Source organism: Cydia pomonella, chromosome 15, assembly GCF_033807575.1.
Source record: "Cydia pomonella isolate Wapato2018A chromosome 15, ilCydPomo1, whole genome shotgun sequence".
Taxonomy (NCBI): Eukaryota; Metazoa; Arthropoda; class Insecta; order Lepidoptera; family Tortricidae; genus Cydia; species Cydia pomonella.
In genome coordinates, this window is record NC_084717.1 from 4,911,726 (window position 1) to 5,055,904 (window position 144,179).

The 144,179-nt window shown below is 38.2% G+C and overlaps 3 protein-coding genes across 4 annotated transcripts in view; 2 read left to right on the forward strand and 1 right to left on the reverse strand.

Annotated features, from left to right (window-relative positions):
• Positions 1–13,545: 13,545 nt before the first annotated feature.
• On the forward strand, positions 13,546–117,208 carry LOC133525609 (ammonium transporter Rh type B-B). Its single transcript, XM_061861926.1, has 10 exons — positions 13,546–13,688; positions 32,763–32,896; positions 82,660–82,851; positions 84,326–84,468; positions 94,984–95,140; positions 97,226–97,338; positions 99,150–99,344; positions 109,158–109,319; positions 109,500–109,590; positions 115,242–117,208. The coding sequence occupies exons 2-10, from the start codon at positions 32,779–32,781 to the stop codon at positions 115,322–115,324; spliced, it is 1,254 nt and encodes a 417-aa protein (XP_061717910.1). The 5' UTR covers positions 13,546–13,688; positions 32,763–32,778; the 3' UTR covers positions 115,325–117,208.
• On the reverse strand, positions 90,658–94,091 carry LOC133525602 (uncharacterized). The gene is made up of 2 exons (XM_061861915.1): positions 93,684–94,091; positions 90,658–93,569 (listed from the first exon to the last, which is right to left on the reverse strand). Exons 1-2 carry the CDS (start codon positions 93,693–93,695, stop codon positions 90,744–90,746), a joined length of 2,838 nt encoding a protein of 945 aa, XP_061717899.1. The 5' UTR covers positions 93,696–94,091; the 3' UTR covers positions 90,658–90,743.
• Positions 117,209–127,705: 10,497 nt separating the features above from the next.
• Positions 127,706–144,179, forward strand: part of LOC133525594 (ammonium transporter Rh type C-like) — a 19,586-nt gene continuing 3,112 nt past the window's right edge. The window contains exons 1-7 of one of the 2 annotated variants that reach the window (XM_061861901.1): positions 127,706–128,136; positions 130,508–130,629; positions 134,129–134,320; positions 134,658–134,800; positions 141,671–141,839; positions 142,076–142,188; positions 143,198–143,386. In XM_061861901.1, coding sequence (XP_061717885.1) covers positions 130,521–130,629; positions 134,129–134,320; positions 134,658–134,800; positions 141,671–141,839; positions 142,076–142,188; positions 143,198–143,386 — 915 coding nt within the window. In that variant the 5' untranslated portion in view covers positions 127,706–128,136; positions 130,508–130,520. Of the gene's footprint in view, positions 128,137–130,309; positions 130,630–134,128; positions 134,321–134,657; positions 134,801–141,670; positions 141,840–142,075; positions 142,189–143,197; positions 143,387–144,179 lie in introns of those variants that run through there. The other variant, XM_061861900.1, reaches the window with a different exon arrangement.

Here is a 144,179-nt window from a genome sequence, read left to right on the forward strand (position 1 = left end):
ACATATGTATTTATACATATTCCGTCACTGATCGTCGGTACAGTAATATTTGTTTTCGATAGTGGCACATCACTAATAGCGATGTGGTTACTGGTAACGGCACGATCTGTAAACATGTTTAGTCGGAGGCTGATTGAGACTGACAGAAAATACGAAAAGATACCTACGATAGCCATGAAAAACAGTATATTCCTTAATTTACTTAGTGAGCTCGAGCAATGTCTTCTTATACTTGGTATAAGCAATGAGAATTCATTGTAATAGAGAGCAAAGTCTAAGAGAAAACCAGCCAACTGCGAGTCGGACTCGCGCACGAAGGGTTCCGTACCCTTATCTATAAAAACTGCAAAAACTCACGTTTGTTGTATGGGAGCCCCCATTAAATATTATTTTATTCTGTTTTTAGTATTTATTGTTATAGCGGCAACAGAAATACAAAATCTGTGAAAATTTCAACTGTCTATCACGGTTCATGAGAGACGGTTTGGACCTGGGTACGTCCTTAAACTACGTCCAAAAGAGAGGTATGGGTATTGTGAATGTCATCTAGCACAGCGGATGTCATACCAGATATAGAGCAGAGCCCAACTGGGGAACTACCTCCACCTTACAGAAAACAGCAGCCCAATAACACTAGACCCTACTCATAGTGTTGTGTTCCTGCCGGTGCCGGTTTAGGGTCGGCAACGCGCATGTAACTCCTCTGGAGGTGCAGGCGTAGGCTTGCATCTCGGAGATCGGACTGGCGAACTGCTGTCAACACAGGTCTTGGTAACTTCGAGCACACCCGACTTGAAGATATTGACGTCAAACGCCAGCTACGAAACTCGGCCCAAGGCCTCCTACCATTACACATACAACGCATCTGAGAAACTACTGTATTTCGTGTTGCCGGACTTTCAAAACAAAATTTGGATTCGCAAGCACGTCCGCGCCTATGCACGTAATCGTTAAGACCCTTTTTATTTGTCAGGATGTCGCCGTCGGCGGATACGTCTGGAAGGACATCATCATCAAATATCCTAATCAATGTATCTTTGATATACGGTTTATTCGGTTAATTCTAATTTCGACTGTCAAAAACCATCGAAATTCCGAAAAGGGACATCTGATTTTCGGAATTATCCGAATACACCTTACATACCAATTCGAAAGTACCTATTCTAATTATCACCCCGCGTAGCCACCGTACATATCGTTCACGCTCCGTGGCGAACGAAACGCAACTGTCACAGTCGCACTAATATGGAAGAGTGATAGAGAGAGATGACTACGCTACGCTACGAAGCGTTAACGATTGCAACGTTGGTTACGCGGCCAGAGTGGGTTTACTAACTAATTTGTTGCAAAAATTGTTTTTTACAATTTTCATAATGTTACTTTGAAGAAATATCGTTTGGCTTTTCGTATAACATTACTTCGCAGAAATTATTTTCACATAGGTTATATTATTTGGCAGAAAACCCTAACCTAACCCACAGAAAATTCTGTCAAATAAATGTTATGCGAAATTACTATTACGGCAAGTATATATTTATGCGAAAGTATCATTCGACTAAAATATTTTTTGCGATACTTACTTGTTATGCAAAGTGTATTTCTGACAAATAATATTCTGCCAGATGAGGGTAATCCATCAGAATGACATCTAACTGTTCATTCAGTTATGGTGCATTTCGCTCGTACTTATGCATTGGCGCGAGCGAGATGCACGATAACTAAATTACATTATTCAGATATCATTCTGATGTCCTAGGTTCGAATTGGTCTGATAGTTTTACCCGCGCATTCTTTTTGAACTTGGAATTTGTTGCGGTTGTTATTTATCAAAGGCAAAACAGGTAAGCCTGCGACGTATTCTGATTAAAGTAACAGGTTATGTATTTGATCTGGATTCGTTATGGATATGATCTGTCAGTGTCAAAAGTGCAAGAGAGCTAATCTAAACCTTATTTGAAAGTGTGAAGGTTACTTTGACAGCGTCCGCCATAACACCTATAGTTGTCATTGGCGCTGTGGACACAACAAATAACGATGACAGCCATCTGAGCATCGAGTCCTGTCACAAGAAGCGCCTGGTCTCATATCCAGAGGCTCTCAACATAGACATACATGCGACTTATGCGGCAAGAAGTGCCGTGCAGCGATAGGGTTGTATAGCCATAAGGGGAAATGCATTGGCCTTCTCAACTGCTTGACACAGCGTTGCAACAATCATCCATCAGGGATGCAGTGGCCATTGAAGGTTTTTTTTTTAATTAAAAACTGATCGGCGATTGGCTCTAGTCACACCTGATGGAAAGTGAAGACCGGTTCAGTAGTAGCCTATTCACTCTTGCATTAAAGAGATCGAGGTCATATTTATCAGGGAATACAGATGGCGGGAGCGCATTCCATTCTTTAGCCGTCCGTACCAAAAAAGAGGAGGCAAACCGTTTAGTGCGAACAAATGGAATGTTTACCACGAACGGGTGTATTCGCTCCCCACGCCTGGATGTCCGATGATGGAAAGGGGAAGGTGGGATCAGATCGTGCAGTTCCTGTGCGCAATCCCCGAAATGTATCCTATAGAACACCGATAGGCTAGCGACTCGACGGCGTTATTAAGGTAAGTATGGTAAATATTCGTATTATCAATTTCTGACCTTAACAGCGTTGTGTATTTAAGTATCGATCACATCTAATTCCTGGTCACGTCTCCGAGGTCAACCTGTATACACAGTCCTATCAATAAGTCTGTAGCAAACCTCACCGGAGGCTATTAGATTCCATACAGGCTTGCGTCTCATTGCTAAAGCGGCTGTTTGACCGGCGGCGGTAAGCAAGAGAAGGCTAACTTAGTGGTAAGTGAGATTAATGTTATTTACTATATTAAGTATGTATGTCACTTTATTGAACATATACAGGTTAACATAAAACAGACAAAACAAAACAAAAAAATATCTATCTATCTATCTAAATATATGTACAAAGGTGAACTTATCCTTAAAAGGGATCTCTTCCAGCTAACCTTTGAGAAAATGCGAAAGGATCAAACACTAACAGGTGAAAGATAAATCAATATTAACAGTAGCAATATTAGAATTTTGGATACACATAAAAGTAGGACGACAGCAATCAATAATAATAAAATAATATAATTAAGTATTGGTGGTTATGACAGAATAATTCAGAAAACGTGAACAGGATCAAGCCTGCGCAACCAACAAGTTATGAGCAACTGTTCCTTACCAGTATTTGTGATATTAACGTTAATTTATTTTTTACTGTTGAAAAAAAGTTTTAATTTATTTACGACATTCATGGTCATTTCTGGTGCAAAGCGAAATGCTCGTGCCACTGACATCATTTAGATATCATTTTGATGTCACAATGTATGTTCGAATTGGCCTCTTGGTCTGCAATTAGTCGTGATACGGCAGGCCCCCCTTATACAAATAAACATCATGACAATCGTGCCTATCCGATTAGCACGCCGTGCCACGCGAAATTAGATCTAGCATTAGTGTCACAAGCGTTATGTAACTTGTCAGAGCGTAATATGAAGTCGTAAAATTGGTACGGAACTTTAACATTTGATACATAAATACCTACTTATTTTTACGTCAGTAGCATACGAGCATACGGCCCGCTTGATGGTAAGCAGTCTCCGTAGCTTATGTACGCCTGCAACTCCAGAGGAGTTACATGCGCGTTGCCGATCCTAACACCCCTCCCCTCGTTGAGCTCTGGCAACATTACTCACCGGCAGGAACACAACACTAAGAGTAGGGTCTATTTGGCTGCGGTTTTCTGTAAGGTACTTCCCCAGTTGGGATCTGGAATGACATCCGCTGTGCTGTGCCCTACCACACTAAGCGAGATGACATTCACAATGCCCATTCCTCTCTTGTGGTCGTAGTTTAAGGACGTACCCGGGTCCCTTTTCTTGTGTACTACTTATATTTTATGTCTAAGACAATAATTAAAAAAATAATTAATATTGCCTATGAAGCCGATGATGGTCCTGGTTTCGAATCCCGGTAAAGGCATGTATTTGTGTATTTAATGAGCACAGATATTTGTTCCTGAGTCATGGATGTTTTCTATGTATTTTTATAAGTATTTGTATAATTATTTATATATATATATATATATACCTATCGTTGTCTGAGTACCCACAATTCTCGCGTTCTCGAGCCTGTGGGACTTAAATCAATTTGTGTAAGAATATCCCTACAATATTTATATATTTATTTATTTAACCCACTGCCACTTACGCTGCTTCGTTATTTTGTATGTTAATGTTGTTATGGAAATAGTATTATTAAAAAAAAATTGAAATTTGCATATCACTTTGTGCCAAGGTATACTTTCGCAAATAAATGGCATACGACTTATAAGGCAAATATCATCTTTCTATTTCTGAATTACACATGGCTCCACGGCCCAGGAATCCATGTTTACCGTAAGTTAATTTGCAAAATTAACGCATCAACCAGTTGCCAATTTGCCTTGCCGAATGTCAATGTCAACAAATGACAAAATCGTGTTAACCGACACGACACGACACGATAGTATTTACCGTGTTTACTCGCGGGGGCTTGTCACACGGTTATATAGGCAGGTAAACGACGTAATTTTAGATACTGTGTACTGCTGAAGAGAAAATATTTCAGAGGAAATTAGCAATGTTTTTTGCTAACTTCGTCAAATAAAAAGCACTAGTTATGAATCCCATGCATGAAATAGTATCCTGGGCAACAAAACAGAATAAAAACGATTCATGACAATATAATTATTTACGTATGGCGATGGCGCTACTGTCAACATAAACACATCAGCTCCAAGTAATATCAGTTATTAAAAATGTAAATCTACTGTCTTTTCGCTAAATGCGGGCTTAACTTAAAGAAGAGTACTTTATTTTTTGGTGACATTGTTATCTCGCAGTGAAAATGTGTGTATCAGTAGGAAAAACTTAAGTAAAATCCGGAGTGTTACGGCGACAGAAGAAGTGTTGAGGAGCATAACACGGAGCTTTTTATGCAGATACACTAAAGTCAACACCGGGGGGAGTTTTTGGAGGAGATTAAGTGAAGTGTTGTGATATACGATTTGGCAACAGAGTTCAGTTTATTGAGTGAAGTGTTTCGTGCGTTTTTATTATATCTTTTTTTTTTTCGAGGGTGACCTTAAATTCGGTCCATAACGGTCAGCACCACGTCAACGCGCAGCTTCTGTAGACCGTAACAATAAGTCTCGAAAATTCGCCATCAAAATGTCAAACTGTTTGGCCTAATGGCACGCAGTGTTCCTTTTGGTTGCGTGGAACACGTAGGTCCCAAGTTCGATCCTCAACCACGGTGAACTTTTTGTATTTATTTTGCATATAACCGGCAAGGACCGTACGAATGTGAGGGCATCGATGATTTATATCCTTTGGTACGCGTCGATAGAGGGAGCCGGCAGGCTGTTTTCTGGCATAGCGCGTTAACTAGAAGAACTTGCAGTTTTTTTTGTACTTTGTTTGTGACTTTGTTTTTTTTTTTTTTTTTAATTCAAGGAACACTGCTATACTTTTGTAGATAGTTACCTGATTTTTACAATGTGACATTGAATAGTTTTTTATCGAATCTATGGATTTTGTTTTTATTTAATTCCTTTGACATGTGTTTGATGTGTTATTTGAATTGTTCGACCTAAATAATTTATATATATATTATATAGTTGTGAAGTCCATTATAATTCAGTTGCATTTTTTTAATGATGTTTGTAATCAATTATTATTAAAATGATTCTTTTTTTTTTTTTTTTAGCTTACGCTTTACCGACTGACTGTATTTTTTGTTAAATAAGTTTTTTTTTTTTTTTTTCTTTTCTTTTCTTTATGAGTGAACAGATTGTATGTTTTTTAGTTTCATTGTGAAATGTTTTTTTTTGTATACTTTTTATGTAGGCATTATTAACATATGTATTTTTTTTAACCGTAGGATATTATTTTTTGTCAAGTAGATCGTGGCTTAAATTGCTGAAATTTAATTTTAATATTTTTATTGAAACTTGTGTTATTTTATTTATTTCTAATTGATATGTTATATTTTAATTATTCAAACTGAGTAGAATCTTAAATTTAAGTTTTACAGTCGATTACAAGATTGTTTGTCTTTTTGTTGAATTGTGTAAAAGTTTGTTTCTTTTTTATTATTTACTTTTATGACGTAATAGATAGTATTTGTAATAATGAGTGACTCGTCTTCCTCTCCTTCGTTGTCATTGTGCCCCCATTGTCCTAATTCATCTCGGACTTTTACCGCTCATGGTCTAAAAGTGCACATAGGGCGCATGCACAAGAGTGTGTTCCGGACGTCCCCTTGTCCTGCTCCATCTACTTCTCAGCAGGCTGGCACGGACGGCTCTGGTCTGGGTTTGGTTGATCTGGCCTCTTTAAAAGGTTCCGTTCGGGTATTGCGGCACATCCCTAGAGGGGCGCGGAATCTAGCAGCAGGGAAATTATGTAATATTATTGACCAATGTATTAACTCCAATGGGACACCTGAGTGGTTTCAATTGTTATCGTTTGCCTATTCTGCTTTTAAAGTACCGGGAACAACAGATACGGGCAATTTAACTACCAAAGTTAAGCGGAATGTCGAGTCTGCGTGTACCAGTTGTGTTATTGGGGAATTTGCGGAGGCGGGGGCCTCAAGACCACCCTCAGTGCTTAAGACGGTCGAGTGTAAGGTGTTCGAGGGTGACCTGACAGGTGCAGTGCGGGTGCTTATGTCAGACGATGGGGTGGCCCCGTCGAGCGCGGAGACTCTTTCCATCTTACAATCGAAGCATCCGGCCCCGTCTCGGCCTTTGGTCTTCCCTCAGGAGCCAGACAGGTCGTTCACTGCCTTGACGGTTACTCCAGAGGACGTAGCGCAGGCACTGGCAACTTTTAACAACAGTTCGGCCGCTGGCGTGGACGGAATCCGTCCAGTACATTTAAAGGAGCTTGTGTCGGCCTCTGCGGGTGATTGCGGTTGTCGGTTGCTGGATTGCCTGGCGAAGTTATGTAACTTTTTGCTAAGTGGACAGTTAAACCCAGAGGTTTGCCCCTATATTTATGGAGCGTCATTGTGCGCGCTTTCGAAGAAGGGCGGCGGGTTAAGACCAATCGCAATTGGTAGCACATTTCGCCGATTGGTGGCTAAGCTTGGGTGTCGAGCGGTGCGTGAAGAGATGGCGGCCTATCTGCGACCTTTCCAATTAGGGTTTGGTATTAGATTGGGTTGTGAGGCTGCTATACACGCAACTCGAGCTTTTACGCAGGATTCTAGGAATAAGGAATGTGTTATAGTTAAGGTCGATATCAAGAACGCATTTAACTCGGTCGAGCGCGATGTTTTGCTCTCGGAGGTCAGGGAGAAGGTGCCTTCGCTCTATCCCTTCCTTTTTCAAGTTTATTCCTCCCCTTCTAATCTTTTTTACAACGGCTCCGTTGTCCTTTCCCAGGTAGGCGCGCAGCAGGGGGATCCTCTGGGTCCTCTGGTTTTCAGCCTTGCTATACAGAAAGCAATTTCTGAGCTAAAGTCCCCGTTAAACATCTGGTACCTGGATGATGGTACCCTCGGGGGTAGGCCAGAGGATGTGCAACAGGATCTGCTTACTCTCCTGCCACGTTTTCAGGTTCTAGGTCTAGAGGTCAATCCTGAAAAATGCGAGTTTTTCCCCTGCAGTGCTGAGACCCGTGCTTCTTTCTCTATTTTCAGTAGTTTGCTCCCCGGTCTCAAGGAGGTGTCTGCTCAGTCGTTCGCTCTATTGGGCTCTCCAATTTGTTCAGAAGCGTTTCCGGAAGCTTTCGAAGAGAGAAGGCAGCTTCTCCTGTTGGCTGTAGAGAAATTGAGGGATCTCCCGGCGCACGTAGCTTTGGTTCTTTTGCGGGTCTGTTTTGCCGTGCCTAAAATAATTTACTTTTTGCGCACCGTACCAGTCTGGTTGCTCCCCGCTCATATCGACTTCTTCGACTGTGTGTTGAAGGAGTCGGTTGAGCGTTTACTAAATGTCTCCCTCAATCCGGATCAGTGGTCTCTGGCATCTTTGCCCATACGGAACGGAGGTTTGGGCATACGGCGTGCTCGTGATATCAGTCTGCCGGCCTTCTTGGCGTCGTCGGGGGGAGTTGTGGACCTTGTCACTAAAATTTTATCTTTGGATGGTGACAGGGCCACAATCCCTTTTGCGTCTGATGCTCTGGAGGCTTGGAGGGCTCTCAATCCGAATGCAGAGATGCCAGATAAACCGGACCGTCAGCGCATGTGGGATGATATAGGCGTGAGGCGAATTTTCGATGGCCTGCTGGAAAACGCTGTGGGTACAGACAAGGCTAGGCTTATGGCTGTTTCTAGGCCTGAGGCGGGGGCATGGTTACATGCACTTCCCTCTCCACATGTGGGTACCCTTCTCGACAACAACTCAATGCGGGTGGCTGTCGCTCTTCGCCTGGGCTGCGATGTTTGCGAACCTCACATATGCATCTGCGGCACTATGGTTGAGAGTAATGGTCACCATGCGTTGAGTTGTTGTCGGGGCGTGGGGAGGTTTCCACGGCACCATGCCCTAAATGATATTGTAAGGAGAGCACTTTTGTCAGCAAATGTACCGTGCTTGATGGAGCCTCCAGGACTGAGCCGGTCCGATGGCAAAAGACCTGACGGGCTGACTCTTGTACCATGGGAAAGGGGTAAGTGTCTTCTCTGGGATGCCACTTGTGTCAGCACTTTTGCCGCCTCGCACATTGGCCGGACTGTCCGGACGGCAGGAGCGGCGGCTGAATTTGCGGCACTCCGAAAGCGCGATAAGTACTCGGCGCTGCTGTCGAGATATATGTTTGTCCCGTTAGCGGTAGAGACGTCCGGGTGTTGGTGTGCCGAGGCCAAAATTTTCTTGGGCGAATTGGGGCGGCGGTTGAGGGAGAGGGGTCATGATCCTCGTTCCGGGTCATTCCTGATGCAGAGGCTGTCTATCGCGATTCAGCGTGGCAACGCGGCGAGCGTGATGGGCACCTTTGCGTCTGGGAGGGCTCGGGACGGGTTGTTTGATTAATTTTTGTATTTGCGTAAATAATTAATAGTTAAAAAAACATATCCCTAACCCTGTATTGGTATCGATTATAGTAAAATATTGGAAAATAGTCACATTTTCTTTTCGTGCGATACAAGTGCAGAGAATAGGAAACGAGTGGTGGTAAATTAAAACACGACCGAAGGGAGTGTTTTAAATCGACATGAGTTGCCTATTCGCACGTGTATCGTACAACGATTTACAGTACACATGGCTCTTTAAAGTTTCGACATATGCACGGAAAGTGCTTATTCCCGCACGCGTGCGGGAAAGTAGCACCATATCTATTGTAATCATCATTTATTTTATTTCCTGACTAACTATCGCGGTAACCGAAAACAATATTAAGAAAGGGAGGAATCTAAAATAAGAAAATAAAAATATTGACAATAGAAAATCGAAATAAAAATTATCACAAAATCGTCTGCTTTTAAATTTTAGTTATACAGATACGCATATATACGTCGGCTATGGCTAAATAAATAAATTGTTCGGAATACCAAATCGAGAATGCAGCAGAACATTATTTACCAACGATTTAAAGCCTGTTTTTATAACTCGTTGTATAAACTCTGCAAGCCTCAACTACGAGTATCAATAAACAGTGAATAGGTTCGTAAATAAAATAGTCCTATTTTCATACCGTCTGTCAAGTGATTTTGTACCCTATTGGAAGGGATTAGAGATGCATTTTACTTGTAAGTAGGTATGTTTCAGTAAGTTTTTTGCTTTTATCTTTTATTCTAAATAAGTAAACCATTGACCACTAAAGTGTTAGTAAGTCAATTTAAGTATCCTAAATAAATAAACCAAGTATCTGAAAAATATCATTAATTTCATAAACGCTTATTGACCGTAAAACATAAATGATTTAGGTAAAAAAGAGAGCCAGTCCCGTAAAAGGTAGTTTATTAATAAATTATTTTATTTCAATTATGTATTTTTTTGCAGAAATATATACTGTCTACCTCAGGGGTCACCAAATGGCTGACTCGATCCAGCCCGCCGCGGACCCCTGAAGAATTGGTGACCCCTGATCTAGCTGTTAGGGTTTTTTATACACGGAGGGATAACAAGGAACTAATATGATTCCTGTGACGTTTACACAATCAATGTGGTTTGCAGCTACAAGTCGACACTCCGTTGGGATGTATCATGGCGGGCAGGTGGCTAGGCAAGCACACGATCACAATTTGTATTTTATTCACCACCTTGTCATACAACGGAGCTAAGACGTCACAATTCCGAGTACCTATTGTGAAAAACGAAATATGAAAATTTCGTTATCTGTCTATCTATCGCACGATTATGTAAGAGCAGTAACGAGACAGACAACCTCGATTTTCGTTTTTCGCGGTAGGTGTTTTCTTTCGGGCACTACAAGCGATAGAAAAGGTTTCTAGTACACCTACTGAGGTGACCGAGCCATGCAAAGACTTATCTTTTTACCCATCTCTTTGTATTTATTACTTATCTTGTCAAAAACTGAAGGTTCGATCTCGTACAGCTTGCAAATACAGTCTATGTTTAGAAAGGCCTAGTCACGAGCAAAGTGTCTCCGTTTCAGGTTATTAATTTATTTTAATTTTGATTTTGGCAACCAGGTTCATATTACAAGTACCTTAAGATAAATATTTCACAAAATTAAAACTAAACACAATGTGTACTAATCTTGTCACACTTATTATGAAAACCGGATGCCTACAAAGAACAATGTTTGGTTAGATTTGAGTATTGTTGCTCATTATGGTTTTTGTAGTTAGAGTCAAGGAAATGAAACATTTGATATAAGTAAAAGCATTTGCAAACCACAAATTCTCAAAGTAAATCTTAATTTACATCAACTTTCCAAGAATACATTAACTAATTCAAATTAGCCGAATAGGTCAAATATCAAACTGTTGTCGAATATTCGGGCATATCTAGTTTGTGGTCCTGTAATAAAACAGCAGGCCACAGTATTAACCTTTAGGCCCCTGGCCGCACAGTTTAGTGTGAAAACAACTGCACTTCTGATCCCACCAGTCCCATCCCAATATAAAATTCTCAAGAGCGAGGGCGCTCGATGCTAAATAGACGATAAGTGTCCCCCTAGTGACGTCCGATATAACCCGGCCAAATTAGCTGTCAGATGCACCAGTCGGTCATGGACTGACGGATGGTAGTCTTATTTTATTAGGATTATTTAGCGTGCAGAGTTTGATAAGACTTATGTGGTGGAGTGTTATTACAATTGGTAAAAGAATTTTAGTTTGAAGTGCACGTAGGTACCGATTAATAATTGAAATTTTGATCATAAAATAGGCCTTAACAGCTTCTTTTATACTTTTTACAGTGATACATAACCAACACGAATATTTCAAAAAACTCAAATAATATATCAAAAAAGTTGACAAAAAAATGATTAGAAAATTTACAAGAATAGTTGTCGTATTCGACCCAAGGCGACCTTAATTTTTATCCAATACTTATTTTTCTAGAATAAAACTAATCAATTTTGCAAAAACGTCAACTTGTGATACTTTCTTCCGTCGGTTAAAAAATACAACAGCCAAACCTCAAGGGTCTATTTATGCATATTTATGAGAGATAATATTTACATTAACCATGAAATTAGGAGATATTTATAGAGTTTTCTGCCTAAAGCCCTCAAGATAATACTTTACTAAATTAATTTTACTGCCGTCTGCTAACGAAATAACGATTTTAGAAATAACGTATAAAAATTACCGCCTTGGGCGAGATTCAAAATTGCGGGTCAAAAACGTTCTAGAAAACGGTCAAGTTTTCTGTGAACAGAATAAAAATAAATAAACGATTTGGGTACAATTTATCAGAATGCTGGCAGAATGACATCATTTAGTCAGTCAGTACTACTCAGTACTGAACGCGGGAGATAAATATATAAATAAATAACCTAACATTATTACACAAATTGACTAAAGTCCCACAGTAAGCTCAATAAGGTGCAACATGAGAATCAACATGTTTCAAGACGGTAGGTCGACATAATTTAATAATGTTGTTTTGAAAAAAAAAATCTAAAAAGAATATTACAATTGGTAAAAGAGTTTTAGTTTGAAGTGCACGTGCACTGGCTCCATGCGCACCCCTCCCCAAATTTAGGCACGTTTCTAAATCCTGACACACTTCGTATTGCAGTTTGCCTTCGTCTCGGGGTCCCGGTCTGCGCCCCCCATCGCTGCCCCTGCGGAAGTGAAGTTGACCAACTAGGGCACCACGGACTTTCCTGCCAACGAAGCGCTGGCCGCTTTTCAAGACATGCTGCCCTCAATGACATCATCCGCCGGTCTCTAGCCTCAGTTAATGTGCCGGCTCTTTTAGAGCCGACCGGTATATCCAGAACTGACGGCAAGAGACCAGACGGGATGTCCCTAATTCCGTGGAGTATGGGACGGGTGCTGGTGTGGGATGCAACCTGTGTAGACACACTAGCCCCGTCACATCTCCACCGAACTTCCGTGAGGGCAGCGACAGCGGCAGAGGCGGCGGAGAACGCCAAGGTAGGAAAGTACAGGGGTATCGGCGCCGAGTACAATTTTATTCCATTCGGTGTCGAGACCCTTGGTCCGTGGGGCCCTGGCGCTCTGAGTCTCTTCAAAGATCTGTCTAAGAGACTCAGAGACGCCACAGGAGATCAAAGAGCTGGCAGCTTCCTCGCTCAACGCATCAGTCTAACGATCCAGCGAGGAAATGCTGCCAGCGTCTTCGGTACTATGCCGCAGGGGCCATTTTTAGATTTATTTTAGTTTTAGATTTAATTTAGTCATATTTTAGTTTTAGTTTACATTATTAATTGTTTATAAGGTTATATTGTTGTACTAATAAATGTAATAAAAAGAATAAGTAAACAACTTGACAGTGAAATTTTTTTGATAAAAAAGTAAGGCACTTAAAAATTCGTACTTGCATTTCTAAACTATACCATTTTAAAAGATAGGTATATTAAAAAGATACTAGACTTGATCGACCGGGATATGAGGCGTGATTGCCTTTTGTATTGTTTTTGAGCTCCCGATATTTCGATGCAGTTACATTGCATCTTGTTCACGGGTAACCTAAAACTGTTATTAAAAAGATACTAGAAAATATATGTAATACTTTTATTTCACAAATCGTGCCTATATGTAGAAGTTACAATTGAGTGTTGTAGTAAGTTTGCGTTGAAAAACGTAACAAGATGTATTGGAGTAGCTTCGAAAATAGGATATTTTTGAAAATAATACATATCTACTAACCAAAAACTATTTCTGCTGTAACAACAGTAAGAAAACTGCCTTGGTAAGGGTTGGTTAAGGTTGTTAAATGCTTCTCGCTTAGTAAGTGATTTCCAAAATTATCTCGTTTTCAAAGTACTGCACTGCACAAAACGGAAGGAACCTAACAGTTATTGACGTTATACTGGTTGAGCTGAAGCGAACGTTCGCCTGCTCTCAGTTCACCATGGAAGTGTCACAACTCAGTAAATGTTATGACGTTTTGTTGATGTAGCATTAGTTAGTACGTGACATATGCAGGGATCGACAGCGGTGCGCGAGTCAGCGCCGTACGCGGGAGATTCAACACGTATCGAGAAGGTACGTGAACAGTGTTTTATTTTATTTATTTATTTTAGACTGACTATACAATTTGTAGAATACACTATAAAACTTAAAACCTAAATCTAAAAATAAATAATACTAAACTTAAAATAAAATACTAAAAAATATCCCCCTGCGGCATGGTGCCGTAGATACTGGCAGCATTTCCTCGCTGTATTGCAAGACTAATTCTTTGAGCGAGGAAGCTGCCAGCTCTGCGGTCGCCGGTGACTTCTGCTAACCTTTTTGAAAGGTCCTTAAAGAGTTTAAGGGCACTTGGACCCCACGGGCCAAGGGTCTCGACGCCAAAAGGTATGAAATTGTATTCGGCGCCGAGACCCCTATAGACTTTTAGACTTGTTTTAGGGGCAATTTAATGAGTATAGGTATGCAACTTGATAACGGTGACAGATTGAAAGTGAATATTTTTTATTAATATTGTTTTGAAACTTAACCATCAAAATAACTATGGCGATTTTTGTAAATGTGGTGTCAATCTACAATTTATAAGTTTGGTTTTGAATTACTATTTTTACCGACTAAAATGATTTAATAGTATAAATAAACAAAAACAGTTTTACCATTAATTATTAGCCAGGCGAAAACGCAGCCTTAAGGAAAACCCGGAAAAAAATGAATTGGAAGCTTAACTCAGCCCTTCGCGATGACAAAGCACTTGCAACCCAAATTGTTTTCTTTGGTTGTCTTATCCACTGGTCTCTGTACTATATATAATTATCATTCGGTTCTTAGGGATTCTCTGAGCGTGACAGCTGCCACAAAACTACGAATTAATTAGTGTAAGCTTAAAAAATAACGAAAAACAATCTACTTCGTTGATTTTTTATCAAAGCGAACTCACAATAGTCTTAAGTACCATTACATATAACTTACTGGCGCCTTAAGTCCCTTAGGCCAATTTCCGCCATTTCGAACATTTTAAAAACCAAACGACAGAAAAATTCTAACTGACTACCGAACCTGCTCAACAAATTTTCACGAGAATCGGGTAAGAAATGCGACCTATATTGAACATCCGGACCGGACATAAGAAAGCAATTATCCCCAGCTGAAAAGGAGACCTTCACTAACGCTTGGTAAAAAAACAGAAGTACAGCCAGCATGAAATAGATAGTGACGGACGAAATGGCCAAATATATCCGAACTTATTTATATGGTAATAAAAGCATGATAAAGGTAAAGGCACCAGTAATGGGATACTATAGACTAACCCTGTAAAATAAGTATTTATCGTCAGTGTTTAAAGACTGGCATCATTTTACCATAATTAAGAGCCGTTGAGATGCTTAACATTTATTTCTCATAGATGTTTGTTAGTTTTAAAATTAATGGCGCCATACATCCCAGGACTGGATTAAAAACACATTGTTTTAATTTGTTATTAATATTGAAACCAAGTGCAGTATCTATAAATACATCCAAAACATAAAGGACAAATAGGACATTGAACTTTTAAAGCATAAAGCGGTAGAAATTTTGCAGGTGTCGGTGAAATATCAAAAATACTCAAAATTTTCTCTTAAATGTCCCATGACATATATACATATTTGTGCCGTTAACATAGTATTTTCCACGCCGTACCAATCTACAAAGTTTTCCCAAAAAAAAAAACAAATATATTCCAATATTAATCCAGCTTTAATGATTCATTTGAAGACAAGTCACATTTCCTGAAAGTGTAATCTAATTTGAACCTTAAATCGGAATGCTAAAGTTGAAATTCTAATGGCGTGTATGTGGTCGATAAATCGTACTATTCATGGAAAAGGGTTAAAACTAAACGATACAAAACAAAAGTGATAATGTTCAATTAATGTTCAATATTTGACGACCGGTTTGGCCTAGTGTGGGTAGTGACCCTACCTACGAAGCTGATGGTCCCGGGTTCAAATCTTGGTAAGGGCATTTATTCGTGTGATGAGCATGGATATTTGTTCCTGAGTCATGGGTGTTTTCTATGTATTTAAGTATTTATAAATATTTATATATTATATATATCGTTGTCTAGGTACCCTCAACACAAGCCTTATTGAGCTTACTGTGGGACTTAGTCAATTTTTGTAATAATGTCCTATAATATTTATTTATTTATTTAATTAGATAATGATTCAAATTTCATTGCAGGTAATTTGTGCATTAAGACTGCGAACCTCTAGAGAATACAATTAAATTATACATCAATATAGTTTTCTTTAATTTTGAATCCTTAGTTAGATCGTGTTTAGTTAAGTTAGGAATGTTATGAAACTTATGAACAAAGAAATATAAAAGCTAGCAAAAGTTTTTATTAAAATAGCTAAAATGATATTTTACACTTACTCGTACATTCAAATCAATTACTTCAAATTAAAACTTTTGTACATAAACTTTTGTCTTAGGATAAATTTTCTCGTGATATAAATAGAATGTTCTGTGAAACAATATTTTCATTATGATTCTTGTAGAACGAAACTTACTTAACGTAGATGTTAATTTATACAATGACCTTTACGAAATTTTGTGAAAATTTTACGGATCAAAGTCATAAATCTCCTAAATTAAACGTTTTTAGACTTCTACAAAATATGGCACCGTATTTTTAAATATAAAGTTAATTTGTTTGGATATTGGACGTTTGGACATTTATTTATAGCCCCATCACGCAAAAAAATATAAACAGATTTAAATGACATTTGGCACACAATATAATCTTGTGATTTATTTAGTATTGCCACTGTGCTTCACATTTTAGTTTCAGTTTTATTTATTTTTTAACTCAAACATTTGTGGCTATCCACCAGAGAAGGGTCCTTATGCATATGAGGCATAAATACCCTTCTCTAACAGAAAGCCACATTCATTTAGCAAATAGGCCACAAGGGCATTTTTAAACCTCTCCTCTCTCCTCAAACCTCAGAGAGGTCAAACCAGATAAATCAAAATATTTTTTAATTCAAATTATAACTTATTTGTTCCATTCCATTGTTCCAATTCCAAAAACCCTTTGGCTCGAGATATCGGGTTTGACCACCCACCCCTCGCTATAATTCTTTACATGTGTCATTGTCTCTAAATGTCAGAATTAAGTGTCTTCTCTTCCTTGTCTATAGGCATTGACCTTAACCAGAACGGTGTATTCCCACCTGTGTCCGCCCCACGTGACCACCACCATACAAGAGGCGGGCACAGATGGGAATAATTTGTATGTAACGCCTATTCTCATCTGTCCCCGCCGGGCCCAGATGGGAATACACCTACAGAACGGACTATAAAGCTACTTTCACATTGGATGCGGACACCAGGATGTTGCTTGTAGGCACCTAAGCCAACGTGCCACTAATTTACGCTCCGTAGCAAACGAAATACAACTGTTTCTGTCGCTCTAAAATGGAAGAGTGATAGAGAGAGATGACTACGCTACGTTACAGAGCGAGCGGAGAGATTATCACATTGGCTAGGCATTCAGGTTGGATAGGTGCAAGCGAGATGTCGCTATATAGATACGTGCATAGTGTTTTCTCGCTCACACATATAATACCCGCGTAACAAAGAATGGACAATATTACTAACAGGATTGTTATTATTATCAGTAGCAATTAACGGCGTAACAAATGGACCGGATGTTCCCGGAAGTGGAGTCTCGTTAACCAAATCCTGTTCCGGTAGATTATTTCCGATAAACGCCGTTTAAGCCTTAATTACGAGCGCTTTTAACGTTGTAATTAAGTAGAAAATCCGTTGTTTTTTTCGTGTGTGAGTTAATTTTTTAATTATTTTGTTGGTAATTACTTCTTATCCGGATATAGGGAAAAAAGTTATATACTTATAAGATTATAAGATTTTTTGCATGTATAACAGATCTAGGTTCAATAAATGAAGTATTGATGTATCTTAGAGCCGTTACGCACCGTCGAGTAGTCGCCGGCGACTCGGTCTGTCGGCGACCAAAACATAGGCCGTAGGGCCAGGAGACCAAGCCGAGTGCAAGCATCACTTAAACGTGTTATGTTCTTCAAAATTATGTTCGAGAGACAATTTGTCCATTCCTCTTCCATTTGAACCCGTGTGTCAATTTAAGTACAATTAAGATAATAAATAATAATAATCAAATTCAATTAGGGTCTCCTGTTCAACAGTTAACCATGTGGACACAGTTAACCATCGCTATAATTTGCAAACGCGATGTTGCCACTTCGTGCAGCGCCGCGCGATGAATGACGGAATAGCCCCTCTCCCCCGTCCCCAGTTTGCCGCGAGCTAGCGTGCGCGCCGGTTGTGTGAAGAACGATTTTGTGTTTTTTTAATGAAGACACGTGAAAAACAACGTGAGTACTTTTTCTCTTTACTCGTTTTAGCTTAGCATCACATAGATGCTTATATGTTCGTTGTGTAGACTAACTAAACATGTTCCATCTGGTAAAGTACTTGTGTGCGTAGTGACGCTCATTTAAAAATGAGGTTTGCGTAACGGCTTCGGGAGTGGGGTGGTCTACAATTAACCAAAACGGTACGTTCTACAGTTAACCATGGTTAACTGTGTACTAACTATGGTTAATTGTGTACCCCAATTATTTGTAAAGCTTTATTTGTTTGCTGCTTTTTTAAATTTTGATTTAATTTATTTTTTAGATGGGGCGTAGTAAGCAACCAGAACGAAAGAAAGGAGGCCATTCCGCAGATGACATGAAGAAGGCTATAGAATGTGGGGGAAGTAGTACTGGATGGGAACTTTGAACCAATACCTCGGGATCCAAAGGAAAATGAATTCGTGCTAGTCTTATTTTCCATTGAAGAAAACCTTTGTCTATTACGTGGCAAAAATTTTAGAAAAAATCGATGACAACGATGATGATACCGATTTCTTTGTAAGCTTTTTGAGGCTTAAAAATAAGATGCACCAAACATTTTGCGAGCCTTTGGTACCTGACAATGCGGGTATTCGAGTACGGGATATTAAATATATATTGCCTGATCCAAAAATTATGGGCAGCAGCCGCAGGCAAATGTCCTTTTCATTTAATCCATTTAGTTTCATTATAATCTTCTTATTAATTATTGGCACGTAATCAGTCTCAAATCAGTGTTTTAAAGTACTAATAAGCCTCATATTTATAATAATTGGCCTTTATAAACTTATTAATCAACAAACATATAGCACTGACAGCTAAAGAGATCCAAATAGTTTCATTATAATCTAACTACTAATTATTTATTGGCACAAAGTCAGTCTCAAATCAGTGTCATAGAAAAAAGTCTTACTTACGGACGGACTAGACCTTAAGAATCAACAAAACATAGTATTGCAGGCTACTTCAACCTAAATCTTTAACGCAAATTCAATTTCGACATATCAAAGTGAACTTTGTGCCAATAAATAATTAGTAGTTAGATTATAATGAAACTATTGGATCTCTTTAGCTGTCAGTGCTATATGTTTGTTGATTAATAAGTTTATAAAGGCCAATTATTATAAATATGAGGCTTATTAGTATTTTAAAACACTGATTTGAGACTAATTACGTGCCAATAATTAATAAGAAGATTATAATGAAACTAAATGGATCTCCATAGTCGTATGTCCTATTAAGCGTATAAGTTAGTTCTAATTTTATATTTAAGAAGTCAAAACTCACTCATATTGATATAATTATAATAAAAAACGCTTTTGATATCATTAATGTTTCAAAACTTTAAGTTAAATTGTTGAATTCATAAACACTTTATTTTGTTCCTAACTAACGTAAGAAGATTATGTTTTTTTGTTGATTTTGTCGAATGTACCATTTATTTCAAAATAAAAGCCAAATATTATAACGAATGGGGTTATTATTTCAAAATAAATAATTATTCATATTGAGTGATTAACTGTGTACTCCATGGTTAATTGTAGCATACCCCCCCGGTTAATAGTGTACTAGGGGGTGGACACAGTTAGCCATTTCCCATTTTTTTTTAAAACATGACTTTCTCAAGAACTGTTAAGTATACGAAATATTCTTAAATGCCAAATTGTAGCCAGATAACTTACCTTTCGGTAACAGTAGAAAAAAGTTGGCTCTGATTGACCTATTACGCGGTGTGATGCTTTGAATATTAGGTGGTTAACTGTTGAACTGGTGACCCTACAGTAAAATAAAACAGTATAAAAATAATCAAAACAATTCAAATATCCAATAAATTAAATTAAATTATTATTATAATATTCTGATATGTCATAATTATCAAATAAAATAATAGAAAATATAACAATATAAAATAGTAATAATCAACACAATTCATACATCCAATAAATTAAATTAAATTAAAATTCAAATCATTATTATAATATTTAAAGACCCTATGAACTTTCCTGGAATCCGCCTGGTTTTAGAGTTATTCCAAACGAAAAAGATAAATTATTTTTATTGCTACTTAGTGCTAAACGCCTTTTTTATGGATTTTTCTACTATGGGACGTAGTCTAAATATCAACATTGATAGACGTAATAAAATATTAAATAGCACTTTGCAAAAACTAGGCTTTACGGTAAAAAGTTAAAAATCATTTTAGTTGACACGTTTACTGACAACATAAAATTTTTATGTACAAACACATTTAATCAAAAACTAAAAAAAAATCGAACCGAAATCGACCTAAACAATATTTTTTATAATTATTTTTTCCTACTTATGGCCTCAGAAATGCGTGGTTAAAATCTTTCGGATCCCTCGTGGTACACTGAGTATATGAAAATACGAGTATGACGATTTAACCTAGATTTATAGAGCCCGTCATAAGCACCTACACCGAGTTTGGAGTGAGGATATACACAAAAACATAAATAGTTTATGACATCGATCATAAACCTCGATTATAAACCTATTCATAAATCTTTCAAAGCTCATTAATAAGCTAGCTTCTGCTAAGGCATTAAATCTAAAATTTTCATCAAATGGCGTGCAGGCAATTGCATAATGACCGTTCGGACGCGGACCGACATCGGAACGAAATTTGCGACCGCCGCAGAGCAGTAATTTCTACCCTGGTGCCAGAGACATACATCGGAATAGATCACAGAAACACACCCACAGTATGATAGTATTTTATTTGTACGAGTACCCTGTGATTTAGTTAGCTTACCTTCCCATTGTAAGTCAGAGTAGTTATTAATCCAAAGTTATTTAACTGTGTTTTTTTCTAGACAAATTGAAAAAATACAAATGCATAAATAAAGGTTATATAGAGTCAGAACAAGATAAGTTTGCAGCGATTTTGATAGCCTAGACGATGCAAGTGTCAAGTAAATGTCATAGTTTTATAGAAATTTGACGTTTAAAATAACCCGTACACCGTCTGGGCTATCAAAATCGGTGCCGACTTATCTTGGTTTGACTCTAGTAAATAATTATGTCAAAACATTCCACAATGGACAGCAGCTATTTGTTTGACCGTCTGTTTTTGTTTCTGTCGATATACCGGGTGGAACAGAACGAAGGAATTTTATGCAAACGGGGAACTGTTCAGGCTTCATGTTTTACTTTTCACCAATTAACTACGTTAATTAATGTATAAATCAATGTATAAATTTGCATGTCTCAACCCTATCAAGTAGATCCGATACCGTCATTAAGACTAAGTATTTCTTAGATATCGAAATAAGACCTATTAATCGTCGGCTTGGTAAACAAACTCAAAGACCCTGTCATGTCACTGTGAAGTTTGTCTTCGGTAGACATGGTACCATGAAATTGTGGAATATGGTTAGAAATAAAACGGATTATTATTAAATAAAATTGTTAATTCATATTTTCCTCCTCAATTTGCAATTTTTTGTTTCAAACTTTAGCACTCTAATTTTATTTATGGTAACATTTCGCGCGAAGGATGATATTATTTTATGTAAAAAAGTTTTAAACACAAACGAACCTTTGTTATAATGAAATTGTTTTTGGTTTGATGATTGAATAAATTAACAAGTGACATGCTTTTACATAATGTTACATGTTACGTTTAAAAATGCCGCAATTAGATGCTATAGATTATTTAAATTAAGTTTTTTTGGAGTGCAATTATAATGCTGCCCAGGCTTTACGCCAATACCAAAACAGGTACGCGCCAGCCCACCAGCTTATCCAACCGGGCATAGGACAATACTACGAGCTATGGACCGTGCCACTAAAAATAGTCCCATCGTACTACAAATGGGCCAGGACGACCAATGGAAGACACGTTGTTTAACATGCAGTTAAATTTGAGGAGAGGGTCCTGTGCTACTTCCATCGTAATCCTAGAGCAAGTTCAAGACAGGCGCGGACATTTTGACACAAATCATTCTAAAGTAGAAGTAGAAGTTGTAAATATTTATGTATGTTAATTTTGTATTTAAGTATTTATATATTATATATGTCGTTGTCTAAGTACCACAACACAAGCCTTATTGAGCTTACTGTGGGACTTATACTTATAAACGTAGTAGGTGGCCCGTTATTAAAGGACTTGATAACATGTTTGGTTATTTTAAAGATCAAGAGTGACACAGGTGACCGTGCAATGAGTGCAAAAAAGTTGATACACCTAAGTACTTATTTTTTTATCCCATTTGCTGAGTTGAAAATTAAAATTAAAAATCGGCCAAGAGCATGTCGGGCCACGCTCAGTGTAGGGTTCCGTAGTTACTCTTCCGTCACAATAAGCTAACCTGGAGCTTAAAGTATAGTAAATTGTTAACCAAGGGATGAAACGGTACCTTTCACGCGAGTTAAACAAAGAGACAAATTTGCATAATCAGTACCTAATTAAAGTCTTTTTACTATGAAGGGGAAACTTTTTGCGATAACTCAAAAACAGCTATTTAAACTGATCATATCCGCTATAGTTTTCATTTAATGTCTTTCTTAAGCTCTACTTCCACGATTTTTTTCATATTTTTTGGACCTATGGTTCAAAAGTTAGTGGGGGGGGGACACATTTTTTTTTCTTTCGGAGCGATTATCTCCGAATATATTCACTTTATCAAAAAATGTTTGTTGAAAACCCCTATTGGTTTTGAAAGACCTTTCCAACGATACCCCACACTGTAGGGTTGAAGCTAATAAAAAAAATCACCCCCACTTTACGTGTAGGGGAGGTACCGTCAAAAAAATTAAATTTTTAGATTTTATTGTACGACTTTGTTGGCTTTATTGATTTATATATCCATGCCGATTTCAGCTTTCTAGCACTAACGACCACGGAGCAAAGCCTCGGACAGACAGACAGACAGACGGACATGGCGAAACTATAAGGGTTCCTAGTTGACTACGGAACCCTAAAAATGATTTATTTCGTTCATAACGTTTATAAAGTAAGAATCAAGGTTGGAATTTCCTATGAAATACTAGTGACAGGAAATCCCGCTCCTGCTCTATTACTAAAGTACAGGAAACATTCACATCCAAAAAAAAATAAGTTTCTTCTACTTACGTAACTTCTATTTACGTAACTTTATATTTAGTCTATTATATTATACGTCTGTGCTTGATCCAATTGCCAATGATTTAACTCTTAGAAAAGGCATTAAGTCTCTTTTTAGTACCGAAGCATTAAACCCATTTCCAGTAACATAAAATGAGTACTAACTAGTACTTTTTTAATTCTATGTGAAGTTGCGAAGGGTATTCATTAGTAAATTATCTCGTAAAGACTACGGCTGTGTGTTACCTCAGACCACTTACTTTCTAGACAAAACATAATGCCAGAATATTTCCAGTGACCACACTTTTAAGTTATTCAATTCAATTCAATTCAAATTATTGAAATCGGGCTACATGCCCATAGATAAAATACAAAAATAATAACAATATCAAATAAAAATTAAAATACATGTAAACGACTAAAAAATAAAGACAAATAAATTACAATATAATTTAACACTATGTCAAATAAATAAAAAATTAAAAAAAGAAGAAAAATCCTGCCTATTTTCAATATAGTACCTACTTTTCACACAACTTTGGTACGGTGATTCAAAAGTGCTTAAAACCGATTCTGATTTACAAATTTCTTATGATTTTATCTTATAATGATACCATGCATTTCATACGCACCAAAAAGCGCAAGCGAGAATTAGCATGAGCTATCGCCAATGTCGTATCAAGACAAGATCAAACTCACAACAAAATATGAATCGATCGAATCGGCCTCCTCGTTGCTACTTGCACGAATATTTTTTCTAACTAATCAAAAACTACAAAAGCAGGTTTTAAAAATAGAATTCTTAATGTTATCAGTAATAAGAAACGTAAGTTTACGATCTACTGAGTAATTAAAACAATAGAAGAATGGGTTACATTGAATTTTTTATTCACAGCTATAAAGATTACGTTAACGACATTATCTGTTAGGTAACAGAGATAATGATACTTAAGATAAGAGTAGTTTATTTATAGTACCAAAATTGACAAAATATTGGTCCTGAAATGGTAAAACAATAATCCATCTTTATAATAACTATATAGGTACATAATGGATATATACAGACGATTACTACCTATAATAAGCTTAAATCTAAAATAGGTCCACGTTGTATCGCGATACTGATACGTTGTGCGAAGAAGCCGCCAGCTCTTTAGTCATCAGTTACGTCAACCAGACGCTTCGGGATTTCTGCAAGAAAACTCGTGCGCGCTGGGACCACATGGACCTAGACTTTCAACGCCAAAATTAAAATATTACTAAATGAATCTAAGTTGAATTGGTATTTTAGAATTTGGATGCATTCATAAAAGCTGGTAATATAGAGCTTAGAACGGTTTTGCAGATAAGACGGCAGAGATGTAGTTAATATGCATTAAAAGGTGTAAAAATATGTTCTAAAATATTAATATCCTGAGAGGAACGTGAAAACTATTGTAGTATAGAAAGGTGGCTTCGCGCTAGGGAATGTTCCCGGTACCGAGTTTGTATAGCGGGAACCGGGAATTCCCGGTTCCAGTACTGTATTTGTATAACAAACCAGTGTACCGAGAGCACTTCCTATTATGCACGCTCGTCTACGTTCATCTTCAATGCCGTTCCTTGCCATTTATAGCAATATGACGATAATATTTGCCTTTAAATTCAATGCTAAACAAAACAATGAGAACATTACTGGTATCTAAATAGAACGGATACCCTTTTAACAGACGGGATCTTCTGTTTACTTATCTATTACCAGCTACGTTTGTTACTATGACAGATAAACAAAGGAACAACAAGAGGCGAAGCCAGGAAATAAGAAGGGGACAAAAGATATGGCGCGTGAAAAAGTAAGCAAAGAAGGCAACAAAGTAACAATACAATTGGATAAGGGGCACAGCGGATCAAGAGGACGATGCAGCGGATGAACTGGCCAGAAAAGGTTCAGAAGCACCGGCACATGGACCCGAACCCATCATACCCCTACCAGCAGGGCTAAGATGGTCAGCTGTCTATCATTTGTCACCATACCTGTCACGCTCTAACAAATATGTAAGTGCAAAAGTGACGCATGATATGAGAAGTGACAAAAACACGACCATGATACCGCTGCAGTATCCTACATACAAAACCAGCTAGACCAACATCACAAACTGCACACTAAGTACTAGGCTGAAAGTAACACATGTAAGCAGACTAAAGAAATTCTACCGGAACAAATTAAAACCACAAGCTCACCAAAATACTACTGAACCGAAAAATAGTAGCATTAATTACAGGACATAACACCGGTAAAACGGACAGCCCCATGTGCAGAGCGAACGAAGAGAAAACAGCGAAAAATATTCTCCTAGACTGTAAATAGGTAGAAGTATACAGTAACAAATACCTAGGGACTCCGTGCACACTAAACTAAGGAGGCAGTTAGCAACCTGAATACACTGCTAGGTTTCGTGGAGGAGTTGGGGTGGCTAGAGTAGAGTTACTTCGTTTTCACGTAAAATAGGCACAATGGTTGTCGATTTGCAGAAAATGCCTAGCATAACTAACTTGATATGGCGCGCCCCGTGAAACTTGCGATGGAAAAATGGCATGGCTATCACGGGGGTTTTTACATTTATATCTCTATTACTCTAAAACTATATATGTATACTTCTGTTTAAAATTTTGCTTAGATCCCTCGGCTATGCTACTAAAATAGTATAATTCTAAGCTATGGTATACAAGGTACACCATTAGACATGTTTTCCTGTTTTGGTGCGACTCTGTCCGTCTCTTCGTCCGTCTGTCTGTCTGTCTCTCACATCGCTAAATATCTCGAGAATCACTTAAACTATAGATTTGAAATTTAAATACATATTGTAGGACATTATTACACAAATTAACTAAGTCCTACAGTAAGCAATAAGACAACGATATATATAATATATAATTATAAATTCTTAAATACATAGAAAACACCCATGACTCAGAAACATATTCCGTGTTCATCACACAAATATAATAATATGCTCTTACCAGGATTTGAACCCAGGACCATCAGCTTCATAGGCAAGGTCACTGCTCACTAGACCAGACCGGTCGTCAAATTGACCGATTTGAAATTTAGAATAGTTATGAACTCTACTCTACTCTAACTCAGACACATTAAAAAAATATTTTTTTTTTCATGAAGGAAACAATCTATTTTTTCAGAGTTTGTCCTTGCAAATTTAGTCTAGTTTCCATGTGAATTTTTCACGGCATTTGGTTTTGATTAAAACGTGTAAAAAATCAATATAAAAACTAAAAAAGAGTTAAATATTTTACAGCACATATGGTGCCACTTCACCGCCCTTGAGCTGTAATTAGCACTACTATACGTGCATAATAGCGTTATACAATACACGTGTTCCTACTTTTGTTCGCACTTGTATCGTAATGTACTATTACAGAATATATGGTGCTACTTTACCGCCCCAGTGCGGTAGCTCGCACAATACTGTGGGTATTTATTATAAAACAAAGCGTTGTACAGTACACGTGCAAAAAGGAATTTCCTGCTTTTCGCACTTGTATCGTAATGTAGTATTATGCACTTCAACATAATATATGTAGCGTACGTAGACGTCCGTAAGACGCGACCGAGGCCCTCGTATACCTATACCTACAACCCAGCTGGTCAGCTTCATTGCGCACCATGCGATCGCATTTTCAAAACCAAATTTGGCTTTGCAAGCCATATTAGAGCTTTCCATGTTTCCGAATAAAAACAGTTGAAGGAGTCGCCGTCGTCGGATACGGCGAGGAGGACTACTATATACACAACTCGACAAACATTCCTGGCATTCCTATAGTTACCGCATGATGTAACCAATTAATTCCCCCGACTTTGTCCCTTATCGTCCTTTCTACTAATTGGCTTCCTTGTGGAATAATCCCTGGGGATTAATATATAATAAATAAAAAGTATTTGGAGACAATCTTACACAGATTCCCGATTGATTCCCGTTGGCCAGTTGAGCCGGCGCGTTTGAAGACGCACAGATAATAGAAGCTTGCACTATTAGGCGACAACACACACACTCATATAGGTAAATACATCATTAGATACATCTATAACTCAGAACCACACACAACACACAATCACACACAATGTGATAAACACACAATGGGACCTACTTTGTTAGGTTAGGAAGCCGTTCAGAGAATTGTCTTGTAATATTTGTAGCCCTAAATATCGTATTTTTTGCGTGATTGAATTAAGTACTTACATATTTAAATATTGTTATCTCAGCTACATCTACAGCAAGGCTAAAATGATATAAAAAAAAAGTAGATGTTTTAAAATGATGAGGCAGCTTTAAAGTCGCTCCTATTAACGAGAAAGTTATTGAAAAACGCCTTAGATGGTACGGACATATACAAAGACGACCCGAAGACCATATCGTCAAAACAGCCTTAAACTTGCCGACGACGAAGCGTGGAAGCGGAAGGCCCCCCGCCACTTGGTTGACGACGGTCCGAAAAGACCTTATAGTACAAAAAATCGACAAGAACCTAACCAGGAATCGTGCCACCTGGAGGCTTAGGACAAGGAAGGCCGACCCCAAATAGGGATAAAGGTCCAGGATGATGATGATGATGAGATGTTTTAAAATGATGACGAAATAAAAAACATCGCAATGGAAATCTATACTTACTAACCTAACATAACTTCCAATTGTATTTTTGTGTCCGTTGCTTTTATATTCTATGAGAAAAATATACACATAATAATATAATATATCCTCATTACGTACCTAGTACTCATTTTAATCAAAATAAGTAGCTTTCTAAATGAGTACCTACATAGGTAATTCGGTTCGGTACTTACTTCGGTAGCTTATTCTGAGAGCCGACGGCGGAACACGAAAATCGTTTTTTTTTATCTGCCTCTCTATCGTTATTACGTATTCGAGCAATAGAGAGGAAGACAACGAAATTTCGATTTCCATGTTTCGCGGTAGGCCCTCTGAAACCCTCCAGCCTCCATACACACAAGTCACCGCTCAACCAAAACATTTGTTGCCGGGAAAAACGTAATTTCACCAACGACAATTACTTCAAAAAGATCGTAACCGCCTCCAAAAGCCCACGCCAAAATGACCTTTGTGGTAGTAGGGCTGGTATTGTTTATTTACTGAGGTTTCTAGTTGAGGGTCGCACGCGATACTGTGTTAAATATTTCCACGCTATCACCGCTGATGGAGACGCTGTCTTGAAAAACAACTTTGTTGTACGGGTCATAAATATGCAGTCGTTTTTTTATATTAATTCGTTAATATAAGGTGAAAAAGTGTATATTTTATTGGCATTCGATTAATGTATGTACCAAAACTATAAATTTAAATATTTTATTTTATTAATTATTTGTTAGTCTATTTTGCCCCACTGCTGGGTAATGGCTCTCTTTCTTCCACGTGTATCGGTGTATGGTAATATTAAACCAATCTTTCTGAAAGACGTCAAGGTCCTGTCATTGAAATACAGGATATTTATTTGGTCACCTGCAATTATTATTTACGGGATGAATATATAGGTCATACTGAGCAACTTTTACTATGGGACCAACCCCGAAATCAAAAAAAATATATTGGCTGTGTTGTGTCATACATTTTGGCTGTCTGACCTTGACATTTGCTATGTAAGAGTAAATTTTTTTCGCGTTTTCGGGATTGGTCCTATAGTAAAAGTTGCTTAATATGACCTATATATTCAGTCCGTAAATTATTGAATGAAATATCGTGTGACCTTGATTGAACACGTAGGTACTTCATTTATAAATTTTTGACGACCGGTTTGGCCTAGTGGGTAGTGACCCTGCCTACGAAGCTGATGGTCCCAGGTTCAAATCCTGGTAAGGGCATTTATTCGTGTGATGAGCATGGATATTTGGTCCTGAGTCTTGGGTGTTTTCTATGTATTTAAGTATTTATACATTTTTTTTTGCTGTGCCCAGCAGTGGGACGTATATAGGCTGAATTATGATTATTATTATTATATATTATATATATCGTTGTCTAAGTACCCTCAATACAAGCCTTATGGAGCTTACTGTGGGACTTAGTCAATTTGTGTAATAATGTCCTATAATATTTATTATTTTATTTATAAATGAAAATACATAACTAAATTCTGTAGGTTATATTAACCAGTCTCACAATATATTTTGATACAGACTGACAACGCAAAATAAACCATGGAATGACGGCCTTGGAATTTTAAACATATTTTCTTTCTTCAAACGGTGTAGAGAACTTCAACCCCTGAAGGCGAAGTTGGGATGGCAACTGCAGCTGCATAACTATTGCGACATTACTAATGTGACATCCCTGATGCGACGTTATTGATGCGACACTACTAATACGAGATGCCTGATGCCTGGATGCACGTTTGTTGTAAAGGCCCACCTAAATATTCATTTTATTCTGTTTTTAGTATTTGTTGTGATAGCGGCAACAGAAATACGTAATGAGTAAAAATTTCAACTGTCTAGTAGGGTGGTGTAGATACATGTCCGCGACTGTCGGTTTACTGTTTCCAATTCATTTAGCAACTAAGGAAGAGCGGTGCCTCTTAATACAAGTATCTGTTACTTAAAAAGAGGTACCAATCCTGTATAATGAAAAGTGACACTTATAAGGAATAAACAATTTTTTATTTTATTCTATAGCTGTTCGTTATTTTCAACCATTTTATCTTCTAATATACCTACCACCACTCGGAACCGGTATTAAAATACCTGTTAATACCGTTCTAAAACCCATATATTATTTCGTTCATTATAAAAACTGGTTAAATAATGGAACGCGAACTAAAAAATTACGTCTCTGGTCCGGCAAAAAGAGGGAACGGAATCATGGGGAACGATTACTGCCGGCATTCGGAGACTCGCGGTTAACCTCGGTCGTTTTTCGCGAAAGAGACAGTAAAACTTACTCGTTCTAGCTTGCTTTCATATTTTGAATTGAACCGGTTAATTTCGTTCCACAAAAACAAAAGGTGAACGATTTGATATAAATTGGTATTTCAATAAAACAGTTTTTTGACCGGTAACCGCAAACGGAAACGAAATTCTTTTGATTCCCGAGTGAATGAACGAACTAACTAACTAACTGCTTTGGCTCAGCGATCCAAAAAGAATCTTGGCCTCCGAAACGAGAGAACGCCACCTGTCCCGATCCAGCGCGGTTTCCTGCCATGAATGAATGAACGAAACCGGTTTGAAAATAAAACGGTTTCCGAGCCCTGCTTACGTGCGTACTTTTAGCATTCTTTTTCTTATTTTTTAAAGTCAAACATTTAAAATTTTCATGTGAAAAGTAGCCTTAATATTGAAGAATGTAAACATTGCTGTACAATCGCAGTTGACCCAGTACCCCGTATAATATTTTCGCTCCATGTGCTGCCAAAGATCAATCTACCGAACACTAGATAGAGCAAAACAAATATTTAAAATTACTGACGCCACACATTTTCTATGCAAGAAATAAATGAGCTGTCAATACTATTTTCTTCGAGCTGTACACTCCATATAGTTAAAAAAGAACAGCCAAAAAAAAATTTATACTTACACATATTTTATATACAGATGTACACAGATACTTTATACCCTGAATTAAGATATATAACTTTATTTTCACCCAAATTTTAATTACTTAGATTGTAAAATAGAGTTTGAATAATTCAGTGCTTACAAAATTATTAGAAGAGATTTTAAACGAAGTCAAGGGTAGAGGTTATTATCCTACGAAATTTTTACCATATTTGCAGTTTTTAACTGTAAGACATCATATGTTTAGGAGGCCGTGATTCTTTTAGCTGTCTTTTAAATATTGGTTAAAATGAATTAATTAATGTATCAATATTATCGACAGCATTATCGAACCAGAGGCTAGCATTGTAAATAAATAACTAAGTGCATATGATATAGGTATAAGGTGTAGATATTTCCCAAAAATTAAGCCAACAAAAAAAAAATACAGAACCATCTCATAATAACCAAAATGTCATAAAAATCAGTTGAGAAATTCGAAGAAAACAGACTGGCGATAATCGAAAGCATTTTTGAACAAACTGGCAACTAAGTAGGTACAGTGAGCTGTAAAACTGCATGGACACATTATGAATGAATTCTGTGGTTATGGAATTTTGAGTGTAGGTACTTACAAAATTGTATTTATGTGTGAGATCCATAGGAAGCGATCCATGGCACGCTCCCTTCCGCGCGAAGTAATCTTTACGAGTGAGGGAGCATCCTAAGTAACCTTTGTTCTGACACCGCGTGGTTGTGAACGTGAGAGCAATATTAATATTTTGTTCACGTGCTATTATTTTAAGGGCCGGTTCGGCTATGCTAATAGTAGAAAAGTCATTTTAGGTTTAAGGTGCTCTCACATTGGTGTTACTAAGTGTTATATAACGTATACATATAACACCGTAACATTCAGTAACATTTTATAACATTTGTTAGATGTTTGAAATGCTCCCACACTGGTAAAAATGTTAAATAATATGTGGTACAAAAAAAAGAAGTTGTATAACAATTTTATTGTTTTATAACTCTATCATAAATTGTCATAAAAGTTATTAGTTGTTACCATGTTATACAACAATTTTCAATTCGCAAGCGTTCAGTGTGTGTTCAGCGTGTTTCATTTTGTTGTATAACATTAAAAGTTACCTATACAACGTTACATAATACGATACAAATGCGTAACTTTTGTTATACAACAAATGTTTCATAACGTTATATAACGCCAAAAAAGAGGTTTATGTGCCTAAATAACATTAAATAACAACATTTAGCGAAATTATCACGGAAATTGATAGACGCAACAGTAATGCAGCTGCAGTTCACATCCGAACGTCACCTTTAATTTCCTTGATAATAAGTTACGTTCCCCGCCGGTTTACTATCGCAATTACGACGTACAAACCGACAATCGTTTTATCAAGTAAATTGACAAATAATTAAAAGTAAAACAAACACGTCAAAATTCTCTGAACTAACTCGATCGTCTAGTAAACAATGGAATACGGTTCATGTTTGGAATTAGAAAGTTTGATCATATATCCAGCTACCGTCGCCAGCTCAAGTGGCTTCCAATACGTCAGCGCCGCTCCTTTCGAATGTTCTCCTCACTCTTCTTTATCCTATTCGAGCCCTACACTCCAGAATATCTCAAATGTTACTTCAACTTTATTACCCCCCCCCCCCCCAGCGCTCTGCCCATTCTCTTAAACTCTGTTCTCCCTCACCATACTGGTTTTCTTACGTCTTCTTTCGCTGTTCAAGCAATACGAGTCCTCTAACGATTAGGCAAGGCCTAAACAAGCTGACTTGCAAACGAATTATCTTCAAGCACCTGCTATATACTGCCTAGCGAGACAAACAAATACTTAAATACATAAAAAACACCCATGACTCAGGAACACATCACACAGATAAATGCCCTTATCGGAATTTGAACCCAGGGCCATTGACGTCATACTAGTCACTACCTACTAGACCAGATCGGTCGTCACAAAATACAGCGCCCGCGTAAAGCATGTAGCAGTAACTTAGCAAAAGTAATGTTGCCGGAGTATGTAATTGCCATTTGTTTTAGTAAAAATCAATGTTTTGTTCGCCAGGTCCTACGCCCCAAAAATGGAGCCCAAAGCGCCCGGAATGAAATACCTGCCGCTACTGGTGTTCCAGCTGGTTCTGGCGGCACTTTTCTTCGTCTTCGTCAAGTATGACGGCGATAACCATCACCAACTTCGAGGTAAGTTTATTTATTTATATACCTTATAAATATGGACCACATGGAGGCGATCAGTTGAGGAGGCTGGCTCAACTGGACTACTAGAAAAATCTGGAAGTAGCCGCTCAGGAAAATTGAAAAATTCTTCTGCGAGCCCTATGTCCCTATAATGAGGAGTAACAGGATTACGTCATCATCATCATCACCTAATAAATATTAATGATTTCTTAAGGAAATTGACACTAACATTGTCCGTATCAACGCCGCAGCATTAACGCCGCGCCGCGACGGTAAAGGTACCGTTCGGATTCTGACTACATTGGCATTACCGCTGCAGTAATGCGGCGTGACGTTACTGCCGAAATCGTCAAGGTAATAATAGGTATCGCGATGCAACACTGCTGAAGTAATGCTGGTGTACCTATAATCTGAATCGGAACGGTACCTTAAAGGCCTATTTCCACCAAACGGCCCGCATCGCAACGGAACGGAAAGAATACGAACGGATGCGGCGACAACCGAACGTGTCCGGCAGTTTGTCGACGTATACGGTCGGGCGGTAACAGCCGATCGCGGCCGGCAGGATGTCGACGCATACGATCGGCACCGTACGTCCGTTGCTTGCAAGCGTATCCGCGCTCAGTCAATTAGTGTCATTCCTACCACGTTGACGTGTTATAATTTTTGAAAATGGTTGAAGTTGACGTAAAAAAAAATTGATTTGTTGATTTAAAGACTACTTCAATACTGAAGGAGGGCGTGTAGAGTGGCAAAATCAATCGATAAATCGATGTTAACTATTAATTCTATATTACATACATAATATTGTAAAAAATATTAAATAAACAAAATTTCTTACCTGAAATTCCGATTTCTTTACTGATAATCTCCCACGCATTTTGCCTGCTTATTTTATCACTATAGTAGCGGGAATTAATGTCATAAAGACATGTGTGCTTATGCACCAAACAAATCAATTTTTCCTCTAAATCCATGATGCATAATTATCTATGCAGCGCGTGCACTTTCGAGAATGATTGATGACTGGTGGGCTCGCCAGGCCACGACCTCGATCGTACGCGACGACAGCCGAAAGGTTCCGAACGGACACGACGGCAAGCAAACGGTGCCGATCGCGTGTCGCAGGATACTTTCGGTGACGATCACATGCCGCGGAAGACGCCCGCGGAGAGGTTGTTGTGCGTAGCTTGGTAATAAAGACTTAAAAACAGTGCGAATATGATTCAGTATCGTTTATAAACCGTAAAATTCTTTCCGTTCCGTTGCGATGCGGGCCGTTTGGTGGAAATAGTCCTTAAAGCTAACATATCGACTAAATTGCTAATGAATATTTATTATGTCAATTCAATACCAATGTTGATGCACAGATTTTTATGGTTTAAGATATTTATTTGTCAAAAGATTTACATAAATCACATACTGAGAAAACAATAATTTTGCTTAAATCTATGTAAATAGGAGAAGGTAGCATGCAAAAACGGTAAACGACTTAAGTAAGTACAAAGACGCTCCGTAAAAACATGCGCAATGCCATAATGTCATGCAGTGCGTCGAGGCCAGTTAAACCGAACACGAACTTCTCGTGCGACGACCGGTTAATTATAGGGTCGTTTGATGCCGTCATCATCAGAATGAAACCTTATAATGTGAAACCCAAACCCATACCTATATAGTTGGAATTGTGAATATAGCAGCGTAAACGGTTGCTGGTGCGGTCAAGGAATTAAATTTTAGTGCCATTTCGTACCTAATCACAGTGACCATAGTATAAGGTCCCGAGCGACTTTCATATTGATTGTCACTGTAACAAGGTACGAAATATTATTGTAGCAATAAGACGAGCGATGTCTCTGATTCTAAATCGAGGAGACGGATCAAACTCGATAACTCAAGCAAAAGAGGTTTTGAAATTGGACATGTGACATACGTATAGTTCTAATTTTAATGAAAAATATTTTGATTTGACATTCCAGCTCTCGAAATAGGCTAATCAAAATTACTTTTCTTCGCTACGTGCACGACAGTGACGCCTCCTGGTATGCGCTAATTCAGGGGAATATGACAAATAATGACATAAAAGTATACAACTACTTTGTAATATGTTTCCGATGTTTACAAAAAGCAAAATAATACATAATTGGCAAAACAACAAGCGTTGATTTGGCAACAACAAGCGTTGTTGAATGCAATGTAATATATTCTGTAGGACATTGGTTAATATTATCATACTCATTTGGTTTTTTTTTAACTAAAAAATTATAAATATTGACATTATTAAGTAATAATTAATCCATGAAATGTAGATATAGAGAAAATACATGTTAGTCTAATGAAACTGTCTGTCTGTAAATACTTAATAGTATTTATAGTAAAATTTGCACGCCGTAAGTCGGCAGAATTGTGCTGGACTAATATTTTGATGTAACATCTGTGTTAACCATGGTTCTAGCAAATAAAGACATACAATAGGTACAATTAGCAAACTTACATAACCAATTAATGCCAATTACGTCACAGTTATTTTATACTCTACAGCCATCTCGACGTGTGTAATAATTAATTTCAGAATTTTTCGCTGAGCACTGGCGCCTCCGAAAGGAGGCACTGGACCTTATAAACTATGGACGTGGGCAAACATGGCAAAGATAAATGAGCTATCTGCTAGATGGAGCAAATATGCTCTTGTTTATAGTAGTAAAGTATTCAAGTAATCCCATATTTGAAATTTATAATATGACATAAGATTTGCCTTATATGCGTCCTTTTTTATTGTTTTATTTTTCATTTCCTGTAATACAATTTACAGACGTTGTTTTGAAGAGAAAAACACAAATCAAACTATTTATAAATTATAAATCTAAAGAAACAATATCTAGGTACAGTCAGCATCAAAAGTAACGGATCAAATAACGCTTCATAAGTACCATTCTGTAACAGCATAACAAAAAGTGATTTCTTTAATATAGAACAACTAAGACTGTAAAAGATATACTTTTGAATGTGAATTTTAGAAATTTATCTATAGTTGGAAAAGTTATCCGGGATGTCAGATACTTAAAATAAAAATCTAAAATACCTCTCCAAAATCACTCGCCTCCGGAAACTCCCCAAAGTGCTGGCGACTATACCACTCTGAATAGCCAAGCCTAGCTTCTGGACAAAGAACAAGTCGCCTGAGACGCCTACCAGTAAAAACCCACACTTCCTCAACAATTTTTTTGATGTCGATCGACCAACGAAGGACCCAATGTTTCCACTGCAAGTGCTGCAAACTCGTATTCGTTCGTTAAGAACGCATAATTGCGGCGCTTGAGTGTCTGTGCCTGGTCCGCGGCCGTTCCAGGCGTCTGAGCAGACCCCTCAACGTGTGATGCAGCCAGAGGATCGGCGCAGGTGGCGTCCCACGCTGAGGGGTGATTTGCCTTACATTATTTGCTTGAAGTATCTTCCAGCGTTTTCCTCCGTTTACCCTAGCTTTTGAAAAATTACCTTAAGTTTTCCGCTTGCTCCATGTCTCAGACGGTTTAGAATACGAAGTCTGTTTGAGATAGTCTAGCAAGGACGTCATGAAATGAGTGCGAATTATCTTTACAATTAATAGCCAGGATTAATTGAATGCAGGCCATTAATTGACGCTAACTGGAGCAAATTTTAATTGGCATCTGCACTTGACTTAGACTACATAGAATTAAAAAAATATCCCCTCAGGAGTTATAATATCTAAAGATCCTAGTGTAGTTCTACGAGGAATAAGTAGTTATTGGTTTTGCAAGTTATTGTTAAGTTTCTTGTGCTTATATTGATACCTGAGTAAGCGAAAGATTACGGCCCAAAGATTATGTTACTTCCTGGATTCCACGGGCATTAGTAATGAACTTTAAAGGGCCGTCACCATAGATCACTGCATTGGTCGACGTGGCACTCAAAGGCCCGCAACACCCCAATAATAATAATAAGCGAGAGATTCCAAAATTGCACCTTGAACGTAGCAAGTGTTACGAAAAGTGGAAATGTGGGCTTTTCAAAAGCTAGTAGCTACGAGCGAGGTTTTCAAAGAGTAACAACATTTTGCGTTTTCATAACCCATAAAGGAGGCAGATTCGTCACTATATATTGCCTCATGCGATCTCTCTTATTAACCCCATAGCAAGTTTTTTTTAATCACGCCGTATTAAGAGAAGCAAAGACTGCCGATATTTTAAGATCAGTATTTAGCGCTTCAACAAAATCACTTAGAAGTTTCAATTAACTCTTTATATGGCACACTTAGTTGTTATACGTAAACATAACTAACCTTTTTTTTATTTTTATTTTCATACACACGTATGCATTTTTTTTAATAAGCCTATTCGATTGTCCCAATGCTAGGCAAAGGCCTCTCCCCTGGTTCTCCATAACTCCCGATTTTGTGCTTTCTCCGGCCAGTTGTAAAGGAGGGTGGCTCCTTCTGGGTCTGCCCAGTCCATACTTCTCTACTGGCATCCACTTGGTGGCTATGTTAGCCCACCTATCCGGATGCATGCGAAAGACGTGGCCGGCCCAGTCCCATTGAGCCTAGGGGTTTTTTGGCCAACGTCAGCAATACGGGTTTTGGAGCGCAGCGTAGTGTTCCGGACGTGGTCGGTCCTTTTAACACCTAAAATACTGCGCTCCATAGCGCGTTGGCAGACCTTCAGTTTGGACTTCTGATTCTCTGTAAGTGACCAAATTTGAGCACCGGAGGTTAGAACAGGCAGTATACACATGTCGACGAGTTTTCGCTTTAGTAACAATGGAAGGTTTCCCTTCATTAGCTCTTTCATGGACCAGTAGCTCTTCCTGGCATTATCAATAATCAAGGCAGACATATATATACATAATCAACTTTAAAGTTACTCGCCAAACTGCTTATCGCTCATTATTTTTAAATTTTATGCATTTGAAAGAGTCGAGTAGGTGCCGTACTCAACCGTATAACATCATCTTCCTTTATGTATTTTTTCTTATGAAAATTTTTAGGACTTTAAAGAGGTGATGAGTCTGAATGATGTATTTGTCAAATCTGGACTATTAAAGGGTTAAAAGGCCTTGCTGCAGTAAAATCTTTTTCATTTCTCATGCTCTGTAAGCAGGTCGTTGTTGTTCTAAAAAGTGTGCAGAAAATGATACGTTTAGGCTATAGAGCACTGTATTTTATATTCTTCCTTATCCTCCTCCTATCCTCATGGCTAAAGGGACGTCACGACTGTGGACACTCTTCATCAGTGCTCTCCAAGCCGCTCTATCTTGGGCCCGGTGCATGCTAGCTTGAAACTTTATAAGTAGGGGATCTTTTATCTTATGATATTCGGATAAACACAATTCTGCAGCCTTTAGTTTTTTTTATCAGAATAGAAATAACTGTCCGAAGAAGAACAGCTTCCCCTACGTTTTTTTCTCTGTTTTACGATAAACAACAAAAAAATTGATTGTAAATGGATTTGTTGTACAATTTTCATTCTTATAATCAACTCTCCATTCCATAAATAACGATATTTAAGGTACCATGAAGAAATACTACATAAGTTTATACTTAGCAGTGTTTTTTTAATGCACATGTATTTTACTTTCCTTGTATTCGAAATGATGATGAGTGGTTAACTCCTGTGAAAGGCACCATTTACTATTGGTGTTCTCACTGCGTTCGAGCGCCAAACTACTTCGACAAGAATGGGTGCCTTTCATCCCTTGGTTAACAATCTACTATTAAATATTTCACGGAGAGTAGCTCTTTGACTTATTTGTATGCCCTATTTTGGGGCGTATGTTTTGCCTAATTTCCTATACAATTGTGTTTGCGAGCGGAAGGTTGTATAAACAGCACATTAATGAGGAATAGATTAACTAGAGTGAACTGAAACTCAATTTGGAGTTTGTTGATTTGGGCATCGACTGTATTTAAATTATTTATTGTCCTGGAAATGTGCATATATATATGCAAATTTATTCATTGTACATAAATGCGTTATAATTACATTGACACTGCGTTATTTATAATTAGTATGATTCATTAAATATAATTAGTAAAACTAAAAAAATTAACTAAGTACCTTTGTTAAGTACCTATCAAAGTTTAAAAATAAATGTTCTCACCATTTTCAAATTATGACATTTCTTTCTTCATAAAAAAAAAATATTCAAATATGACATACTTTATTTAACCTTACTGTTTATCAAAGTACACTCATCGTAAAACGTCGGGATATATTTCAAATTCATAATACGCGATACAATCATTTTCTATAGTTTTATTAACATTTCATTACATTTCATGCAAATAAATACATTTATATTTCATTAGTAATTATCGTGGTAACTGAAGACCATCTTACTCTTTATGTTTTTCTTGATATGGATCCCCAATAGTTAAAATATTAATATACCAAAGCAGTAGCTCCGGTAGCTGTAAACCTAACCGCGAACACCTATGTCTGCACCCTTTTCGAAAAAATCCAAAACTCCATCCAAAAAAGCGTATTAATTATCGAACGTGCTCACTAAATTTCACTATAATTAGATGAGAAATGTGACCAGCACAGCTCCCACCAGTTTGACACTGACATTCGCTAGCTAGTGCGTAACTTACTTTCTATGCATCTCACTCGTAACGTAAAGTAAAGTAAGTTACGCAAACGTTTGTGAAAATGTCAGGTTGCCTTTGCTAAGGCAGTCGTGGTAAGGCTACCTGTAATGTAGTAGAACAGCTGGATATAAGGAACATGGACCCGGTATGTGTTTAAACTACATCCAAAAGAGAGGTATGGGCATGGTGAATTTCATCTCGCTTTGTGTGGTAGGGCACAGCACAGCGGATGTCATTCCAGATCTTACAGAAAACCTCAGCTAAATAAAGGTTGCCAGAGCTCAACGAGGGTGCAGAGTGTTGGGGTTGGCAACGCGCATGTATCTCCTCTGTAGTTACAAGCGTACATAGGTTACGGAGACTACTTAACATCAGGCGGGCGGTATGCTTGTTTGCCACCGACGCAGTTTAAAAAAAAAGGTTTTTTTTTTCCGTTTAGCAATGTGCCAAAAAGAGTTTTCAAAAGCAAAGTTCGTAAAGCAAAGTAGTTCGTATAATGATGATACAAGCAAATCTCGTCCTTATGGTAAACGACAAAGTGGGACCTTTGACTAGATTTCTACCCATTTTTATTAATAATCCCTATTCTTAACGGGAACTTTCTAAGTGGAAACTTGCATGAGAAGTTCAAGAAATTTTGGAAATTTATAGAATCTGTAAATTGCTCTCCCGTCAATTTTTTTTTACGATGGCAGGTATCGACCATTGTCATACCTATCTATTTGTCGATCAAACACACTACGAGCCGTTCACACAAAACTGTTCCATGCAAAACAATAGCAGCAGTTTATAGGAAAATATCCGTAAACGTGGCGCTTATATTGTCACAGTCTAGTTTGCCCATCGGCTTTTCTTTATTGTTGAATGCATTGGACCTAACTGGGCATAGACTGAAAAAAGAGAAAAAAAAACTGAGCTCGGAATGAACGGTGGTGGAGACAAAAACATATGGAAGGTAGAGGTAAGGAATAAAATCTCCATAGGCAGAACTGTTGCAAAAGTGTCCAGTATTAAATAATAGTTCCAAATCGCTCCAGAGTAGCGCTAGAATAGCGCCACCTGTTTAAGGTTTTTATTGACGGACGCTTTTTGGTACGTGGAGATTCTATTCCTTACCTCTACCTTCCATACAAAAACAACTGAATTACTACATAACAATAGTTTGTGGGAGTTTTCAGAAAATAGTATAGGTACCCAACCCAAATTAGGGTGAGTAGTTAAGAAAAGTTAATCGTTGTCAGTTTTTTGGCGACAATTAAGCATGAATTATTTATGGGTATAAATTTTTTGCTTTTGGTTCCATACCCAAAGGGTAAATAATATCATAGTCAATAGTGACTTCGCTGTCCATTTGTGTTGCCGCTTTAATAACAAATACTGAAAAGTACGGAACCCTCGTTGGGCGAGTCCGACTCGCACTTGTCTGGTTTTTCAGATTGTAATATCTCTTTTAGTTTATGATATTAACACCAAAACCAATTCTTTATTGAAATTTAATGCTTAATTATATAATTATCATCACAAAACTGACAGTGATTTACTTTTCTTTAAAAACTCACGCTATCCCTCCCTTATATCTGATTGTATATTGTAGGTACATATTTATATCGATTTATCCAAAATCACGCAGTGGCGTTTCTTTATATTGTAAGCCGCATTGAACGTGGCCATTCATAGGCGAAAAACGAAAATTAAACCGAGCTTAGAATGGACGCATGGATGAAGACATATGATGAAATTTTGATTGCTTATTTCCACTCGAAATCACCTTAATAGATAGATTATAGATGCACGATGGTAACTATAAAGAGAGTTTTAGGTACTGGGCTATCCCAGCTGGGCTATCAATATAGGTAATTTGCAAAACAGCTTAAACGTAACAACATGAAAGTCAATGCCAAAAAGTTTTCGTGTTAAGTACCTAAAAAAAATAGGACATCATTCGCTTGCCCTTATCCCATTCATATGGGGTCGGCGCAGCATGTCTTTTTCTTCCATACTTCTCTCTCGCTCGTGATCTCATCATTCACTCGCGTTCGTGTCATGTCATCTCTCACACAATCCATTCCTTTTCCTTGGTTTTCCTCTCCCGTTACTTCCCTCCACATTCCTTCGTTTTACCTTTCTTGTCACATGACTTTTATTCTAGCACTGTTTGACTAGCACGTTATCTTTTCGCGGATTAGCAAAGTAATATTTTTTGTTTTAGTTTGTATGGATTTCCGCAAAATAACGCCTGATTCTATTCATTATTTGAAATACGTAAAAGATAAATAAAAAAATTATTTTCGAACATGACAAAGGATCGATCTGGAAGATTGGATAGTGGATGACCTGGAACTTTGATACCAATAAATCCAGTTAATGGAATTAAAATGTGTGGATGTGTTCCGAGCAGGGATCGGAAACCGGTATTTTTTGTATGGGAACGAAAACGGTATTTTTTCGTTCATTGTTAATTACTTCATTTCTAATTAGGCAATCTAATAATACGAAGTCGTTATCTGAAAACACAACTGAGTCCAACATTTAGAGTATAAAATAAACCGAAATATATGGTTATTTCGATGTTTTTGCACAAAACCGGTTCCGATCCCTGGTTCCGAGCTCTTTACCGGGGCGAACTTATAGTATTTATTCCACAATGAGACACAATGTTGTCATACAGACTAAGTACATACAACTTTCTCACGCCTATTCAGTACGCCCTAATTAATCCAGTGAAACGCCACGCTTCTCATTCCAAAAGTTCATTTAACTAATTTCACCCGGCCGTGTTTATTAAAGTGGGCTCCACTCTATTTGACATGCGCCAGTTTTGTAGCTATATTTGAGAAATGGATATTGTTATTATTATAATATTTTTATCTTACTTTGTCATTCCTCAAATATATAATTACAGTTACGGTGGAAAGGTTTCTCGAGTGGCAATCGCTAAGGTCGCATGAGAAAGCCCCAAACAAGGTGAGCTGACGAACTCAGATCACCCTCAAAATTCAGGGATCCGTTGGATAAGTTAAGGATAGATAGGCCTATATACTATACTATATATATATATATATATATATATGGATATAGATCCAGCATACGTACCAGTGTTGGCCGAACGTCAATTGCAATTGACCATTAATCATTACACATTGAACCGTAAACCATAACGGACCAGTGTTTCGGCCAACACTGATACGTATAGTCAGGATCAAAAGTAGTTGATCAAACTATGCATCAAAAGTATTTCTAGTGGCTTAACAAACAGGTTATATACAAGGTGGCCAAAAAAATGTGCAAAACCCAAAACCTCCCTGGCAACGGGAATGCACATAGTTTTTGGCCACCTTGTATACAGGGTGTCCCAAGACTATGGGACATCAAGGGAAAGTACCTTAAATATCGTAGATAGGATATTTTGCTGAAAGAATACTTTATTTTATTTTAAATTTAAGTAATATTGCATTCAAAGAATTTCTAAAAAAAAATTGAAAATTGCTTACTTTTTCTGGGAATTAAACCGAATCTTGAAATTTTAATCAAAAATTTTACTGTTTTTACATTTCTTTTGTGAAATCATACTTCTGAGATGACCTATTTTTTATGCATTCTTTCGATTGGCATCATAAAAATACAGGATGTTTTTTTTTTCACATTTGAGTCGGTTCGAGTTCCAGACAAAGTAACTTATTTTTTTTAAATCTTTGAATGCAGTATTACTCAGTTTTGAAAATAAAATAAAGTCTCCTTTTAGCAAAATAATCTATGTCTTATATTTAAGGTACTTTCCCTTGATGTCCCATAGTCTTGGGACGCCCTGTACATGTAGAACTATTATTACTATTAGACTGTAACAATTACCTTCATAGGGTTTATTCTTTCTAAAATCTAAAATAACAAATTGTAATCATCAAGCCGATAGCAAATTTAAATATAGTAGGACTCTATTCACGCAAAATTAGACGGCGTTCCATCGGATCCCTTACAAGGCTAAAAAAACTTGTCATAATTTAATCAAAACTCCGACAAAATAAACTTCAGCCAAACCCCGATGAATACCTGGGGGTTGTTAACAAGGTTAATTAAAATGGAGTTATCTTCAAAGAGGGGAAAGTGGTTTTGGTAACATCGGTGTATTAATATCGGCGTATCTCGTGACATGCTAAAATATATGCCAATTTTTGTCACTACTCCTAGCGGTACCGAAATTCAGTAAAATGCTGCAAATTGTGTTAAAATTGATTGATCTTTAGGCTATTTGAATCAATTCGATTCGTGGAACCAAAAAAAGAAAAAGAAGGGGCGGAGTTATGACGTTATCTTTTTTGTATTGGGAAAAATTGTTCAGAAACATATCGTGTGTCGTATCAAATGAAAATTACTAACCAAATTATAAAAATATATGATATGACATCAATACAGTTCAGTTATTTTTAATTTTATGAATAAAAATATATTTCAAAGCACACCAACCTGGGACTTAATCACGTATTAAGTTTTAAAAAAATTCGACGTTTCGAGGCCGGCGTTGTCCCCATGGTCTCGGAGAAGACTGGCTAAAGTTGACATCAACATCTTCTAGCCGCGCGAGTTTTTCGAACTACCCGCACTTGGTCTTGTTTATTGACTTGAACATTTTGCGCACTAGACTCATTAAAACTTAATATAAACTTAATACGCGATCAAATCCCGTTTCTTTGAATTAATAAAATCAAACATGTATGAATTTCAACGTATTTTTGTTTCACAACCTATAAATATGTTACGTACATTCGCATGGCACGCTCATGTCGGTGTGGCTCATTATACAGTAAACTTTACTGTCTACGTGATATGGGCAACGGCTGGTCTAGTTACCACTAGAGCTACCAAAACTGAGCGGGTAAGATAGATGGCGCACCTGTTCGGTGTAGTTGTAAAACGGGACTTATTTTATGACTTCATCTAGTTTTGTTCGTATAAAACATATATATGCTGCCATTGCCTATGAAATATCGTGCATGGTTCATTTATAAACATCAGCTTAAAAAGTTAGTATTAAAAAGTTGTGTATTGAAAAAAACACCTACCTAGGAACACCAATCTAAAGGGGCCCACTGATTACCAGTTCTACGGACGATATCGGCCTGTCAGTTATTCCCGATTGTCAGCTTTTGCGAATAACGGACAGTCCTTTAAAGGCACCGATTCCACAAAACCGTCTGTCGACGTTTTTTGCATATAAGTAATTTGCTTTATCAATCAATCAATCAATCAATAAGAATTTATTTCGAACAATGTCCATATTGTGTTAGTAACATACAAATACTTAAATCTAGGGTTAGTATGACAAGATATTACTGCAAATGCCTACATAAAGGGGCATGTAGCTGCACCCAGTGCTTCAGCCACGGTGAGTCCCACCGGTCGGCCAACGTGCACAGGATGGTATTCGAGCTGGCGCGCCACCGCCTCAACAGCGAGCTACACCTCTTCCTGATGATCGCGTGGAAGCCATCGATCCGTCCCTCCGTGAACATACCAGAGGCGCTACAGTGCCGCGGCAGCCCGAACACCACCCTGTACGCGTTGTTGTACTGCACCCGCAGAGCGTTGTATGCCCGCTGCGTATAGCTGATCCATAGGCTGCACGTGTAGAAGGACTGGCAATATGCTTTAAAAAGCGTAGCCTTCACCTTTTCGGTACATCGTGCAAACCTACGAGCCAACATATTGCAGCGCACAGCCAGCGCTCTGCGTTCCCTCTCAATATCCATGTTGTCACACATGTCATCGGTGACCCAGTGGCCCAAATACTTAAAATGCTGAACTTGTGCTAAAGGAGTTCCACAAAGAGTCACAGGGGGCACGCTGTAGGTTTTATTACCCGCTTTAAACAGCATAAACTCGCTTTTGTTAGCATTGTACTTGAGCCCATGGGCCTCCGCGTACGACTCACATTTGCGCAGTAAACTAATTAAACCACCCACTGAGGGGCTCAGCAGCACCATGTCATCCGCGTAGCTGATGTTATTAACGCGCACTCCGTCTATGGAACATCCCACACTGGCACTACTGAGCTCCTCCAGCAGTCGGTTCATATATAGGTTGAAGAGGCGGGGTGAACTTAACCCCCCCTGCCTCACTCCGCACTTCATCCTATATGTCTCCGAATACGCTCCAGCCCACTTAACACTATTTTCTTGGTTACCATACCAATATTTAAGCAACGAGGTAACCTCATACGGCAGATCCGTATCAGATTGTAACTTACGCCACAGCATGTCATAAGATACGAGGTCGAATGCTTTTGACAGGTCCAGGTAACAGGCATATACGGGTGTTTTTCTTGCCGTATAGTACTGGACAGTCTGCTTCAGACATAAGATGGCAGATTCAGTAGATAGGCCAGGTCTGAAGCCGAACTGCGCGTCGTGCAGGTGTATATGCTTAGCCAGCTGTTTGTCGAGCAGACTGTCCAGAACCTTGGCAATAACATTGGCCAGCGAGATGGGCCTATAGTTGGACATATCAGAAACATCGCCCGTTTTGTTCTTAACAATTGGGACAACTACTGTATGCGTAAGTTCATCCGGCAGATAACTGTGACTTAAACAAAGGTTAAAAAACAATGCAAGAATTCTTGGTAGGTGCACACCCGCGTACTTCAAATGCTCTATGCTTAAGCTGTCTTTCCCAGGAGACTTCCCTCGCACCATCTTATTAATGACTGAAGCTACCTGTTTAGCAGAGAATCTCACAATATTAACCTCAGGATGACGATCAGCATCGCACATATGAGACGGGGGCGACAGCGGTGGATCAACCTTAAAGTGGCGCTGAAACGCATTAGCTATATCACTCGGCTCATGCAACCCAGCTACGCTCACAGGAAAGGCCGCCTTAGGGTTTAATTTATTAGTCGATTTCCAAAATTTACCAAATTTTTTACTAGAGTGTAGCTGCGCAATAATATCCATTCGGATTTGATCTTGATTAATTTGACAATATTTTAATTTAGATTTGAAAATTCTTTTAGATTCGTACATTTTAGAGTAAACATCTCCGGAAACCGGTTTACCGCACGATAACCACATTAGATAATACAACCGAGCCTCCCTGTGAGCACAGCTGACGTGCTTATTCCAGCCGGGTATGTACTTATGTTTCCTACTTTTAGGCGCATTATGGCAAAGTCGCGCGCCCTCGGTAAGTACACATGTTATATTTAAGTACATAGTATCCAAAAGTGATCTATGATGTTGATTACCACATAATTTATCTGCGCAACCAGTAAACTCTGAAGGAAAATTAACTTCTCTGAATTTTGAATTACAATATTCTTTAAACCAATTTATCTGTTTACTATCTCTTTCCCCCCAGACCACTTTGTTACATGGTAGAGGAGAAGTAGTAATTTTGGGCACAATGTTTGCAATATTACATTCAACAAACAATGGCAAGTGATCAGACCAATACACATCTTTATTTAAAACATATGTATTCACAACTGCTTGACGCGCCGCGCTAGTCACTATGCAGTGGTCCAGCCAGCGGCGGCAGCCATGCGCCTCACTTACAAAAGTGTAGGTACTTGCCGGTAACAAATCTATATCTACGCACGACCAATTCTGTTCATAGCTGAAGTCCATTAGTTCAGAGTAAAACTGCTCACCTGGATGCGAATTAAAATCCCCAAGTATAAAAACGGTTTCCACATCACTACTCTCGATTATCGCACTAATTTCACTGAGACAATCAATAAACTCCGTTAAGTTGTCGGCCGAGGCCGTAGGCATGTAGGCTGATATTATTAACAACGCGCGTTCACTAAGCGCGACTTTGATCGCCGCGAGTCGCGCACTTTTACACACTATTACCGAAACACACGGAAATACAGCTTTATTCCACAACAGGGCCACACCGCCATAGGGCCTGCCCCTCAGGACCCCGGTCGATGTGTCGACTGCCGAAACGCCGGTGTATTCGAAGTTTGAGTTTATACTTCCCAGATATGGTATATCATGCGGCAGGAGCCATGTTTCCTGCAATGCGATAATATCTGCCTTACAACATAGCTTTCTCACACATTCAACAGATCGAATAACACTTCTGCAGTTAAAACTAACTAGCTTTGTGGTACTAGCCATAACTATTATTAAATATTATTATTATATTTATTTAGCCACATCAACCGCTTGCCTCTCTTTGAAATCATAAAATTGCCGAAACAATATGCATATTTATAAAACGTTTTACAGCGGCTGTAGCACGGTCGCATTTTTATCGCCTGCCACCAAGCCTGTCACGTTCTAACAAGTATGTAAGTGCGAAAGTGACAAGCAATAAAAATGCAACCATGCTGCTACCGCAGAATTCTAAGAGATGACAGCCACTTTCGCCATATTTAGAGTCAGATCAAACTAATTTTGCATGCCATTTACAATAATTAGGTACAAAGTAACTTATTTTTTTAAATCTTTGAATGCAGTATTACTCAGTTTTGAAAATAAAATAAAGTCTCCTTTTAGCAAAATAATCTATGTCTTATATTTAAGGTACTTTCCCTTGATGTCCCATAGTCTTGGGACGCCCTGTACATGTAGAACTATTATTACTATTAGACTGTAACAATTACCTTCATAGGGTTTATTCTTTCTAAAATCTAAAATAACAAATTGTAATCATCAAGCCGATAGCAAATTTAAATATAGTAGGACTCTATTCACGCAAAATTAGACGGCGTTCCATCGGATCCCTTACAAGGCTAAAAAAACTTGTCATAATTTAATCAAAACTCCGACAAAATAAACTTCAGCCAAACCCCGATGAATACCTGGGGGTTGTTAACAAGGTTAATTAAAATGGAGTTATCTTCAAAGAGGGGAAAGTGGTTTTGGTAACATCGGTGTATTAATATCGGCGTATCTCGTGACATGCTAAAATATATGCCAATTTTTGTCACTACTCCTAGCGGTACCGAAATTCAGTAAAATGCTGCAAATTGTGTTAAAATTGATTGATCTTTAGGCTATTTGAATCAATTCGATTCGTGGAACCAAAAAAAGAAAAAGAAGGGGCGGAGTTATGACGTTATCTTTTTTGTATTGGGAAAAATTGTTCAGAAACATATCGTGTGTCGTATCAAATGAAAATTACTAACCAAATTATAAAAATATATGATATGACATCAATACAGTTCAGTTATTTTTAATTTTATGAATAAAAATATATTTCAAAGCACACCAACCTGGGACTTAATCACGTATTAAGTTTTAAAAAAATTCGACGTTTCGAGGCCGGCGTTGTCCCCATGGTCTCGGAGAAGACTGGCTAAAGTTGACATCAACATCTTCTAGCCGCGCGAGTTTTTCGAACTACCCGCACTTGGTCTTGTTTATTGACTTGAACATTTTGCGCACTAGACTCATTAAAACTTAATATAAACTTAATACGCGATCAAATCCCGTTTCTTTGAATTAATAAAATCAAACATGTATGAATTTCAACGTATTTTTGTTTCACAACCTATAAATATGTTACGTACATTCGCATGGCACGCTCATGTCGGTGTGGCTCATTATACAGTAAACTTTACTGTCTACGTGATATGGGCAACGGCTGGTCTAGTTACCACTAGAGCTACCAAAACTGAGCGGGTAAGATAGATGGCGCACCTGTTCGGTGTAGTTGTAAAACGGGACTTATTTTATGACTTCATCTAGTTTTGTTCGTATAAAACATATATATGCTGCCATTGCCTATGAAATATCGTGCATGGTTCATTTATAAACATCAGCTTAAAAAGTTAGTATTAAAAAGTTGTGTATTGAAAAAAACACCTACCTAGGAACACCAATCTAAAGGGGCCCACTGATTACCAGTTCTACGGACGATATCGGCCTGTCAGTTATTCCCGATTGTCAGCTTTTGCGAATAACGGACAGTCCTTTAAAGGCACCGATTCCACAAAACCGTCTGTCGACCGTCACAAAACGTTTTTTGCATATAAGTAATTTGCTTTATAAAACGTTTTACAGCGGCTGTAGCACGGTCGCATTTTTATCGCCTGCCACCAAGCCTGTCACGTTCTAACAAGTATGTAAGTGCGAAAGTGACAAGCAATAAAAATGCAACCATGCTGCTACCGCAGAATTCTAAGAGATGACAGCCACTTTCGCCATATTTAGAGTCAGATCAAACTAATTTTGCATGCCATTTACAATAATTAGGTCTGGCAATGTCATAATTTTCAATGAAAATAGGACATCCATAATGATATTTTTCTGCTATTCAAATCAGTGCACACTGTACAATTAGCTTAGCTAGCTGTACAATTATGTGGTGTAAAATCGTCCACACACGACACATCACTTATATACTATGAAAAAAGAGTCCCTTCTCACAGCTACCATTTAAATTTGTATAGAATATAAATTTAAAAAGTGCCTTTCTGGCATAGACAGGCTGCTGACACTTCCCCAGGCTATATTAGACAGATACTAAAACAGATATACCACTAGAACAAATGCAATTTATTATCTGTAAGTGGTACTATAATTTACAGCCCATTAGCAGTAATAATATATGTATAATTACTTTAGGTATAGTTTTTAATTACTCTTTTAGGTATAGGTTAACTGGAAGAGATGCCTCTTAGGGATTAGTTCGCCTTTATACTACACAATTATGTTCTGATGTAATCAATATTCATTTTTCTCGTATAATAAAGTGTTTACTAACTCACATTTAGCCGATAATATGTATATAGATATGTTAATTTACATATCATCGTATCGTACTATTATTGTTCCACACATTTTTTTGTTTGTTTTGGGAATGAAAATATAAATTAGACCTTAACTAGATTAGTTTAAAAATTCATTACGGTAATTGTAACAATATAATAAACCCGGAAACCGGTATCTATTTTTTTGTATGGGAACGAAAGAGGTATTTTTTCGTTCTTCGTTATTTAATATTTTATTTCTAGTAGGGAAATCTCATAGTCGTTATCTAAAACACAACTGAGTACAGTTCGAGTATAAAATAACCCGAAATATATGGTTCTTTCGAACTTTTTGCAAAACACCAGTTCCGATTTCTGCTACAAAATGTTTCCTACCTTTTGAGTATGTGACAGAACAGTTTATTCCAACCATTGTAATTGACTTCAGCCTAAGGTCTAGTTTGTCGTAAATTCGATAAAATGAACTTTTCTAACCCTGGAAGGAATTGGTTTGATCAACGACAAAGTTATTTAGGGTCGATGATTATTTACAATCCAAAATCTGCTAATAATTACGGTCATAGACTTTAATTGTGGAGCCATTACGGGTTTATATTACACTGGACATTTCATTCCGTTACTATTTATAATCGAATTAGCTTAAACCTTAGATGGATCAACAACAACATATATTATTACTTTAATTGCAGAAGAGATTGCATTATTGCTTGCTCCCTCCAACTGCATGGTAGCCGTAGCGGGGTCGTAGTGCCGTAGACTATTAACAATTATTTGGGAACATATTTTTCACGTCAGCAGCTCGAACAAGGGCAATTTGCTGCTCACTGAGTGAGACAAAATAACATTCAAATAACCTTTATATTCGAATGTCATTTCAACGTGCGGGGCTTAATACAAGTTCGAAATATTTGGATTCTATTGTCTTTGTCCCTTTCACTTCATTAGCAAAAAGAAAGAGACAAAAAAAGTTTATACGTAATTCAACGGTAAATTGACGGTTTATAATAAACCCCCGAAATACGTCAGACCGCATTGTTCCAAAACACCCTGCGAGTCTTCATTTGTAATAATTAATGAATGAAATAAAAGTTTAAAATTTAGTTAAAACACCGTATTTTACGTATTATATTATACAATCAAAACAATAAACTTACAAAAATTTACGCAATTGTTATGCAAAGTAAATAATTCTACTTTTAACGGTCATTAACGGTATTATAGAATCTTTCGCTTACACGGGAGTCACGGGACTTAAAATAAGCACCCGAAGAAATATCAAACTTTGATCTCTTGTTGTACAAATAACTATTTATTCAACAGCGGCGTATCTGCATTAGTATTTATATAATCTGTGACATGGTTCCCGGGGCGATATTCCTGAGTATGGCACATCATTACCTAGGTCCGTACTAAAGTGAAATTTTATTTTGAATTTGAAATATAAAAATATCGATTAGTACCTACTCATGTACATTTAAGATGTCCAATGTTTTAACTGTACTAATAATGAAAATTGTCATTAAAAAGTAGGGCACAAAATGAAAATATGTAGAAGTACATTTTCATCAATACGGAATAATACGCAAAACTCGGCATAGAAAGCGCCACTAGCACATTCGCCTACCGCGAAACACAAAAATCGATATTTCGTTATCTGCCTCTCTATCACTCTTGCATATTCGAGTGATAGAGAGGCAGATAACAGTATTGGCCGAACGTTCATTAGAATTGACCATTAACCGTTACAAATTGAACCGTAAACCCTAACGGACAGTTCCAGTGTACGGTTCAATTTGTAATGGTTATGGTCAATTCTAATTAACATTCGGTGAACACTGGCAGATAACGTAACGTCATGGTCAAATCACATACTCTTTATAGTTCTGCCCGATTGATTAAATAGAAATTGTGTCAGAAAATAACCGGGGTCTATGTTTGTCTGTGGTATAAAATTATTTATTTTAAATACAGCTATCATCCCTATTTAATCTGGGTGTTAAACAAATTAATAAGGAAAAGCAGTAGTCAATTGTTTACAAAATTCGGCATTTTGTTGACGTTCTCAACAACCAACAGTCAACACGGATCGGATGAACCGACAACAAGGGATTACCGAGAAACACAACAACACAAGTATTTAATGTGAAAATTGTGTGAAAATCATTCTAATGGAAAACTACACACTTTTAAGGGTCAGAATTTTACAATTTTTTTATACTACGTCGGTGGCAAACAAGCCTACGGCCCGCCTGATGGTAAGCAGTCTCGGAAGCCTACGTACGCCTGCAACTCCAGAGGAGTTACATGCGCGTTGCCGACCCTAAAACTCCGCACCCTCGTTGAGCTCTGGCAACCTTACTCACCGGCAGGAACACAACACTATGAGTGGGGTCTAGTGTTATTTGGCTGCGGTTTTCTGTAAGGTGGAGGTACTTCCCACCAGCCCTGCTCTAGATCTGGAATAACATCCGCTGTACTGTGCCCTACCACACAAAGCGAGATGACATTCACAATGCCCATACCTCTCTTTTGTACGTAGTTTAAGGACGTCCATATTAATATTAATTTTTAAATTAAAATATAACTGCCTTGACCTAAATCTTTATACCTACTTGCGTATTTTTACACCCACCACAAAGATAAATACACAAATAAATATAACAAACCACTACCAAAAGTACAAAACTCGACACGTGTTTCGTGTTTCGCCTCTCTACGAGGCATCCTCACGAGATGCTGGAGATGTTGGCAAAAGCTCATGATTTTTCAAAAACGAAAATCTAATTCATATCACATTCTAGTTACTATGTTTCCAAAATGAACCCATGAAAAGTTGAACCTTTCAGTCAGCATCAAGCGTAGTGGATATGACTGACTACGTGTCAAAAACAAGAATGATTTGTTAAGTCACTGTCTGACTTTTGGTAAGGTTATATTACTCGGGACATGACAAACAGTATGAGGATTCCATACAAGTGTTTGTCTTTCCCCGGCGATAGTCTTACCCCACCTTACCTTAACAATAAATAAAACCGGCCAAGAGCATGTCGGGCCACGCTCAGTGTAGGGTTCCGTAGTTACTCTTCCGTCACAATAAGCTAAACTGGAGCTTAAAGTATATTAAATTGTTAACCAAGGGATGAAACGGTACCTTTCACCCGAGTTAAACAAATAGGCAAATTTGCATAACCAGTACCTAATTAAAGTAAGTCTTTTTACTATGAAGGGAAAACTTTTTTGCGATAACTCAAAAACAGCTAAACTGATCATATCCGCTGTAGTTTTCATTTAATGTCTTTTTTAAGCTCTACTTTCACGATTTTTTTCATATTTTTCGGACCTATGGTTCAAAAGTTAGAGGGGGGGGACACATTTTTTTTTTCTTTCGGAGCGATTATCTCTGTATATATTCACTTTATCAAAAAATGTTTCTTGAAAACCACTCCAACGGTACCCCACACTCTAGGGTTGAAGCGAAAAAAAAATTTCATCCCCACTTTACGTGTAGGAGAGATTAAATTTTCAGATTTTATTGTACGACTTTATTTATTTATATATCCATGCCAAATTTCAGCTTTCTAGCACTAACGACCACGGAGCAAAGCCTCGGACAGACAGACAGACAGACGGACATGGCGAAACTATAAGGGTTCCTAGTTGACTACGGAACCCTAAAAAGAGATAAGTCTCTATACGTAGAACAGTCAGAGTGTGACAGATACTTTTGAACGCGAACTGTACTTACAGAGGAACATTTGGAACAATATTCCAGGATGGCACATATTTTGGTGCACCGTTTTTATTGATGTTGATTGTACGATGTAAGGTTATCTCCCAACTTAATTTATATTTTCACAGCCTACATTATTTTGTAGGTATTCCTAACAAAATACAGTTGTTTGTGAAAGTCTCGGCGAACAAACAAAACAATTAAGTTAATCACCCTAATGACTGACATTCAAGAAATCAATCCACTTGCCTTGATTTCGCTCGCTTTCTGTGTGGCATACTTCCTATACATGAGTATTATACATATTTTTCCAATGTTAGAATAATATACGATGACGACTGGTCTGATTACGAAGCCGATGGTCCCGGGTTAGAATCCCGATAAGGGCATTTATTTGTGTATTGGAAACAGATATTTATTACTGATTCATGGGTGTTTTCTATGCATATACGAGTATGTTCCTATTTATCTATATACCTACGTATGTATATCATCGCTAAGTACCAGTATAAGCTTCGGTTTGGGACTAAGTCGATCTGTGGAAGATTGTCCCCAAATATTTATTTATTTTATTTCTTTATTTATTTTTTTACAATATGAATATAAAAGTATAATACGGTAATTATTTCCCTACATTTAATTACTTTTTAAAGTATAATATAAACACCACTTACATTATAAAAAAAAATAACCTGGGGTGCCACCAGCAGCGGGGCAGGGCCCAAGCTGCCGGTGGTCAGGGCTGCAGAGAGAGAAACCGCCGGACTATCCGCACCGTGTCCAAGATTACCGCCTTCTGCATCTGACCCTTGATCCAACCATCTAGCGAGAGTCTCTCAAGGTGTCGTACGAGACTCTTCGCTATCGGGGAAACGATTATCGGGGCAATGATCGTTGAATCAACATCCCCCATGGGGGTTATCTCGTGAGTCAAATCTAGGTAGTCTAGGCACTTACTCGACTTGTCCTTCTCGGCTTTCACGAGATTCTCTTTATGGGGGATGGTGATGTCGACGAGCACGGCCCGGCGTTGCGATCGATGTATTATCACGATGTCAGGCTTATTGGCTACAATAGTCCTGTGAGTGATAATAGATCTATCCCAATAGAGCGTGGTACGACCATTTTCGAGAACTGGCGCAGGTGAGTAAGGCCAGAACAAGTTGCTGGTGAATAATCCTGGCTACGAGGTTATGTATGTGCAAGTACTCGCCGTTAGCAAGATGAGAACAACCGGAAATGATATGCCTGAGTGACTCTCCGAGGCGGCGGCATGCCCGACAAATGTCGACCGTACCGTCCTTAAGGATATATTTCCGGTAGTTGTTCATCATCATAACTTTGTCCGCAATTGCACAGGCAAAACCCTCGGTTTCTCCGAAGAGGTACCCGAATCGTTACCAGTTCACCGACGCGAGCAGGTCCACGTCGGATCCAGTGAGGGCCTTGTAGAACCGCCCGTGTAGCACCTTACTCTCCCATGCCGCTTTGCGATCCGCAGTACTTAGTACCTACCACAGGTTTGCGCCAGTTCTTGTTTGCCAAGGAAAGCGGCGTGAGGTTCCTGTCTACTGCCACCACATCACGATGCATCCCGCACTCGTTGTCAAGGAAATGATTCCTGAGATTGCACACCTCACGGTTGTAGAGATCTTTGGCGTTTAGGAAGCCACTTCTTGTTTGCCAAGGAGAGCGGCGTGAGGTTCCTGTCTACTGCCACCACATAACGATGCATCCCGCACTCGTTGTTAAGGAAATGATTCCTCAGATTGCATACCTCACGGTTATAGAGATCTTTGGCGTTTAGGAAGCCTCGACCTCCACACTTCCGTGGGATGTACAATCTCATAACTAACGAGCGTGTAGGTAGCATACGGTGTGTGGTGAGCAGTAGTCGTATCCGTCCGCGTAGTCGTCTGAGCCCACCTTAGTATGCCAAAGAAATATGTGAGTAGGGTCATTACCCAGGCGTTGAAGGCGCCTATTTTATTTATTTTTACATTCCTTAAGAGTTAAGCCTACAGATTTATGGCAATATCTATGTTCACCGTACTTTGTGGTACCTAATCATACATCTATTTCTCTAAATACACATCTCGACTCATCTACATAGTTTCCAACTAAACTAGATAGTTGTGATAGTTGTGGGCGTGCCTTTCATTTGAAATTAATCAGTTTCATTTATGATTAAAAACTACCTTGTTTTCGTGAAAGGTATTTAATTTTCCGTCAATTGCTCAAAAGTTCACAAGAAAAAAACCTTTTAACGTGATAAGTTCACTTTTTTATAAATATCATGTGTCATTTTTCTCATATTTTTATTACAAGTATTATACTACAACTAAAATCATTATAAATTCTTTCTTGTCTAATATAGTATTTTATGCAACAGTTGTATAAGAAGGGTCAAAAAAGGCGAGTGGCGTGAGTTACAATGTGAGCCGGAGCCGAAGGCGTAGGCGAACATTGTAAAGGAATACGCCACGAGAATTTTTTGACCTACTTATACAACGTTGCATACAATATTTTTCCTACGAGTCAACAAAAATAAATCTTAATTTAGGTAAACAAATTACAGCAAAAGTATATAGCCAAGACGCGCGAGCATACCTTGTTACGCGCCCGGCCCGCCCCGGGCCGCGGCCGGCCGGTCGGCGACACCTCCTCGTAACTCATGAGGCCCTGGTACTTGCTACTTGCTAAATTAATTTTTTGGACAGTTCTTTCTCAATTTTGGCCACCGTAGCCTACGGAGACTAACAAGCAACGCTAAGCGGTCTTCGTAGTCTATGGGTGTTGCTATAATACAGGTGTCACATGCGTGTTTCTGACTTATGAAGTAATTATTTTTACTATGCAACCAAATGAATATTTTGTAAGTTGGCATCAATGCACTTAGTTTAAAACCGTATTCGTTTTGGTTTTGTTAGGTTGGTAGCCATTAATCGCAGTAACGTTATAGCGTATAAAAGCACAAGAGCTTTTATGAGGAATAGACAATATAGACTTTTCTTGAAATCTTTTATGGATGTTCTTATATTCGTGTTAATGAATGCATAAATGACAGATAACAGTAGAGGAGTAGGAAAAAATATGAATAGCTTCAAGTAAGCAATATATAAACATGAATAAAAGTTTGTAGTTTTATTGCCTCATATTATTAATATGCAAATATACCGCTCGTTGAGGATTCTTCGAAAATCGCAGGCATTTTAATCTCGACGCTAAGGATTTAATGACATCAGATCAGGAGCTTTATTCTGATTTGACAACTTGTCACGGTTTTGTTCTTTTTTTTTAATACGCTGCGCAGATGCACGCAAGTCTATATAGTTTTTATACTGCGACAGTGGTAAACAAGCAAACGGCCCGCCTGATAGTAAGCAGTCTCCGTATCCTATGGCCGCCTGTAAGTCCAGAAGAATTACATGCGCATTGCTGGCCCTAACACTCCGCACCCTCGTTGAGCTCTGGCAACCTTACCGTCAGGAAACCAACACTAAGTTGTTTAATTCAAGATTCAGACTCCAAGGAATATTAGCAGTAAAAAGGTGCTGTAATACGAAGTTTAAAACTAGAAGTTTAAAATTACTTAAAGTTTGAAACGTCCTTTGAATGAACCAGGTGCGCCTTGTTCTGTTAAAATGACATTATATACAGGTGTAACATATATAGTGGGGATTCGTTTATGGGCATGTTCTGATTATGAAAAAGTAAAAGTTTTTTTTTTTTTGCTGCTAAAAGATTTTTTTTTTCTATTGGGCAGGTCGTCCAAGTCCGAGTTGGCCAACCCTATAAAAATAAAAATAAAAATCTTATACTTTTTCCTAATGAGAACACGATACAGAATTTAAAACTTTTTCCACATATATACACACGTATGAAGCCCGTAGCGTTAAAATTGCTGAGCTGATTTAGAAAAATGAGGTCAATTGATTCATTTTTGCGGCCCGGAATATTAGAGTATTGGCGTTATTCATAATCGTCTATCAAATCTATCAAACCTCAACGACTATCCGTCATTCTGACATTGACACTGACTGTTTGTTAAAAAGAGACAAAATTAACAAACGTTGCTAAATTTTGCGAATACGGCGATACATTTTTAAACCAACTTCAAAAAGGAAAATTAATTTACAAGAAAAATGGACAAACATCAAGGACGCGGCCACGCTAACAAGAATGGCCAAGCATAGAAAAGACTTTGCAAAGGTGGCCGCCGACCCCCGCTAGGGCTTGGCAGCAGAAGAAGAAGAATTTACAAGAAAAGACATTGTTGATAAAACGATTTTAAACGTATTACCTGCGGGTCTTAACAAAATTTAAAAATAAACATTCAACACTTTCTTAAAAACTTGCAAATCTTAATTTTTTTTATGCCACAAAGCTAAGAGCTATAAACTAAAGAGAACTGCTCAACACTGGTTACATATAAATGCAAAGTGCATGTATATGCAAACTGCAAGTGCACCTAATTGGAATGCATCAAGAAGCGTCGGATTTCGCGTCAGACGTTATACCTAATTGCCTCATAACCAACTGATTGATGCTGACCTGATTTGATATACACTATATAGAGACTAATAATAAAACTGTTTATACTAAATACATTTACAAAATAGCGTTTGTTATTTATTTTGTGTTTGAGTCTGAAGCATATACCTATTTTATCCCATAGCCCAGTATTTAGTACATCGCTTTCACCCAATAGCCCAGTTCATTTTAGATTCGATCAACTCTCAAATAGTCCTTACACCCTGGCGGGTGCTGTCTCTGCGTGCGTCCCATGACGCTCGGTGTACCGCTTACATTTCCTCAAAGTGTCAAAAGGGCATCTACGTGTTGGCTTCGGCTCCGCGCACGCCTCCCAAAGGTCTGGAACACCATTGTTCCGTGATGGAAAAGAAATGTATATAATTATGTATTTAGATATGCTTAATCACTATTAAAAAAAACAACCATACACTCATTTTTCGACAGTCTTGTAAAAATGAACTGTGATAAACTATTTATCTATTGTCAACGAACCCACAATTCTGGGGTTTCAGCCCAACGTGCTACCAATTAATAATACCAGCTGACCGTTCGTCCTTCACAGCGAATTTAGTCATTGTAATAGTGACACATAAATCTGTATTTAAGTCGTGATATTTGTATTATGGAAATTAACGACAGATCTTAAGATAAAGCCCTCGGTTTTAATAATACCTAGCCTAATAAATCTGGCTTTAAAGAGAAACAGAAGACGGGAGCGAATTACCTTTGCATTCAACAATAATAATGACGAGGCCGAAGGTTAAGCTCTTCTTAGAGTTTAAGGCTCGAAGTGTCCAGTGTATGTCGTTAAGAATGTAAATGCCCAAAGCCTGAATATATAACGTATAATTTATTATCACTCTTTTGCGGATATGGTCTGTCAGTTATCAACATTAACATTTGAGGACAAGAAATTACTATGTAAACAGGCCTTCTGCTTAGAATTGAATACTCGGAGAGACCCGGTGTGTTAGGAGCCAGTAAATACGCGAAGCCGTAGGCCGAGCTGCTGTCGGCCGTGATCATAAAGACTAGCAATCATGAGACCTTTTACATAAGTACTTCACTGCGACTGATCTGATGCTTACTCCCAACCCTATCTTTTTTGGAAAAAAAAAATATATATTGGTGTGTTTTCGTGAGAACGTCGAATAATTGTTGACCTTCTCTTATTCACTAATAATACAGCCAGCTATACATTTATGAAAGTTCATAGTCATTTCTATATTCCTTGGTTATTATCCAGGCTTCTGAGATGAAAGCAGACTAATTGGAATGCAACGGCGACTGGAACCGGAGCGCGTTTCACGCATCGTGGGATCTGGGTTACGGGAGATGCAAACACCGTGCCGAACGCGGCTTAAACGATACTTTCAGAATGTCGATAGGACAGTTTTCAGACTACATTGCGAAAAAATTGAAGTTTGAAATGTGCTAAGTCATGAACTCCAATAGCATTCTAAAAGAAATTGCAGACAGGTATTTTTTTTTTCATTTCATTTATTCACATAAGTATTAATTGTATGTTTACGTGTTGATGTTATGAAAGAATTCAGAAAGAATTAATGCCGCAAATGTTGTCGCTTTGCAGTATTGCAGCAGTATATTAATGAATTGTTGACGTCTTTCGGCATGCGTCGTGTCGTACGGATGAATTTGTGAAAAATATATCATTGACGGGATATTGTGCAGGCTACGGTGTAACACGAGTCCTGCGTTAATGGTCTGGTGATGGCGACTCAAAATTACCACCATCATGAAACTATGTTTAACGGTGTTCAACGGAAAGGCCGCTGGCGGATGGAGTTGGAAAATAACCCAAGTCCTTTGAGTAAATTCATTCGTCATTTAAAAGAATTAAGAGTGTTTCATTTGAAGTTTTCGTTTTGGAATGTGATAGTCTCAAGTCCTATAAGAATTCCGTCAATCATATTAGATATTTCATTTTAAATATCTTTGTGTGGTAGTGTCGCTATTAAAATAAGATATTTGGTTTATCTAAACTATGAATTGTCTGCATATTTAAGGCCCTGTTACTAAAACCTCTAGACAGGAGCCACAGGAGAACAAACAAACAAGTTTCACTAGTTAGAAAAACAATCGTGTCTAGCCTTAAATTTGAGGACGCTACGAAATAATCTAGTCTCGGGTGACTAATGTACTTACACACATTATTTGATGAAAATGTTATAGTTATAAGTTTCATAAGAAAAAATATTTTTACAAGCTTTTATTTACTTGCTCTGTTAGTATGTATGTCAGTGACGGGTCGTTCATAGAACCCGATTTCCACCGGCTTGTCTAATTTCAGCCTGTTGAGTACTTTCACGATCGGTTCATGGAGAAAAGAAAAAGCAAAAGGCGCCGTCACTGGTATGTACGAGTATGTATGTATGTGTGAGTCAAAATTAAATCTTGGAAGCTAAATTTGACCCACTTCCCGATTTATGAATGAACTAAAATTTTACATACATAAATGTAAATCGGATGACAATGCAATATTATGATGACATGAAGCTGATCTGATGGTGGAGACAGAAGGTGGCCATGACCCACGTTTGGGGTTGTTAGAATTGACTCGATAAGTATTAGTGGTCTGTAAAAAAAAAAGTAGTCAGCAATAAAAACATGTACCAAAAATTTTGGCCAAAACTTATTAAAAAAAAAAACATATTATTACATTCAAAGTTCATCTTAGTACCTACTATATTTATTTATATTACAGGTTTACCACCCAACCGTATATCCAGCTATTTCATTTTCAAAAGCTTTTACAAGCCTTTACCAATTTGAAAGAGTATTGAAACACCTAAGCTGGATATTAAATTTTTCTCACCTCAAATAAAAAACACACAAAATACTGACCAAAAAACAACAGGCACATTCAGTTTCCAAACTGCAGAGTTTAAATCAGTCAACAACTTTGAAAGCCCGCGATCCGTTTCGAGCTTCGTGAAAGCTTTCGATCACGTTCGGCTAGCGAATTCATTATCACAAAAAGCTCTCGCATGTCAGACAAGCTTTGAAAGCTTTTAATTCTTGGTACAGTTGTTTTGCATTTGGGTTGTATTGTTTATGCAAATAGGTTAAAAATGTTTTCTTAAAAGTGACATCGAATTGAGTTTCGGGTGGCGACTGCTAGATTGTAACCTTTGTTAGTGTACCTATGACGAATTTAAATAAACCAAAAACATACTTAAATAATAGCAAACTTAGAATGAAATGTAACCTAAAATACCTACCTACAAAACGTGACCTTGCCCAATATTATATATTGGGCCCTTTATATGAAACTAGATCACCCAGGTCCGATCCCTGCGGAAGGTATCCCATAAGGCTCCCATAACATTATTATTAGATGTGGCTTACCAGTCATGAAAACTTCTATCACTTTATCATTTAAGGTTGATAATATACTATAATAATAGTATGAATTATTCGAAATTACTCGGGGCCTAATCTGTACCCCTAGTGTAAATATTTTCGACAGCGAAACGTGACGTACGCGTTTGCGTTAAGTGTCATTTTGTATGAGATTTTTGACTTTCCAAAACGTCCCGCTTGGCGCGCTGTTGAAAAACCCATACAAAATGAGACTTAACGCAAACGCGTACGTCACGTTTCGCTATCGACTAAATTTACACTAGGGGTACTGATAAACAAAAGGTACCTATTATTTCTTTTATGGTGCGGTTACACTGCTACTGCCAGTAACCCGGACATAACACACACTCACACACATGTGTGGACTATTGTTAATGTCGTCAAGCTCACCATACTTATTAACCTATCGAATGAGCTAATGCTTTTACAGATACTGGAAAGCGATATGTAAACATACTACATACCTATACGAGGCCTGGACGTTAGTGAGATGACGATATGAGTTGTGCTGGTGTCCGACTTTATTACCTGCATGTAAATGAGTTTCACATGATTATCCACCTGGTTTATTGAGCTTAATAGTCGCCTCCAAACCTCCCCTTATAGCGACCCCTTTCCTCACACAAAGTTTACTTTAAGTTCATATTAGCCTCACTGGATCACTGTTCACTCTGAGTACTGATAACGTTGGTCACAATCAACAAGAGACACATCATTATTCTAATAACACCATAAGAACGTCCTTGACTTGATCTAAAAGCAAATATCACTCCGCCGTAGATTTGTTCCACACAACCTCCTTTTTCCTACTGTCGTTCTCATCTACCCTCTCAACTTCAGCCAAAAAACTTTTAACTTAAACGTGACTACTAGCGCCATCTACTCCATGACGTTGGCAAATATTAGCCGGTTCGCAATACGTCCGCGACACTCCCGCCCCGAAAGAAAAATGCTCCTCTTAATTGAAATTATATGCCTATAGGCAAACATATAAATAAATCAACAATCAGATAATAAGAACACTTAAAGTGAATAACGATGTGTTTGAGCCGTCCATTCTCGAACCGCATGGTTCACACTTTGTGAACGTGAATCGGCACGGCCTGAGACTTTGTGCAATTTCTGATGACGTTACAAAAATGTTCTGAGACCCTCCGTTTCTGTGATGGATCAAATCGTGCATCTGAATTCTTCGGCTATCGAGGCCGAACCAAGAAAGGAAGAGCCAAGGAAGCGTAGGGATGGACGTATGGTCACACGTCGTTGGGCGAACAGAATAACATTAAAGATAAATCCACATTACAAGCTAGCATACACCGCCCAAGAAAGAGCGGCTTCGAGTGCACTGGTGAAGAACCACACAGGACTGGTGTCCACAGTGACTTATGACGATACGGCAACGAATAAATCTGTCTTGTGACTATTGCTACTGTAGGAGTCGTGCATAAAACAATTACGGCTCCTCTTCCCGCAAAATACCGTAAAACTAAGTTACTCTAAACCATATTTTATATTAAAGATTGATACTTTCTGAGCAGCAAAAAATATATAACAATCTACAAGATATGACCAGCGATATATATTTCTGGAAATCTATTTTAATTTACACAACTATATTTCTTTCAGTTAGATCGGTATTACTTTTGCAATTTTTATCGGAAATATATGGAACTTTACAATCTTTCTCACTGATTTGGTTTTCTTGCTTTTTGCAATTTCATAAAACTATGTACTAACCTCAATTCCTAAAAAAATAAGCCTGAATCCCGTCTAGATTCCTACCATTACCCCCCCCCCCCCCTCTGCGGAGGCAGTGCGAGGCAAGTCGTATTGCTAGACGGACCTGTGTTGCATTGCACGCGTGAGCAAGCGATATTCTATTTCGCACGCATAGCTCTGCGCGCTCGATCTTTTGCAGCGGGTGGTGCGGTGAGGGGTATAAAGCTCCGGCCACACGCGCGAGGTCATTGGCGTCTAGTGCAGCCTTAACACTACGATATTTCACGGCAATATTAAAATGAATCAAGAAAGATATCCAACTTCCTTATATGACATCTGGTTCTAATTGTGATTATGATTCTTGGGATCATAGTGTAGCTCCAGTCTGCATTTCAATCTGATTAAATCTGATAAACAAGCTAATAAGCTGAGGTGTCTCGATCATACGTCAATAATTATTTGGCTTATAATTAATCTCTTCCTTTTATAGGTTTAATGGTCTGAGCTTTTGCAGACTGCAGAGAAAATAATTAATAATAAAGTCCTTTTTATTGTTTCTAAAGATGATATTATACAACATAGATGATATTATATCTGAATTCCTTCTGTCATTACATTTATTAAAATAACAGAAAACTAGAGAAATTCTGATCTTATTCAGACCTTCCTACCGGCTACTACCGGCTTTCTTACTACCGGCTTTGTAATTATTACTATGAATATGAAGGTTGAAGGTACTTAATATGTACATCTACGACGAGTAGACTCGATCGAGTTGGAGACATCAATTAACATCTACTGCTCGATTCCACTTTCATTTAACAAATTTAAAATAGTTATACATGGCTAATGACTATTCCTTAAATTATCTGCCACTCCTTTACCTGTTTTTGTTCCAATAAAATAGATAATAAAGAAACCACTAGCCCATTCAATTAGTATGCCTTTCATTTGGAGTCTTCGCAATAATAATATTTTTAACATTTTTAACCATAGGTTTGGGTCATCGTATGTACATACATAGATACATACACAATTCAGAAGTTAAGTTAATTTTTATCTAATTAGTTTATATCAAATCTATGACTGTCCACACTATGAATCAATGGTTGAATAATAATAAGAAGCCCTTATACCTACAGGGTATTGCTTAGGTGCAAACATATTATAATAGCCTGGTGGCTTATACGAAACAGTTTTGCCTTTGCAATTTACTGTTATACAAGTTGATATTTACTGCTTTTCTGATGACAGTCTCTAGATTGGAATGTTAATTGGGATTAAATCAAGATACTGTGCTGAGTTACATCAACAGAAAAAGTAAGTGAATATTATTTAAAAATAATATATTCGGCAGTTCTTTATTCTTTTAAAATCCTTTTAACCGTTTATTTTTCAGGACAGAAATATCATGCATGCCAACTGTTAAATCTAGCGAGCCCTATTATTGGCATGCCAGCAGGTTGCTGGTGCCATTGGAGTGGCTGCGCGATTCTGATTGGGTCTCAATGATGGTCCTGGTCCTTTGAGTTTGGGTAGCCATGTACATATTATGACATCAAATTGTAATCTGATTTCAAGTGCCTCCTGCATTTTCACTGAGGCACGTTACAGGTTACTACACCTAAATGATACCAACTTGTAAGAAACCAACCCGTAACAATTCCTTACAACTGTAACAACAAACAACAATGAGGCAAGTCATTCCTTAACATCTCTTATGTTATGGTGATTCTAGTCCTTCGAACGAAGTGAATGGGTTAAATTCGAATTTTGAATTACTTGCAATGCTTCTGATTTTAGCCTAGTGAAAATATGGATGCGCAAAACATACGATTATAATAGCCTAGTTTGGTTGTTTGGAAGATGTTGCTCTTCAGCGATAAGACCGCCTGTTGTGTACGTAATTTGTATGTTATGTTCCTTTATTATTTTATTAACCATGATAAAATAAATTGAAAAATCTAAGAAAACATTAATGGATCATATAAGTATAACGAACGAATGTTGAATCTGGTTCCTACCTAATACGTTAAACATGTACATTACGTACATGTACATTCGTTTTCTATAAAGACACGCAGTATAAATTGTTTCCATACACCACACTTGTGCGCACGACGAGTCAAATCAGGGCTGAGCTGATAATTTGCTGAGTCATAAAGCGGATATTCTGCAAGCAATGCGTGTTATACAAAAGCATCATGATTCATAAGAGATTATGGTTCTTTTCACAAAATATTATATTACACCAATATAACTAGATCCCGAAGTTACAGAAAATATACCAGGTCGGAGGTCAGACCTAAACTGGTTTGTAGGCAACAACAGTCCGCCAGCCATAATATCAACTATCCGCGTGATAAATAAACTTTAAATTTGGTACTATTACCCATAACAACTGTTCCGCCAAATAGAACAATGAATGTGAGATTTTGATTCTTATTATTTTAATATTAAGATATTAATTATTTTGTTAAATTGTTGATCAACCGCATAATTTGAATCTGTGATGAAGTCGCTGTTTGAAAGGATCAATTCTGGTTCACAACACAAATCGACCAGCAAATTTTAATTCAAAATGTTTATTAGTGCATGATTTTATTTAATTTACATCAAAGATTGGTCAGGCAACTAAATCTAAACACGTAAAGCACCTTGTCCCCTACATAATCAAACATAAATATCAAATTTAACGAAACATAATATATCTAAATATATAGATTATAGTTAAACTTGTTCAATTTAAACATGTTAGGTATGAGCAGGTATGGTAATGGCACCAATTATAGGACTTGAAGATAACAATTGGATAATTGCTGACACTTCACTGACAATTGAAAAAAAATCTACCGCTTTGGGCGTTAAAATTTGAGTTGAATGTCATTTCGCCCTTTATTATTTTCGACATGTTTAATGAAATATTTAGTTAGGTACTTGGTTTCAATATAATGAAATGTGAGACTTAAGAGTTCTCTGGCTCTTCTTGAAGGTAAAATGTTACTAAGTCAGTGTTTAAAAACTGATGATAAATACTTGTTTTATAGAATTTATAATAAACATACCAATACTGGTGCCACGTCCGTAATAGGGGTGTCAACTGTACCTAATTACCAATGTTTACTGATACCTACCTGATAAATGACTTACAGATACATGAATGATTACTGATTACCTTTTATTAGTAGGTAGAGGTAACTATATTTTCTGATGTGACAATCTTTGCCACTCCTCGAATAAGAGAATGAGAATTCTTTTAACATAGAAATGTTGAATCTGTTTAGTAACGTCACACATAACCATGAGCGTAGCGAGTGGTTAAAAAAGTAGAATCTTGAGCGTTCCGAAGGGTTTCAAGTCACGTGAGTTGAAAACAAACTTTGCTGCTCTGGTGAAACACAAACATTTTTATCACATCAATCAGTGACAAATACTGGGTCTTAAATATAAAAAATATAAATGAATCCTTTCAAATATCAAAACCATCACTTGAAATTCCATTCCACTGCTTATTGCTGCTTTAGGGCTAATTAACACACTGTTTTCAAAGATTAAAGAGAGCCTTTTAATTCAGACTACCCTTTGTCGCAAAATATTAATAATCGTGAAAGTATGTATTTAGATATCTGCTTATTATAAACTATATTATATAAAGAGCAAGAATGTTCAGTTAAAATGTAGGTACTCAATTGCTTATGTGCTCAGGTGTACCACTAACATTCGCCTACTGAATACCTTTTTGCAAGAAAAGGGTTACATAAATATGAGCTTCATGGTTGAAATAAAACATTAAATTGAATTAAATAAACCAAAAAATGCAGCTTTGTAGTTGTACGCGCGTAAATATATTGACTTTTCATCTGTTAGAGAGAAACATATGTTACTTTTGATGATAATAACAGTACATGTGAATAAAAATTCCCAGCATGCTCCACCATGTCGTCAAGCTCACCATACTTATTAACCTATCGAATGAGCTAATGCTTTTACAGATACTGGAAAGCGATATGTAAACATACTACATACCTATACGAGGCCTGGACGTTAGTGAGATGACGATATGAGTTGTGCTGGTGTCCGACTTTATTACCTGCATGTAAATGAGTTTCACATGATTATCCACCTGGTTTATTGAGCTTAATAGTCGCCTCCAAACCTCCCCTTATAGCGACCCCTTTCCTCACACAAAGTTTACTTTAAGTTCATATTAGCCTCACTGGATCACTGTTCACTCTGAGTACTGATAACGTTGGTCACAATCAACAAGAGACACATCATTATTCTAATAACACCATAAGAACGTCCTTGACTTGATCTAAAAGCAAATATCACTCCGCCGTAGATTTGTTCCACACAACCTCCTTTTTCCTACTGTCGTTCTCATCTACCCTCTCAACTTCAGCCAAAAACCTTTTAACTTAAACGTGACTACTAGCGCCATCTACTCCATGACGTTGGCAAATATTAGCCGGTTCGCAATACGTTCGCGACAGTTAATGCACCGTCGGTGAACTCTTTCAAAAATAGACTAGATACACATTTTAGAGCTATAAAAAGTGCAAAATAAACACAGGTGCTGCAATATACAAGCATCAGCTCCAAGATCTGCTAGTGTATCAAATAAAATAATAATATGTAACGGAAATAGGCCCATATAAAAAGCAAATTTACTATCCTATTTATATGATCCAAATTCATGAATTCAACAATACGTTTTGTTATCGCCAAAAAAGACCACCCGCATGATGGCTAAATTTGTTATCTGAATGAGCTGTCACATAAATCTGAACCTTAATACTATCACGATAGTTGCTCTGGCTCGCGCCGAAGTTGCTCTGCATAAAAGAAACAAAGGCTTTTGTTTGACACATTAGGGACCAAAAAAAATATTTCGTACAATTCATAGATATGATGTGTCTGTCTCTGTGAGGTGTATACTCAAAATAGGTACCGATATCTTAACATTCTTAATAAAATAATCTACCGGAAGACACTAATGTATATAGTCTGTGCGGGAAGAAAAGAGGCGCGGGATGTAAGGGTACCCATAAATTCCGCATAGACTCTGCTTATTCACGTAAACACTGTCGTGTTTTGTACTTTTGGTGGTATTTTGTTATACTCGTAACTATTTATTTACGCTCTGGGCGGGTGGTTAATAATAGTTTTATGCAAAATAAACAAGAAATTATACGTATCATAACGGTTCAGCACTGATTGATTAGCGAGTTATTATTTCGCGGATTATCAAAGGAAAATTTTTGTTTTAGTTCTGTCTTAAATAATCATCTTATTACGATATCATGATCCGTTTGAGGAGTAATTCCATCCGTTATTAGGTAGTAACAAATGATCCCACCTGACGGACGACTACTAATATGGGATAAGATCACAGACCAGACAGACCTCAGATGGATTCTGCATTCCATATGAAAGTTTATTTTTATACTTTCGCGTAAAGTTTTTGTACATATTTTTTGGAAGTTTAGCACATTAATATACAACGTGTAACAAAATTTGTGGGGATCCGTTTAAGGGTACATTTGATGTCATGATCTGATCAGAAAAAAGTAGAAGAAGAAATGTTTTGACTCATTTTTGGCCTTTGGATGGAAATTTGGCGGACTTGAAAGACCCCATAGAAAAAAAAAATATTTTTCGCGTCAAAAAAAAATTGTCTTCTACATTTTCCTAATCAGTACACGATACCCGAATATGCCCTTAAGCTGATCGCCACTAATTTTTTTACATCCTGTGTTTAGAAATGCAACATTTTTGTAAAAAAAGTACGAAAAATACATATTTCATCTATTTTTTTTTATTGAGTCCAAGCAAAAGAGATTTGAAGCAACTGTCATAGGGGTCATCATTAGACACAACAGGTACAGAATTCTATAATATAAATCCTAATGCTAGCTTGCACAGTAGGCATAATGCCACAAGCCGCACAATTGAATAGCATTTAAAAGTATTTAACGCATTTAAAGATCATCTTTGGAATTAAATTTAGATGACATTTAGAATTAGACGCAACAGATAAGTATAAGCAATTGTGCTACCATCTCTTATTTATATGCCTTTAGGCGGACAAAGCAGAGCAGTACCAAGACCGTTGATGGTTTGAAATTTGATTCAACATGTTTTTAAATGACCAAAGGGTAGTCATTTAGAAAAGGTTAAAGGTACTTACGCGTCTAACACGGTATTTTGTAACACTCAGGCAGATGGTTTCACTAAAATGGAATATGGTTTTTCAAAATATAGGGTTCAATAACCCTTTCATCTTGGTCTTCTCACAAAACCATAAAGCAGACTGGGTGATTAGTTTTGCTACACTTTATTTACTACATCTGCCGCTTCTTTAGATTAGTATACAGACAAAAATGCATTAAAGATCGCATAAATATTGGTAAATTGGTCAAAATTACCAGAACAAGAATGCCATATTTCAGCAAAAAATATTACGTGCTTTAGGTTACGATACGCTTGCTCCTTAAAAGGTACTGTGGCGAAAAACATCATCGAGTTATCACTAGGCATTTTATCTTCGTTAGATATTAGTCCCTTAGTAGAAAAATCTACGCGTGGTGAGCGCATGCCATCATTCAATTACAACATATTTGCATCGTCTAGTGTGCAGTAATCTGTAGACGGAATTAATACCGGACGGTTATCATATCTGCGGATACACCTTATTTAGGGATTTCCTTTAGTTATACGTCTTCCTGCTGCTTCGGGCCGACTATTTTGATAAAATATATATTTGGTTGCTTGATATTATATATTTATGTGTCATCAGTGTCATCACTCATATTTCAAAATCTCACATGAAATGTTTGCGTGAATTCAAGTCTGATGCCAATACCTAAAAAAAGCCTATTTGAAAAATTCCGTGTACAATCAAGTATAAAATACTCGTAAATAACCGTGTTATACCTATCATTATTTCACTTCCCGTCCATCCGTAATGCAATCTCGATGGATCCAGACCTATTTTGCCTTATCCCATTGTGCCCAATTCTGCATACATATGTAGATTCCATGACAATTCAATACATTTTTATCCAGCTAGGGAATTTGCCGCTGGGATTTCGACATCAAAGGTTTTAAATTGAGTTATTGGAAGGTAAAGAAATGTTGGCAAAATATATATATATATTTTTTTGTAAGTATTGGTTTTTGCAGGGTTTTTTAAAACCGAACCCTGATTTACTCGTTAGTAGAAAGCATTTAAAAAGTTTATATTTTGTGATTGAATTTTTATCAAAAATATTTGAAATTGAATATTACATTTAAATTCGCTTATACACATGCGTGATTAAAATTTTGTTATTTGTGAAAAATACCAGTACCTTTATTCATGGTGGAATAAAAAGAGATTTTTTTGTCATAAGTAATAATTAACTGGAATTTATACTCGAATATTGAAGGCTCGATTAAGTACATAGATTATTTATGTTGAGGAAACTTCAGGGTATGTCATATTATTATGATATATTTTTGACGACCTGTCTGGCCTGGTCGATCCTGCCTATGAAGCCGATGGTCCCGGGTTCTAATCCGGGGCCTAAGTTCTAACTTTTATGTTTTTTTTTTGTTTTTATATACTCGTAATAAATCGTTGTCTAAGTACCCACATCATAAGCCTTTTTGAGATTACTTGGTAAATTTGTGTAATAAACCTTTAATATTTATTTATTTTTACGTAGGCATATAGGTCCTGAAAACTACCCTCATCAGCGCCTATGCAATGTTATTCAAGGTTTGGGTAGAGACGGGGTAAAACCGAATAACGCCAATACATTACCTTAATTCGAGTTAATCGAATTTATCCCGTTCCTATTATGCTCCTTACATTCAAACTATATGTAGACATTACTGAAACTAAGCAATCTACCTTTCAGTCATCAATAGAAATCCCCACTAAATGTATCGGGTAGATTTTCCAGGTACACAATACAGGACGATCGCTACCAAAATTCACCCTATGCCTTTGAACACTTAAAGTCACCTGCCGTTTATTCCCATTGCCTTTACGAGTTTGGGCGAGTATCCTTATGTATATCCTTAATAATTTAACTTAGCCACTCACTTGCTTCATACTTTTCAGTGACTTCTATTATTATAATAAAATAAGGGTGACAGCTGGTAACCACAGTTACCAAAAGCAAGTGAGTGGCTATGTGTAATATATTGTAATATTGACTGAAGCGTTAGCGAAGGTCTCCGCTTTAAGTTGGGTATTTTGTCCGGATGTTCTCCTCTACAGCGGCGGTATATTGGTCATATTTTTATCAGTTGACATGTCATGCGTCACTTTCGCACTTACATACTTGTTAGAACGTGACAGGAATGATGACAGATGATAAAAATCCGACCATCTTAGCCCTACTACGGCGGTATATTGGTCGTATTTTTATCAGTTGTCATGTCATGCATTACTTTCGCACGTACATACTTGTTAGAACGTGACAGGTGGTGACAAATGATAAAGAGCCGACCATTAGCCCTACTGGTCGTAATTCTTAATCGATTCTCGTGAAATTTTCTGACCATATTCCTCTTCTTCCTCGCGCTGTCCCGGCATTTTGCCACGGCTCGTGGGAGCCTGGGGTCCGTGTGACAACTAATCAAAAGGTTTGGCGTAGGCACTAGTTTTTACGAAAGCGACTGCCATCTGACCTTCCAACCTTGAAGGTAAACTAGGCCTTTTTGGGATTAGTCCGGTTTCCTCACGATGTTTTCCTTCACCGAAAAGCGAATGGTAAATATCAAATGCATCGTGCATAAGTTCCGAAAAACTCATTGGTACGAGCCGGGGTTTGAACCCGCGACCTCCGGATTGCAAGTCGCACGTTTTTACCTCTAGGCTTTATTAAGCGATACGCCCCTTAGATTGATCCGGACTTATTTTTGATATGCTCTGTCAGCTGTCAAAAGTATCTCTGGTTGAAGATATTCATAACAAATCCAGATAAAATTCATAACCTGATACGAGTATTATAATCAGAATATGCCCACATGCTTGCGCACTTTGCGGTCTCAAAGCAATTTCCTTCCGTGAACTCTCCGGTTGTAAAATGTACTCCTTGCTTAAGTTTTCTCAAGGGCGTGTGCTTAAGGAGTGCTTAGGATTATATTCATACAAACCAAGTAGCGCCTGTCACACCCCTCAAGTTTCAAGTGAATACCATTATATGCTTTGATAGTTGCTTACCATCAGACAGGTCGTACATTTGTTTACTTACCACTGATATGGTATGAAAAAAGAAATTAAAAACTATACGTCATCTTAGAACATTTAAAATCCCTGCACGAAAAAAGGCACGGTTCTTACGTTTGCCTACTTTTAAAATTTCATACTTTTATAAGTGTGTATATGTTCGCTATAAAAAATACAAATAACGATGGGCCTTCTCTGGCGCAGGTACAGTCAAGGTAGGTATTAAAATCGACATGATAAGTGCCAAAAATATGTAGGTTGCGACCTTGTTGCGAATGCAACTTATTATTGTATAAAAATCAATGCAGTACCTAAACGCAGCGGTCGGGCTCGGCTAGTATTCGGACAAAGGCCCATTTTGTTCCCGCGGGAGTTATGGATTGTGACAAAAAAAGCTAAAGCTCCCTAGGGAGTTATAACTTTTTCTTTTTAATGATGCCACTTATTCATACAAACCAAGTAGCATAAATGGGTTTTACTTTAAAAATACTGACGTTTATAGTTTAATATTTTTGTTTACGTTTAAAATTATTTAATTTTATTAATTTAACCAGCCGTTTAAAATATTTTCACATAATTTTCAATCGTGGCTGAATGCGGAATAGGTCTGTGCCTTCGATGCCTAACCTGTCAAGAAATTACAAAATGGCGGACGAATGTTTGATATGTCACCGTATTTAAGAATTATTTCGCTTAAAATTTAGTTTTTTCTTCCCAAGTGTGATCAAAAACATTGTGTGTAACTCCGGCGGTAAGAAATTTCACTTACCCCCCTCGTTGCACAATGTACTATTGAAGTGAAAACTTCTTTAGCGGCGCTGTGCAGTTTTTGTGATGGGGAAAAAATGTTAAACTCGCGTCAGGGGTCACGTGACCGTCAGATTGCAAATTCGTACGACGGACACGTCACATCATGGTTACGTGCAAATTGAATGTCATCGAAGCCTGGTTACTATTGAAAAATCGTATCTCATTCAAGTGTTTAATAAATCTACACGTCATCGTGGATGACTCGAATTATATGGGCAATAAGGTTCGTTATTTTTGGGCACATTGTCCCTGTTGATATATAACTTGACTGTACCTTATATACTGGGTCACCAAATACTTGTTAAGCCTTAACAATATCACCTGGAACGAGGTCGCAGACATGATTACCGCAGAATTCATACAGCAAGTGTAATTGCGCCATAAAGGGCGATGTCAAAGGCATTTCCATTCGAATCGGCCCCCGGGGGTCTATTTCAGGATAGGAAACAACGAATTGGAATTCATTTGGAAATTATTATTTTTGTTGCGAGTTGAGGGACTTGTTTAGGTACTTATATATTTTATAGTGATTAATGCAAAGGATAATATTTGCGTAGGGATATAGTACATTGTTAACCAAGGGATGATAGGCACTTATTTCTGCCAAGGTACTTTAGCGCTCGAACGCAGTGCGAGCGCCAATAGGCCGAGGCTGAAATGATGCCTGGTAGTGCCTTTAAACCTATATTTGTGCGGAAATGAATATGCGCGGGAAAATATGTATGGGAGCCCTCAAGACACCACGAGGGATTTTATTAAGTGGACTGTATATTAAATAGAAAAAAAAGTACTTGCTTGACGCCTAGATTTAAGGGATTTAGGAAATGCCTGCGCACATACCTGATGATCTTGCTGTACGGTACTTGAGCTGGCCAGCACTTCGTAAAACTTTCCCCGATCCTCAGCTACAGTACACACGTGTATCACTTTCACTCTGGTTCAACAGTTTTGCTAATTTCACATTACATTTTTATTTATTTCGGCTAAGAGATGCGTTTAGATCTGCATCGATTCAGGAACTGATTCGCCAAGATGGCGTCTCATAGAACATGCCGTAAGCGAGACAGCAATACGGCTTTGTGCGCGTTGGCAAGGGATAGGTAACTTGGAAGGGTTAAGAGCGTTTTCACAAGTACCTACATTTGAAAATATTAGGAAAAACGACCTTAAAATAAAAATATCAAATTTGAAACTCACCATCCCCCCGGCCTTGAAGGAACCCTTCAAAGAAAAGAAAGGAAGGAGACAAAGTGCTCAAACTATGAAAAATATCATCGCGGCATATGGTCATTGTGCCAAGTTACTTGCTAAGTTCGTAATAGGAATACAAAACAAAAACTAACCTAACACCTCAACCCAAAAAAAAAAGAAAGGTTTAAAAAGTAATGGTAATGCACAACAATTGTGCCAATAATCTAAGTAAGATAAGTAAAGCGTAAGTATAAGCTAAGCTAGCTTAAGTATTATAATTAATTGGTCTATATCAGACGCGAACTAAACCTAAGATCCTTAACTAAAATTAGACTCCTATTGAGTCGGTAACGGACATAACCGTATGGTTGGCCGTTTATACGTTCCAGTCTTCGTTTTTACTTCCGCCACGCGTATGACTCCGTCTTGAGTATTAGGATAGACGTTGGTTATAATTCCTAATGGCCATTGTAAAGGCGGGGCGTTATCAACGCCTAATATCACTACGGTACCAATTTTAATTGGATTTGAAGGAGTATTCCACTTTTCACGTTGCTGCAAATTATGTAAATACTCCATTTTGAATCGTTTCCAATAAGACTGCACTAGCGAGTCCATTAATGAAAACCGAGACAGCAAATTAGGGCGTTCATCAGACAAATCAGCCGCAGGTAAAAATTCCAGCGGGGACGTGGTTAAAAAATGAGAAGGAGTAAGACCACGTGACACACATTCACTAGGGTTTTGCGAACCTGCAACGTGGTATAAGTTGTCAGGTTTGGATTTGCGAAATGCGATTAGCGATGTAAGTGTCAAATCTATGTGGAGAGGCGACCGACCAGCATAAGGCGACCTTCGAGTCTGAAAATGCATAAATATTATTTATTTTATGCCTAGTAGACATAGTGTCGTGAACTTCTTTAAGAAGTCTGGAAAGAAGTAATATCCCGCAAAGTTCCAAACGAGCAAGAGTGACTTTGGGCTTAGCGGAAGCGACTCTTGATTTTGAACAAAGCAACGTGACCACAGGCGGCTCGTTGCCATTCACGACGTCGGAATATATTACACACCCATATGCGGACTCGCTCGCATCGGAAAACCCAACTAACGAAACTTCAGACCGCATCTCAATGCTTGTATGTCGAGGAAAACTAAGGCGAGATATTTGCGGTAGCTCGGCTAAATATTGTTGCCACTGCTTAACAATATGCGAGGGAGGCTCTTCATCCCAATCGATAGAAAGAAGCCAAAGCTGCTTGATGATTAATTTAGCATACAAAATAACTGGGCCGACGAGTCCTAGGACATCGTACAGGCGTGCGGTAGCCGAAAGAATGGCGCGCTTGGTACAAACGGACGGAGGACTCGAAATGTCAAAAACAAAGCTGTCTCGTGCAGGTAACCATTTCAAACCTAAAACCTTAAAAGTACTTCCGTCATCGAAGGAAATAGATTTAGATTGTCGGTGTGATTCAGGAATGTGTTCGAGCAATTCGCGTGAATTGGAAGACCATTTAAGTAAATCAAATCCACCTGCTTTGAAAAGGGCGATCAACTCGTCAGCTATCTTAACAGCTTCCTCGGGTGAAGAAGCAGAAGAAGCGAGGTCGTCCATATAGACATCTCTTTCGAGCACAGAGGCTGCCTTCGGCCATTTGTGCCGCTCATCGGCCGCTAACTGACGTAAAGTCCGAATTGCCAAAAAGGCTGAAGGTCGAAGTCCGAACGTCACACGCGTGAACGTTAGCACTTCGAGCGGGTCGGTATCAGAAAACCGATATAAAATACGTTGGTATTTGCGGTGCGAAGGGTTTACATAAATGCATAAGTACATTTGTTTTACATCAGCGAAAAATGCGGTTTTATAAATGCGCACATTCAACAAAATGTGAAAAATGTTAGCCTGTAGATTACATCCAGAATATAAAATGTCATTTAAAGATAAACCCGTATCCGTCCTTGAACTTCCGTCCAGGACCGGTCTCACTTTCGTACTTATTTTGTCATTACGTAATACAGGGTGGTGCGGTAGATAAAATCCAGGAGTAGATTCGTCATCTGTTGACGCGAGGGTGAGAATACCTTTATCAAGATAATCGCGAATAACTTCGTCGTATCCAGACTTAAGCTCAGGATTTTTAGCGAATTTCTTTTCCAACAGTAAAAAACGCCTTTTTGCGGTATTAAACGAATCGCCCAATGTCTGAGGATCGTCTTTAAACGGAAGGTCCACTGTATAACTGCCGTCAGTATTACGGACCGTGGTTGAAGTGTAAATATTTTCACATTTTTGATCTTCTGGGCTTAAAAAGATACGAGAAGGTATTTCTTCTACTGCCCAAAAGTTCTCAACGAGCCTATGAAGCGGATCGCTAGTAAACGCGCAAAGCGTGCGGGAAGCGGTAGGCGGGTTAACTATAGCGGCGTCACCCATTATTATATACCCTAAGGTCGTTTCTAAAGCGGTAGGTATAGTAGGATCCGAACTCTCAATTTTCTTAGACAGCAATATTTTGCAATAAATATTAACCCCCAAGAGTATATCTATAGGTCCAGGTTGCGAAAAACTATCATCTGCGAGCGTTAAGTCGCGAACGAAATCTACAACCTCTTTATTTACGCGCGAGTCGGGTAACTGTGAAGTTATACGATCTACTATCAACGGACGAATCGAATATTGATAAGAATCATCTATTAAAGATGAAAAAGTGAGCGCGGTATTGCCCTTTGTCTTGAGAACTATTTCTCCCAAACCAGAGGCTTCCGTAATATGTTGCGGTTTATTCATAGCAAGCGAAAGGCGCTTGCAACAGGCGACAGTAATGTAATCCGACATGGATCCCGGATCAATTAATGCGCGAAGGATATGCGTGCGGTTTAAGGAATCAGTAACCTTAATTTTAGCGGTTGCTAGTAAAGCGGTAGTCAGGCATGGACCAGTATCGTTCTTACATGCCATAGTGCGGATAGATGCGGAATTTACCTCATGAGGAGGCGGCAAGCTATTTTCGACCTTAACTGCAGCAATTGCAGGGTCTATATTAGCTTGAGCGGGATTATCGGCCCGTACACCTGAGGAGGCTGGGGTCGAGTCATAAGCGGTAGCGGGTGCGGGAGTAACAACATTATTTGTTGTTGCGGGAAAACAATTATTAGATGCGGGCGCGGATACAACTGCACTAACGTTGCAGTGCGATTTCTCTTTCGTATCGAAATGTAGCATAGTATGATGTCTCAACGAACAATGAGAACAATGGCGCTTGGAAGTGCAAGCATTTGTCTTATGTTTCACACTTAAACAGTTGTTACAATAAGAATTTGATTTTATAAAATTGAACCTGTCGTGCGGTGTCATTTTATTAAAAGATTGACATGAATATAAATGATCATGTTTTTTAATTTTACACAGTGAACATTTATCGCTAGCGCTTGTGCCGTTGGCCGCATCTGTGTTTACAAACGATTTAGTTTTTTGCAGCAGGCGTTGCTTAGCAGAAATCTCAGCAGATTTATTGATTATCGCATTTGGCGAACGAGATAAAACTTTGTTTTGTTCTTTGACAAACTCAATTAAATTTTGATAAGAGGGAATTTTCTCTTTGCGGTATGTAATTTCGAACAATTTAATTGTATCGGAATCTAACTTTTGCAGCGCTAGATGTAATAACATGAAGTCGGTTAAGTCATCCAGGTTCAACTGCTTAAGGGCTTCGACAGACGAGTTAAATTTATTTATGAATGAATCCAAGCCAGCGGCGTTGGTTGCGGTTAATTGTTTAAACGTTAGCAGCTGATTAAAATACGCTGATGCTAACGAGCGAGGATCATCGTATTTTTGTATTAATGCGTTCCAAATAATTGGATAATTCTCCGCGGTTGTGGGCAAGCCGGAGCAAACATTTGCTGCATTGCCGGTTAATTTGCCAACCAAATAGTACACCTTTTCGCTGTCAGTCAGCGATGCGTTTTCGTGAATGATACTTTTAAACTGTTGGTAAAACAAAGGCCAGTTTTTGACATCTCCGTCAAAAGAAACTAACTCCAATTTAGGCAGGCGGCATTTTGGTTTCTGAGAATTTACCGGTTCAGAGGGAACCTTGGATTCATTATCTATCAGAACTTGCTTAATATAACAAAACATTTCCTCAAAGGCCGTCCATGACTCGTAATCTATTTCAGAGTCAGGGTGCAATTGCAATTGCAATAAATTATAGGACTCTAAAACGGCTTCGTAGTCTTCACGCATCTTATCTAAATTTAATGCACTCGTGTGAAATGCCCTATATTGAGTAGGATCGGTTTCCGCCTTATGAGCAAGTTCCAAGATGTTTTCTACGCGCTTGTATATAACATCGCGCCGAACTGTATAGAGGGCTAGCTGATTTTTATATGTATTGTAATCATCGCTAATAACGTCCTCGCTGCCTTTTCTATGTTTTGATTGTTTTGGCATTTTTATTGGGTACGAATAAGTCTTGCAATAAAACTAAATGAAAACGTCGTAAATAAATAATAAACTTACGAGTTATTTTAGTATGAAGGTGTAGTGTACTATTTAGCTTAGCAATTCTACTAGACGTAATTTATGCGAATTTTATAGAATATATGCGGTTTAAATAAATGAGTTCCCTTTTAAATAGGTATACCTAACGAATATTAGCCGCGAGTCAACGCCGTTACACGGTGAACGTAATATTTTTCTACCCGAAATACTTGAGCGAGCGGTGTGGCGTTAACTTGCCGTGCAATCGTATAGGAATGAAACGAGCGGAATAAATAAAATTAGCCGAACAAATCCGAACTATCACGAAGGAATTGAAATAATTATTTTGCCTATTTCCAAGATGGCTAACAATTATGGAATGTGAACAAAGGAAAAGTGGAACACGTGTATAAGTATGTTTGTCATAAAATTAAAATAAATTAGGAAATAACCTACGATCGATTGTACTTAGCAACGCGGGGCGGAAATAAAACGAAATAACTGCCGATGCGGGAGATATAGTAAGGTGATTGACAGAATATTTCAGTTACGTTAGCACAATTACCATATAGTTAGCGGGATATTTATGACAAATAGTTAACTATCCGGTTCGAATGGATCAAAAAATTATGATAGTGCCTTTAAACCTATATTTGTGCGGAAATGAATATGCGCGGGAAAATATGTATGGGAGCCCTCAAGACACCACGAGGGATTTTATTAAGTGGACTGTATATTAAATAGAAAAAAAAGTACTTGCTTGACGCCTAGATTTAAGGGATTTAGGAAATGCCTGCGCACATACCTGATGATCTTGCTGTACGGTACTTGAGCTGGCCAGCACTTCGTAAAACTTTCCCCGATCCTCAGCTACAGTACACACGTGTATCACTTTCACTCTGGTTCAACAGTTTTGCTAATTTCACATTACATTTTTATTTATTTCGGCTAAGAGATGCGTTTAGATCTGCATCGATTCAGGAACTGATTCGCCAAGATGGCGTCTCATAGAACATGCCGTAAGCGAGACAGCAATACGGCTTTGTGCGCGTTGGCAAGGGATAGGTAACTTGGAAGGGTTAAGAGCGTTTTCACAAGTACCTACATTTGAAAATATTAGGAAAAACGACCTTAAAATAAAAATATCAAATTTGAAACTCACCAATGCCTTTGACCCTTAAACACTCTACTTTTTATTTCGGATAGGTACGAGGAAAGTAAAATATCTGTAAATTTAATTTTAATATATGTATATTTTTTATAGCTTTTTAAAGTTAAATGTTAAAGTCTTAACAACTTTTGGTGAAAATTGGCAAATTGTAAATATTTATCATAAAATTACTATGAAGTGGCAGATACTTTTGGCGCGTTGTTTCATCCGCTACTATTGATGCTGACTGTACTATGGGTAGGCTCGTATGCTTTAATATGCTGACTGTACTATGGGTTAGGAGACAAACACCCGTTTTAACTTACCTTACTTGACTTACCATCTATTCGTAATGTTCGTTATGTACGTCGGAAAATATCGATACGAAAAATGTGCCAAAAATATGTATACACTCCCTTAATATATGGGCAATAAAGTCATATAAATATTTTTGGCACTTTTTTCGTATCAATATGTTGTAGAAATTAGGAAATTAGGTATTTGTAAAAATAGAGTTAAAAGAGATGTTTATGACATGAGTCTTTTTATTCGAAGTAGAGGTAACTAAGCAAATCAAAAATATATCAAAAATAGAAAATAGAACTAGAAAACTAAATATTTGTCAGCACAAGGTTACAAACTACAACACAATATTTTCAGACGTGACCGTACATATTATATGCCTATTCATTATCTATATATATTGACTATTTGAATACGTCAATGGTGAGCAAACATGGTTAATACTTAAGTGAATATCGTGCATTCACTCCATTTTGATATGAATATTCGATTCAATTCTACTGGTGTCCGCTGTAATAATACGAGCGAACCAAATTACTAAGTTTTTCTTATTTGTGGTTTAATCAGTACCCCTAGTGTAACTTTGATCGACATCATAACGCGACGAACGCGTTTGCGTTAAGTCTCATTTTGTATAGGATTTTGAGTTTCCAAAACGTCCCGCTTGGGGCGCTCTTTCGAAATCCAATACAAAATGAGACTAAACGCAAACGCGTACGTCACGTTTGGAAATCGAATTTATTTACACTAGGGGTACAGGAAAAGTACCTACAGTAAAATACTGACATATCACAAGTCCATATAAACGTTGCGTTCTGACCTCTTCTTTGAACTATTGACCTGATTTCTTAGAGAGAAAATTCCAATACAAATGAATGGGAGCTGTCATAGCTCCCATTCGCTTATATCGGAATTGAAAATATATGTAACAAAAATAAGTGAGAAAATATCAGCCATTTATGTGTGGTAGTTATTTTTGCTGAATAGAATATCTTATGAAATAGCCTTTTTTCACTATTTCCATAATCTATTTCTATTTCCGTAGGTTTTTATATAAATACCATTTTTTTAATAGCCTGCTATCATAATAGGAAGTAAATATAAATACAGAGTGATTTCTGGGTCGTGATCCAGAACCACTTTTTCCGACTCTGTAAATGATCCACATTATCATATGGTAGTATTTGATTAAAATATAATTAGTGATTTTTTTCTTATTTTTAAGTAAAATTAATCTTATACTAAGTAATCATGGTCACCCTATGACTTTTGACATACGCTGTATGGAAAGCGACAAGACGTCACATTGAGTAGGGTGACCAAATTGTATGCAAAAATGTTTTTTTCTACTGGTCATTTGAAAAATAATCATCATCATTGGTGATAATAAATAATTAGCAACATCATTAGGCTCATCTTTGAATTCTGTACGATGTATAGTTCTCTTGCTCCACGACCCCGAAATCACCATGTATACGATAAAAAATCACGCAGCGCTCAGGGTGATTTTGTTATGTCTGAATAAACGATACACAATTTTTTATCGAGCAGATAGTCTGCGAGGTATACTACATTATATATTTATTTATGTAATTATTTATTTTAAGGAGTACCAACAGCTACAAAACATTATGCAGATTAAGTAACAATACAAAGCCAATTACAATATAACAGACTTCGCACGCAAGTTCACACAATGCTATCACGCCTTATACATTTTAGGAAAAAAAAAAAAAAAAACATTCAACTCAAAGCTTATCTAACTTATTATATTTAAGATCGCAAGTTCGAGTCTTGTCCAAATACATACGGAAAAAAAATTCCCGAGCCGAGACCTTCACTCAGTTAAAACAGGCCAGTGTTTTATTTATACCCGTTTAGACTTTATATAATTTCAATCATTTTGGCCCAATCAGGTTTCGAAGATACCCACGTGATGATCTACATCGGCTTCGGTTTCCTGATGACGTTCCTGAAGAAGTACTGCTACAGTGCGCTCGGCTTCAACTGGCTCCTCGCAGCTTTGGTGGCACAGTGGTCCCTTCTTACCCAGGGGTGGTTCAATATGAAGGACATGGTTATACCACTTAATAAGGAGACTATAATCGGTGCGTACGAGTATGTTTATAATAGTATTATTTTTATTTAAAAAAGTAACGTCTTTCCGATGTAATGTGTTGAATTATATTGGAATCATATCACTTAACTATGATTCACGCGGGTGTCTCGCTCGCACTAATACAAGTACGGACAAGTCAGAGCGTAGTGAACGTGCGACATAACTGATATGATCAAAATATCATTCTAATATTGGTTTCATGTCAGATGCACGTGGAATTGGCTTGATTATTCGTTAAACGCCCCACAATCCTTTCATTCATTACTGGCTTTGACGTTTTTCGAACGAGCAGATTAATTGGATGTAGACATTGACACCAAAATTATGTCTAAATGATAGCATTTGTTAGTATTCGTGCGTGCATTCGCTCGTACTTGTATCGTACATGAAAACGAGCGCAAACACGGGCGAATGAGAACAAAATGACATACCTATTTTAGATATCATTTAATGTCAAAATATAAGAATTAGCAATAAGAATCGATCCCTACGTCTGTTATAGCTGTGAAGATGAATACTAGAACTTAATCTTTGTAGGACCTACGTTTTCTTTAATTAGAAGAATATATCAAGGAACCAGTTCCAGCACTGAAATTCTATTTTAGAGGAATAAATTCCACGAGAGATAGTGCGCAGTTTTGCAATGCTTACTGCGAACGGATACTTACCATTTGCTCCATAGAAATACGAATAAAATTCTATAGAATTAAAATTCATATTTCGATAAAAAAGTTGCAACTGTATTGCTGGCATTCAGGGGACTAGATTGTATTTATTTCTTAGTATTATTCTATTTACGCATTTTTATATCTTGATTTGTTGAAGCAAATCTTCTGTCTCGCGTTATACATAATAACAAGAAAGAGGTGGATAGTTTTTCGAGCTTTATACCTAATCAATTATTGTACTTACATGTTAGAGATATTGTTGTACACATTTGACGACTTTCCATTCCAGGAGACTATAGCACTTCAGGATTCATATATTTCAGTATTCAGTATTTTAATTCAAAATACACGTATTATGGTGCGATAAAGTATTATTTGCTATCATATTATCTAAATTATTCCGTCATTAATCTCATCCCGATTTGACGGGTGCAATTTGGTTTAACTCGACTACGAGTATAACTCCATGTCGATAAAATTATGACGTGTACTGTCTTACGTTATGTAATTTTTAAATATTATAATCGCTTTCAAAATAAAATATACAGAATCATTATTCGATGTAATTTTATTTATTAACAGAATGACTAGATTCAATGTCATTACAGTTGCAATAAGAATAAATCAAAGAGGTTTGCAACTAGATAATAAAGGAAACAACAATCTTAATATGTTTAATTCAAGGAAAAGTCACATTTGTTAATTATGATTTACAAATCGCGTGCTTTTATTTCTCACTGGTATGTTTTTGCCCCCGAAAAACCGGGCTATGCTCATTATGTATGTTGTCTCCAGAGGCTGATATTATGGCTGCGACCATTCTCATAACCTTCGGTGCACTCCTGGGCGTCGCCAGCGGTGGCCAGCTTCTCTTCATCGCCATCGTGGAGACCGCCATCGCTAGCGCCAACATTTACCTCGTCACCAGCGTTTTTCAGGTAATTTCTTTAATTTAAAATATATTTATACGAAAATGGGTCATACACTATTTTAAGGCAAAAATAACGGGGAGATTGCTCGGTGCGATGGACGGCAGCGGGAGGGGAGGCGAGATTAGAAACCACCCTGGTTTTTGGCATTAATGCTAAAGGTTCGTTACTGACCACCGACGACGTAGTACCCAAAATAGTTTTCCAGTTAGGAGGCTCCGACCAACCAAAATAACGGTTAACATTCAGATGACAAGTGACGACTAATTTCAATAACCTTCGGTACTTTCCGCTAAAACACGTTTAAAAAAAATATTATTTTGCTCATCCGCAAAAAGATACATGTAATTAGTGTTTTGTAAAAATACGCAAGTAAGTATAACGGGTTAGCACTGATTGGATAACACGTTATTTTCTCGCAGATTAGCAAAGTAATATTTTTTATTTTTATTAGTATGGGTTTCCGCAAAGTAACGCCTGATTCTATTCATTATTTAAAACACATTTTTTAAAGGTCTAATCTAACTTCTATTTATGCTCATGCTTAAAATTTATTTTGAATTAAATGGAACCCATTCGCTTCATTTTATTAAAACCTAGCTTTAATCCGCCAGTACTTAAAAGTTAGGCTAGCGCTAATGGCCGCCCGTAGGCAAACACTACAGAATCCGCGTTATTAACTAAATACACCGGGGATTTTTGACCAATAGCGATCCATCAACGCTGTACTGCACTGTCGAGGAAAACTGCGTCTTTAGAGATCTGCTACTGAACCGAAGCGGTGTTAAGTAGTAAAATTTAAATAGTTGGTTGATACTTCACGCAGATGCAGGGTTAAGTATTGCTTAAAACTGTCTGCTGTTCTTAGAAAATTAAAATTTCTACAATATAGTTTGCCAATAATCAAAGGTGCACAAGTCATAAAGAAGTTAAATACGGCGTTCTCTGAATAAAAGATTTCCTTTGGCAGAATTAATCTTTGTATTCTTAAGATATAATTAAGAAGTGGAGCCACCCAGTTTTTTGATGCAGGCGGGAAGTGGGTGGGTTTTGGACATCTGAGGTATATAATTGTGTAAATTTAGGTTCTAAGACAAGTTTAGTATCACTTTCAACTAAATCAAAGATGTAGACGTAGATTGTTAGTTTTAAAAAAAATGTTTTCTTTATTTGATACAATGATATATGATACAATAAATGAATTCGGCATCCCTGATTTATAGGAAAACGATACCAAACTTGACCCTAGTAGCTTTAATGACATAGATATCAAAAGTTTTGAGCCCTCCCCCCGCCCTAAAAAATTCCATCAAAAATCTTGGTGGCTCCACTTTTCAAATCCATCCTTGGGTTCGTAGGACCAATTCTACCGAAGGACATCCTGTATTAACGCAACACCGTATTTTCATGAGCTGCACCTTCGACTACAACCCCTTAACCAAACATCTTGTCACACTGCCACAGACCCGGTAAACATGGACAGAGCCCCGTCATTAAGTAAACGATTCTATCTGAGACGACTAATGTGGCTATTAACGCGGAACAATGCACGGATTTAGCCAACGAGTTACACAGTGGACGTCTGTTGAAGAGCAATAAAAGTTGAACGTTGATTATACCTGGAATCTTACGATGCTCAGAAATGGTTGGACTCCAGTTTTTTTCTAACACAGTTGGAATTTTACGTAAAAAGCACTGCGTAGATAAGTATATAAAGATTTAAATAGCATCAAACTTTAGAATGTGAAAGTTATAAGCACAAAAAAGTACAATAACACGAGCTTGCGGGACTAGGCCGATATGTGTAGGTACAATTTTCCCCTAAAAAAGGGGCAAATTAATAACGCCACCTCTGCACACTTCAAGGGTTAAACTGTTAGATTTCAAAGCAATACACATTATACCGGTTGGGGCCTGTAACACGAGCAAATAATTAAAACATAGATTGTACTTCTCAAACGGTGACACGTTTTTTCAATAACTTTTAAAAATTATGAAATTAAAGAGTTCCTATTTTTCATAAAATTAAATATGATCTTTAATGTATGCCGACATCATTGTAATTGACGTTGCTTGCACGCCTTAAACATACCAAAATTGGCAATACATTGCGACTTAGAATAAACTTTAAAGTGTACAAAAACCAAAACACAAGTTATTTTTACAAGTCGCTGAACAAATGTTGGTCAGTTTGAGGAGTTTAATTATTTGTCTGTTTCAGACCCTACCCGATACATTGAATACTTTCCTAATGATTTAAACACAGCACACATTTTTCTTATTTCAAGATAAAATCGATTTGTATACGATATTTAGGCAGTGTCTTACCTGAACTCGCAAACGCGAAGCGTACAATATACAACAGCGCGGGTGAATTCAATCCTTTGATACCTATGGAATTGTCCTACGTGGACGATCTCCGAATGCCGTTGGGCCGCCGCGTCGCGTCGCGTCGCGTCGCATTCGCGAGTCATCGCCCACGTAAGCCGCGCTGTTACATTTAAATGAACGTTAATCAAATTAAAGAGATTACTTCCAAAGTCAAACTCATTCGCGAAGCAGTGTTCCTCAGAGCGGCTATTAACTAAATGCTTTAAGGATTTTCACGGGCAATGGCAACTAATCAGCTTCTCGACATCGTCTATCTTGAGTATTACCATGGATTCAATAATACTGGAGGAGATAAGACTTTTTTTCTTAGCCTACTAGTGTCTGACTGCTAGGGCAAAGGCCTCCCCTCGTTTTTTTTATAAACTCTTGGTTTTTAATTGTATTATTGTCAACATCTTTGTACTTTTTTTTAATACTACGTCGGTGGCAAACAAGCGTACGGCCCGCCTGATGGTAAGCAGTCTCCGTAGCCTATGTACGCCTGTAACCCCAGAGGAGTTGCTGACCCTAACATCCCCCCCCCCCCTCGTTGAGCTCTGGCAACCCTACTCACCGGCAGGAACATAACACTATGAGTAGGGTCACACACACACACACACACACACACACACACACACACACACACACACACACACACACACACAGGCACGCACGCACGCACGCATAAACGCACGCACGCACGCACGCGCACCCACACGCACACACTCACACACACAGTTAAAAAATACATCTTATCTTATCTTAGAAAAAAACATCACTTTGAATATAGAAGCGCTGGTCGCAACTCGTGTCGATTTAAAACAATCCCTTCGGTCGTGTTTTAATTTATCGCCACTCGTTACGAATTTTTTCGCACTTGTATCGTAAATAATTTTAATATATTTATGTATATCTCTACGTAAATATATAATAATCGTACGCTCTATTGTGAATTTTCAAATCTCTTTTGGTTATTTCTAAAAATTCCCCGTGAGACTTTGGAAATATTTTGCTCGATTTCGGAAAACAATACTCTCCTCTTCATCGGTCGGGTAACAAAGAGACGTTAAGTTAGTTCCACTTGTCAAACGGCATTCAATCGACTCTGTTTGTCGCATGTTGTACGCCAAACAAACAAGCAATTTGGACAAAATTGAACACTAGAGGTGTTATTCGGATTGCTGAACGAATATACTCGTAGGCAAATCAATGGTTGACCAGTATTAAAGCGTTATTACTATTATGAAACAATTATATTATAAGTCCAGATAGGTTACAGGCGTTTCAAAATTGAAGCGTTTTATTGCTCTTTAGTCGAGGCAAGCTACAACAGTGCACGTGCTAACAGTAGTAACAAGCTCCCGCACACCGAAAGAGAAAGAGACAAGCTCATGTTCACGATGAGAGGAACGATTGCAATTGTAACAGATAAATGGTATGCGAAAATTAGTCAACAGCAACAGAATCATTAGTAGATAATGAAAAGAATATAGAAGTTTTTAGGGATAAGTTCGCCTTTGTACAAATATTGAGTGTTTTAGTTCCTGTTTTGTTTTCATTTTTGTACAATAAAGAGTTTTACTACTACTACTACTTTTTGTGCTCATGTATGAGTATATGGTGGTTATAATATCACTGTTATGAAATTTTTGTTTTTTTATGCCAGATATTAAAATCAAAGTTCCATTGGCGTACAACCTACCCATGGATGATTTATTTATGGATGGGTGATTTTTTTTTGTTCCATTTTTTTACTAAAATGGCTGATTGGTCGGACTATTTGAACAATAAAATTAGAAGAATTAAAAGAGTTGTATAGTCTAAAAAACGAGATGGCTGTTACTGAACCAATCCAATGAGCCACATCTAAGACTCTGCCGTCACATTCCTTTAGGTGAAACTACGCTCAATCGTTGATCAGTTTTTTTTATTTAAAACAGTAAGCATCACATCTAGCGGATCAAACTACGCGTCAAAAGTACGAATATAAAGCAGTCTCTAACAACTTAACAAAAATAGATGTATCTTTACACGGTGTTTTATTGAAACTACGTTAACTTGGGATATGGCTAAGTACATGTAAGAAAACTGAATGGCATAGTTAATTTCACTTTTTTTATTTACTTTTTTTTCTAAAAAAGTAATTAAATGCTGCATATACTGTAAGTCTCGACAGTCAACTCGACAATTTCTGTAAGACTACAGATACTTTGTGACTAAGACTGTAACACATACTGAGACGCGAACTGTAGAGGTTTATCTCTATTTGGAAAAGTATTCCAGGTTGACAAATACTTTTGGCGCGTTGTAATGCGCTAATATTGATACAGGGTGTACATGCAGAAAGAAAATTCCTATTTGGTTATTTTCTGCACTATATCATAAAAAAACTATTTAGTCATTGCTCGTGTAACCAATCAGAATACGAGACCAGTTCGCGATACGAGTACAGTGTTATTGAGCCGCCATCGCCATTTTGATTCGTATTTCGACAAACAAACACGACTTTTGGCTCGGCTGCACATTGAAATTGGGTACGCTATGAATAAAAATTAAATCAACAATTTACAAACAACAATTGTGCACCAATTGGAAAGGTATCCACGCCGCTGTGACCTACCTTCCTTGGATACCAACCGAAAAATACATTGGAATTGAAAAGCAAAAAGAATTAACGAGTGCTTTTAGCCTAACCATTAAAAACGGCCCGATTCGAACAATGAGATACGATAACGATAAGTTTTGGTTTAGATAAGTTCTCATTTAGATATCGTTTGTATGTCGTATAATTGATAGAAGCAGCTCGATTCGGGCAACCAATGTCACTTTGACGTTAGAAATATCGTAGATAGATCTTATTGGGATCACAGCGGAATCGAAATAAACGTTAATTTTGAGATGTCGTTTAGTTATCGATCTTTCCAAGATCTTATACGTGTCTTAATCATTCTTCGAATCGGGCCGTAAGAATATTTTGTTGTCGATTTTTTTTTCGTAAGGTTTGGATACAATTTGGCTGAATAAATAAATAGGTACATAACTTATTAAACATATCAAAAACGGGTCACTCACTTCTTTAAAGTCGAAAAATGCTCGACATGTTTCACAAGGAGTGTCGTCGGGAGCTTGCGTTAACGGACCGGCGCAGACTGTCCCGTTAGTGACCCGTAGCGTGCATATACATGAGTGACCCGTTTTAATATATTTAATATGTCTGTGTCTCACGGATTTTTTGCTATTCAAATTCATAACTTGATGACAGTATATGTTCAAATAATACTATAAGACGCTTTCTATATTTTTACCTGACGATATATTTTGTTTATTTGATAGGATATATTAATTAGCATTTGCATTAATTTTAAGCATCACCTCATGGTGTGTCATCATGTCTAACACGCATAATTACATGATCATAATTTACACTGAAGAGGAGCTGTGCCATTATGCAGCAACGCGTTGTCGTTGCCGCGAATATTAACCAGTAAACACTGGCTTGTTATTCGTGTCATTGAATAATGATGTACCTAGCGAAGTAGCCGCAACCTTAATGACAATAAGCACCAAGTACCTAGTGTTCAGTACCCCTAGTGTAAATTTGATCGACATCATAACGTGACGAACGCGTTTGCGTTAAGTCTCATTTTGTATAGGATTTTGAGTTTCCGAAACGTCCCGCTTGGCGCGCTCTTTCTAAATCCAATACAACATCCAAAAAACGGTTGCAGGTAATATTAAACATTGTTTTCTTTCTAAGCCGAAGTTACTACTTATTAATACGTAAATAAATTCTTTATTTAAAATAACAATATACATGATAAACATAAAACTAATTAAAAACTAAACCTAAATAAATCAGAACTTAAATATAAATATAAACTAAATATGTATAAAAAAAACTACCAACCTATTGGCTACCGGGCCGTCCCCGATGCAAAGGTGCCCATCACGCTCGCTGCATTGCCGCGTTGGATTGCGATGGATAGCCTTTGCATCAGGAAAAACCCAGAGCGGGGGTCAAGGCCCCTTTCTAGCAGGCGACGACCCAGATCCCGGAGGAAGGACTTACCCTCAGCGCACCAGCACCCCGAAGTCTCCACAGCGAGAGGAACGAATAAATAACCGCTCAGCGCCGAGTATTTATCTTTTTTAAGGGACGCCGCGTGCTCAGCAGCCGCTCCTGCCGACCGCATAGTGCGGCTAAGATGCGAGGCGGCAAAAGTACTGACGCATGTGGCGTCCCATAGTAAGCACTTACCCTTTTCCCACGGCACCAGGGTCAAGCCGTCAGGCCTTTTGCCGTCCGATCGGCTGAGGCCCGGCGGCTCCAGCATGCAAGGGACATTTGCTGATATTAAGGCCCTCCTAATGATATCATTGAGAGCATGGTGCCGTGGAAACCTTCCCGCGCAGCGGCAGCAGCTCAAGGCATGGTGGCCGTTGCTCTCCACATTGGAACCGCAGATGCATTGGTGGGGTTGGCATACATCAGAACCCAGGCGGAGAGCAGCGGCCACCCGCATCGAGTCGTTGTCTAGTAAGGTGCCTAAGTTTGGGGAGGGAAGAGCGTGTAGCCAGGCCCCAGATTCAGGCTTGGAGGCAGCGATTAGCCTGGCTCTGTCAGCACCAGAAGCGGCATTTATAAGAGTATCGAATAGCCTCCTTACCACGACGTCGTCCCATAAACGCTGGCGGCAAGGTTTTTCGGGTACAGGCGGATCAGAGTTAAAAGCCTTCCAAGCCGACAAAGCATCGGCGGCATAGGGTATTGTGACCTTGGCACCATCTAAAGGTAAAATTTTAGTGACAAGATCCACAACCCCAGCCGCCGACGCAAGGAAGGCAGGAAGGCTCACGTCTCGTGAGCGCCGTATACCCAATCCGCCATTGCGTATTGGTAAAGAGGCCTGGTCCCACTGGTCCGAATTGAGGGACACATTTAAAAGACACTCAGTAGATTCTTTCAGCGCCAGGTCAAAGGAGTCCATGTGTGTGGGGTGAAGCCAAGTAGGCACTGTGCGTAAGAAGTAGGTGATCCTCGGAACAGCAAAGCAGGATCTTAACAAAGTCAGACCTACATGCGCCGAGAGATTACTAAGCCTTTCTCTTGCTGATAAGAGAAGTTGCTCTCTTGTCTTAAAAGCTTCAGGAACAGCATCGGGAAATATAGGGGAACCTAAGAGATTAAAGTTTTGACTAGATAGCTCTTTGAGACCAGGTAGTAGGTTGCGAAATGAAGATAACGAGGCATGAGAATTGGCGCTGCAGGGAAAGAATTCGCATTTATTTGTGTTGACTTCGAGTCCCAAATTACGGAGGAGTGGGAGAAGTGTGAGCAAGTCTTGGTGTACTTCTTCGGGCTTACCACCGAGAGTACCGTCATCTAGATACCAAACATTTAAAGGAGATTGAGGACCGGAAATTACTTTTTGGATGGCGAGGCTAAAGATCAGGGGGCCGAGCGGATCCCCCTGTTGAGCCCCAACCTGAGACTGGATGAGGGACTCATTGAAGAAAAGTTTGGACGGAGAGGAGTAAACTTGGTGTAGGAAAGGGTACAGTAGTGGTATTTTGTCTCTAACTTCGGACAGAAGTACATCCCGCTCTAAAGAATTAAACGCATTTTTTAAATCTATCTTAATGATAACACAGTCCGCATTTTTTGGGTCGAGTACGAAGGCCCGAGTGGCGTGAATAGCAGCCTCACAGCCGAGTTTCGTACCAAAACCTAATTGACAAGGCTGTAAGTATGACGACATTTCGTCACGCACAGCATGACATCCTAACTTAGCAGTCAGGCGGCGGAATACACTGCCGATGGCGATGGGCCTTAAACCACCGTCTTTTTTTGACAGCGCACACAGCGACGCACCGTAAATATACGGGGAAACTTCAGGATTCAACTGGCCACTGAGTAGAAAATTGCAGAGTTTGGTTAAATATTCGAGCAAGCGGGGTCCGTTCTCGCCGGCAGAGCCGGAAGTGAGTTCTTTCAAGTGTGATGGGCGAATACCATCCAGGCCGGCAGCAGAGCTGTTGTTGAACGAGCCTAGAGCCTGTGAAACTTCTTCCGGCTTGACCGAGAGAGCAGGACAGGACTTGTCTGGTTCGGGAGGAAATGTCAACTGTCTAGATGGGGCCGGATGTTTGGAAACTAGGGTAGCAAGGGTTTCAGGATTTGGCGGCGCTATTCCGTCATCCGACATGAGGATCCGTACTGCCCCTCTGAGGTCACCCTCGTAAACTTTGGACTCTATAGTTCTAAGAATCGAGGGTGGTCTCAGAGCGGCCGTCTCTGCTTGCACAAAAAGGGAATCAATCCCCTCAGAACATATATTCCGCTTAACTTTGGTGGTTAAGTTGCCTGCGCTGGTAGATTCTGGCGCCTTTAAAGCAGAGTAGGCAAATGACAGCAGAGTGAACCATTCTAGTGTACCGTTGTTCTTAATACATTGGTCGATTGCCTCACACAATTTGCCTGCCGCCAAGTTGCGAGCCCCCTTAGGGATGTGACGCAACACTCGCACGGATTGCTTTAGGGTGGCAAGGTCATCAAGATTCAGACTACTATTGTTACCTGAGAGAGCTTGCTGCCGCTGCTGTGGCTGCACTGTAAGTGTAGGAGTGAAAACGATGGGTGGTCGGGTTTTGTGCAAGCGCCCTATATGAACCTTCAACCCGTGATCGGTGAAGGTGCGCGAGGAGTTAGGGCAGTGGGGGCATTGTGAATGGGTTGTAGCCTGCATAGAAAAAAGTTAAGTAGCAGTAAACTAACAAGTAAACTTAAGTAAAAAGTACAAATTCTTAAACTAAATAGAATAGAGATCTATAGAAAATTAACAGTGACGACTTACAAACAGAAACATTAGAAAAGGATATAAAAGTATTTGAGTTATTCCACCTCGAATCTTGAAGGCACTTAGCACATTTATAGTCTCTTAGTCGCGGAAATTCGGTAGTTTATTAATGAAAACAGGAACTGTTGTAGAAATTAATGTAAAAAAACCATTTTCGTTGTTGATACAACCGTACTGACAGATGTCATGTCGCCTCGAGCGCGCTGCGGCTCACTACCTAGAGTGGCCCGGGCTGCGGTCTCCGCGGAGAAATGCACGCTCACTTGTTGTCTATATTTGTGGGTCTCAAAATGGTCTTGGATTAAATATGAGACATGGGATAAAATAATTAAATATATTTTATATTTCGGAAAATACTTTTGGTGCTTGTTTACGTGTTGCTAGGAGTTTTTTTTTTTTAATAAATTTTATTGTTTTTTCTTAAAATTCATCGTTCTATTTTGTGGTTCTCTAAATCATTGCCGAAAATTACCAAATGTCATTTCCCAACCAATTTTTCGCATAATTTCATTTCGCCGAATGATTAAGTACTTACTACATGATAATTCATATTATTTCCCAACCTAACAGTTAGCAACTGTATGTTTGGATAACAACTTAAAAATACACTTTTTTAAACTTGTGTTTTAAGTAGCAGAATGACTTTTTTAGTCTATTACGAATCATAAAAAGTTTATTTTCGATGCAAAAAAAGTCGGTTCTGGCGCTCGCCGGCCGCTACCGCGGCATGCTTGCTTCAATCGCTCGACTTTGCGCGCTGTTCACGTTGTCTCTGTCAAATGACTAGACGTTATCGTATTTTTTTTTGTTTATTTTATGATTTGGCGAAATAAATGTATTTCAAATGTTGTATGTCATAATAATAACCTGCTTAACAATAATTCTACCAAGTAAAACGTTGTCATAATGAAAGTTTGCTGAATGTTGATTACTAAAGTAATTTATCTGCGAAAAGTTGTTTGACAAGTAAAATTCGGACAATAAAACTTCGGTGAAAAGGCAGAACACCCTATTTTGCGTCTAAAAATAAATAAGGTAGGCCTTACATGGGTTCGGTACCTTATATTTAAATCATCCATAACTCAGGAACAAATATCTGTGATGAACATTCAAATAAATGCCCTAACCATGATTTGAATCCGGGACCTCCTGCTTCGTCGGCAGGATCACTACCAACTAGGCTAGTCGACAAAGTACTAAAATTGACAAAATCTCAGTTCATTGTAACGTTATAATGGAAAGTTCAAAATGACAATTACTACTTATTACTTTATACTAATCAGTTATTTTGTTTCAGGCGGCGGATGTCGGTGGCTCGATCGCGATCCACTCTTTCGGAGCTTACTTCGGCTTGGGGGTGAGCCTCGCCCTCAAATCCAAGAAGGTTGTGGACCAAGCGGAGAAGAACGTGCTCAACGCACCTACGTACATATCGGACGTTACTGCTATGATAGGTGGGACTTTTTCAACGCACCTACCTACATATCGGACGTTACTGCTATGATTGGTGGGACTTTTTTAACGCACCTACCTACATATCGGACGTTACTGCTATGATAGGTGGGACTTTTTCAACGCACCTACCTACAAATCGGACGTTACTGCTATGATAGGTGGGACTTTTGGCCGTTGTACTATTTGACCGCCATGACGTCAACTGACGTGCATGGCTACAGTACAATATCAACAACTTTTTTTTCGGTGTTTAAAGCAGGCGAATATTTGTCTGTGCCTATTTTTGACCATTAGCCACAGAAAAGGAAACTCTTGTATCTGCAAATCTTCCGAAAATTCGCGTTTGTACCGGACAACGGTAGACAATTTCATGGAATGCTCCAAGGTACATTCTGGCTTGGTTTACGATGACGCGCAATCTGCTGCTGAAAAATGACACTGTTGAATGAATTTGATCTCACGATGACATCACGGTGAGATCAAATTCATCACCAGTTATTACAATCAGCATAAAGGATGACTCACGTAAGAACGGTCTGGATGCGGGCCGAGGATTCCGACACTATCGGTGATCACGTGATGCTTTTAATAGAAAACTGAAGTATCGGACGCTTCGGCCCGGACCAGGACCGTTCTAGCGTAAAGGAACCCACTGATTACCAGGTTACCGGATGATATCGGCCTGTCAGTTATTCGCGATTGTCAGCTTTTGCGAATAACTGACAGGCCGATTTCGTCCGCGCGAACTGGTAATCAGTGGGCCCCTTGAGTCATCCTTTAGCCTCCCGCTTGCCCCGCGCCTTGTCAGTCCGCAGCGCTTACCCTCCCTCTTCCTTAAGCGGTACTCTTGTTTTAAAATCTATTAAGGTTTTCTGTAAAGATATTGATATGATACGATCATTCGCGCTGATTCCCTAATCAGCAAGATACGCTGTAAGTCGTGTGTATCATCAGTACATGCGATTCGGACCTTTAAAATGACTTTATTGTAATAATTAACATAAGACGACCGACGGGAAGCGCTGGTGGCCTAGTAAGAGTGTGCGACTTGCAATCCGGAGGTCGCGGGTTCAAACCCCGGCTCGTACCAATGAGTTCTTCGGAACTTATGTACAAAATATCATTTGATATTTACCAGTCGCTTTTCGGTGAAGGAAAATATTGTGAGGAAACCGGACTAATCCCAACAAGGCCTAGTTTACCCTCTGGGTTGGGAGGTCAGATGGCAGTCGCTTTCATAAAAACTAGTGCCTACGACGCCAAATCTTGGGATTAGTTGTCAAGCAGACCCCAGGCTCCTATGAGCCGTGGAAAAATGCCGGGACAATGCGAGCAAGAAGAATTAACATAATACGACCGGTGTGGCGGTGTGGTAGTGACCTAGTGACCCTGCCTATGAAGCCGATGGTCCTGAGTTCGTATCCCGGTAAGGGTATTTGTGTGATGAGCATAGATATTTGTTCCTGAGTCATGGGACACACACAACACAAGCCTCCTTGACCTTACCGTGGGACTTACAATTAGTGTAAGAATGTCCTATAATATTTATTTATTTATAAGGAAAAGTGACGAAGCCTGTTGCGGATAGCTTTATTGTTTGTGTGTAACGATGACGCCTGTTGCTGATTTATGGTTATACCCTCCTGACGAAATCTACGTTGCAGATTTGAATTTGTCAATTAAAAACGTCACAAATAAGTTGGTTAACTAACTATATATATATGTTGCCCACCGTGTCTCAATTAGGCTCCTCTTTTATCATGTAACTGCAATTTAATTAACTTTCAAAATATCAGCGTGAGAATCAATTTAACGTAAAACAAATTATTATAATACTTATTATCTTAAAGTAATTCTTCTTCTCGTATAAATTCCTTTCGCAGGTCGAATTTTGAGAGCTAGACAATATCCTTATCGTTATGTGCTCTTTTTGGAACCATGCCCAAAAATTTTTGAGATATGAGCTGCTTCTTGGTGGTTTTCTCCCTAGAATCTTTAGAGCTCTTCACACAGTAGCTTCCTTTTCTTAGTTTACTTGGGTTTTTAATGACTAATTGATATTGACGGCGTAATATTGATTGCAGGTTCGATATTCCTGTACATCTACTGGCCGTCTTTCAACTCGGCGCTTACGGGCACCGACGAGGAGTACCAACGGGCGGTCACCAATACTTACCTCTCGCTTGCATCTTGCACTGTGAGTTGACGGTTTAATAAACAATGTATTATTTACTAAAACTGTCTGTAGTCTCATATTCAGATAAAACTTTCAAATAAACAGTTCAGTCTGGCGAGTTAAAGTCCATCAAAAATATTTTTTTATAGAAAACCTTGTCAGACCTTACAGAAAATCGAACTTACCAATTTAATTGGAAACTTCCATTCGTGTTTACAAACACACACACAAACAGCCTCTCACCCTGAATGATTATATTTACCGCCTCCGTTCCGTCAGGGGTAAACAAGTGACTTTAATGAAGTGCAGAGCCTTAGGCCCCTTTTCTCTGAAAATCATAACCCAATCTCTATTTAGACAAGTGGTACTACATATTTTCCGTTGATGTTAATGAAAATAAAAATCAACCAAGTGCGAGTTGGACTCACGCACGAAGGGTTCTGTTTATTACGCAAAAAAATTGCAAACAAATCACGTTTGTTGTATGGGAGCCCCGCTTAAATGTTTATTTTGTAGTTGTTGTTATAGCGGCAACTGAAATACATCATCTGTGAAAATTTCTACTATCACGGTTCATAAGATACAGCCTGGTGACAGACAGACAGACAGATGGACACTGGAGTTTTAGTAATAGGGTCCCGTAAAAACTTTGGGTACGAGCCCTAATAATTTATAATAAGTACTCGACGAATTCATACAAATTCACTTAAATATATAACGAGCTGATTTATCAGACTTGTAAAATGAAAAGGAAGTTTTGAATACGTATTGATTGAAGTGAACATTAGGATAAGCATTAATGACTAAATCCACTCCGGCAAAAGTGAAAGTTGTAATTAGATCGACTGACCGTCCGACTGATCACAAATTGGCACCAAAAATTAATTCCATTGAAATAGCTTTGACTAATTACCAAAGTTGAGTGAAGCTTTTACCTTGATTAAGGGATGTCTTTTGGGACAGTATTAATCCAAGACAAAAGTTCCTAACGTGAAACTCGAAGCAATGTACGACCATCGCCATTGGAGTAAATTCATTTTAAATTGAATTTCGCGTCGCGCAGGCTAAATTTAAATATTGCCTAAGAATTTTCGTTATTTATATTAAAGAAATTATTTCGTTAATAGGAACAACATTGAATTGCAAAATCTTGAGCTAGTGTATGTATCTGCATAATGCCTTTAACGGGAATGCGGAACTCTGTGTGTATCTTATGCACTATATGAGGCTTATAAAAAGAAAGAATAGGAGTTCTTAACACGCTTTTATTAGGTCGACCTGTATGTAACTATGTAATGGAATCTAAGGTAATTAATTTAACCATCTTCCAAGGATCGTAGCGTCATGGAAATTGGCAGCTGTATGTAGTTCTGATGACAAAACAATAATATGGTACTGTCGAACTGATCTGATGATGGAGCCGGAAGATATGAACTGGAACTTCATGATGGAACATCGTATCATAGCTGTGTTTGGATTTGTTAGAAAAGTCTTGTAGTGAACTTTGAACATGATTAGGTTTCAAGGTCTGATGATGAAGCCGGAAGATAGGCACTGGCATTCCATGATGGAATATCGTATCATAGTCGTGTTTGCACTTGTGAGAAAGGTCACGTAATGAACTTTGAACACGATCCGGTTTTACTTTTATAAAATATTTTTTTATTTATTTATAAATAAAGTGATTTAGGAATGTTAAAAATGTTTATTCTATTATATCATGATATTCGCTCCGCCGTTATATTATGTCTGGGTTCATCTTACTATTATTAATGTTCACCGCAAGATATCAAAATCAAACCCGATTTCGATTTGCTCAATTGATTTTTCAGGTGGTCACCTTCATCCTATCCTCAATCTTGAATCACGAACCAGGAAAGTTCGACATGGTCCACATTCAGAACTCGACGCTGGCCGGAGGCGTTGCTGTCGGCTCGGTGTGCAACATGCACGTTCAGGCTGGAGGGGCCATACTTATCGGTATCGGGGCTGCGACCATCAGCGTGCTAGGTTATAGATTCCTTACGGTGAGTTTAACCTTTAGTCTTATTACCAGTATGCCAGTCGTTTTTATCAGTTGTGTGAGCCAAAATCTTATCTTAAAACCATCAACACAATGTCCATGTGTATGCGGGCTCTGGTGCGGTTCGATAAGAAAGAAAGGTGATTCATTGTTTGGTGGTATTATTTACCAGTATTGTAGTTTGGCGTCGACTTCAAACATATCAGTTGTTAGGGCAAAATGTTTTTAAAAGGTTAATGTTATTGTAACCGCCAGAGGACACCCTGGAGTCAGCTCTCAGCGATAACTCAGTTTAATATTTATTTACGGAGCCTGCTGGTTCGGAAATCCAATTCCTCCCACGGTGGGACGTAGTTGGAGCGTCAAACAAACACCACTTAATTAGATTCCTATTTATTTAGCACTAGCACACACTTAGTCTAGACCTTAAGCACTAAAACACTAACACTATAGGCACTTTCACTATAACGTTATTCTAGTACTTACTAAGGTAAAATAACTAAGCGGTCCACGTAACTAGCACTAAAACCACTATTACCACTAATACTGATCACAACTTTAGGGCACTTTCACTTTTTCCTCACTTTTCCTTTTTGTTTTCCGATCGCTTGAACTGAACTGAACTGACTGTACTAACTCACTGTCCGCAGGCCGTATCTCGCCTGCTTATATAGGGCGAATACGAGGTCTCGAAAGTAACTCCAGATAATTCGAGAACGGCCTCGTTACGTGGACTTCTCTTTCTTGTGCTATCTCTTTCTCGCATTGGGCGTAGAACTTTCCCCGTATTTAACCACCTTTTCGGGTTTATCTCGGGAACCCTGAGGTTTTCAGTGATGAACCGTACCTTTTTAGAAAGCATTTACGAAGATCTACCCTATTATACTAGTTTCAGCTGAAAATATTCATAAATATAAGAATTATCTCTATCGATAGTTCAACTCCATACAAAAATAACTTTAAGTCTTAATATCTCGATAATTCTAGGCCCAATGCTTACAATGCTTGTGTCTACGGATAGCTAACCCTATATTCTATCTATACAGGTCACTACGATCCCTGGGGAAAGCCTAACTTGGGAGAAATCAGGTGAAATTGGGTCGCCTCGGCCCGAACATATAAATACCGCGCACCGAAGTCCGCGCCGCTCACCGCGCGGAGCAGTGCACCAGGCCCCGCGACATGAAGGCCACCTGCAAAAACTGCAGGGGCCCCCACCCTGGGAACCACAAGAATTGCCCAGCGTACAAGAAGGCCTACAGACTATGGAAAGCCGGGAAATCCTATTTCCCGGCCCCGTCCCGCCCGGGACCTCTAACCAACGCCGCGATCGAGAAGCCCACGGTGGAAGAGTCGGCGCCATCAACCCTGATGGCGCCGGCAAACCCCCCCACCCAAAGGGGGGTGTCAAGACCGCGGCAGGCGAGAGAGCCCGGGTCTCCGACGAAAAAGAAGCCAGTGCCCTCAGCCACCGCAATACAGGCAGCGCCAGCTCTACCCTCCGCTGCACCTCCTCCTTCGCCGCCAACGCCGGCTCCAGCCACCAGAACCACGCCGTCCCCCGCTGAACAAGAGGTCGACGCTCTGATCGAGCTCCTGGGCAGCCCGGAATGGCCCCGGCAGCCTTTTTAGAAGAAGAGAAGAAAAAAATAACAACAACAAAGCCATGATCGGCCACCGGTCGGCCATGGCCCAGAAGCCCTCGCCCTTGAAAAGGGCACAAGAAAGACCCGCCCGTTGTTACGGGCGGCGACTAGATACCGCCAAGAATCCAAAAAGGATGGAAAGGCCACTCACACCAAAGTACTTTGGTGTGAAAGAAGCAAGGACCGCGCCGCTCAGTACGCTTCCGGCTTCCGCAGCGATCGCACCGGCCGCTCACCCGCGGTGATGACGTCACGTAACAAGCTGACACAAAAACGCTATTTTCATAGCGACTACAATTTTATCCTGTTTCTAGTCAATCGACCGATAAGTCAATCATACAAAGTGTGCTTGTGTCAACTTATTTCTATCCTATAGCTAGGCACCCTATAGCTATTTTATCTAGTTTTACGCGTTAGGTAATTCTTTCCGGCCCGGGTCTGTACCGTCCGAGCATTCGTCTCGGCAGGGGTCCATGCTGTCCGTAACAGTTATTATTCCATTATTAGTTTGTAATAAGTGACCCATCATTCTGCAGGACTCGTTCCGGTCTGGCCAAACCGGATACGGAACCGGCGCTTCGGATACGTTTCAAGTTTCAAGGTCTAAATAGATCTGAATCTATTAAAATTTAAGTTTTAAAGTTACCCTAATTGCTCGTGGAACCTATCATCAGAACAGCTTGACAAAAAAAATCGTTAAAAACAAAGCTTGCTTAATAAACTTAACAATGAAGACAATATGCAATATTTAAAGTAGCGTGTATTACTGACAAACTCCAGGAAAATCGCCTACGATGGTACGGTCATGTCATGAGGCGAAATAAAGAGCACATGACAAGGGTCGTCATGGAAATCGAAGAACCAAAAAGAGGTCCAGGTCGCCGTCCGACGACCTGGATGGGAACCATTTCCAAGGACATGAAGACGACGGATTTAAAACCCGAAATTGCACAAAAACGCCCAGAATGGCGTCTTAGGACTAGGAGGGCCGACCCCAAGAGACATGGGAAATAGGCTCGGGAGAAGAAGAAGAAGAAGAATGAAGACAATATGCCAAACGTGATATTACGCGTCGTCGAAAAAAGAGGTCCGTTGACCGTTCTGCTTTTCATCAGCATTTTACTTGACAAATGGCACTTTTTTGAATGAATATGCTTCGTTTTTTGATAAAATTACAAAAATCTCCTATATAAGTATACAACGTGTCCCAAAACTCAACGATAAGCCGGCACCAGAGGATGGAACTGCTTATGATTAGTCGAGAAAAAATAATGAAAAAAATATATCTCAATTATTTTAGAAATTACAGAAAAAAAATGAAATTCATTGAAAATCGACATCCCTAATGGTATTTTTAACGACCATGTCTACAAATATTCAAATATTACTGTTTTTTATTTTGTTTTTGGAAACTTCAGTAGTCCTGCTATCTAACACAGTTCTTAAAAATACCAAAATACATGTAGTTTTTACACAAAAAATAATCAAAATTCATTTTGTCCCTACAATTTTGAAAGATTGTTTCTTACAGTCCACTTTCAATCATCATGGTGTAAAAAAATAGTATCGACACCACTATGGCAATTATTTTCAAAAGTTGACGCAACTAACCAAGATTCCAAAATGGTATAATACTTTGGGAAACCTAGTCACAACAAAAAACAACGAATTTTTAAACAAGAACCGACATTTTTAAATGTTGATATTAATCACTTTTGAAAAGGGTTGTTGTTGCAAGTTTTAAAATTTCAATGGAAAATGTGGGTAGTTAATACAATTTTCAAGTCAGTACACTCTGATCCTTTGTTCGCTGTGCACCGTTCCGTATTAATTGATGTGGCTCTCATACTAACAACTCTTGGCTTTGCTTTTTGGACTGGTGATCTGCAAACTGTACTGACCTGGCATTATTTTGGACTGTGATTGTGTTTTGTGTATTGGACTTTTTCCGTATTCTGGATTGTTTAGCGTTTATCATGCCGCTACCGTACACACCGTTGGAATACGCTAATATGCATCTCATTTATGGAGAATGCCGATGCAATGCTAACGCTAACGCTGCTAGCAGATTGTATCGAGAAAGGTACCCAAATGTTCAAAGACATCCGGATTATCGAGTGTTTATTAATGTACATCAAGCCTTTGCGGAAGGTCGTTTACCATTTGACAGGAGACACACTGGAAGACCTAGATTGGAACGCGATGAAGAAGTTCTCAATGAAATAGAAAACGATTCAACTACCTCGGTACGTGCCATAGAACTAGCTACGGGAATACCAAAAAGTTCTGCACATCGAATTCTAAAACGTCACAGACTTCACCCATATCACTACAGGCGTGTGCAGACGTTACTACCGCGGGACTATCCACATCGGGTCGCATTTTGCCGTGCGATGCTGCAAAAGCACAGGGAAGATCCCCAATTCTTAGACAAAGTTCTATGGTCGGATGAATCAACCTGCAAGAAAGATGGCTATTCAAATCTACACAACTTACATAGTTGGAGCAATGAAAATCCGCACTTGATGAGAGAAGACAAATCTCAGTATCAATTCAAGGTTAACTTATGGACGGGCATCTTAAATGGAAATGTAATTGGACCCTTTGAGTTACAAGGAAACCTTAATGGTGATGGCTATTTGACCTTTTTACAAAACGACTTGCCTGAATTATTAGAAGACGTGCCTTTACGTGATTTACAAAACATGTGGTTTCAAAATGATGGTTGCCCAGCTCACTATGCCCGTGCAGTGCGAGAATACTTAAACCAAGAGTATCCAGGGCGTTGGATCGGGCGACTTGGTCCTATCTTGTGGCCGCCCCGTTCGCCCGACCTGAACCCCCTGGACTTCTTCTACTGGGGCTGTCTTAAAGACAAAATCTACTCAAAACCCATAGCAACATTGGACGAGCTTCGCCAAAAAATCACACAAGCTGCGGATCATATCAATGGTAGAAGATATGCACGACGGATAAAACGATCATTTCTAAGGCGATGTCATGTCTGCATTAATGCCGGTGGCAGGCAATTTGAACATTTACTGTAGTATTAATAATGTAGTAAATGAATTTAAAAAAAAGGAAAAAAAATTGTACCATTTCTTTGCATTTATTCAACATTTTTCAACAACAAAAATCCTTTTTTGGGTACAGTAAAAGTGATTACCGCCAACATTAAATAATGTCGATTCTTGTTTAAAAATTCGTTGTTTTTTTTTGTGTCTAGGTTTCCTAAAGTATTATACCATTTTGGAATCTTGGTTAGTTGCGTCAACTTTTGAAAATAATTGCCATAGTGGTGTCGATACTATTTTTTTACACCATGATGATTGAAAGTGGACTGTAAGAAAAAATCTTTCAAAATTGTAGGGACAAAATGAATTTTGATTATTTTTTGTGTAAAAACTACATGTATTATGGTATTTTTAAGAACTGTGTTAGATAGCAGGGCTACTTAAGTTTCCAAAAACAAAAAAAAACAGTAATATTTGAATATTTGTGACATGGTCGTTAAAAATACCATTACGGATGTCGATTTTCGATGAATTTCATTTTTTTTCTGTAATTTCTAAAATAATTGAGATATATTTTTTTCCTTATTTTTTCTCGACTAATCATAAGCAGCTCCATCCTCTGGTGCCGGCTTATCGTTGAGTTTTAGGACACGTTGTATACAAAATAAACATCATATGCCTAACAGATTTGAGGAATTCCCTCAATTCCTCATGGATCCAATCATCACTTGACAAAAATGGAACCAATCCAAATCAGTACCAAATGGCGGAGTTCTGAGGTGATAAACCTACAATTAATGTTTTTTTTTTTATACTACTTCGGTGGCAAACAAGCATACGGCCTGCCTGATGGTAAGCAGTCTCCGTAGCCTATGTACACCATCAACTCCAGAAAAGTTACATGCGCATTGCCGACCCTAACCCCCTCCCGCCCCTCGTTGAGCTCTGGCAACCTTACTCACCGGCAGGAACACAACACTATGAGTAGGATCTAGTGTTATTTGGCTGCGGTTTTCTGTAAGGTGGAGGTACTTCCCCAGTTTTTAGTATTAAATATCTACACGGACAAAGTGGCATATCGCCCATTATATTAAGTTAGTGTCTACATATTTTTGGCACTTTGCCCGTATGGATATTTAATACCGTGAATGTGCAAAAAACGGTCGAATGATAACCTCTTTTTTTAAAGGCGATTAAAAGGGCCCGAATAATTACCATCATAATCATCATATTTTCATGTCGCCAAACTTAGCAAGCAATAAGGGTAGTAATACTTTACCACGAACGTTTTACTTATAATACACTTACGTTCGTTGATCGCTTTTTAATCGCTCTAGCCTAAGTAAGGCTTAATTTATACAGGGAAATTTGAATTTATTGTTATTTACTTCAAAATTTTCAACTCCTTCGTTAGGATAAATAAATCAGTTCAAGGGAACTTTTATTAAATTACATTTCGAATTTAAAAGAAACGCTAACAAACCCTTAAGAACAACAGAAGAACAACAAACGAATTCCTTGGAAATAACGACACGAAGCGATGAGAAATGTTATCGAAAATGGCACCCGCAACGCTGGCGTTGCCATTTGTTAGGTATATTGCACGAATTATTGCTACGAATTGAATAAAACGCGAGCGAACAACGTTAGGAAGAACTCGTAAGTGCATGGCGTTTTAGACGTCTTGATGCTGTGAGCTTACATATTGAATTACAAAGATCCACTTGGAGTGTATGGTCGTAATATGGTTAATTTAATCAGATTGTGGAAAGCCGTTTTTCGGTGAAGTAACTAGAGTATCTTGTCGAGAAACTTCTTAAGTACCTATCATTAGAATCCATTATTATGCATGAACGTATGTCACCTTATTGCACATAAACAATTTTACACAAAAAACATAACAAAGTAAAATATGTAAGTATATGTATGAAGGCGAACTTATCCCTAACGGATATTTCTTCCAGCTAACTTTTGAGAAAATTAGCAACACTAAAAGAAGAAAGGAAAACTAAACCGGAATATATAACAATATAAAATTTTTGGAGACACAAAGTAGGACAAGAACATTAAAAACATAAAATAAAATAAAAAATATAAGCCAATAATATAAATACGAATAACTTATAAACATTATATATACATACATAAGCTTATTATTTAATAATAAGCGTATGTATGTATGTATGTATTATAGTTGTTAGCTTTGTAGCTGGCCCCCAACGGCTTATCCTTTGTCTATTGTTAACTAAAATAAGGGCCGGGTAACTTTAACCGGTTATTTAATTAGAACTCCTATGGTAATTAAAATAAGATACAAAATGAACAAATGGAAAAATAATTTGTGATTTCTTGTGTGGTCCCTATACGGTTACTGAGTGCCGGCGAGTCGAACGCTACCGAACCAGTCTAAAATGTGTCCTCGATATACGGAACAAAAACGCGTTATCAGAGAGCGCACCTACACTGGTTTTTTGAGCGTTGGACTAGCCCGCGCTCAGGTGCAAATTAGAATTATACGACCCTTTTTTGCTGGTAGTGGCACGCGCGGTTTTAGTTAACAATAGACAAAGGATAAGCCGTTGCGGGCCAGCTACAAAGCCAACAACGACATGCATTATATCCATATTAAAAGGGACCTTATGGCGGTCGGCGCTTACGCCGTTATTAGGTCCCTTTTGATATGGACTGTCACTGTCCCACAGACTGGTTTGTTTTTGTTGCTATGTATGTTCAAACTATACGTTATCACTGGAAAATGTGTTATTAACTTGTGATAGACTTACTGAGGTCTCCTTAAATTTTGAAAGGTTCATGGCCTCAGTAACTATAATTTTCTGACTCACAAATTTTCTTTACATCCTCATTATATTCAGAAAGTGCAAAACGTTTTTCCGAAAAAGGAATGTTTATAAAACAAACGTTCACACAATAAATCATCGGGAATCTAGAGAAGTGCTCACTTCAACATCAAACAAAAACCAGTTTAGCCGAACGTGAACGGTGTGGTCGGAATTCTTTGAAAATTCTGATGAAAGAATTTATAATATTCGCCTGAAAAGGAAAGTTTCCGAGGAGGCAAAGATTTCTAGCGTCCACCGCCCCGTAATATAATGACATCAGCTTTGAAAATTTACGAGAAACTTATCTTAATTAATTAATTTATAATACTGACGAGGCAAAAATACGCTCCGATGTTGTGAGTTTCGAACTTGATATGAAATTTGGAATATCTGTACGAAAGTGGGTCAAATTCTTAAGCTATCTTGTTTTCGAACTCACAATATGCTCCGCACCTTTCATTATAGAATATCAATTTGGTTATTAAATATAAAATGACAACGAGAATATCATAACGTAAAGAGGCACGAATTTTATGAAAACATTTTTGAAACAAAACTTGTAAAAAACACCAGTCCGTAAAATTTTCGGGTTACGGAAAAAATACAACCAAAGGATTTTATCCCAAATATTTTGAATGTTAACTCGTGCGAGAACTTAATTAGGTACCTGATAAAAAATAAATTAAATTTAACACAAAAATAACACGAAAACCCCATTGACAAAATTAAGCCAGGGATTTCGTTTGACATGTCGCGGACACGTGTTGCAGGACATTGTCCCCTATATCCCTGGCTTAAGGAAAAGTAAAAAACAGGGCAATTTTCAGCGACACCTCAAAAATAGAACCAATTATGCGCATAATAACTTTTTCCTCTCCAGCACTTCAATCTGTCAATTAAATGACTGACAGTGATATATAAATCACTCCCGCTCTCAACTTCGTTTCGTTTTGTAACTTCGGCTCTTTAATTTTTGAAACCTTATTAACTATTTACAGTCACGTCTGAAAATATCGATACGGAAAAAGTGTCAAAAATATGTATACACGACCTTATTGCCTATAGATTAAGGTAGTGTATACATATTTTAGGCACTTTGTCCGTATCGATATTTTCAGACGTGACCGTACCTGTTGCACAAAGAAATAATTAAGATTAAAGTTAAAATCTTGATATTTAAATTCACTAATGAGATTAACGAAATCCAATATTTCAGCCCACAAAACGATATGAATATTCAAATATCCGTAAAGGTATCCTTTGTGGCGACTTGAAACGGTAGGCGTTGGTTGGGAATAGAGGATGAATATGCATTATTCTCCATCCGAGAATTGATTTGAGGCTGAAAGCAAGTATAACTATGGAGTTACCACACACACGCGCTATACGCAATGCGACGAAATTAAAACCACGTTTTAACGTTGCTGACGACATACCAAAGATAACCTAAGTAATTTAGTCGGGTTAATTGTTCCCCAAGGAACAACATGATTTTGACATGGCACTTGGGACAAGAATAAAAGATAATATTTAGCTTCTTCTCTGGTGCTCCTATGGTATTATTATGACCTAGTCATTTCTATAGAAATCTTGCTTTTAGGTTTGAGGTAATGGCTTACGGTTCGTTCAAAATCAAGCTAGTTACTAGTAGTATATGTATAGTATTTATATGTCGGCGGCCGATTGTAAAATCAGGCAGATCATGAAATATCGTGAAACTTGGAAATCGTTATTCCGGCGACTCACAAGTCGACGGAACCTGCTCCTATTTCTGGACAGTTTGTCCTTCGGACATCTGAAGCAACCTAATGAACCTATTCTACTATCTATTGGTGACTACTTTCAAAACGTTAGGTACATAGGAACTTTACGATTGGCGGCCGACATAGGTACATACATATTGTTGCATATTTAATGGCGATTTGTTGTAAACAGACACTGATATATTATACATACCTATTACATCATTAATAAAGTGAACACTTTTGTCACATTTCGTTTTTTTTTTATACTACGTTGGTGGCAAACAAGCATACGGCCCGCCTGATGGTAAGCAGTATCCGTAGTCTATGTACGCCTGCAACTTCAGAGGAGTTACATGCGCGTTGCCGACCCTAATCCCCTCCCGCCCCTAGTTGAGCTCTGGCAACCTTATGACATCCACTGGCTGTGCCCTACCACACAAAGCGAGATGAAATTCACAATGCCCATACCTCTCTTTTGGACGTAGTTAAAGGACGTACCCGGGTCCGGGTAAAGTTAAATTAACTTCAACTTCTGACAAATAAAAAAAAACTGATTTTCTCCTTTGTTTCAGCCTAAGTTAGAGAAAGTAGGCCTACTGGACACATGCGGTGTACACAACCTCCACGGCATGCCGGGCGTGTATTCCGGCCTACTGTCAGTTCTTTTCGCTGCGCTCGCCACCTCCAGTACTTATGGCGAGACTGGTCTACACAGTGTTTTTGGAGCTATGAAGGTAGGTAATATAATACCGTTATACAATGTGATGTCTATAGATATTAATTTCCATAAACCAAACTCACGATCGGGTACAATATAAATATCATTCACATTTGCATGATTTTAGCAGGTGAACTAATGAAATATTAATATGAAGGTCGTCAGATTTGTAAAGTGTTTGCATGAACGTTAACAGGACGGTAGGACAGCCCAGCAGCAAGCTCTCTATCAACTCGCCGCCGTTGGCGCGACTCTTGCTATCTCCTTTGTGAGCGGAATGATCACTGGTATGTACATTTTACATTGATGTAGAAGGTGCCATTCACGAAGACGCGTACCTGAACTCATAAGGTCATGTTTTTAAAGGTTAGAGTTGACAGATCTGCGCGTCATCGTAAATGACACGAACTATATTATAGTATATAGAACTTCTAAATGGCAACGGTACTATTTTACATTTCGAAAACTGTTTAGAAAAGTAAGGTAACCTACTGATATTAGCAAAATGAATGATTACTATTTATCTAGCACAAATAAAATAAAATAAAAACAATCATTAAAAAATACTTAAGGACTAAAAATAAACATAACTATAAATAAAACTAAACCTAAACTAACCTATAAAAACTAGTCAAACAACCCACCCCGCATCGCTCCCATCACAAAGGTGCCTATTACGCTTGCTGCGTTTCCGCGTTGAACCGCGATGGACAACCTTTGCGCTAGGAACGACCCGGAGTGGGGGTCGAGCCCCTCTCCTGCAAGCGCTGTCCCAGTTCCCCAAGAAAATATTTCGCCTCCGCGCACCAGCACCCTGACGTCTCCACGGCAAGGGGAACAAACAAGTAGCTTGCCAGCCCCGAGTACTTGTCCCTCTTTAGGGACGCCGCCTGCTCAGCAGCAGCTCCCGCCGATCGCACGGTGCAGCCAAGGTGCGTGGCGGCCATGAACGTACTGACGCAGGTGGCATCCCACAAAAGGCACTTACCCCTCTCCCACGGCACTAGAGTACTTCTAAATTATAAGTGGCTACTGCGTGCACGCCTCCACGCGTGCTCGGGGTGCACGAAACGGGTCTGCACGCCGTCGTCTCCGCGCTCATATTATTGTGCAATAGGCGTTCACCCTATTTCATTTAGGTACCCGTGTGTTCTGGGTCCGCCGGGCCTCTGTCGCACTGATGGCAAACGGCCGGACGGGTTAACTTTGGTGCTATGGCAGAAGGGGAAGTGCCTGCTGTGGGACGCCACGTGCGTTAGCACGTTCGCCGCCTCGCACCTCGGCCGGACGGCGGCAGAGGTGGCAGCATTGAGAAAGAGGGCACAATACTCTGTTCTAGAAGCGAAATATTACTTTGTACCTCTCGCCTTCGAGACGACAGGGTGTTGGGGGTCTGACGCCATAGCGTTTATAAGGGAAGTGGGACGAAGGATTAGGGAGAAGACCTCTGATGCCCGCGCGGGTTCGTACCTGGTGCAGAGGTTGGCCATCGCTATCCATCGCGGTAACGCGGCAAGTGTGATGGGCACCTTTGCACCCGGTGCAGCCCACGGAGGTCTTTTAGAATAAGTTAGTAGTTTATTTATATATTATTGTTTTGTGTGTATTTGTTTCTAATTGTATGTCACTTTTTATTGCAAATATAATAAAATTTTATTTAGGTACTTGTTGGTCAAAAAATTACAAACTTGAACAAATACCTCAAAATAATGGAACCAGTGAAAAAACTGCGGCACAGTTGAAACACAAAGGCTGAAAAACAAAAAAATATCCCTGCTGGCATTTTAGGACACAGAAACCTAATACCTAGGTATTGCCTACGAATAGTGCCTAGTTTTAAAGCTCCGCTGTTAGACGCTTAGGTACGTCACTCTTTTTCTGGATAAAATACGGAGGCAAATACGATTCCATCAAGTTTTTAACCTAAATACTCATACTTCATCTTAGTAAATTAAGAGGAAAAAATAGTTTTGCGATCCTAACGATATAATGGTACTTTTTGTATGAAATTCCATTTCGCGAGAAAACGGTTCCCACTAACTAAATCTTAACAAATCACTTTTGATGTCGATCGCTTCAGCATAATATATTCTTTGTTAATAGGTTTCGCCTTTATGAAAAAAAAAAACATTTTTATGTTTTGCAAATTTTGAAAACAAATAAATAAAACCTATAAACCTAGTTTTTCATCGTGTCAATAACATTAAAAAATCATGGACAACGTAAAATATTCAGAAGTAGAAAAACAATATCTCGTTTCGTACGTGCTATACTTCCCTTTAAGAATGAAGACTTTTATTAATACTAATAGTAAATTAATTATTACACTGATGCGGTAATCGGACCTGATGGTAGTATGATAACCGCCTAATTCTCTCTAAACGATTACGGCAATTAATTATGTACGTAACAAACGCTACTTTAGAGTCAGACCAAACTAAGTTAGCCCAGCCTATGCAAATGTTAAGTAAACGTCATAATTTCATAGATGTTTGACCTTTAAAATAACATGTTCACTGTCTGGGCTATCAAAATCGCTGCCAACTTATCTTGTTCTGCCTCTAATTTTTTTTTTTTCATTTATACTATTTGTTATATTCTTTTAACTTTGAATTTAAACTATTTATGTAAAATCGAATTCTCCTAATTGAATCGTAACATTCAAACAGATGTCCTTATAATTCTCCAACGAAGTAAAAAATCCCATTAATTTCATTTGTTTTTCCAAAGCAACCGCCGGCAATCCTAATTGCTTGGATTTACATAAATTCTTTTATAAATATTTGAAAACGTAAGTGCTTTAAACATTCGTTGGATATTTTAGGGTCTTAAACTGCGACAAGAATAGATTGCCTTACAAGTTTTTTATTCTACTTACATTTTGGACAGTTGAATTGTCTTCTTGCTAATAAAACAAATTTAACTTTGACTTTTGTGACAAGATAATGAAAACCAGTACCCCTAGTGTAACTAAATTCGATTTTGAAACTTGACGTACGCGTTTGCGTTTAGTCTCATTTTGTATTGGATTTAGGAAGAGCGCGCCAAGCGGGACGTTTTGGAACCTCAAAATCCTATACAAAATGAGACTTAACGCAAACGCGTTCGTCACGTTATGATGTCGATCAAAGTTACACTAGGGGTACAGAGGTAAAAGGAAACTATTACATAAGTTCGGAAAGTAAGACTGTAATATAGATAATTTAATTGTTTATTCATCATTAGTTCGTTTCTTAGCACGAGAAAGAATGTAAATGAATGAAAGCATGAATGAATGAAAGCATTTATTTCGGACAAAATACATCCATATTATGTTAGTGTTACCACTTATATTAGGTGTGTTAGTAGAAAATATAATTACAATTAGGCTGCACATGCAAAGACATCCAGTGAGTGAGGATAGGGCTGTCCATCCTCTTAGCGATCACCTTCAGCCTGAAGCCTGACCAACGCGCCATATTGCGGAATTTTATTGGAACTAAAATTTTCATACTAAACTGAACTGTCACCCTAAACATGAGAATAACAGCGCCCTCTAGACAATTATCATATATTTCTGGTCGGGCTTTAAGCGATTTTGACGTCTTTTTATTGAAAAACACTTTTGTTAAATAAGTCACGGCAATTTTTTTTTACTACGTCTGTGGCAAACAAGCATACGGCCCGCCTGATGGTAAGCAGTCTCCGTAGCCTATGTAAGCCTGCAACTCCAGAGGAGTTACATGCGCGCTGCCGACCCTAAACCCGCCCCTCCTCCCCCTGAATTATGTAACAATTATTTAACATATACGATAATTTACATTAATATGCTTTCATATTAAGTAACAGTTACTGATTTTTAAAAAGCGTTTCTCAATAAAAAAACATGTCAAGTTTGTTTACCTTTTTTCTAATCATAAAAAAACGAACTATAAGGTTCAAGCTAATTTGCTTCAGCCCGATTCGAAGAATGAGATACGATAACGATAAGTTCTGGTTTAGATAAGTTCTCATTTAGATATCGTTTGTATGTCGTATAATTGATAGAAGTAGCTCGATTCGGGCAACCAATGTCACTTTGACGTTCGAAATATCGTAGATACCTACTCGTAGATCTTATTGGGATCACAGCGGAATCGAAATAAACGTCAATCTTGACATGTCGTTTAGTTATCGATATTTTAAAGATCTTAAACGTGTCTTAATCATTCTTCTAATCGGGCCGCTTGTCAATACTAACGGTTTGAAATGTCCAATGTAAAGTAAACACTAATTGGCTCAACAATTAAAGTCCGTCACTGTACGTAAACTTATTTCTAAAATTCAGTTACCTTCTTTAGTAACAGAGAAATTGTTTAGTTTTCCCATGAGTTCCCAGTTTCTCTTTAGGTTTTAAAATAAAAGTAAAAAAATCTACCCTCAAATGGCTCCTTAAGCCAGTTGAAGGCAGATGGAAATATTACATGATCAAATAATGTAGGTTAAAGTCAGTTCGTTCAGTCACAGATCCAGGCGGTTTTGTATTTGGTTGGTTAACCAATAAATATTATAACTACCCGAAAATATACAAATGGTTTGTTTACTTTCATTTAATACCTAAAAGTACAGAGTATAGTGTGGGGTAGCCCTTAATAGACTAGTCTAGTGATGTTCGTAGAATAGTCTGATGTTGATATATAACGATGCAATACAATGATTTCTTACACACATTCATTCATTTGCTTATCTATCAATGTTGCTATTCAAGTGTCCTTTACGAAAAGCGCTAAATTACATTTCCTCAATCGTGTCCCCCCGGAATCGCTGTAGGGTCAATAATAAAGGGTTAAATAAAACTTCCGTTACGCACTTTATTGAATTTGGGACGAAACTCGATACTAGGCTTAGGGATTGAGCAATTCAAGTAGATATTAACGACAAGCTTAAGAATAAAACTAATACCTACCTAGTTAGTGAGTTTGCTTGTTTTGGCTTGGTATTAGTTGCCAGGCAAGGTCTGATATAAGTCAAGGATAAACTTAAATGCCGACGCTCGGGAGACGCTAGTGTGGAGTGGGTCTAAATATTTGGGCCTATTTAAATTTGTTTAGGTTAGGTAATTAGAATGAAACCATGGAAACTAATTATATCGCGTATGACTTTTATGCCATTAGGCGTAATGTACGCTTATGAACGTCAAATAAAATCTACGCCGGCTCTAACCCTACACCTCTAACCCGAGATTTAAATCCCCCCTCAATTAGAGGAGGCTATCCCAAATATCCCAATACGACATCGGCAAAAAACTCGGCAAGACACATCAAAACAATCTTATAATTAACATGCATTAAATAAGAAAAAATACAATTTAAATTACTATACGCCGTATCGGGTACTATACGTTGTATCGCAGTAACCGAAGGCAAAATTAGATATTTTAGTATTAGCTCTCCTGTTCTGTGTGTACCTCCGGTGCGTGCAGTGCAACCTGTACAACCCCTGTCCGACGACTGCTTTGGGCGATTGTAGACTCTATTACCACGGCAATGTGATCTGATCTTAAAAAAATATGTTACTTTTATCCACTATACATCGTGTCATTCACGAATACGCGCGCCTTGACCCGTATTGCCATGTTATTAAATGTTATATTTGACAAATCCGCACGTCATCGTCGATGACATGAACTATATGCCATAAAAAGCAAAGTATGGAGCCTTCCTCAGTCATCTATATCAATGATTGCAAGGTCATCACATGTGAACAATTATTAGGGGCTTTTTTATTTACTCCAAATTTCAAAGTACTTAAACGATGACGCACGCTAGAACGGCCCAGGTCTGGATCGTGGTAACTGACACTTCATTTTCGACAGGTGATCAGTGATCACGTGATGATAGAGAAAACGATGTGTCGGTTGCCTCGGCCCGCACCCGGGCCGTTCTAACGTGAGTAATTCTTAAAACTATTTCTCTTACAGGTTTTATAGCGAAGCTGAAGATGTTTGCTCCATTGGAAGAAAAAGACAAGTACAACGATGAACTCAACTGGGAGCTCCCGTAGTGGTCCTAGCTGGGGCCCATTTCTCGATTGGTATTAGTCTAATATTATTAGTGTGTTGTCACGTTATAGTCGTTCGATTTGTAGCTGGCCCCGATGGTTGTCCAGTCGTTCGATTTGTAGCTGGACGCTTTGTCTATTGTTAAGTAAAACCGCACGTGCTACTACCTACATAAATAATCGGACAGACAGACGGACATGACGAATCTATAAGGGTTCCGTTTCCTGCCATTTGGCTACGGAACCCTAAAAATGGTCCGGCCACTTTAACCGGTTGTTGGATTACGACTCCTATGGAAGTTGCAATAAGATTCAAAATGAACAAATGGAAAAATAATTTGCAATTTCTTGTGTAGTCCCTCTACGGTTACTGAGTGCCGGCGAGTCGAACACTACAGAACCAGTCTAAAAGGTGTCCTCAAGATGCGTAACAAAGTTGCGTTATCGGAGAGCTCACCTACACTGGTTTTTTTAACGTTGGACTAGCCCGCGCTCAGGTGTCAATTAGAATTATACGACCTTTCTTTTTTGCAGGTTAGTGGCACATGCCGTTTTACTCTTTTACTTAACAATAGACAAAGGATTAGCCCTTCGGGGTCAGCTACAAATCCAACGACTATAACAAATAGGTACATGACAGTTGGTGGACTACTAATATACATTAGTCTAATAACGTTCGGGAAATGGGCCCCTGTAATTACGAGATAGTTTTGTGAGATTGCATATTTACGACGAATTCTGTAATATTTCTTTATTGTTCTTTGATAAGTATCATGTCTATGTAAAAGACATATTGGGTGTATCTGAGTATCGGCTATATTCGAACAATGCTTATAAGATATCACAGCGATAAGATACCGATCTGTCAGTGTTAAGAGGGAAGAATAGCTTTGCGATAATTGTTATCCTAACGAAATGAAATTTGATTTCGAGAGAAAACGGTTTCCACTAACAAATCACTTTTATTTTGATGTTTATCACTTCAGCATAATACATTCTATAGATTTAAGTATAGGTTTCGATTTTTTGCCAAATAAAATTAAAACCTTCGCTTTTTTGAAAAAGAAAAAAACCTATAAACCTACTTTTTAGTTGTGCCAATAACATACAAAAAAATCATGGAGATTGGAAAATAGTTAGAACTGGAATAACGTTTTCTCCTTTTGTATGAAAGAGTAGGTGATATACTTCTCTCTTAAAAGTGACATATTTGGTTGAAGAAATGTCCCTTTTGAGAGTGACAGATCGGTATCGTATCACTGTGACATCTTATAAGCATTGTTCGAATTGGGCCGTATGGGGCTTTAAATGCGAGATCAATTTAGATTATATTTACGTTACAATGATAATTTATAAATTTTTTAAGCAAGTATTGTAATAAAATCATTGTTGTGCGTAAGGCGATTTTAATACAGCATGATCTGAATCATGAATTATGGACATATTTTTTGTTAAATTAATAAAAAATATTTCAAGAAATTGTCCGATTCTTCGGCCAAAACTTGTTCAATCTTAGAATTTAATTCATTCAAACTCCCAGAGGACTATGTTAACTAAGGAGTATCCAAGTGCCATATTTATCAAAATAAAAATAGGTTGAAAAGATTGTAAAACGAGTCAAAAATTAAAAGGTTAATTAAAAAGGCTAAAAACGGATATATTCATCTGTAAGCCTACTTAGCACAAAATAACTTGGCAGTATGAATACATACCTACATATCCCTATGAGCTCCATATCGTCAGGTGACAAGCAAAACTCACTAATTACCACTACAAGTTCATAGCCATAATGAACCACATCACTACCAAATAAGGTTGATTTTTGTTTGATTTTTTTTTAGGAATTAGTGAGTTTTGCTTGTCACCTGACGATATTAGAAGTAAAAACTTGGCATGAAAACTTCCCGTACCTAGTCAAACTCTATCTCCCTCTCAATTGCTCTTCCATATTCGAGCAATATAGAGGCAGATAATGAAATTTCGAGTTCCGCTTTTTGCGGTAGGCCCTCTGCAAGCTGTCGTAACTATAACTTGCCGCAAAACTAAGTAGCGATTCAGGGCGTAATTAAAATATTTTTTTTTTATTTCGGACAAGATAGGGCAAACTTGTTGTTTAACCACTCGTGCTAATATTGATACCCGAGCAAGCGAAAGATTCCAAAATTGAATTCAGAGCGAAAGATTCTAGAAGTAGAATATTGAGCGTTGTGAGGGTTTCAAGGCACGAGGGTTAAACAAACTTTGCCTCAGAGTGAAACACAAATTTTTCACCACACATGAATGTAATTAAAAAAATATTATTCAAAATCATCATTGAAAACTCAATTCCACCAGCTAACATAAAGAAACCACTCAATATTTCCATATGATCACTTTGCCCAACATATGGATAATATGCAACTTTCTCATTAGTTTTTTAACAATCAGGTGTTCAACTAAATCTGTTTTAGTTAAAACAATTCATAACTCAATAATAATGCCATCTCTTTCACTCTTGCTTGGTCTTAACAAGGGTAAAGGAGCATCACGATTTAAGTCGCCATTTAGTTTTGCGCCAAGTAAAGTCGTGTGCCAAGCGCGCCCGCAAAACGTTTTTATATAGCCTTTTACTTTAGCTGCAAATTCCTTCAATGTAATATTACAAAAGTATTGCTTTGAAAGTAAATGTCTAGCTCGAATAGGTAAGCTTCTTTCAGTTGTAAGCCTCTTTCAGTAAATGTACTTTATGTTATATTCAAAACTTGTTTTATTGTTGTCTGTTTACTTTTTTAAGATATATTGTAAGTTAGACTAAACACTATAAGTGAATATAAAAACAAAAGCAGCACCTGTACCCCTAGTGTAAATTTAGTCGATTGCGTAACGTGACGTACGCGTTTGCGTTAAGTCTCATTTTGTATGGGTTTTTGAACAGCGCGCCAAGCGGGACGTTTTGGAAAGTCAAAAATCTCATACAAAATGACACTTAACGCAAACGCGTACGTCACGTTTCGCTGTCGAAAATATTTACACTAGGGGATAGGGGACAATTGTAAAATTTAAATTAAAATACTTTCAAAAATCTCATGTAGACTTTTATTTGCATTCTCCCTTAAACAGAGCTAAATATTAATAATACTTTTTTTAAATTACGAATTTTATGTTTTTATTGTAGACGGGTGTAAATGGCATCTGTCATTTGTACGATGGTGCTGTCATATACGCACTTAGTTTACTGTAAAAACATACATAAATAAATTTTATAAATTAATATTATACGCCATTATTACACCAATTGACTAAATTCCACAGTAAGCTCAATAAGGCTTGTGTTTAGGGTACTTACAATTAAACATCAATATATGTAATATATAAATTTTATTAATACTTAAATACACAGAAAAAACCCATGACTGAGGAACAATTATATTGCAGATATCAATATAATAAACACATTCTAATAACACTCAATATGCTAAATTATTTTTAATATAGCAAGTACGGTCAGCATAATAATTTGCGTCATTACCATTCACTAACGAAATTAAAGGATATTACCATACGCCATCTGGCAAATTTTACCTCAAACTATAATAACTTCAACATCTTTTCAAATGCTTAACTCAGCGCATCTGTGTTACCTTGTATAGCCCTTATTGTCCTTTTCTCACCTGTAGCAAAAGATCAGGAGTAAGCGAGACGGATTGTATCAGATCCTGGGAGCAGGTGGTTACAACCAAGGATGTTCAAGTTATGCATCATTGCGAGTCGGTGTTGCGAAAAGATGCTACATTTTTGAACGGGAATTTGACGTTAAAGAAACACGATGAAAGAGCGTAGGTGTATCTTCGCCCACCTGGTGAAATTAAGTTGAAATTGAATATAAGAACCAGTTGAGCTTCTTATTTATTGGGCGTTTATGACTGGTAATTTTGAGATATTTTTAGAGAGGGTATTGAATGAATTAAAATCTTTATTTTCAGACGACAAACTATTAGCCTATAGATAAAAAATAAATATTATACGACATTATAACACAAATCTAAGTCCCACAGTACACAACAATTCTTGTGTTGAAGGTACTTCGGCAACGATAAATACTTAAATACATAGAAAACACCCAAAATTTTGGAACAAATATCCGTCATCATCACGCGAATAAATGCTCTACTAGGTATATTAAATTATAGTAAACCTCCTCCCAGTGTTTCCAGAAGGCGCAAGCAGGCGACTCTAACACTAGGCGCAAGAGGCTGTTAGAACTGTCACGCACGCGACGCATCAGGGAGGCAGTTCTTTTGCGTTATTATTGCACCAAAGCAGTCATTGTGCGCTTCCGCGAACATACCTGACGCGCTGCAAAAACGAGGCAGTCCCAACAGCATCCTGAACCCATTGTTATACTGGACGCGCAGGGCAGGGGATTTTGGCGTAATCATTTAAACTAATGTAAATTGACTAATTTAAATTATTTATCCAACTATAATACTTTAAATTAATTCAGGATGTTCTGAAACGTCTGAAATTGGACGACTTTAGCAGTCTACTATCTTGTGAGTAATACATTTGCATCTATGTGGATACGTGTGTCCACCGTAAACTACTGATCATTTTGGTGAAAAAAACTTACCTTTTTTTATTATGTACTTAGGTAATAATAATAAACACTTTATTTTACGAATATCCTATTCTAAATTCGGAACAGTATAATGGTGTAGTACAAAGTGGTTTTAATAACGCAGACTATACATATTTTCAAAAATATTTTAAAGAGGAGTTTTTTTTAATGATTTTTAGTAATAATTCGGGTTAAATTAAATCAAGTTTGTACTTGCTAGATTAAGAATGTTAATAGATAATAAAACAGGATAAAGTATCGGAATGACTTCCTGATTACAAAAAAAACATCAACGTTCAGTATTCGTAACGAAAACACGAATATTTCACTTGAATTTCTGCCAATAGCTACACCTGAGACTTTAAGATATTTGCCACTATCAATCTTACTACATAGGAATAAGGTTCCATCTCGTCTAGAGTAAACAAGTTGGTGATATTCAATAGCTGTCACAGAGGCTACGTAACACAATGTGGAGGAAATGTCGAAGAAAACTTGAAGAGCGTACCACGAGACCGTAGATCACCTCCCACAAGAGGAAGCACGGATATTTTGTTATATCCCCAAAGTTCACTAGAAGGCCAAATCGAGCGTACACTGATATTAGAATGATATCTGAACGAAGCGTTGCGAAAGTATTACTATTTTCTTGTTATGTACCTACTTACATGATACTTACTTCAAAGCAGCCTAATATTATGAGTATTGTGATGTGACTGACGGGTAACTACGGAACCCTACACTGAGCATGGCCTTAGCCTGACATGCTCTTGGCTGGTTTTTGCTATTTGTTATAGGTGAATACAAATACAAATACAAACAATTTATTTCCAAAAAAATTTCTGACCCCCACACTAGGCAAAGCCTGTCCCGTGAGGGAAATTATACGATTTACTTAAATATATTACATAAGCGGCTATTGGCAACAATGTTGAACAGAGAAAGAAAAAGTAGAATAAGTAAATTAAAATTAATAAAGCTTAGTAATAGATAATACAAGCAGATAACTTATAAGAACGGGCACGAGATTTATGCTGAACTATCATAATTTTCGTATACATCTGTGCCAGCAAGAAAAAAATGCCGTAAAATAGGTATATAAATATAAAAGGGGCAGTCATGACTTTCGCTCCGGGTAGTTTCTTATGCAAAGGTTGTCCATCGCGGTTCAACGTGACAACGCGGCGAGCGTGATGGGTTAATTTGCATCTGGAGGGGTGCAGGGCGAATTTTATGAATAGGTTTTGTGTTTGATAGTTTTTAATTTAAGTTAAGATTTTTGTAAGTAGATTTTATGTTTAGAAAATTTATACTAAAATATATCTAAACATAAATTTAATTAAAAACTAAACCTAAATGTATCAGAAATTACATATAAATATAAACTAAATATGTATAAAATAAATACCTACCTACTTACTACCGGGCCGCCCCCGATGCAAAGGTGCCCATCACGTTCGCTGCGTTGCCGCGTTGGATTGCGATGGATCGCCTATGCATCAGGAAAAACCCGGAGCGGGGATCAAGGCCCCTTTCTAGCAGGCGACAACCCAGATCCCGGAGGAAGGACTTACCTTCAGCGCACCAGCAGCCCAAAGTGTCCACAGCGAGAGGAACGAATAAATTAAATACCCATCCAGCGCCCAGTATTAATCTTTTTTATGGGACGCCGCGTGCTCAGCAGCCGCTCCTGCCGACCGCATAGTGCGGCTAAGATACGAGGCGGCAAAAGTACTGACGCACTTGCGTCCCATATGATAGAAAGCACTTACCCTTTTCCCACGGCACCAGGGTCAAGCCGTCAGGCCTTTTGCCGTCCGATATATTTTAGTATATTGTACATATTACCATGAAATAAATATAGTTTATCAAATTGAATTTTTTGACATAAATAATAAATATTAATTTCGTTTACGCTTAATCAATTTTATAATGCAGAAGCTAATGGTGGTTATCTACGCAAGAAATAGTTGGGCACATAGCTACCTACTTATATAGAAACGACTTTACCAATCTGCGATATTGATGTATTTTGTGCCACGTGTTTGTGTTGTCAATAGATATGAATACTCGATATTTTCTATAACGTTAACATTTGTGGTCTGTTAAACTATGTTATTTTGTAGGTAAATACATGATAGAAATTGGGAAATAGTACTTCGAGTAATTCTTATCGTTAAACGGTTGGTTTATTTATATGAAACATGGACAACTTCCGTGAAACAGAATATAAAAAAAAAAAACAATAAATATTATGACGACGTGACGACCGGTCTGACCTAGTGGGTAATAATGCCTATGAAGCCGATGGTCCCGGGTTCGAATCCCATTAGGGGATTTATTAGTGTGATGAGCACAGACATTTTGTTCCTGAGTCATGGGTGTTTTCTACGTATATATTTAAAAAAGTATGTTTATAACGGCACATTATCACACAAATTGACTAAGCTCCGCAGTAAGTTTAATAAGGTTTGTATTATGGATACTACTATGAAATGTAGGAATTTCATACAATTTTTTTGTTAATTCTGTTTTTTTTCTACATGGTGATGCCATTGTAGATTAAAAGGAAAGGGGACGGCCAATTTTCCATTCAAACGTAGTCCCCATTTTCTTCTCTGAATATTGACATTTTGGAAAATATTGGGGCATAGCTTTGGTTCATACACAACTAATTATGTAAGAATCCAGTGAAATTAATATCCAGAGAGGAAAATGAGGACTATGTTTGTATGAAAATAGGTGATTTTGCGCGGGTCCTCCACTTTTGTCTTAACGCCTAAAGAAATTTGCGGTTTCGATGTCATGTACCTGACGATGCTTATCCTAAGGCGATGCCAAGATTACCCTGCCAGCTCTTAAAGTCATTTTTTGACGAAAACTTATACCAGACATAGATATAGGTATGTTACGTAAATGTTCATGCCAAGTTTCATGTAATTTAAGCGACATGATTCAAATGAGAGCGTAACTTCGATTGTATGGGAGCGGCGGTTTGGCAGCCGGTTCATATGACTCTTAAGATCTTTTGGTCCTGGACCTTATTGCCCTTCTATACTGCGTCTTAGAGAATGACAATCTGCATTGTCAATATTGTCATTTGTACCCGAGGGTACAGCCACGGTACCCTTTGAGCCGCTACAGATTGACATTAAGGACGATTATTTATTAGCGATGCTTGCCGCTCCAAATGGAATAACGGATGTGTCGAGACAACAGACAAGAATTCCAAGTTCAGCGAGTCGAACGCTCGGGTAAAGTCATAAACTGCTCGTCTTTTCTCACTGGCAGCCTGTGGGTCCGATACACTCAAAAGTCATACAATGCTATTAGGGTGCAGTACAACAATGCCTTTAGGATGTTGATTGCCTTGCCCAAATTCTGCAGCGCATCTACCATGTTCGCAGAGTCGATGGATTTGCAGAAATTTTATTATTATTATTTATTAATCAGGCAGGCAGTTGAAACAACTGATAGTTGCCTATATCTGAGTGATCTTCACTTAATATGTATTCTTTGCGCTGGTTAAGTATTTGTCTAGTCTGTTCTTAAACTGATTGACATTCAGTGCTGAGACCACATCTTCTGGTAGTTTGTTCCACGCTTTGACCACTCTGTTGCTGAGAAAATGTCTGCGAATGTGATTTTGCGCAATGAAACAGCGTCTCTGCTGAGCAGAATAAGGGACAGCCCAAACAGCATCTTAAAGATGATTACTCATCATGTGTGTTGTCCTGTAATTAATGAAATATATTAACTTTTAAGTACTAACATTATTTTTAAGAATGTACTAACAATAATATCATTGTTATCTTCATTAAATAAATAAAATAAAAGTAATAATAAAGCATGACTCACGCTTTTTATATAAAGCATCACGTGATCAGTGATCACCTATCATAGAAAAAGAAATGTTGGAAGCCTCGTCCCTGGTCCGTGCCGTTCTAGCATGAGTTATCCCTAAAGTAACCCCCTTATTCATAAAATTTTACCGACCTGTAGGTCTAAGATGGTCGGCTCTTTATCATTTGTCACTACGCTTGTTACGTTCTAAAAAGTATGTAAGCGCGAAAGTGACGGGCATAATGACAAGTGATAAAAATGGAACCATGCTGCCACCGCTGATTTAGTTAAATTATGTTTTATCCCTTTCTAACAAATACATAAGTCAAAATGACATAAAGACAAACGATTCATAGCTAATTAAGGCCAGTAACGTGTTTATGAATAATGCGAATAAAGTTTAACGGCCACTGAGCCTAGTCAGTAGTGATCCTGCCTACGAAGCAGGAGGTTTCGGGTTCGGATCCCAGTAAGGGCATTTATTTGTGTGTTCATCACAAATATTTGTTCCTGAGTTACTGATGTCTGATAGATGATATAAAACTTATATAATAATGTAAGTAAGTAAACATTCTTTATTGCACCAATAATTATACAATTTACATACATGTAAAACTACAAATAAATATTAAAGGAAAATAGAACCAGGTAACAACAGGCGGTCTTATCGCTAAAAAGCGATCTCTTCCAGACAACCTTAAGGTAGCAGGAAATGTAGAACTCAATGTATCTATGTACGGTCAAAGAATGTCATTACAGTATCATTTATTACCTTGTCACAGTGACAATAGCATGAGGTTCCTAGCGACTTTCATATTGATTGTTACTGTGACAAGGTACAATTTGGTTCGGAAATTAAATTCTTTGACTGTACCCATAGTACAAGCTTTGCTTAATTTGGGGCTTGGTTGGCCTGTGTTTTTAAATTATTTTAAATTTCAGGCATATTCCGGATCGCTGACTATTCACCCTGCCGATGAGTACTTTTTAGGGTTCCGTAGTCAACTAGGAACCCTTACAGTTTCGCCATGTCCGTCTGTCTGTCTGTCTGTCCGAGGCTTTGCTCCGTGGTCGTTAGTGCTAGAAAGCTGAAATTCGGCATGGATATATAAATTAATAAGGCCTACAAAGTCGTACAATAAAATCTAAAAATTTTTTTTTTTTGAGGATACCTCCCCTACACGTAAAGTGGGGGTGACGTTTTTTTTTGCTTCAACCCTACAGTGTGGGGTATCGTTGGAAAGGTCTTTCAAAATTAATGGGGGTCTTTAACAAATATTTTTTGATAAAGTGAATATATTCGGAGATAATCGCTCCGAAAGAAAAAAAAATGTGCCCCCCCCCCCTCTAACTTTTGAACCATAGGTTCAAAAAATATGAAAAAAATCGTGGAAGTAGAGCTTAAGAAAGACATTAAATGAAAACTATAGCGGACATGATCAGTTTAGCTGTTTTTGAGTTATCGCAAAAAGTTTCCCCTTCATCATAGTAAAAAGACTTTAATTAGGTACTGATTATGCTTTGCCTATTTGTTTAATTAGCGTGAAAAGTACCGTTTCATTCCTTGGTTAACAATTTACTATACTTTATGCTCCCGTTAAGCTTATTGTGACGGAAGAGTAACTACGGAACCCTATGATATAGGAGCCAAACGAGCAGACGAACCGCCTGATGGTAAGCGATTACCGTCACCCATTGACACATGCAACAACAGAGGGGTTGTAAGTAAGGTACTTTAAGATCCGCTTCTTGAAGATTTGAAGGTCGTATCGGTCCGGAAATACCGCAGGCAACAGTTCATTCCAAAGTTTACCTGTACGAGGCAGGAAGTTTCTGGAGAAACGCGCAGTCGAGGACTGCCAACCATCTAAGTGGTTTTCAACAAGCTTGACTAATTCCCAGTAAAGATTACGGTATACTGGTTGGTATAGAGTTCGACTCTCCAACTTAGTAATTTATTTCAGCACATCAGAGAACGCTAAGTGCGCGATCGATCTGGGATTAGAACCAGTGTGGGTGGCCTTTAATTAAGGATCGGTTAAATACGTCAGTGTGTGCCGAGATTCCAGGACACATTATTTACCTACGATTAAAATCTATAGGCTGGATATATGTACTGGTTAGGTATTTGCTGGGTTGAAATGTGATTCTTCTAGTTTAAAGTTGGACTAGCTCTGCATAGTATTTTATTTACATAACAAAGTGAAGAAGTCACCATAAATTTATATGACGCTTATTATGGCACGCGACACTCCATTCAAAGTTATGTGAAAGTTGGTGAGAAGGTTTTTTTAAGTTAACTTAGCCATATTTACATATCACGGCTACACTCACTTGACGTTCGCTATTGGCGACATGTTTCGAACCCATCGGGGGTTCTTCCTCAGGCTTGAGTGCCTCGCGTCGGCTGTACTCCGTGCACAAAACGTCGCCAATAGCGACGAAAAAAGTCAAGTGAGTGTAGCTGTTATATATTAATATTTTAGAAGATGTCTCACGAAAGTTTAATGTCGATTAACTTAGCCGTATTGATATATCGTTTATCCGTGAAGCTATAATGGTTTAAGACATTTATTCTCATAAGAATACATTATTCACTTAAAATGAGAATTTCAATTTAACTTAATGCTATATAATATACAGGGTGGGGCCTGTAACTAAAGCAAAAAATTAAAACGTATATTCTAGTCCTCAAACTAGACAACTTTTGTGTAGCAACTTTTTTAAATCATAAGGTTTTTAGATTGTTCTTTTTTCAAACAAAGTAAATAGTATTTTCAATGTACTTAAAACTCCGTCTAATTGACATCGCCTGTCAGTCTAGTCACTCTACAGACATAATCAATTTCATAGTACATTGCGTGTTCGAATTAACTTTAAAATGTAACAAAATTCAAACCGCAAGTTTTTTTTCAAAGTCGTCAAACAAACGTTGCGTAGTTTGAGGAGAAGAATGTACATTTTAATTTTTTGCTTTAGATACAGGCCCCACCGTGTATAAAAAGTTCGGATCACGCTAACTTTTTATGCCAAGTGCCATGCCATGCTTTTCACGTCAATCGTAAACGCGGTCTACTCTGTTCCCTCAATAAATAATTGTTAAATAGTCTTCGTAATAGTATTATTATTTAGTTCATTACCAGCTACCAATAAACCCATACGAGCGTCCCGATATTATGAGGAACGTGCGAAGTGCATGGTCGTAAAAGTAAGTAAAGCGATCCCCACGCATAAGGTGGTAAAAATTAGAACTAGCTGCGGATAGCGTCTTTAACATTTCGTACAAGTTATATGGGTAAAATGAAACTTTAATTTACGATTACTCCTGAAATAGGTATTCATTTAAATTGTATAGTGTAAGGGACCATTGTAATCTGTATGAAATGCTTAATATAACTAACGTATTCAATTTGATAATTATTAATACTGTATCCGTGGAAATAGCTTTGCAAATGCCACATACTATGTGATGTTTTTCTAGAAGTTAAGAATGGGTATAGTAAGTTATCTTAAAAAGATAGACATTCAACATCGGGGACTTTTTGTAGACCCTTGAAAGAGAGACAACCCCACCATACATTGTGTTGTTATAGCTCAAACAGATAAGGCAGCGTTTTGGAATAGTTAAAGCTGCTAGCCAGCATGATTTTTTCCGACAACATCGTTATTTTTCAACCAATTTACACAAAACCTTAACAAGTTATATATCTAAACCGTCCTCAAGAAACACTCTATTGAAAGATGAAAGTCGAATGAAAATCTGTTCAGTAGTTTTTAGTTTTGGAGTAATTTTATAAGATGTAGTGCATTGACGTTTTCCCCTAGACTTGCGGACGCTAGGTTGCGTGACAGTCGTGCACATAGCGAATAAAACCCGACCAGAAATATATGAGCATTGTCAAGAGGGCTGAAAAATTTTGTTCCAATGAAATTCCGCAATATGGCGCGTGATCATATATCGGTCGGGCTTTAGTCAAGTAAGGAGTTTATAGAAGAAAATCATACGATTAGATCAACTCAATACGGTGTTACGTCGAGAGGCGTCGCGTCTTGTTTTAGTAATGTAATCCCGACTTTAAATATTTATACCCACAAAATATAACTGGCTACTCATAAACTACCTGGTAACTCTGACAACATACTGTAAACATGGGACTTGACATTTGACTTTGTCATTTTAAGTAAATTCAACAAAATTTGAAGTTTTTAATTCTTACATTATTGTTTACAAATAATCTAGTAATATATCTTTAAGTTTTGCTTTCCCGTAAATGCAATGTCGGTAATGAAAGTGAGTAAAATAATAGGTATATGAATTGACTTGAGTTTAAATATAAGATTGTAACTCAAATGAAAGAGACCTGAAATAGTATCTGTAAGTATTATTTTGTTATGACTTATATTTTTGTATGACAGAATATTTTCGTCTTAGCAATTTCTCTGTTGCATCCGAAAGTAAGTCCGCTTTGGCGAGGCATACCAAATATTTAGTGTTTTAGTAACGTTAATGTGGAGAAGTAATTTAACATTTTTGGTTAAGAAGACATAGGACAACAACTCTCCATCTTCTTCCTTCTTCCTAGCGGACACATACACGTGCAGGACAAGAACTCTCGTATTTGTATATGTAGTGTCTCGCTTCTGAAGTTAAGTGATATTGCACGTCTTTCTAGCTGTAGGTTATAATTGTCTTGAAAAAAATTAAAAACTAAATTTCACCCAATACAAAAAGCTCAACTCCGTCACATGTTTTGGGGACAATTAACAAGACAACGAAAATAATTTTGACCCAACTGCGCTCAGACACAATCTGAGAGGAAGAGCTTCGTTCCTTCTACTCTACTGACCTTCAGTAACTGGAGTATGTGTACAAACGCAAGAGCCAGAAGCGACGTACTTGTAGACGTCTTACCAGATAGACGGTCTTTCTCACTTTCAACCTCAGAAGGAAATCATCAGTCCATGTTAGGGATTATTTGTCCAGTTTCCTCGCAATATTCCCAACTCGTACTTATAAATTCGCATGTATTGGGTGGGTTAAAAGGAACTCTGAGAGAGTAAACGACAATTCATATCTTTCTTGTCCTCTGAGACAAATTATCCGATTTGAAAAGTTGGTTCTAGACTAAAATAAAAGTAGGGCTACCTATTGAACAATTTTGAATAATATTGTATTTACGTTTAGTATTTTTGATGGTTTTTTTGTGAACAATACGCTAAAGTAAACATAGTCAACTTATTTCTGGTTAAAGACATTTATTTACTCAAAAGAAATTTACATTTCACTTAATGAGTAGGTTGTTTACAATATTAGACACAATAAATAGTTACTTATGACGATTCGTGAGCGTACATAGCGTAGGTATATAGTTGCAGCAGGAAAAGCAATAAAATAAAACAAAGTTAACTAAGAACTTAAATTAAAAGTACCTATTGAGTGATAGTTAGTTAAGTATATTAACCCCATCAACTAACAAACAATAAAAATCACATTAACATGTTTTCCTATTTTTTTATGTAGGTACTTAGATAGTATATATTTTTTTTTATACATTATGGTAGGTAGAACTATACAAAATATTAAAATGTTATTCGCAATGGCACTGGGCGACCGGCCGGTGACTATAAGCTCGCGATAAGAATATTTGGATCATCTAAATTTACTTCACGTAAGTTTAGGCTATTTTATTATCTCGTGTCTCTTAAAACAGAAAATAGCTACTAAGGCTTTGTCAAATCAGTTTCTTTACCTCCCTTTACCCTATTTCAAAAATGTATTCGCACTTAAAACTAATCAATGTGTAAACGGGTCCTTATGCCAACTGGCCTACATTTGGTTTAAGTCAACTGATTTAGATATAGTAGTCAAATTTTGAGAGCTAACATTTTGGCAAATCCCCAAGTTTCAACACTCACTTGACATTTGCAAAGTGACTTGCAGAACAGAAGTAACAAAAAACTCTTCAAAGGAGTCGTCAGAAGCAGACAATAATATAATTATCATACATGAAATATATATAACGAAAACCTTACTGTACAAAGGGCGGACTTAATGCGTGAGGTATTCTCTACCAGCCAACATTTAGGCAAAGCAGGAAGATTGTGGGCGGTGCTACTTTAACAACACCAACAAAATATAATATAATAACATACCTACCATACATATAAATATACATATATCACATACAATAAAGACAAAACATATAGAGATTACCTCTACATTATGGATCTTTCATTCTGCTGGCAAAGAAAGCTGTTTAATAACTGTTTTTTTTAAATATTAATATTAAAGGACATTATTACACAAATTGACCACGGTAAGCTCAATAAGGCTTGTGTTGAGGGTACTTAGACAATAATATATATAATATATAAATATTTATAAATATAAATACATAGAAAACATCCATGACTCAGGAACAAATATATCCATGCTCAACAACGAATAAATGCCCTTACCAGGATTTGAACCCGGGACCATCAGCTTCGTAGGCAGGGTCACTACCCACTAGGCCAAACCGGTCGTCAAAAAAAGCTGGTACAGATTTTTTAAATGCATACTTATTTTGAGCATTTTTGATGCTGTAGGGAAGTCTGTTCCAAAGACGGGCCGCCTGCACGGAAAACGAATTAAACATGAACCGATTGCGGTGAAGAGGAATATTAGTAAAAAAATATTAATATTATTAGTGTAATATTAGTGGAATTAGTAGGTGAATTAGTTATATGCTTGTTCTTTTTTTCAGCACCATCAATAAAATGGCATCGAGATTAAAATATCTGTGGATTCTGGTTTTCCAAGTTGTGCTGGTGATACTCTTCTTTGTCTTTGTTAGATATGATGGCAATAATAACGTCAATGTTCGAGGTAAGTGCGAAAATTTTCTTTTGTATACATTCAGAAACAAAACAGATTCAGAAACATTTTTTTTTTCTATTTACAATATGTTTACTAACATGCCCCTTCCCAGAGCACCTGCGTCCACTAGAAGTAATCTTCAATCGTTTAAGTTTAAACGCACATAAACCCAAAAGTGTATTTAATTTTTATACTACGTCGGTGGCAAACAAGCATACGGCCCGCCTGATGGTAAGCAGTCTCCGTAGCCTATGTACCTACACCTGCAACTCCAGAGGAGTCACATGCGCGTTGCCGACCCTAGCATTCCACCCCTCGTTAAGCGATTGACCTTTCAAACACACATACACGGCCAGAATATCGAGTATTGTTGTTTTTGGCTGCGTTGCGTTTTTAGATGTAACTACGAAAATCAAAGTTCGTATATTTCGATTATCTAACTCTGTCACTCTAATAACGCCTTTATGGAGTAAAAGAGAAAGGTGCCCGAATATGGCGAATTTCGGTGTTCGCGGTAGGTATCTTGGAAGGGCGCGCAGTTTAAAATTAGTAGATACTTTAAATTAGGCTGGCTGCGTTACCAACACATTTTACATATCGTTTAAAGATATTTTTAATTATATTATTAATGAGTCTATTCTGAGAGAACTAAAAATCACCAAACGACTCTCAACAATCTGCCAGGAGAGTGCTCTCAGATTCTTTGAGCACATACTGGGTCAAGTTTAAGGCAAGCACGCTAGAGGAAAAGCCCCTGCAGGATGTTCGGATTCCATTAGACAAGCATGTGGTTCCATGCAGAGGGCAGCCCACATAGCCTTTGATCGCGTTATATGGAGGGACATAGTCGTTGGTCACGATGCTCAGGCATGAGAGAACGACGAAAAAGATGAAGATGAGATATACTATAATATTATCTACATAATAATTTCAGATGTGAATATTTTCTTGTGACATACTGTATAGAGCGCGTTTTTTCAGTAGCCCAGTTAAAATTGTTGAACATATTTTTTATCATACGATTAATATACTCGAGCGTACAAGAATGAAGGCCTTAATACATTGCCAATGGTATACGAGCGGTAGAGAATGGTATGAAATCGGAACAGCATGTAAGCCTCGAATTTATTGCGCAGAATGCGTGAGCTTTACCTTTTTTTTTTTAATCGTTATTCTAGAACACTCATCTCGGACAAACCAGTGTAACAGAGATCAGTTAACTTATAGTTTTTATTTATTTCTAAGCTTTCTTTGTGAAGTCTTGGATTTATGTATTAGCTGTTCTTGGTTTGCAATTGTCGTGATTATTTCAGTACTTATATAATTTCTTATTGATATTCGACGATTGGCAATGAGTTAATTTTGAGAAGCACCCTTCAATCGGATTCTAAAAAGACTTAAGTCTTCTTAAGCAGTCTCATAAAACTAAGTTGATGCTCAAGAGTCTAATTAGTTCTTCAAATCTTTTAAGCCGCTTATTACTCTTGGTTTTTTATTACTACCTGTATCAAATATTCTGATTTGGTCAAAGGATTTCAAAGACTGCTTTCCCGAGAATTTGGAACTAGTGCCATTGAAATCGGGCACTGGCAAACTTGATCACTGTTTCTTTACTATATGAGGTATATTCCAGTTTATAATTTATACTAGCCCACCCGAGGCAGCCGCTCGTTCATTGGAAACAAGAATGGGAACCACTGCTAGTCATTGGAGTGTGAAAGCTTTCGGGGCACGGGAGTGAGATAATTGTGGATTTTTCGGTGGTGTCTGGATTTTGGACGTATTTCTTGTATTTTACGGAATTCCCAATAGGTAACTATGTTTCCTGGGTAGGGTATGAAATGCAGTTTTATTCAATGCCATTTTATATCCGGTCTCTTTTAGTAAAACTACTGGCGCGCACAAAGTTGATAGAACCTTGCTTTTAGGTGGACACGAGAATTTTCTGTTTTTCGGCTTGAATTTTTCAGAGCTAATCCTTTTTATAAGCGCTCGCTGGTAACACCATAACCGTTCACAAAAAGAACAGACTTCACAACGCAGTTTAAATTGCGAGCATTTTATTATACTTATCAGCCTGTTACTACAGGTACTTCATGAAATGTTATTTTTCTATAGAAAATCTACGTGTTACTTAAAAAGTACTGAAATTGCTATAAGTATGCCTAACAAATGTGAAAAGTCACTTGATTTTCGTATGACTTTTTTCTAGCAAAAACGAGGGATTGCCTACTAAAATACATATCTTATACCTTTAAACGAGCAATTCTTGTATATTATATGTATATATATTTCCGGGATGTCGGAAACGGCTCTAACGATTTTGCTGAAATTTGGTATATGGGGGTTTTTGGGGGTAAACAATCGATCTAGATTAGTCTTATGTTTGGGAAAACACGTGTTTTCGAGTTTTCATGCGTTTTTCTTTCGTCGCAGAATATGGTCGCTAATTTCGTGTTGCCGGCCACTGTCCGTCTGGTCCAGCGGGTTAAGACGCGGACTGCTAAACGAGTGTTACGGGTTCGAATTTCGCCCGGTGACTAGCTTTTTTTTTTATATGTTCAAGTTTATATATATTTTTTTTAATTTTTATTGTTTTAGACAAGTTTAATGTAGTAAAAAAATGTAGATAAGATTATCACCTATACACCACCATATTACAATAAATAGTTATAACCGAGCAATGCTCGGTCGCCCAGGTACTTAGTTGTTATTGTAGGTATATACAATAGAAAATGCTCACATTGTTAAAGCTGATAGCTAATGCAAAATACAAGACACATTGTCTTATATGTACATATATTAGCATTATTTTTTATGATTTTAGGGTATCTATAGTACCCGGCAATAAAAATCGCACATCGGTCTTTAGAAATCGACAGTTAGCTGTTTGTGACTATTACCAAGCATTGGTATTTTATTAAGTGTCTTTTAATAAATAGCTGATAGCTAATGCAAAATACAAGACACATTGTCTGACTGACTTACTTTGATGTCATTTTAACGAATTGAGAATCTCCGTTTTTGAGATTGGGTTATAATAATAATGTTTTCGCCGAGATTTTGGTGAAAGAAAGGTGCACTGATATTATCAGAATGTCGTCGATGGATGGCATTTTGATAACACATAATCAGGGTAGCAATCGGTAGCTCTTAAGGTCCTCTATCATGGGCCGTCAATTTTATTTGGTCCGCACTATTTGTATATTCTAGTATATAACGTCTTCCTCTTCTTACTCGTAATCGGTTCCCTGAGCCTGTTACTGAGGATGGTAACTTCTTTTTTAGCAATAAATATGTGTCTCCATCTGTTGCGGTCCTTTGCCTCATGAACCGTGTGTTGACTGGTACCTCCTGATTTTCAGTTATCTGGTCTCGATCATCTTTTCGGACTTCGAATTGTATACGTCTTTTGCCTTCAATTTTCTATTTCTTATATTAAGTTATTTACGTTTGTACGATGGGCAATGTATAAAGCAAAATTTTAAATTGTTAATCCTCCTGTCAGGTTACGAAGACGCCCACGTGATGATCTACATCGGTTTCGGGTTCCTGATGACATTTCTCATGAAGTACTGCTACGGTGCGGTCGGTATCAACTTGTTGCTGGCCGCACTAGTGGCCCAGTGGTCCATTATCACCCAGGGCTTGTTCCATATGAAGGACATGACTATACCTCTGAACAAGAAGACGATCCTTGGTGAGATTATCATGTTTTTGGAGCACTGCTACTCTGTCTTCGATAAAACATAGATTTGTCAAGTGATTTGGCTAGGGATTATAGTCAATAATGGCTTTATATTACCTCCAATCATGGTTAGCTAAAAAGTTCAGTTAATGGTACTAAGATCAAAGTTGGAGGAGTCTATAATCATTTGGCATAAGATCGAAAACTAAGACTTGATTGAATACTTCGTGCCCATAAACGGGTCCCCCGTGCTTCTCCCTACAATTAATGCACGCTCTCTATAAATATAAGTCGTTTTAATCTCTAACAGATTAGTTTCCTTAAACGTAATTTTTAATTCCATTTACAGAAGCCGACATAATGTCAGCAACGGTCCTCATCACATTTGGGGCGCTACTTGGTCGCGCTAGTGTGAATCAACTGCTTGTCATAGCCATCGTGGAGGCGCTCATAGGCAGCCTTAACTTGTACCTTATAGAAGCAGTTATTGAGGTATCAGGGTTGGCTTTTTCTATTCACGAAGTTGGTGTAAGACAATACCTTAAAATCAAACAAAGTCGTTCAACTTTCAGGGTAAGTAAAAGGATTAGTATATAATTACATTTCAATGGTGATCGTTTAAATCGGTAACAGGAAAAGTGGAGAAATTCGATCACCCCTTCGAGCATGATTCGAATTTCGAACTTGCGACCATTCGAAACACCGGTTCGATCGCTTTTAACTAATTGAGCTACCAAAGCTTACCAGAAGCGTGCGAATCTTACTATTCCATCTTTACATTTCTTCCCATCTCCATATTTTCTTTCCTTTATTTTTTTATTTTTCATTTAATATAAAAATATCATATCAGTATGATATCCTATCACTCCAACGCCACTTTGGTTTGCGACGTATTCCTAGTTAATAACTCTTCAAGTCAAGTCGTTTTTGAGTTGTTGGAATTTCGATTTTATTTCAATTAATCAAATTTAAAATTTATATGACATCACAATCGGTCGGGAGTCGACGGCCTGCCACTCCAAGGGGTAAAGGCGAGGTGGCGTAGCTACTTTAACGAGCTGCTGAACACGCAACCCGCTAATATGTCTCCCCCGGAACTGTCCCCTAATATTGACTTGTCGCTCCCTTTACACCAGACGAGGGACAAAATTGCCTTCGCGACATGAAAAATCGAAAGGCCGTGATTCTGATGATATATCGATTGAAGCATGAAATTCGATGGGTCGCAAGACGCCCGACTCAAAATATCATTCGCCCAGTAGTCTATGTCGGAAATACATGCCTCGACCTCACAGTCCAAGGTCCTAAATCACGCGGCTGCGGTAGGCCTAGGAAGCGCTGGCTGGACGTCGTGAATGCGATCATGGAAGAGAATAATCTCACACTTGAGGATGCCGAAGACCGGCCAAAGTGGAACAGATTGAGTAGGAAAGCGGACCCTGGCGCTAGGCCGGGAAAACGTGGTTTGTCCACGCTCGACTGAATACTTTCCATGATGCTGTGATGTCTTTTAGCCGATCTCGTAGTCCGCTAGTTGGTAATTACATGTTAGGAACGAAATTAATTAACCGCGTTGACACTAGGTCTTTACCTAGGTGTCATATTTGACCCGCATCTTAACTTTCATGCTCATATGAGAACCCTAGCTACCGAATGCTATCGGAGATTGGGATTTGTCATCCGTAACGTTCGTGATTTTGACAACGCGATTGTTATCAAGATGGTTTATACCGCTCTAGTTAGGAGTAAACTGGAGGCAGCGTCTGTGGTGTGGAACCCCCATGAGGTCACTTACGCCTTGCTTCTGGACAAAATCCAAAAGACTTTTCTGAGATTTTTATTTAAAAAAGTCTATGGGTATTATCCTTTCCTTTACCCGACAAAATATTTACTTGGAACTCTGGGTTTTAACTCCTTAGAAGTGAGGCGTAATTATGCACTTATGATCGGCGCGTGCAGAATATTACGTGGAGATTCAGACTGCCCTCAGCTGGTCTCACAGCTGGTACGCCTCCTCATCCCTTCTCTGTCTGTGGCAAAGTTCAATTTTAGGCCACGTAATCGCGACTTACTTGCAGCTCCTAAAGCGCGCACGAAGGCGTACAGGCAATCACCACTGGTTCGTGCTTTGCACTACATCAACGCACTTCTCCAGTCGGCTCCAGACTGCGATTTTTTTGCCAGTAATTGAAGGCAAAATTGTGAGCAATGCAAAAACCATTGTGAGGCAATGGATGACCGTCCGTCCTCAGGTTTCCGGTTCACTTGAACTTAAACTCAAATTACTCCATTTCACTATAAGACATAAGGTCAAAAACACATATTCTCATATAAACATGAATTCAAAATAGTCTAACACCAAAATACCCAAGTCCCAAAACACCCTAAATATAAAACGAACTTATCATGATTATGTACTACTCCCGAAACACCTAATGTAATAAGAGTTGAAACTCGGATCAAACTAATCCCATAATACACTAATCCCAAAATACACCATTCTTTAAAATAACACAGTCTTAAAACACACTAGTATCAAATAAATAAATAAAATAAAAAATAAAAATCTTTTATTTCGTGTAACAAGAGACACATATCTTCTTAAACTAACTAAAACTAACTAAAAATCTAAATTTCTAAATTTTAAAAATCTTAATTTATTAAAGGGCTTCACCATTTGACACTACTAGTGGGAGAGTGCAATCTTCCACAGTGTGATAAATATACACAATCCACCCTCTCGGCTATCATCTTCAGAATGATGTTGGGACTGCTCCGCACCCGACGCATCAGGGATGCGGTGCGCCCGCGCATTACCGTGTGAAAGCAATTTACGCGCGCCGCAGCGAACATACCTGACGCGCTACAGAAACGGGGCAGTCCCATCAACACCCTGAATGCGTTATTGTATTGTACACGGAGGGCCCCATAAGCCCGTTGCGTATACTGCGCCCACAGGCAGCAGGTATAGAGGGAAGTGCAGAAAGCTCTGAATAATGTTGCTTTCACCTCTATAGAGCATCCTGCAAACCTTCGAGCGATCATATTCGCCCGGACCGACAGGGCCCTTCGCTCTCTCTCCAAGTCCATATCATCTCTGAGATCGACCGCAACTATATGCCCCAAGTACTTAAAGGAATCAACTCTTTCCAAAAGAGCGTCATTAAGGTATATAGATGGAAGCTCGATTGTATTTTTGCGGTCAGTCTCAAAAACCATATACTGACTCTTGCTCCCATTATATTTGAGGCCGTGGTCAGTTGCATACGCTTCACAAATTTTCAGCATTCGCCTGATCCCACACACTGACGCGCTCAACAACACCATATCGTCTGCATAACTCAAGTTGTTGACACATACCCCATCTATATGACATCCGACATGCGTATTGCTGAGCGTCTCAATTAACCCGTTAATATATAGGTTGAACAGTGTCGGTGAGCTCAAACCCCCCTGTCTCACTCCACACTCCAACCTATATTCGTCAGACATTGCGTTTGCCCATCGAACACTGTTGACCTGGTTCCCATACCAATACTTAAGGATATTTACAGTTTCTGGTGGAAGACCTGTGTCCTCAAGTTTTTTCCACAGTATTTTGTAGGAAACCAGGTCAAAAGCCTTGGACAAGTCCAAAAAACAAGCAATAACAGGTGTCCTCCTGGTAGTATAGTACTTCACAGTGTGCTTAAGACTCAGTATTGCCGCTTCCGTGGATAATCCTGGCCGGAAACCAAATTGGTTATCATGCAGCTCTACACGTTCACTCAACTGTGAATTAAGCACACTGTCAAGTATTTTTGCAATAATTGTCGCTAACGATATTGGCCGATAGTTATTCCTGTCTGCTAAATCCCCAGTTTTGTTTTTAACTACAGGAACAACAATCGTCCGCATTAGGTCATCAGGAAGGTATGAGTGGCGAATACACAGAGTGTAAAACATGGCTAACAACCTTGATATGTGGGGCCCGGCATGCTGCAGGTGCTCGATGGAGAGACCATCGTGACCCGGGGACTTACCTTTGTGCATAGACTTGATAGCCTTATCTATGCTTCTGGCAGTAATTCTAGGTCCTACGTCCTCACTACAGGTATCTCCATCGAATCCCTCCGGCATCGTAGGACCTAAGGGAGACTTGACTACAAAATGGTCCCTAAATAAATTAGCAACCGTTTTAGGGTCACTCACACCATCGACTCCACTGGGTAGGCCAGTCAAGGGTTTTAATTTGTTTGTGGACTTCCAAAAGGATTTAAAATGTTTTTTCGAGTGGTGTGAGCTTATGATATCAAGTTTGATTTGCTTTTGATGATCTTGACACCATTTTAACCGTGATTTAAAGATCTTACGAGTTTCACACATCTTTCTGTATAAAATACCGTTTGTGGGTTTCCCAAACACAATCCACTCATTAAACCATTGTCTGGCAACCATGTGAGCTTCTTTAACATGCCTATTCCAGCCTACAATACGTTGCTTAGCTTTACACTGTTTTTCCTCCCTACCAACAGTCGCAGCCGTTCTTAGAGAAAAAACAATGTCGTTATATAACGCGTTCAACACATGTCTATGACTAGGCTCCCGGCAACACTTATCCCCACACTGCCGTAAGTCAGATGGGAACTCAATTAAACGTAGTCTTTTATGACACTCTTTATTATACAAGTCAATTTGTTCCATCGTTCTTTCCCCCCATATTACATTTTTATTGTCTTTGTTTATTTCGCTAGTTATTTTAGGTACTATAATGTCCAAATCACATTCTAAAACTATAGGGAGGTGGTCCGACCAGGTAACACAATGCTTGACATATACTTTGCGCACAGATGGTACCGCAGCCTGTGTCAACACGAAATGATCAAGCCAACGTCTGCACAGATGTGCGTCACTGATAAATGTATACGTATCTGAGTTTATCCCTAGATTATTAACGTCTACACAACACCATTTTTGCTCGTTGCAATAGTTAATCATTTCATTGTAAAACCGTTCATTGGGGTGGGCGTTAAAGTCCCCCATTAAAAATACCGATTCTATGCCGTGCTCTTCTATTATTGCACTTACCGCGCCCAAACAGTCTGTGAACTCGGCTAAGTTTTCACTGCAGTCGGTGGGCATATACACACTTACCACAATAAGGTGACGATTATCGTTAGTCATTATCTTTACCGCACCCAAACGCATATTACTGCACTGCACTACGGAAACACTTTGAAACGCCGTACGTCGCCACAGAAGACCCACACCTCCGTGGGGCCGCCCGCGCAGCATGCCCGCCGCTGTGTCCACTGCCGAGGTGCCCGTGGAGCAGAAGTTGTAGTCAATAGTATCGAGATAGGCTATATCATCAGGCATAAGCCAAGTTTCCTGCACAGCAACCAAGTCTGAGTTCTGACACAGCTCTCTAACAGTATCCACAGAGCGCTTCACACCTTTACAGTTAAAACTAGAAAATCTATATAACATAATTATTAATTCATTGCTACCTCTTCTGGCTAAGCCATAGTAGGTTTATTGTTTGCCTTGCCGTACTCGGAATGTGTTCCAATCGAGTGTTTGTACTTAAAATGCACGAACCTTCTGAAAACAATACCTTTCGGCCAGATATTTTCATCCAAAAACATTGACAGTGTACTCGGATATACATAAAACTTGTACGCTTTATGGCCCTTATCTATCTTAATGTCAATCCGTTCGAGTGTGACTTTTTGTTGCGTTTTAGAGAAAATATACTCCTCTATGTCCTTATCCTGGGCGTCTTTGTGAACGTTTGAAATAAACATAGGCACTTTACGTTCCGCAGCTTTAAATTTCGAATCCAACTCGTTTGCCATTCCAAATTGACCTATATAGCGATACTTCGATTTCTTTTTCCTATATGTTACAGTTTCAAAACCGTCATCGTCAACATTTAAATTCATACTTCGCCTATTTTGATCCGTCCGTTCCATAGCGTACTGCTTATCAACACAGCTAGTTTTTATGCCATTTGTTATTGTAGCGGTTTCAAGTTCACGCAGCTGATCGGCCGCATGACTCATCTCGCTCGCTGCGCCCGTGCCGGCCGGCCCAGGAGCCGCGGTAGATTTTTCGCTCGCTTCTTGTTGTGGGGTAGATCGTTCATTCGGTCGTGCTACGGATCTATATTGAAGTTTTTCCTCACTCTGAATAGGAGACGTATTATAATCCTTTATTATTTGTTCGCTCGCAGTCGTTTCATTCATATGAGAAGTGTGAGACAATCCGACAGGGCCGCTATTCATACACCAGGCTCCGCGCCTATTGTTTACCTTACATATGGACAAGCGCGCCGGCGGCGAAATAGTATTTATTTCTAAAAATTCACTTTTTAGTACGTCAAGATCACTTTGTGTTACGTAGTTCGCTTTAACCGTCTCAAGCTCGGCTTGAAGTCGTACCATATCCTTTAGTAGTTTAGTGCAATCCAAATGGTCAAAGGTGACCGGCGGCAAATCAAAACATCGTAATTGGGATTTTCGTACCGACTGTATGTAATGTAATAATTGTTACTCTGATTTTTATTTATGTGGCTCAAATTATATTTGTGCCCATCGTAGAGCAAACACGCGTAGCCTTTTTGATTCTTAATAAACGTTAATTTACTTTTACTCGCCATTGCGTTGGATAAGAAAATCTCGGAGGATGACAGAAAATAATTTTATTCATTTATCTCTAAAGTGGCACTTCAATATTAAGTGCCCTGATATTGTGTGACAGTCATTAATATAGGTTCTATTCTTTTATCTTGTCCGGAATAACCATTACCACTAGGACGTTTAGGGTATTTTGGGACTAGCTAGTTTTGAAACTACTGTATTTTGAAAATCGTGTAGAATATGAATGGTGTATTGCAGGAATGGCTTGTTTGGGCCTTCTGCTTTTATGACAGTAGGCGATCGTGGTAATAGTATATAATAGAGATAAGTCCGTTTTGAATTTAGAGTTTTAGGGTGTTTTGGGACTTGGGTATTTTGGTGTTAGACTATTTTGAATTCATGTTTATATGAGAATATGTGTTTTTGACCTTATGTCTTATAGTGAAATGGAGTAATTTGAGTTTAAGTTCAAGTGAACCGGAAACGTCCTCAGTTAGTTATTAAGGTTCTCTTGTGTTTTGTTATTCTATTTGTGTACGGATATTAACTTAAAAATAATATTGACCTACCTAGTCCCAGACTGTATTCTGTACCTGATGTGTATGCATGTATATACTTTATGTCCTAAATTTCGCAGTGCATTAGTAAAGCACTACAGTATACTGTAATGCTGTGTAATTTTGTTGTTGTTAAAAATAAAAAATAAAATAAAATAAATGCTGTGACGTTAGTATTGTTCTAGGCAACAGACGTTGGCGGCTCAATGGCAATCCATGCATACGGGGCGTTCTTCGGGATCGCAGTAAGCGGCGCCTGGGTGTGCTGCAGAAAGCGGCGAGACCAGACACAGGATGACCACGGACATCCGCTTGAGAGGCCTTCCTACATCACTGACGTCACGTCGATGATTGGTTGGTGATTTTATTCTAGGCATCAAACGTTTGCGACTCTCTGACTGAATTGTAATTTGAAGTTTTTTTAACTAATTCTTTAGACTCTAAAGTTTAGAGTTCAAGAAGTATTTATTCCTAGACCTCAGGACCGACAATGATTAATAAACACTTGCAATGAAAATGGGTAATAGACTCATTGGGCATTTTCAGTGCTCCTGTGTGTATACTTGTACAATTGTAGTAAATTTTTGCAGGCTCATTATTTCTGTTCGTCTATTGGCCGTCCTTCAATGCCGCGCTCACGGGCTCTGACATTGACTACCAGAGGGCTGTGGTCAATACTTACCTATCGCTCGCAGCTTGCTCGGTAAGCAACATATTTTTTTTTTGGTGGCAAACAAGTATACGGCCCGCTTCATAGTGAGCGATCTTTGTAGCCTATGGATGCATGCAACAGGGGTGTTAAATGCGCATTGCTGACCCTTTAAAACGTGTACACTCCTTTTTTGAAGAACGCCATACTGTAATCCCCCGAGAAAGCCTCAGCAATCGGAGCGTCTGCAGGAGGAAATATTATCTCTTAAACTGCGCAGTGCGCGACCACCCGTCAACTCTGATTTTAAAGTGCTCAACTGTGTCACATTGGGCGAGCCTCACTGGTCGCGCGCGTAAGCAAAGGCCTATCGGGCGAAGTTGACTCTAAATTATGTGAGTGTCCCACTATAAATGAAATTGAAAAATATCTTAGTCTAATGGAAATTGAATAGTTAAAAAAGCGGCCAAGTGCGAGTCGGACTCGCCCATGAAGGGTTCCGTACCATTTATGGCGTATTAAAAAAACTACTTACTAGATCTGGTTCAAACCAATTTTCGTTGGAAGTTTGCATGGTAATGTATATCATATATTTTTTTTAGATTTTTCATTCCGTTATTTTAGAAGTTACAGGGGGGGGGACACACTTTTTTTCACTTTGGAAGTGTCTCTCGCGCAAACTATTCAGTTTAGAAAAAAATGATATTAGAAACCTAGATATCATTTTTGAAGACCTATCCTTAGATACCCCACACGTATGGGTTTGATGAAAAAAATTTTTTAATTTGATGAAAAATAATTTATAAGTATGGGGAACCCCCAAAATTTATTGTTTTTTTTCTATTTTTGTGTAAACATCATAATGCGGTTCATAGAATACATCTACTTACCAAGTTTGAACAGTATAGCTTTTATAGTTTCGGAAAAAAGTGGCTGTGACAGAATCGGACAGACAGACGGACATGACGAATCTATAAGGGTTCCGTTTTTTGCCATTTGGCTACGGAACCCTAAAAACCTGTGGGAAACGCTCTACGGACGCCTATATATTATACTTTTGCAGGTGGTCACCTTCGTTCTATCATCGTTGCTTCGCCACGGCAAGTTCGAAATGGAGCACATCCAGAACTCGACGCTCGCGGGTGGCGTTGGTGTCGGTACAGTGTGCAACATGCATATAACCGCCGGGGGAGCTATCATAATAGGGATGGGTGCTGCTTTCGTCAGCGTCTTCGGATTTGCGATGCTGAAGGCAAGTTTCTATCTTACTTATATAATGATTATGTAAATTTAATATGTCTGTGTCTATACCTATATCTGTATGTGTACTCGCCGGTGGTGTTATCTTAATCGAGATGGGTGCTGCATTCGTCAGCGTTTTCGGATTTGCAATGCTGAAGACAGGTTTTTACAGTATGGCAACCTGATGGGATGATATTAAATATGATATGATCATACGATAATTGTATTATTCATTGTATTTACCTAAGATTTAAGTATTTGTAGGAGGTAATAGGTATATCATGTCTAAGGACAAAATTCGTGCTTAAAATATGACAACTATGTAAGCAGTGCAATGCAATGCAATACAATACAATACAAATGCTCTTTATTGCACAAACTCGAAATATTTCAAGGTACCAACTGTAACGAATCAAATATCATTTATTTATGGTAAATGTAATTTGATTGTATTTATATTTAACTCTTCGATTTTTGAAAAGTTTTAGTAATTTTTTGGCCCTTACCAAAAAGTTTCTTTGCAACAGAAACATGGACCCTGATTAGACGGTCATATACAAAATGCTTAAGAACATTTTATTTTATCCTTATGTCTGATTAGATGGCCATATACAAAATGCTTAAGAACATTTTAAACTTTTAGTTCAGTATGCATACGTAAGATACGATATTTTAACAGTCACAGATGAAGTAATAATGCTAAGCACAAATAATTTAATACATTGACCGGCCATTTTCCATCTCTATCGCACGCGCATAATTATATTGATATCCCGTTCACCCAGTGGAAGTGACCGCCGGCA

Coding starts and splice junctions, on each gene's coding strand:
- LOC133525609 (XM_061861926.1), top strand. CDS start 32,779: ATGGAGCCCAAAGCGCCCGGAATGAAATACCTGCCGCTACTGGTGTTC. Junction 109,320..109,499: donor GTGTTTTTGGAGCTATGAAG/GTAGGTAATATA, acceptor GAACGTTAACAG/GACGGTAGGACAGCCCAGCA. Junction 109,591..115,241: donor TGTGAGCGGAATGATCACTG/GTATGTACATTT, acceptor TTTCTCTTACAG/GTTTTATAGCGAAGCTGAAG.